Genomic DNA, 129,962 nt, shown 5'->3' on the forward strand with positions numbered 1-129,962 from the left:
TGAAGGGTTGGGCAGAAAGAAAAAAAAACTTAGCCTAAAATACCTTGGGCCTTCAAAACCTTTAGGAATTGTTCAGAAAAAACAGGCTTAAGGGATGATGACTGACTTCAAACAAACGAAGGACTATTTTAGGAAATGTGGTTAAACATTCTCCATTTCTAAAGAAGAAAGAACTAAAAACTCAGACAGCAAGAACTTCCTAAAAATGTAAAGGAAAATAACCTGTGATACAGCTCGATAAATAAATCTGTGAAATTTTCATTTCCAGATATCTCTAAGAATGAAATAGATTCTCTCTCTCTCTCTCTCTCTCTCTCTCTGCCTCTGTATACCCTTCTGTATGCACAGAGTGAATCCTCACTGTCATAAACCCAGGCCTTTAAACCCTGAAGCAAGTTGCTCATGAACTCCCAGAGACTGAGGACCACTGTTCTCTATTATTTCAGTCTATTAGGTATTCAATACTGTGATTCCATTATAATGTGTTTTCTAAATTACAATCGGAATTATATTTTGTTATTCTGGCATGTTAGAAGATGAAGGCTAATCTAAAATTTTGTCTAGTAAAGTATCATAAAGTTGGTGGATGAAATGGATAGGCAGATAGATAGATAGATAGATAGATAGATAAAGTATTAAGCAAGCACTTACTATGCACCAGGAATATTGAGTGTTGAGGATTTAAATACAAGAAAGCAAGATAGGCCCTGCTGTCAAGAAGCTTACATCTCAGTGGGAGAAGAAAGCACATAAAGGAAAGCTGAAAACTGTTTGGAGGCCCTGTGAAGCAACAAAGGAAAGAACTGGCTGGGATGTGACTTGGAACCCAAGGCCCAGGCAAGATAAAACAAAAGCTGTAAAGTATTAAGTGATATTATCAGGCTTAGAGAGCCTACTGACTCATTCATTCATTCATCTATTAAAAAAAATTACTTATTTAGCACCTATTATGTACAAAGCGCTACTAGTTAGTACTAATGAAAATGCAAATCTGAATCAATCTGTATGTCACTTAGTAAAAGAATTGTTGAAAAACTCAAGCAAACATCAGAATGGACAACAAGGGGAGGACAAGTATTAAAAAATGCAAGGAATTTAAATTAATTAACTTATCCTTTCCTAAGAATTTCTGAAGCTTTCTGATGTCCGTGTCTGTGTTGCCAACATATAGAAACTCCAATTTTGTAATGAGGCAAAAGGCTTTGAGGTTTATTTTGCTAGCTAAGTTATCCAAGGGGCAAAGTAAGTAGTTGTGGGAGGAGTCCGGGGGTAGTCCTGATTTTGCCACTAATTCACAATGTAACCTTAGACAAATTATATAACCTCTAATGGACATCACTATTCTTTTCTGTAAAATGGGAGGAAAGGATGAATCAGAGGATCTGAAAGATATTTCTTCAGTTCCAAAATTCTGTTTTCTATCACTGCCTCTCTAAATTTAATTGCATTATGAAATACTGCCCTACTGCTTTGACTTTTTCCTCTTTCTCCTCCCACACATACAACCAGTTGCCAAGTCTTATCAAATCTATCTCTATAACAGGAATTCTTAATTTGGGGTCTGGTAAGTTGTTGGGTTTTTTTTATATTTTGCCAACTGTATTTTAATATAATTGGCTTCTTTTGTCATACTTTTTACTTTAATTTATACATTTTGAAATATTATTCTGAGAAGAAGTCCGTAGCTTTTGACACACTGCCAAAGGGGTCCATGACAAAAAAAAAGTTAAGAATCCCTACATCTACACTATCTCTCATATTTGACTCCTCTCAATTCCAAAGGCAATGAGGCTTGTTCAGGGTCTCATCACCAACCATTCATCTGAACTATTTAAAATAGTCTCCTAATCAGCCTTTGTGCTTCTCCAATCTCCAAACAATCTCTCATGGCACTGACCAAATATCTTCCTAAAGCACTGATTGTGCCTACTTTAAAACTATAGGATCCCTACTACTTAATGAATAAAGAATAAATTTCTATTCCTAGCATTCAAAGACCTCAATGTTTAGGGTGAAATTTACCTTTTCAGTCTAATGTCATACTATTACCCTTCACCTATTCTATGTTCGAAATAAGTCGGACTATTATACCTCTCTGTTCTCATGTTGCCCTTTCATTTCTGCCTTACAATCACATCCCTGGAAGGACTCCCTTCCTTCCCTCTCACCTTCCATTCCGATGTCCTACTGTTGAACTATTTCATATTTATGGAAGAAGTGGTCTTTGAGCTGGGCCTTGAAAGAAGATATTCAATAGAGAGTCATAGCAATGGTGGTTTGGGTGGGTTCTTTCCAGCTACCAACTTCTCCAATAAAAACCTACTTCCTTCCTCTTAAAAGGCAAAAGTCTCTCTCCTCACATTTTTCAGAACTTTGACTCAAGCAGATTTTCACTTACTTTACTTCCCATATATAATGGTTCATAGGTTCAATTTGTAACCATACTCCCTAGCCAGGTCCTTAAAAGCAGGATTCTGTCTTATATTTCTTTGTCTCCCAGAGGTCTTGCACAGTGCATTCAAATTAAAACAAATTTTTTAATGAATGCTTTTCCAAACTATCTCTGACTTCCTACATTTTTAATCAAACCTCGATTTTGAACTGTCATTTCTTAAATTTTCTGCTCCTTATGGGAAATTTTAGAGAAAGATTTAGTTTTTCTCTTTAGATTTATTGTGTATAGTTAACATGATCAAAACACTTGAACTCTGCATTTTAAAAATTCTCTTTTAAAGGGTGTTGATCTGTGGTTGACCAATGTTATCCGATAGAGCCTTTGAAATTGGGGGATTTTTAATTTAATAACTATCTAATGTAATATAATGTAGGTGTTGACTTAATGTAATCATGAAGGTAAAGGTTATAATAAGTACCTACTTAAGACTTAATCAAAATTTCTGGGCAATTTTCGTAACTCTAGTACTAGACAGCAGAAATTGAAGGGCATTGACTCTTCCTGACCTAATTATCGAAGGTATCAATAAATAGCCTGGGGAATTCCTTATGGGAGGACTGTGTGAGTGAGTTGGAAAAGAAATATCTTGAGTGGAAGGATTTTGCCACCAGGCTGACTAGGTATAGATGTGGTCCTGACTAACAAAAGATCTGAAATGTGTTGATTAGCTCAAGGCATGAGTAGTTTCACAAGAGAAAGTTAGATTACTCTCTTTGAAGAAGCCCTAGATTTCCATGACTGCAGCAGCTCAGAGAAACAGCATAACACAAGAGGGGTGTGCAGAAGACAGCTGAAAAGGCTCATGAGATCTTGGTTGGGTATTTGGGGGATAGGAGGCATCTCAGAAATTGGCAAATGCTACATATCAGGACTTGATTTATTGTCCAAGATTTAAGAAAAAGTTAATTATGCAAATTAAATTTAAGAGCATGTTGTACTTTTTTTTTTTGAGAACTGTTGTTAAAAATTTACCAGCACACTCCAACAGATGACAACAGCAGCTCTTCAGTGTAGCTTTGGAAAAAGAGAGGATACATAGCTATTATAGTGGAATAACAGGGAGGTATAGCCGGCATCAGAGAGATACGATGGTTTCTGGGAGATGGATGAGGCTTTGCTCAGGCCTATCTAGTGGTTCCAGATCAGGATCGGAATTTAATGAGATACTTGTAGACTGTATACATTTAATAAAAAGGAGTTTACTTAATAGCATTGAAAGGGTATTCAGGATGGTTGCAACACTGATATATTTAGATGCAGCTCCGTTGTCTCCCCATTTGCCACCTTGATATACACTTGAGGATCCTCCTTCTTTACTGGGCGTTTTTACATAGGTTACTAGGAAATTTTAGCAAAGACTCAAGCATTAGTCTTCAAGACCATTAAATCTTGAAGATACTTTCATTGCTCTTTAGGGGAAATGTAACAGCTTAGTTTACTTGGAGCAGATGTGGCTCCTACCACAGGGAGCTTATAATCCAAAAATCAAACACCATAAATTGTTGGGGATAGGGAGGCTGGAGGGGATGTTGGCTAGAGGAAAGTGTGACCTCTTGCATCAGTATGACAATCTGCAGGAGACTCTACCTCATTGCATAAAGGGGGATTTTTCCTGGTTATTGATTTTACTATTTTGTGCCAAATAAAAGTTTTGCCATTTGATATATGGTTCCTGGTCTGTTGGTAGAGAATAAACCGATGGGGGTTTAAGCTGTATTTGTTTTACTATGAGCAGTTAAAACACCCCATCTTGAAAATGGGTAATAGTTTATCTGTGCTACCCATGATTTCATGTGCCCATTCTCACCATTGGTGCAGAGTAGTAACAGCTAGCTTTTATAGAGAGCTTTAAGTATGCAAAGCACTTTACAAATATCATCTAATTTTATTCACACAACAACACTATTATTATTATCCCCATTTTACAGATGAGGAAAACTGGCAGGATCACATAGCTAGTAAATTACCTTGAACTCTGATCTTCCTGACTCTAGAGCTAGGGATATATCTGCTGTATCACCTAGCTGTCTCCAGATACCAGACACTTTAAGGAATCAGAGTTTTAGGTGATAGTCTCGGGGCAATGGAGATATAACAATTTATCAATGATTATTTATTAAGAATGTACTATGATCCAGGCATTGTACTTGGTAATGGGGTAAATACATATCAAACATACAAAGACTTACAGTGGATGCAACAAGGTAGTATTGAATAAACCCCAGTATTTGTGTGATACCTCCTTATTATATTCCAAGACAACTATTTTATTTGTTGAAACTTCTGGTTTGTCTACCTGCCTTAAGTCTCTCCCCACACCACTCCATCCTTTACTCAGCTAGTCTTCCTAAACCTTAGGAAGTCTGACCATATCACATCTCCTACACACCCTGTTCAATAGACTCTAATGGCTCCCTATTTTCCTCCAGGATCAAATACAAAATCCTGTTTGGCTTTTAAAGTCCTAACTTGTCCCTTTCCTAATTTTCCAGTTTTCTTACACTTTACCCTAACTCTCATCATACTCTCACATCTAGTGACATTGACTATCTTGCTGTTTTTCATACCTGTAGGACACTCCAATTTCCTGCAATTTTACTGTGTCCCCCACAACTAAAAAATTCTTTCTCATATCCTTCTGACTTCCTTCAAGTCCTAGCTAAAGTTCCACCCTCTCAGAAGCCTTTCCCACTCTCCCTTAATCCTACTGCTTTCCCATCGTGATTATCTCCAATTCACCTATCCTTTATCTACTGCTTGTATATAGTTGTTTGCCATGTTGTCTCCCTCAATAGAATGAGTTCCTTGAGAGCAAGGACTGGTTGTTTTTTTTTGCCCTTGTATCGTTTATGTCTAGAGTAGTTCGCAAGCATTTCATAAATGCTTATCGACTTGGACCAAACACACAATTCAGGCGTATCAGCATTCAGGATTCAGCATTGCACAAAAATATGCAACATCGATTTTTAAAAAATTGTTGAGGTTTATTTCAAAGCATTCGTCAACTATTTCTTCATTAATTCAACAAACGTTTCTTAAGTGCCTACTAAGGGCCAGGCACCGTAAAATCACCGACGCCTTATAGCTGTAAAGGACTTGTTACAGGTAACGCCCCCAACTGAGTCTGCTTAAGTGAACTAAATAAAAACGGAGCGTTCGGCCCCTCTCCTGGATGGGAAAAGAGGGGTGAGTCCCGCCTCGGAGGAGGAGGAATCCTTTCTTAGGGCTCACGGACAAGGTCGGTGCGGAGGCGGTTAAAACACCAGGCGCAAGACGTTTGTGCCCCTCCGGGCTGGCCCGGCGGTGCAGGAAGGCCGGCCGCTTCCACGCAATCCCCTGGGGCCGAGAGCGGCCTGCAGGTGAACTCCTCCGCTCCCTCGGAAGTTGGGACAAAGTTGGAGAAAAGCTCGGACACCTGCAGTTTCGGGCAACGCTGCTCGGTTGGGGGGGTGTTCAGGGGGCGAGGCGGGCGCGCGTTCTGTCTGCGATTTCCCCGAACAAGCCCCATTTCCTAGGGGGCAACCAAGGGCTGCTGGGAGGTTCGGAAAGGGGAGAGGTGAGTGGGTGCAGGAGGGAGATAGAATTCGCCCCCCTCCCTCCAGCCACTTCTGCTCCTTTAGTCCCCGAGAAGCTGTAGCAGTTGCAGCTGGGCCCCAACTGCACCCCGCGAACTTCACAGGCCAACAGGTCGACCTCACGAGGGAGGAGACCCTGAGGGCACGTCGTCACCTTCGCGCACAGCGGGCGGGTGCTAGCTGTGCGCACCGGCCGCACTCCCACCTCGGGCGGAAGGGGAGGCGGGGCCTGGAGGCGAGGAGGCGGAGCCTACGGGGCAGGACTGGGCGGGCGGACTGGGACGAGGGGAGGGGGGGAGGAGGAGAAAGGTTGCTCTGACTCCGGCGGCCGCGAGTTTCCGGCGTGCACCCCCGCCTCCCGTGTCCTGTGGTCTCGCCCGCCCCCGCTGCCATGTTGGATTGTGCAGCCCCCACCGCAGCCGCCGCCGCCGTCGTTGCCGTTGCCGCTGCCGCGGTACAGCCGGAGGAGTCAAGAGTTTAGCGCCGTCGCCAGTCGCGGAGGACGCGGATAGCAAAGCACCGCCAGCTGGGAACCTCTCTCTTCCACTAACCCCGAAGGGAGGTCCCCCCAACCCCCGCCCGCGGCCGGCTCCTCCTCGTCCCCCCCTCCCCCAGAAGCCCTGCGAGATGCTGCGGCTCTGACTCCGCTCCTCCCCGCCCCTGTCACTGCGAGGGGGAGACCCACGCAGCCACCCGGCCGCCCCGCGGCGGAGGAGGAGGACGAGGAAGACACGGCCCCGGCTCCAGCCCCGGCCCCGCCGGCCCCCGCCACCATGAGCAACAGCCAGCCGCAGCAGCAGCAACCGCCGCCGCCGAGGAGGGTCACCAACGTGGGCTCGCTGCTCCTCACCCCGCAGGAGAACGAGGCGCTCTTCAGCTTCCTCGGCAAGAAATGTGTGGTCAGTTTCCCGAAATTCGCGGCCCGCTCTGAAAAGAGTGGCAGAGGGGAGGGGAGGGGTCGTCCCGGGAGCGCTCCCCTCCGGGGCCCAGCCAGGGAGGCGGGGGTTGCCGGGGGCCGCCGGGGGCCGAGGCAGTGTCACCTTTCCGAGCTGTGCCCCCGCCAGCTTCCCTGCCTTCTCTCCTTCAAACTTTACTCTCAGGCCGCTGGGGGCGTGCGGGGGAGGGGTTCCTTTTCCCCGGGAGTCTCCCCATCCCCAGATACGGGGCTCCTCTTCTTCGGACTCTCACTTAACCGCCTTGAGCAGTCTACAGTATCATCCAAAATGGGAAAGACTTGGGGAGACCGAAGCTTAGAAATGAATGAAGTGTGCCAGGAAGTACCCCCCCACCCCCAGCTCATTCGCTCTCCCCCGTCCCCTCCCGACTTTAGGCTCTTTAGGAGAAATGCTTGGGTGCTTTGGGGTTGCAATGCAAGCAGTTCCCCGGGTCCTTCCGTTTCCAATCGAAAGGTCTGGTTAAAGCAGGAAATGCTGCGGCTCCTCGTACAGTGCTTGTTTCTCCTACATTCTCACCCGGGCCTGGTTCCTCCTTTCCTCCCTCCCTACCGGTGCTTGTCTTCCCCTGGAAGGCTGGGGAGGTGGAGGGGGGGGTGGGGAGGCGGGGAATGGATGCTGTTTGCCTCTCCGCCATGCGCAGTGGAAACTCGGTCTCTATTACTTCTCAGCTCCGGGGAAGCGGAGGGGGTGGGGGGGACGGGACGGGACGGGAACGGCTGAGCCAGAAGTCTTGGATTGTGGTGGTGCGGCGGCTAACTCCAAGCCCAGATGGCTGGTTGGGAGCGAGGAGTTCTGCTGTGGGAAGGGGGAAATGTGTGTTGTTGACGGAAGCATTCATTACACTGGCTGCTGGCAGTTCTGGGGGTGGGGAGGTTTTTCCACGGTGGTGGTGTAGGCCTTGTCAAGCTTGGGCTCCATCTCCCTGCGGGTGGCTTGGGGCAGGGCTGTGGTTGAGTTTGTTGGAGAGCTGGCTTGGTTCCTCCTCTCCCTTGCTTGTTACCACCTGCAGAGTTTTATGTGACCCGCGACCAAGCAGTCACAGCATAAGGGAGGAAAATTTAGCAGAGAGATGTAATCATGCAACTACCTTCCATCGTAATATTAAGTTATGTTAGGCCAGGCTACACCTGTTTGTACAAGAAGTCAGGATTAGAAAATTTCAGGAATGTTATCAGATTAATTGTTAACTCTCCAAGAGTCGACCCTTTGTTTAATGTGCAAGAGTTGGAGCTTATAGGCTGGATCATTCGATTCAACTACAGATGTACTTGTACTTCAGCTTTTGAAAATTAAATTTCAGGTAAAGTGGTTGGCCACAACGATAGGTTAGGAGGGAGAAGTTTGTGGCTTATGATATTTAAGGGCTTTTTGTGACTTTTGCCTGTATCCTTATTTTCTATTCTTGCAAGTGTGAAATGTTTACTTTGTTTAAACTTTAGATTTTTGACTTAGTGATTGTTAATTTTAAAACTATAAAATAATCATTCGAACAATAGAAATCATGCGTGAAAATTTTAAGGGAAAAGAGTAAACATTTTTGTAGTGCTGACTGTGCCGGGTGCTTTTTACAAAGTGACCCTGCTAGGTAGTTTTAATATTATCACCCCCATATTGCAGTTCAGGAAACCTCGGCAAACAAAAGTTCAGCGATTTGTCCAGGATCACTCACATAGCTAAGTGAGTATTTGAGAACTGATTTGAATTCACATCTTCCTAAATCTGCCCACCAGCTGCCTCCTAGAGTGTCACTCTTATAAAGAACTGTGTGAGGTTCCTAGAATACTGTGTGGAGATATTTAAAATTTAAAAAAAAAAATCATTCCTATCTATATAATGAATTACCTTATAGTTAAGATATACTTTGAAATTTCATCAAATTTTTACACTTGGTACGTTTTCTGAGGTGAAGAGGAAGTAATTTTCATATCAGACACATTTAGACAGGAAGGGAAATAGCATTTGTATTCATGTATACTAAGTAATTACTGTGAGATTGCCTTTGCTGTTTACTGTTTGCTGCCTCTTGCATTTTCAAAGAATGATTGGTGGTTGGAAGGACACTGAACAACTATAATACAGAAAGGCAGTGTGTTTCAGTGGTTGAAGTAGTCAACTGATAAACTGTTAAATTATTCTTTGTCCAGCCTTTTTGTCATGTCATTCAGTATCAAACAAGACAAACTCTTTCCTTAACGACCCTACATTATGCCTGTCTGTTTTGGATAGAATGCTGTTTCAAGTCAAGACATATAAGGCATTATGATAGGCACTGAGGATAACGTGACAAAGAGGAAGTGTTTGCCTTCAAGGAGCTCACATTCTACTATAGGTAGGTAGGATGGAGGGTGATAAAGAATGAATGCAGATGAGTAAAGTACAAATTAATTCGAAGAGCTAGAAAACTTTAATATGGGACAATTGTGAAGAAGATAAACTTTGAAAAATGATAAAAATTCTGAGAGGCGATTTTAGCCATGAGGGAATGGCTTGTACATGTGAACAGTCAAAATGTGGAATGATAAGTTCTCGGAACAACTAGCTTATAGTCTAGTTCATCAGGAACAGAGAGTGCTGGAAGGGGACAATGATATGAGATAAGTCAATAGCCACATTTTGGAGGTCTTTAAACGTTAGATTAAGGAGCTTTTATTTTATCCTTGTCTTCATTGTGGTCAGGAAATCATCAAAGGCTTTGAAGCAGAGGAGTGAAGAACTTAAAGGTCTTAGTGTTAAATTAAGTGAAATATTTTTGTTTTAGGAAAATTCCATTTGAATAATTATGCAGATGCTCTTTTTTGATTTCAAATAATGACGTATTGCTCTAACTAGAAGCCATATTAACATTTAAGCATGTTGTGAATCCACTGTAGTAGTAGAAGTAACAGATAATGCTCCAGGTTGTTATTGTTGTTTTATTGTCTGTGGTTGATTTGAATTTAGTGTATAAGGCTTTGTGGAGGAAGTAAGTCTTCATACTGTATCTGAAATATGCCTTTAAGTATACTGATGTGTTTTGTGTTAATGGACTTTTTCCCTCCTAACACTTGTTTTTAAAATAAGCCTATTTCTGATTAATTTTATTAAACAACAGGTTAAATTTTCTTATAAAGAAAAAAAATCAAAAGATGTTCTAAACTAGAATATCTGGCCCCCTTTTAGAGTGAATATTGCTTCTGTGTAGTTAAATTTAGTTTTAGTGTTACTGGGTTTGTTTGTTTTTTGTTTGTTTTTACTGAACCTGTGTTCTTATAGGAACAGGGAACTCCCAGTGAGGAAACTCAGTCTACCAATGCAGTTCACCTACTTTATAACTTATAGTTTTAGAGAGTTGCCTGGGGACATTGAATTAGACTGACCCTTTGTCCATAGTTGCACCACCACGTGTCAGAGGTGGGACTTGAATCCAAGTCTTACTGAGTCTTGACCCAGCTTTTCATCCTTTACTTCCATGCTGCTTCTCTCTCTAAAAACAAACCAAAACAAACAAAAAACTTTATAGAAAAGAGTAACTGTAAATTTTCTAATTGGAGGTGAATATATAAAATCATTTACTGAGGGGATAGGGCAAGCCTTGAATTGGAACACTGCAACTGCTTGTCTCACTTAACAGGATGGAGTGCTACTTTTTCCAGTGTTTGCCTCTGTTTGTTTCTTTCAATTGACTTAACTCAGTCTTTTCCAAGAAAACTTCCTTGATTAAGATTAATCAGCACTACTTTTGTTCCTCAGCATTTGTGTATACTGTTAAGTTTATGTTCTTTTTTAACTTATTTATTTTATCTAATTCTTTATTGGACCTACCCAATCACACAGCAGAAAGCAGGTGTCTTCTCTGTGTTCCAAGATATCTATAGCTTAATATTTAAGATCATAGAGTTTAGAGCTAGAAAAGATAATCCAGCGAAAAATCCTTTCTTTCTAAGACCTAGAGAGGTTAACCAACTTACCCAAGATCACACAAGCAGAACAGAAATTCAGTCCTGGTCCTCTGACCAATTTCCCTTTCTATAACACCACAGCATTTGTGCTTAGACCAATCTTCTTTATACACAGATCTGATTATACCATTTCTGCGCTCAAAACTCACTAAGGACCTCCTCGTGTCTCCCCAGTAAGGTACATATTCCTTTATATTAAAAAGCCTTCCAATCCAATCTGGTTAGCACCCATCTTTCCATTTACTTCACATTGTCCTTCAGACTGAGCTACTTAACTTTCATTGAACATGTCCAGAGCTTTCCTGCCTCTGTGCAAGAGGTGAATGTGTCTAACTGGGCTAAGAATTTAATGAGGGGATGTGGCAAGCCATAATCTTGGTTATTGCAACTATATATCTTTCCTGCTAGGATAAAGTGTTGCTACTTTTCACCAAGTTCACCTTTGGTTTTATCAGAGCTGCCTCCCTCACCTTTGGAATCCCAAATTCCCATCTGTTGAAGTCTTGCCATTGGCTCAAGACTTCATTCACCTGCCAAATCCTCCTTAAAGTCTATTTTGTTGCCTCTTTGGACTCTTATCCCACTTTACTTTCTGGCTTGAGGTTCTCCTAACATTTTGTTAACTCCCTATTGTATTTCATTTTATATTATTCTATAATGTAATCTCCCTTATTCAATTTAACTCAATAAACATCTAAAGAGTTACCATGTGCTAGTTACTATGTAATCTTGTTTTTGTGTTTGTCCTTCTTTTTCAAAGAGGACCATGACATCAGGGAATGGATGACATGATTTGCAGTTGACTTTGATTTGAGTAAGGGAGGGCTGTGCAGGGTCACCAGCCTCAGTTTCTCCTCCAGAGCCATCTGGATCCATTGACCAGATATTCATCAGAATGACTGGAGATGGCCCAGGATGCAGTGGGAGACCCTGGCCCTTTTAGGCTAAGGCCTTTTCATGTACTCACTTAGAGTGAGGTAAATAAAGCCCATTCAGTGAATAGGCTTCTTTAAGAAGTGAGTCAAGGGATGACCCCTTTAATAAGAAAAAATGAAAAAAAAATTCAAGCTGGGAGGGTAAGACCCTCAGGGTTGCTGTTCCAAAGAGAAACTGTTACCATTGACATTCACTGTAAGCCAGAAGGGCCTAAAATACAGCTGTCAAGTGGAGCTTGGGCAGGGATCTATCGTGGTTCAATCTATGAGCTTCAGAGTGAACTGTGTTTAAGGAAGGAAGGAAGAAATCCAGCCAGTAAACCCCAAGTTAAGTAGGCAGCTTCTGGCCATCAAAATTTACGTTCCTTTGGAGAGGAGAAAGAGGAGAGGGTCTAATAGTATGCTAGAAACTCAGGATACAAAGACAAAATGAAAGAATCCTTGACTGAAGAGCTTTTGAGGAAGCTATGTTCAGAGACAGAGCAGGTAGGATCAGGAAAGGCTTTGGGATGGAGAGAGCCTACATTTATTAGGAAATGCATTCCAGGCATACGGGGTCTGCTGAATTTGGGGTCAATTAGTAGTCTAATTTAGCTGGAATGGAGAGTGCATGAAGAGGGAACTGTGTGAAATAATTGGAGAAAGGTAGATTTGAGTCAAATTATAGAAGGCTTTAAATGCCAATCTAAGAATTTTGTGCTTGTACTCTGGAGGCAGTAGGGAGCCACTGAAGATGTTTGGCCAGGGGAATGACATGGTCATTAGATGCTTAATAAATTATTGTTTTAAGGGATGGTTGTTAGAACTCATCTTTGCTTCTTAAAGTTGCTGAAACTTAACACTGTTCAGAATCAGACTTCACTATTTGGGCTTTACTGTTTAAATAATAAATATAACTTGATTGTACTGATCCTGAAATAGCGAAGGTAACAGCAGTAGTAACCATGAGAGACTAGGACACAGTGAAAGAGAGCCCGACCCTAGCGTTCTTCATGTAGTAGTTAATTCAGAATTTTTTGTTCAGAACTTTTTGTTGTACCTAACATAATCTTCCTTCCTTATTCTGAACTTTGGTAGATTAATGCTGATATTTTTGATGAGTAGAATCAGTGCCTCTATTTGGATAGGGAAGTACAGATAGTCTGTTGATATTTGAAGGAGGAGAAAACCAGAAGACCTGTTGTTTTTCTTTCAGGTGGCTGCAGTGCTCTGCCGAATAGCAAGGGAAGTTCATTGTTGTAGTGCTGTTGTCATCTTTGGCATACATGTTGGCAATTCATGGGATCATAGACTTAGCTCTCTGAAAAGACTAGCTATATCATGAAGTCTAATACCCTGGTTTTAAAGATGAGGAAACAAGTAACTTGCTCAAGTAGCAGGGACAAGATTGAACCCAGGTCCTCCAACTACATATCTAGGGCACAGAAACCACACTTTCTCCAAGAGGAACCTTAGCCCACCCTTGCCAAGCCATTTTTTCCTACATCTCCAAAAAAAAAAAAAAAAAGGCCAAAGGAAGAATATAAAAGGCTTAAGTAATATTAAGAGAGAACAATTATCACCCAAATAAGGGAGGATTATTAAACAACTTGAGGTAGTAATATAGCACTGGACTGGATGTCAGAAGATTCTGGTCCCAGCACTGTCACTAACTCACAATTCAAAGCTTGGGTAAATCATTTAATTTTTCTTAACCTCAGTTTTCTCATCAGTAAAAGGAGAGGTTATACTAGATGAACTTTCTGTTATGTCCCAGTTCTAATAGTCTATGTTTCAGTGCATTGTCATGATTATTAGAAAATGTTTATTCAGCAAGCATTTATTAAGCCCTTGTTATGTGTTAGATATGTGTTAAGCTCCAGGGATGCAAAGAAAAATGAAACAGTTCTTCCCCTTAAGGAACTTATATTCTATTGGATAAAAACAACATAAACATAGAAAATTAAATACAAAATATATACAAAATAATCTTGAGGGGAGCACAACTAGCGCCTGAGAAGATAGGTTAGGGTAGGCTTCTTGTAGAAGTTAGCACTTGAGATGGACAGGTTTTCTCTGAGGGGAGAGGAGGAAGAGAATGCATCCCAGGCAAAGACCCAGAGAATAGAGTGTGAATGTATTGTAGACAGGACAGCAGGCAGGCCAGTTAGACTAGAACTGGTTGGATATCTATTGGGGGAATAGAGGTAGAGGTGGGGAGAGAAATCACCAAAATTGTGGTATTGAATGTAAGGGAATACTGTTATGCTGTAAGAAGTAATCGAGGGGATAGTTTCAGGGAAACTTGGGAGTGATTTTATGAACTGATGTAGAGTAAAATGAGCAGCAGAAGAATAATTTATATAATAATAATAGCTAACATTTATATATCTCTTACTATGTGCTACACACTGTGCCAAGTACTTTACAATTATTTCCTCATTTGATCATAACAACCCGGAGAGATATATGCTCTTCTTACCCTGATTTCACAGATGAGGAAACTGAGGCAGAGGTGTGGTTTGTCTGGGATCACATAGCTCAGAATTGTCTGAAGCTGGATTTGAATTTGAAAATTTTCCTTACTGTAACCAGGCCCAATGCTCTACCCTTTGTGCCACCTACCTGCCTCACAAGATCTTAACAACAACAGTATAAAGAGAAACAGTTTTGAAAGACTTGAGAACTCTGATCTGTGCTGTGACCAACCACAGTTCTAGAGGACTGATGATGAAGCATGCCACCCTACCTCTTGAGAGAGTGATGATAGATTCAAAATGCAGAACAATTTTTGGACATAGCCAGTGTGTAAATTTGTTTTGCTTGAATTCTGTATTTGTTTTAAAAGGACTTTGTATTTTTTTTTTATTTTTTCCCAGCGATGGGAGAATAGGAGGGCCTGAGGACATAGGAATATAATATTAAAAATAAAAGGAGGTCATTGGGGAGTTATTTTAAAAATACAGAGAAGAGAACAGAAGGAATTCCAGAAACAAGCATAGACAAGCAGAATGGCGGAGAGTATATAGAGAAGAGAATAGGGCCCAAGACAGAGCCCTGAGGTAAACCCATTCCTAAGGGGTGATTGAAGGATGATGATCCAGGTAAAAAAGATTGATAAGAAGCAATTAGATGGAGAACTGGCTGGGGACGGTGGTATGAAGGCCAGGAAGGAGAGAGTGCCCAGGAGGACAAGGTGGTCTGTTAGTGTCAGAGGTCAATAAGCTACAGAGAAGTAAATAAGGATAAGAACCAAGAAAAAATGATGCAATTTATCAGTTATTTCATCATTGGTAATCTTAAGAGACAGTTTTCAATTGAATGATGAGATCTGAAGCCAAATTGCAAAGGGCTGAGGTGAGAAAATGGAAGTGTTTGACTGAAAAGGGGGAAAGATATTGAACACTAGCTTGAAATAGTAGGATCAAATGGAGAGTTTTGAAGAACGAGAGTAGATCTAGACCTATTTCAGTAATAGGGAAGGGCCAGTGGGTAATGAAAAAACTAGATTTTAGGGAAAGATGATCTAAGGAGGCAAACTTCTGGAGGAGATGAGTTGGGAGGGAATAGGCTGAAAGGCATAAGTGGGGAGGTTGAGGTTTACAAGGAGAAAGGCTAGATCAGAAAACAGGGAGATACTGTTGAGGTGATTTGTAATGTAGAGTTGAGGGGGAAAAGGGAATTATTCATAGATGGCCTCAGTTTTTACAGGTGAAGTGTTTGGTGAGGTTCCTTTACTTAGAAAGAGGGTATGGGGATGATATAGGTGGCGTAATGAGAGAATAGAAGAGAGATTGGAGGGGACACTTAGGGAAGTGAGATAATTAAATGTTTATTTGCAAGTGCTATGAGTGTTGTCAGTTTATTTTCTGAAATCTTGTTTTTATTTTAAATTGAGTTATTGTTTTACAAGGTGCTAGATATTGCATGGCTTTGATGATTTTCCAGCTTTTTCTAATAGATATTATTGATATCTTTTGTTTTTACCCCAACTCTCTCCCAAAGAGCCATACTAAAAAATTTTTAAAGAGAGGAAAAAGAGGGGGAAAAAATTGCAATACCGGTGAACACATTGAAAAAACTCTTGTTACATGCATTGTTTTCCATCCGTGAACCCTACCTACCTCTGCTAAGTAGTGGGAAAAATGTTTCTTCTCTTATCTCTTTTTTGGGGGCCAAACTTGTTCTTTATAATTTCATAACTTTCAATTTCTATAGTTTTGTGGTTCTTTTTTCCAGTTTACTCTGTTATAGTTGTTGTGTGTATTGTTTTCCTGGCTCTGTTTATTTCATTCTGCATCAATTCATATAAATCTTTACATGCTTCTCTGTATTCATCATGTTTGTTTCTTACTGCACAGTAGTAATATTCCATTACACTTGAGTGACATAATTTGTTTAGCTGTCTCCTAATCATTAGGCACTTCTTTTGTTTGCAGATCTTTGCTACCACAAAACGATGCTGTCATAAGAATTTTGGTATATGTGAAGGGGTTTTGTTTTTTTTTGTCAGTGGTCTCCTTGGGATATATTGCTAGCAGTGAAATCTCTGTTTTAAAAGGTATGGTCATTTTAGCCACTTTTATTTACATTACTTCAGACAGTTTTCCAGGATGGTAGTTTCCCCATCAACAATGTATTAATGTTCTTGTCCTCCCCAACTCTTCCAACAGTGACTGTTTCCTTCTTTGTCATCTTGGCCAGTTGGCTGGGTATGAGGTGAAACTTCAGGGTTTTCTTTTTACTTTTCTTTAATTAATAGGGATGGGAACCTTCTTTCATATGGTTGTTAGTATTTTGTGATTCTTCGTGTGAGAACTGTTTGTTCTTACCTCTTGACCACATTTATTGGGGAATCCCTTTTGATATTTCTGTTAATATATTTAGCTTGCATATAAAACTCTTATCAGAAATATTTGATAGAAATATTTTTCTCCACCACTTCCCTTTATAGTCTAAATGCATTAATTTTATTTTTGTTTTTTTTAATTTTAATTTTTTATGATTTAAATATTTATTTAATATATTTAATTGTCAGCATTGATTTTCACAAGAGTTTGAATTACAAATTTTCTCCTCATTTCTACCCTCCCCCCCACTCCAAGATGGCGTATATTCTGGTTGCCCTGTTCCCCAGTGAGCCCTCCCTTCTGTCACCCCACTCCCCTCCCATCCCCTTTTCCCTTCCTTTCTTGTAGGGCAAGAGAAATTTCTACACCCCATTGCCTGTGTATCTTATTTTCTAGTTGCATGCAAAACCTTTTTTTTTTTGAACATCTGTTTTTAAAACTTTGAGTTCCAAATTCTCTCCACTCTTCCATTCCTACCCACCCTCCCTAAGAAGTCAAGCAATTCGACATAGGCCACATGTGTGTCATTTTGTATAACCCTTCCACAATACTCATGTTGTGAAAGACTAACTATATTTTACTCCTTCCTAACCTATCCCCCTTTATTGAATTTTCTCCCTTGACCCTGTCCCCTTTCAAAAGTGTTTGTTTTTGAAAGTGTTTGTTGATTACCTCCACCCCCATTTGCCCTCTCTTCTATCATCCCACCCTTTTTTTTAATCTTCTTCCTTTTTCTTTCCTGTGGGGTAAGATACCCAATTGAGTATGTATGGTATTCCCTCCTCAAGTCAAATCTGATGAGAGCAAGATTCCCTCATTCCCTCTCACCTGCCTTGCCTTCTCTTCTCTTCCTACAGAACTGCTTTTTCTTGCCACTTTTATGCGAGATAATTTACCCCATTCTATCTCTCCCTATCTCCCTCTCTCAATATATTCCTCTCTCATCCCTTAATTTGATTTTATTTCTTTTAGATATCTTCCCTTCATCTTCAACTCACCCTGTGCCCGCGCTCACTCGCTCTCTCTCTCTCTCTCTCTCTCCCCATATATATATATATACATATATATATACACATACATATATACATACATATTCACTTATACATATATATACATAAACATATATATATGCATATTCCCTTCAGCTACCCTAATACTGAGGTCTCATGAATCATACACATCATCTTTCCATGTAGGAATGTAAACAAAACAGTTCAACTTTAGTAAGTCCCTTGCACTTTCTTTTTCTTGTTCTTTTTCTTGATTACCTCTTCATGCTTCTCTTGATTCTTGTGTTTGAAAGTCAGATTTTCTATTCAGCTCTGGTCTTTTCGCTGAGAAAGCTTGAAAGTCCTCTATTTTATTGAAAGTCCATATTTTGCCTTGGAGCATGATATTCAGTTTTGCTGGGTAGGTGATTCTTGGTTTTAATCCTAGCTCCATTAACCTCTGGAATATCATATTCCAAGCCCTTCAATCTCTTAATGTAGAAGCTGCCAGATCTTAGGTTATTCTGATTGTGTTTCCACAATACTCAAATTGTTTCTTTCTGGCTGCTTGCAGTATTTTCTCCTTGATCTGGGAGCTCTGGAATTTGGTGACAATATTCCTAGGAGATTTCTTTTTGGGATCTATTTGAGGAGGTGATCGGTGGATTCTTTCAATTTCTATTTTGCCTTGTGGCTCTAGAATATCAGGGCAGTTCTCCTTGATAATTTCTTGAAAGATAATATCTAGGCTCTTTTTTTGATCATGGCTTTCAGGTAGTCCAGTAATTTTTAAATTGTCTCTCCTGGATCTATTTTCCAGGTCAGTGGTTTTTCCAATGAGATATTTCACATTGTCTTCCACTTTTTCATTCCTTTGGTTCTCATTTATAATATCTTGATTTCTCATCAAGTCGCTAGCTTCCACTTGCTCCAATCTAATTTTTAAGGTAGTATTTTCTTCAGTGGTCTTTTGGACCTCCTTTTCCATTTGGCTAATTCTGTCTTTCAAGGCATTCTTCTCCTCATTGGCTTTTTGGAGCTCTTTTGCCATTTGAGTTAGTCTATTTTTTAAGGTGTTGTTTTCTTCAGTGTATTTTTCAGTATTTTGGGGGGTCTCCTTTAGCAAGTCATTGACTTGTTTTTCATGGTGTTCTCGCATCATTCTCATTTCTCTTCCCAATTTTTCTTCTACTTCTCTAACTTGCTTTTCCAAATCCTTTTTGAGCTCTTCCATGGCCTGGGACCAGTTCATATTTTTCTTGGAGGCTTTTGTTGTAGGCTCTTTGACTTTGTTAACTTCTTCTGTCTGTATGTTTTGGTCTTCTTTGTCACCAAAGAAAGAATCCAAAGTGTGAGACTGAATCTGGGTGTGTTTTTGCTGCCTGGCCATATTTCCAGCCAGCTAACTTGACCCTTCAGTTTTTTAGAGGGGTATGACTGCTTGTAGAGCTAAGAGAACTATGTTCCAAGCTTGAGGGTATGCGCCAGCTCTGCCACACCAGCACTGCTCCTTCCCCAAGAACCCTCTACCCGAACTGGACTTAGATCTTCAGCAGGCTCTTCACTCCTGCTCTGATCCTTCACTTAATTCCTCCTACCAGATGGGCCTGGGGCCGGAAGCAACTGCAGCTGTACTTCTGTAGCTGCCCCACCTCCGCTGCCCCAGGGTGGTAGCCGAACTGCAAACTCCTTCCACTCCCGCAGCTTTTCCCGCTAGCCTTCTCTGTTGTCTTTGGTGTTTGTGGGTTGAGAAGTCTGGTAACTGCTGCAGCTCGCTGATTCAGGGCGCTAGGGCGTACTCCGCCTGGCTCCTGCTCTGGTTGGACCGCACCACCCACGCTGGGCTCTGCTCTGCTCCCAGCTCTGGGCGGGACAGACCTCACCCAGAGACCATCCAGGCTGTCCTGGGCTGGAGCCCTACTTCCCTCTGTTGTTTTGTGGGTTTTGCAGTTCTAGAATTGGTTCAGAGCCATTTTTTATAGGTTTTTGGAGGGACTCGGTAGGGAGCTCATGCTAGTCCCTGCTTTCCAGCTGCCATCTTGGCTCCCAGTGCATTAATTTTATTTGTGCAAAAAACTTTTCAGTTTCATATAATCAAATGATCCATTCCATCTTTTGTAATTGCCTTTTGGAGGGTTAAGAGTTAATCTACTACCTTTAGTAGTGTAAGTTATAGGACCTCTTCTGATTTTTTTTATGATATGACCTTTAATATTCAGGTCACACATCCATTCTGAATTTATTTAAATGTTGGAAGATATTAGTTTAAAAGCCTATATTCTGCCAGACTGCTTTCTAGTTCTCCAGGTGTTGGTGTTTAAAATAAGAAAACATTTTTATTTATAAGAATGCTCATTTCTTATTTTAAACCTTAGACTGCTTAATTTTAGTGACCAAAATTTTGTTTTGAGAACTAAATCAAAATTAAGATTAATGCTGAATTCATACTGACTCATTAATATCATTTTAATTCATTATCTAAGTTGACTTGGATAATTAGATGTTAAATAAGATATTAACTTATTCTCTGAAACCAAATAGGTTTCAAGAGGCACAAAGGAGCTTTTCAGAAAATTGGTCAAACTTTCATCAGTGCCTGCTGTGTATCGGGTATTATGTTAGGTGCTGGGATTACAAGAACAAAAATGAAGCAATTCTCTGCCTAAAGGAGCTTACTTTGGGGAGTAAAGAAAGTACAACAGTATTTACATATATAGGTTTATACAGCATATATGCAAAATATAGTTTTGGTTGGGAGGATACTGGGGAGATCAGGAGAAGTTTCATGTAGAGGGTAGTGCTTGAGCTAAGTCTCTCCAAAGATGCATGCAATTCTTAAATGTAGAAGTGAGGATGGAATGTATTCTAGGCATAAGAGACAGTTATGGCAAAAGCATCTAGAGATGAAATGGAATGTCCTTTGAGGAACAGCAAGCAGGCTCCTTTGGAAGCACTGTAGGAGTATTTTATAATGAGGTTGAAAAAGTACGTTTTTCTTTTTCCTTTTTCCAGTTTCTGGTGAGTGGTAGAGGGGAGTGGGCCTGAGGAAAGGATAACAAAAAAACAAAAAAAAAAAAAAACACAATTAGGGATAGAGAAGAGGATCATTAAAGTTTGGGGTTTTTTTTAATGCATAGAGGAGACCAGAAAGAAGGCGAATCATATGAGTAGTACACCTTTTAAAGTTATAGGTTGACCTTTATATTTAAAAAGAAAAGCAAGCTGTACGTAATAGATTGATATAGATTCCCCTGTATGTGGAAATGTCCATTTTATTTAATGTTTAAGTTGAGATTTTTTTTTTTAAGGAAAATATACTGGGTCCTATTATCTGCTAAGTAACTTGCAAGTTACCGTCAATCTTGTAGGATGGTGGCAGGGATTTTAATGTAAAATGTATACATTTTTAAAAGTTACCGTTTGCTTTAAATCTAGATTTAATCTTGTGAATTACGTCAGATTTTCAATTCTGGAGTGAATTGAATTGAAAGCTCCCCACTTAGAAAACAGGTTTAATAAGGACAGCCAAATTTCCTCATGTTGACTACTCAACATTGCACTGTGGTTAAGTTCTGACTGAAGAACACCAGCTCTGCTATATGATACTGAATAACTTTAGCTGGATCCATTAGTTTTCCTAGTTACTATGTTAGATTTTTTTAGTTGTTAATATGATAGATAGAAAGAAAGGCATCATACAACTGGAAGTCAAGGTTAATTGTATTCTGGTGTGTTTCAATCAGTATCGTAATACTTTACTTTTTTGTACCAGTATCTTTTCCAGTTCTATTCTAGTGAAAAAAATACATTTTTCTTTACCAATAGAGTTGAGCATCATTATAAATTGTAACTCTGTCTAGGAATCATAGCTGTCTTTGCAGCAGGTAACATGGTTTCATGAAAATAACAGGGGCCTTAGAATCGAAGCCTGATTTCCAATCTTGGTCTTGCCGAACTTCTGGTTGTGGGGCCTAGAGAAGTCATTTTCCTTCTCACAGCCTCAGTGTTATTGACTTTAGGGGTAATAACACTTGTACTGCTGCTACCCTTAATAGAGTCAAATGAGAAAATAGATGTAAAAGTACTTACTAAATATTAAAGAGGACATAATGTAAGCTGTTATTAGCATAATGAATACTCAGCTTATTAATCAATTCTTTTGCTTGGAAGATTTCCTGAGGGAAAACAAATTTTTACTTCTTTGCTTACTGATAGAATGGATCCTAGATATATAAGTAATATTTTTGCAGATGTTGAGCTGAGTACTTCCATTTTTTAAACATTAAATGGTTTTATGAATCAAGTCTTTTAGTGTATTAAGAACATACTATATTATATAGTTTGTTCCCTCCCATCTATCTTTTCTTCTGTAGTATCTTTGCTAGTATCATTAGCAGCAGTAGGATCATAGGATAACAGATAATTATACAATTTCAGTATTAGTATAGTAGAGTGAAATTGAGTAAGATAACATGAATTTCTTCCTTATATTATACTCATAGAAAAATAGATGGTAGAAGCAACATGATGCCATGGAAACCAAAAATGAGAGATGGGAACCCCTTCTTGAAAGGATTTGAACTAAAGGCACATTGATAACTTTACAACTTATTCAGTGTAATGTAACATCACTTACTACTAGCTTAGTTTGTTATAGCTGAGCATTTTAGGCTCCCTGATCTCATTAACAAAATTTTTTTTAATGTTTTGTTATTCTGAACCTGACAGACACTAACCAACATATATGAACATTTTCCACATGCAATGAACAGAAAAAGAGAATCTCATTTGAAACCAGGAATTTTATTGCATGCTTCATTAGCTTTATGATATCATGATTGGTCATTTCATTGATCCAGAGTTCTTAAGTCATTTAAATTGTTTTTCTTTACAATGTTGTAATCATTATGCATATTGTCCTAGTTCTGCTCACTTTACTCTTTGCCAGTTCTTACAGGTATTCCCAGTTTTCTCTGAATCTGTCATTTTCATGTTCTTTTTATGAAATAGTAATATTCTGTTATATTCATACCATAATTTGTTCATCCATTCACCAATTGATGAAGACTCAGTTTGTTTCCACTTTTTTACTACAATAAAAAGTGCCTCTAGGAAGATTTTTTTACATATGAATCCTTTCTCTTTTGATCCCTTTGGAGTATATGCCTAATAGTGGTATTGCTGGGTTAAAAATTATACATGTTTAGTGACTTTTTTTTTTAATCAGTTCATAATTCCACAGAGTACATTATTTGGCCTGTCTACCCACAGCCCCTTCAGCAATTACTGTTTTCCTTTTTTGTCATCTTTTCGAATTTGATGGATGAGACTTGGAACCCCCAAATTGTTTTAACTTAACATCAATTTCCTATATATAGTAGGTACTTAATAAATGTTGATTGGTTGGTTGAAGGTGGTTGTGAGGATCAAATGAGATATGCTAGCTGCTATTATTGTTATTAAAGCATAATGGTGTTTTCCTGTTTATTTCTTTTAACAATGTCTGTTTTTATTGTATCCTGATCTGAGGTCATGATTGCTACTTCTAATTTTTTGCATCCTCCTAAAGCATAATAAATTCCCTACATGAATCTGTTTCAAGTATTTTTCTTATGCGCTGCTTGTATGGTGTTGGATTCTACTTTCTAATACATTCAACTATCCTCTTCTATTTTTCCTTGCCATTCACTGTTACAATTGTTAATTAATTGTAAATTTTCTTCCACCATAGTCTCTTATACTTTTTCCTCTCTTTGCTCCTGAAATCCCTCTACAAAGAAGACAGTAGTGAAAGAGTATAAGCCACATATTACTTGTAAGTGAAACAATTCACTTACATGCCAGTGCCTTTCCTTTCCCTTTCCCATACTGTCCTTGTTTTTTTATACTTTCTTTAATTCCTTCTTTACAATACATCCTCTGAAGCTGAAGTTTGTTTTACTAGTGATTATTCTGTACCCAACATTACTTTCCCCTACCTCCCACCCCCTACCTTCTTGTCCTTTCCCTGCCTAGGAACAGATAAATGATTTAGTAGGTAGAGTACCAGGCCTAGAGTTCATAGAGAAATACCTGAGTTCAAATCCAGCCTCAGACACTTCCTAATAACTGTGACTTCGGGCAAGTCACTTAATCTCTGTTTGCCTCAGTTTCCTCTTCTGTAAAATGGGGATAATAATAGCATCTATCTCTCAGGCTTGTTGTGAAGAGCCCATGAGATAACATTTACAAAGCACTTAGCACAGTGCTAGGGCCAGGCTCTGCTCCTTCTCCTATTCTTGGATGGGATGGTCAAGTCCTGTTTGGTCCTGATTTCCTGTGCCCTTGCTTCTTGCTTCCACTTTCTCTAACTTGTCTGCACTCAGGATGCTGGCTGTGGTCAGAGCTCTGAGACCAAGCTCCCCTTCTTCCCTCTACCCCCCAAGCCTGGTAATGTGGTGGGCTTCAGAGACCTATTTCATTTGTGTACTGTCTTGTCAGTTTATTCATGAAATACCTCTTCCAGCTCTTGCAGCTTCCAGCTTTCTTTTTGTGTAGTCCTGGACTTAATAAAGTGGCTTATTGATTTTTGTCTTTGGATTTCTTAATTTTTTATCTGGTTACTTTTAGCTCATTGCTGGAATATATAGGGGGAGCTAAGTTACTTTATGATTTTTCTTATCACCTTCCCTAGAAGTCCTTCCATTGACTTTTGTTATGCAACTGTACACATGTTGGGGATATATTTCGTTGGAGAATGAGGAGAAATAGTCCTTTTCATTCTGCTAGTCAGGTTTTAGTAGTCTGTGTAGTCCCCTTGGCTTTTGATCTCCACCAATCACCTTGGCCACAGACAAAAAGTCTTTGGTATATGGGAGTAGGGGAAGCACACTGCCCCTACCTCATCAATATCTCAGGGTGTTCCCCACTTCTCCTTTCCACTTCAGTGCATTCTTCCCATGGCTGGCAGTGAAGCATTGCTTATTTTTAACTTGAGTAGTTTTACTATAGAAATCTCTTTCCAAAAGGAATTATGAATCAGAAAATAGGCAGAGTAAGGTAGACAGGAAACAAGAAAGGTACAGGGGGAATAATTTGAGATGTTAAAAAGAGTAGTATAAGAGGGGAGAGAAATTCAACCGAATTATTGAAGGACAAATACTTGGAAGTTAAATTTTTCTAGATTTGGAAAAGTAGGGAAAATGCATTTCAAATATATTAAATATTATGATACATAATAATAGCATAATAAATTTTTAAGCAAAAAATTTTCTTCTTTATAATATTTCAATGTTTCAGTGCATCAGTGATCTTAATATTGGTGTTCCCTTCAACAATTCACTTTGAAATCAATCCATGACTCTGTTTTATGTAGAGCTTGTCTTTGTCCTAAAATTTTCCACAAAATAGCTGGGAGCCTTCTTGTATGTCTCAGTATTGCTTCAGTTTTTTTTTTTTCCTGTATTAATAGTTAGGTTGAACTCTTTTGAATGATAATGGGTGTCATTCAAGATGCTTACAGTCCAGGGCTTGATATAGTCTGCATAAAGTCATCCATAAATAGAAAAAGCCTTTGAAGTACTTCAGTGTCTCAAGGACAGCTTGGTGGTACAGTAGATAGAGTGCTAGGCCTGAATTCGGGAAGAGCCATCTTCTGAGTTTGAATCTGGCCTTCAACATTTATTAGCTATGTGACCCTAGGCAAGTCACTTAACCCTGATTGCCTCAGTTTCTCATCTGTAAAACGAGCTGGAGAAGGAAATGACAAATCATCCCAGTATTTTTGCCAAGTAAACCTCACATGGGGTCATGAAGACTTGGACATGACTGAGATGACTGAACAGTGGTATCTCAAGGGAGATGATATTCTTACTCTCATCTCTTTCATTAATACCCACCATATCTGTGTATTTAGTTCTGGGTACTACTTTTTGGAAAAGCTGGAGAGCATCTTCAGGAGGAGTGGCAAAGTATAGTGAAAGGTATCAAATATGAAGGTTGGAAGAAATTAGGGCTTTTTTGAAAACATAATTGGGGGAGGGGCAGAGATGATAACAGCTTTCAGTTATTTTCAGTTCTGTCAAGTAGGAGAAGAAATAGTTTTATTCTGATTATTCCTGAAGGGCAGAACTAGGAACATTGGTTGAAAGTTGCAGAGATAGAAATTTAGGCTTGATATGTGGAAAATATTTCCTAACAATTTTAATTATCCAAAAGGAAGTTAAGGATATCCAAAAGGAAATTAAGTTGCTATGGGAAGTAGTGGGTTCCCTATCATTGAGGTCTTCCGTTGAAGGCTGAATGATTACTTGTTTGGAGTTCTGTAGTGGGAATTTTCAGTCAGCCATGGGTTATATTAGATGGTCTTTGGAGTCCTTTTCAAATTTGAGATTCTGATTTGTAGGGAATTTGCCATCCATTTGAACTTTGCACTGGTTGTCCTTCATGACAATATCAAACACTCTTGGGAAGTGTATGTATTTTAAACCTCATTTGATATTAAGAGAGGGTCATCAAATTTATCTTTGCGCATTTGTCAGATAATGTTGTATGACCTTAGTGTATGTGTTGAAGATACTTTATTGAATGAGTCTTTAAAGCTTCATTTTACTCTACAAAGATCAAATGCTTTTTTATGGTTACCAAATAATAAGCACGGTGAGATCTTGTATTCTCTGCACCTTCCTTGATGTGACAGATCTTTCTCTTTTTTTCATTTTCAATACTTGTATAAATTAGTTGCCTAAAGATGCTATAGAGATGAAAAAGAAGGCTTATATGTTGGGATATTTTTTTCAATCTCATTTTTTTTGAGACAGTGATAAAGGTCATTATTTTTCCAAGTAATTCATTATCTTCCTTTTTTCCAGATATCCTTTGGCCTTAAAATTGTATTCCCTCCAGTACAGACACCTTCTGTATATACTTGGTCTGTTCTACTGATTTCTTTGGTGCTATTTGTATTTTCTCATGTAGCAGCTCTGGAACTATTTTGTTGAGAATCCAAATGTATGGCTCCACTGTCATTGATAGAGAAGAGTTTTTTCGCAAAAATAATTATAAGAGCTCATACTTATATAGAGAGCTTTAAAATTTGTAAAGTACTTTACATATCTTATTTCACGTGAGCCTCACTATATAATGTTGTGAGGTAGATACTCCATTTTATCTCTATTTTACATGATGAAACTGAGGGTCAGAGAAGTTAAATGACTTGCCTAGTTAGATAGTATGTCTGAGGTAGAATTCAAGCCCAGATCTTCCAGACTTCATTTTGCATTCTTTTCATTATATCACAAGGCTTCTGTAAACAGTTTTTATAGATCTTTTCTGATTTTTTGTCTGTTTGTCAGATTTCTTTTGTGTTGCTTAAGTGCCTTCAAGATTATCTGGCTTAATTTGTCTCTCACCAAATCTTCTCTAAACCCATTTTTCCTTCTAGCACTCAGGTGTATAAATACATTTATAATTATAGCTCGTATTTACTTTACAATTTCAAGCACTCTTCCTCACGACAAACCTGTGAGGTATATTGTATCCATATTATTCCTAATTTATATATGAAAAATAGAGACCCAAAGATACTAAGCAAATTGTTATATACCTAGTGATGAAAATAAGAAGCACTCCAAATCTTCTAACTCCAAGTCTGTATTCTTAACACTATAACATGCTGCCTGATAAAGGCTTAATATTAGAGGAGGAAAATACCTAGACAAACTCAACAGATCCTGGGTGCTCTGTTGCTATAGTGCATAGAAATTTCACTGGGTAAGATTATGTGGAAAATACTAGATGCACTTTGTCCTTCCTGCTGTGATGTGATAATGTTTCAGTTTTAAAGTAACTTACCATCTGGTGCTGTAGACTTCTTCTTGCCACTAGGTACCGAAAGCAATAGAAAATTCCTAAATTTTGGACTGGCTTCTATACTCGAAATCAGTTTGTTGAGCACTGGTCTAGGACATCTTTGAATTGATCAAAAATATGGATATGAAGCTAGTTTGTAGGGGGGAGGGAAGCTTAATTTATGCTTTTAACTTTTAGATTTTGAAACAGCTGAAACATTGATTAGTGACACACAATGTGTATAGGCCAGCTCCGAGCACTGGGAATACAAAAAGACATAAGACTCAGGCCCTCAGTGGAAACAGTATATATAAATAACAACATACAGATACATAACAACAGTATATAATAAGATGAATAATGTTATATGGTGACATGATAGATGCCAAGTGAATAATACAAAAATTGTTAGAGAGCTCAGGAGAGAACTATTGCAAGGGAAAGCTTTACATAGGACATGAGACATGAAGAAAAGTCTTAAGCAGAAGAGAAGCATGACCATACCATGATAATGGTATGACCAAAGGTTAGGAAGTAAGATTCTTTCTGGTGCATCTGGAGAAAAATTAATAGATTGGTTTGGCCAGAGTAGTGTTTTTATGGAAAGATAAAAAATTATGACAATCTTCTTGAAGTTTAAACTTTTATCTTGTAAGAAATAAGAATGCCTCGTAGTGGTATCTAATTACTGCTACTGTGGGCTGGTGCCTGCCTTAAGCTAATCAGGTATCAACCCTAAGCCTCATACCCACAGTGGTAAACCCCCTGGGAGCAGGGACAAACTCGCCCAGGTCAGAAACAGAGCAAGTCAAAGCACTCGTGCCAAAAAGAAGAAAAGGAAAGAAATAAGAAGCCAGTGTATTGCAGCTGAGTGACCAGAAATGAAAGAATGGACGAAAGAGACTTTGTGAAGGAAAAAACCAACAGTTCTTGGTGTTGAACATAGGAAGAGAAGAAGTTGTCATGAATGAAACACTATGGACCCTTTCCCCTCTACCTTAGTGCCTCCTTGAGAGAGAAAATTGGTAACAGTACAAGTAGTGTTGGGACGGCTAGATGGTGCAGTGGATAGAGCACTGAGCCTAAAATCAGGAAGACCTGAGTTCAAATGTGGCCTCAGATACTCACTGGCTGTGTGACCCTGGGCAAGTCACTTAACCCTTTTTACCTCAGGTTCTTATCTATAAAATGAGCTGGAGGAGGAAATGGCAAACTGCTCTAGTATCTTTGCCAAGAAAAATCCCAAATGAGGTGGGTCATGAAGAGACACGAGTGAAACGAAGAACAACAACATAGAACATGAATGACAAAAAAATTAGGCATTTATTATGTGTAAAGCAAGATAGTACTCTTAAGGAGCTCACATTCTCAGGAAGGGGACAACACATGGAAGGTTTCAACTCCAAGTCAGATACAAAAGTCCCATGGTCCTTAAGGTGCAGTGGCAGATGGTAATGCTTCTTATTTAGTGTCATTTCTGCTGATAAAATCATCAGTTTCTGATGTTGAATCATTTGATAATTATGAAGGACTATGGTGGGAAGAGCTTTCTCTGGATCTAGTGCTTGCAGGGAGTATTGCTTGGTTGGCCTACCTGAAGCAGCAAGGGATCTTGGGGGAGAGCCAGAGGCAGCATGTACTAGGTAAGCCAGACAAGCAAAACATTGATCAACATCTCCCCTCAGATTCATATGGAAACAGCCCAGGATCCAGAACCCAAGGTCCTTGGGAATAGCAGAGCTTCCAGCTCAGTGTCTTCAGACATCATCTTTGGAAGCAAACAGATGCAGCCTAGCAACAACTGCTCCTGTAGGTGTTGATTGGATATGTGAGACAAATGACAGTGAGAAGTACATTCTAAATATTTTCTATATTCAAATCTCAATCTCCCTTTCTTCCACTTCCATCCTTCTATTTAGAATCTACATCTTGCACAATGTAGCAGAAATGGTAAACACTTTTGGTAAGCATATGTTCAGTACTCAACCTCATACTTTTTTAGCAGAAGACTTTGTTTTGCATTTGCTAGGAAGACAGAAAGAAAATCCATCTCAATCTCCCCCACATCCACTTTCATCCTAAATTATTTCTTGGTATAATAAGCACAAGAGCCCTGGGAATGCAGCACCCTACCCCACCCCCCCACCCCTTTGCCACTGGTCCAGCTAGGTTAGCTTTTCTGATATGTGGGTGGCAGTGGTTTAGCAGTTGGGGATAGCTGGTCCTTTGTCCACAGGACCTGTTTCTCCAGGTGTTGAGATGTTGGCTATAAGGCCTGGTCTGTTGCCAGATTTTGTTGTGTCTGTTAAACTGTTAAAAACAGTTTCTCTCATAAGACATAAGACTCCTTTTCTTCACTTACATAGCCATTACCTTAGTTCAGGCCCTCAGGCCCACATCAGCTCTCATTGGAAATGTTGCAGTAGCCTTTCCGTTGTCTCATGTCTCTCCCTATTCCAATTCATCTTCTAACTTGTCTGCCAAAGCAATTTTCCTATAGATTTATGTCATCTCTTCTACTCAGTAAATTCTACTGGCTCCCTGTTACCTCCAGGATCAAATATAAGTCCTCATTTAGGCCCTTCTCAGATTGGCCCATTCCTATCTTTCCCTCTTCTTACACTTTATCCCCATTCATGGCTTCTGTTCTATTACTCTGGCCTATTTTACTGTACCTCTTGCTTGCTATCCCATCTTCCATGTCTATGCCTTTGCACTGGCTATCTCCATACTTTCAGTGTTTTCACCTTTTGCCTCAGCCTCTTAGTTTGCCTGATTTCCTTCAAGATTCAGCTCAAATCTCACGTTCTGTGGAAGGCTTTTCCCAACCCTCCCTTTCTACCCCCAGCACTCCACCGCTGAGCTTCTGCTCCCTTCTCCTTCAAGACTTTCTTTTATCTTCCATGTGGTATATCTTGTTGGTGCCTGGTTACTTACATACCCTCTGAATTAGAATATGAACTCCTTGAAGGCAGAGGATATTTTTGTCTTGCTTTATAGGGTAACTGGCATGTAGTAAGCACTAACATGACTTAATTGTTTGTTGACTTATGTTGAAGACCTTGCTGGAGTTAGATATAGATAGCATGGGTTTATATAGAGCCACAATTATTCCCAGACTCATCAACAAGACTAGATGATGCCTAAGATCTTTCCAGAATTTTTATGAAAGGAAAACAAGAGTTGACATGAGGCTGGGTTGGGGCTTGCCATAGTGAAAGGTGAGGGGACAAGAGAATATATAATATTAATGAAAAAGCTTTAAAACTGACTGACCATTTGTTTAGACTGGGTAAAGAATCAAATGATACCGGAATTGGATTGGGTGAAGGAGGATGAATGCTGTAGATCATGATGAAGGTAAAAATCAGGTTTAGTGTGATGTATAGAAGTTGGTGAAACGATAAGTTGTGATTGGAAGATAGTCTAGCATTTGAGATCTTGAAGGTAGAGAGTTTTGAATGAAGAAACTGTTCAGATTAAGTATATATAGTTCTGTTAATAGGTTCCTGAAGTGGGATAAAGATGAAGCTCTTTGGAGTCAAGGGTCGTGTCAGATAATGTAATGAAGTTACCAAGGATGATAGGTGACTTAAATGGAGAGGAAAAATATAATTTAGATGTTAAAATTATTAAAGATGGTGGAAGTGCTAAGGTTTCTTGGTTCATGGTATGAGCCTGCAGGGTAGATGAATAGATTTGACCAAACCATTCCCCTATGGGAAGCTTCATTATTTTCCTTTTGCTTCTAGGATTAAATACAAACTTTTCTGTTTGTCATATAAAGCCCTTCACAATTTGATTCCCACTTATCTTTCCAGACAGATTTCACATTAATCTTTTTCATACACTCTAAATTACAGCCTTGTCAGTTCCCTTTGCCTGGCATTCCATTTCCTGCCACTATTCCATTTCATCTCTTAGAGTTCCAGCTTCTTTCAAGGCAGAATCCAGTAATATTTTGTGTACAAAGCCTCTCCATTTCTCTAGTTTTTAGTGTGTTGACTTATTTGTATATACATGGTTTCTCTCTAGTAGAGTATAAGCTCTTCAGGGGCAATTGTGGTTTTGCCTTTCTATTCCCAGTGCTTAGCACATTGCTTGTTGAGTGAATGAATGAAGTTATTTCTCAGGATGATAGAGATGAATGTGAGGGTGTGAATAATGTGGCATAAATGGATGATGTGAAGTTCAGATGATGAAGGGCTGTCCAGTAATAGTGTTAGAATAATTGTCTGGAAATAACGCTGGACCAAGAATAGAATAATTCCTCTTCCTTTCCTATTTAAGTTAAGTCAGCAAGAATTTATTAACTTTCTGTTATGTGTCAGACACTATTAGAAGCACTAGGGATACAACAGAAAGAAAAAAAAACTGTCTTTACCCACTATTGAGATGAAGAAGTGCATACTTTACTGGTCCCATGTGAGAGGCAAACCAAGTTCCAGTTAAGATAGAAGGAGCAATAGAAAAACCTGGAAAGACTTACATTAACTGATGCTAAGTGAAATGAGCGGAGCCAGGAGAACACTACATACAGTAACAGCAATATTGTATGATGATGAACTGTGAATGACTTAGCTATTCCCAGCAATACAATACTCTAAGACAATTCCGAAGGATTTATGATGAAAAATGCTCCCCCATCTCCAGAGAAGGAACTTATGGAGTCTGAATGCAGATCAAAGCATACTTTTTATTTATTTTCTGTATTTTTCTTGTGTTTTTTTTCTTTTGGATCTGTGTTTCTGTGTTTTCTTTTCACAACATGACTTACACGGAAATATGTTTTGTGTGACTGCACATGTATAGCATATATCAAATTGCTTGCCTTCCCAATGAGAAGGAGAGAGGAGAAGGAAAGGAGAGAATTTGAAACTCAAATTTTAAAAAGCAAATGTTAAAAATAATTTTACATGTAATTGGGGAAAAACAAAATATTAATTTATTTTTTAAAAAAGCAGGTGAAGAAAAGTTTGAGAGAAAACCAAGTTTGCCTATAGTGAGACAGAGTAAACCACATGTCATAAACCAGAAGGAGCTTAACAGAAGCATGGACAGAAGGAAAGAAGGATTATGGAGGAGTTACATAGAAAGGAGAGGGGTTGGTTGGGGGGTAGTTGTAAAACTTTTGTTAGGAAGGAAACAGAAGGTTAGGAGTAGCTTAGAAGTACATCTTGTGGCATATGAGTGGAGAGAGATGGGTGAGCAATTTATTGTTTAAAGGTTACTGGGACATCGGCTTTCCTCAATGTTACATTTAAAAGGTTGATGTGAGAAAGCTACTATATAGACCCTTCAGTTTTTTATGCATATAGGGTATCCCAAAAGTCTTAGTGTACTTTTATGTGCTTTAAAGCTAAGCATTAATCACTTTAAAAATAAATTAACAAATAAGATAAAGATTAATTGAAACATTAATCACTTAAGACTGCACTAAGACTTTTGGGACATCCTGTAGTTTTTAAGATTGTAGTATTAATATTAAAATTTTAATAGCTTAGATCTGCACTAAGACTTTTGGTAACCATGTTTAAAAAATGCTTTGCCACATGAAGTACTGAATTCGGATACTTTTGAAACTTTGATGTCATTGATGTGGTTACTCTTTCCAGTGGTATAGACTGTAACCCATCTATACTTTCTCATCCTATGTGACTCTTTTCCATGGTTTCCTGTAAATTTTTCACAGGTCCACCCAACACACTAGGGGCCTTCCACTAGATCTCTTGATACTGCATGCGTTTCTGTGCTTGAATGCAGGCTATTCAGTTATCTTCAACTCACCCTAATTTCCAGTTGTATCTTTTCAAAGCAGAGCCAGGTTCTGTGAGCATAATTTTTCCCCCAATTTATTAATTTGTTTTTAGTTTTCAACATTCACTTTCATAAGTTTCAAATTTTCTTCCCCTCCCTCGCCAAGACGGCATACAATCTGATATGGGCTCTACACATACATTCCTATTAAACACATTTTCACATTAGTCTATGTTGCATAGAAGAATTATAATGAATGGGAGAAACCATGAGAAAGAAAAAATACAAAAAAGAAAATAGTCTGCTTTGCTTTGCATTCCAACTCCATAGTTCCTTCTCTGGACGTGGATGGCATTTTCCTTCATGAGTCCTTTGGAAATATTTTAGGTCCTTGCATTGCTGAGATGGACTAAGTCTGTCAGAATCAGTCCTTGCACACTATGGCTGTTACTGTGTACAATGTTCTCCTGGTTCTGCTCACTTCACTCAGCATCAGTTCGTATAAATCTTTCCAGGTTTTTCTGAAGTCTGCCTGTTCATCATTTCTTATAGCCCAATAGTATTTTTTAAAAAAATATTTAATTTATTTTCAGTTTTCAACATTCATTTCCATAAATTTTAAATTTTCTCCTCTTCCCTCCCCAAGACAGCATGCAATCTGATATGGGCTTTTTACACATACATTCCTATTAAACACATTTTCACATTAGTCGTGTTGCATAGAATTATAACGAATGAGAGAAACCATGAGAAAGAAAACAAAACAAAATTGAGAACCCCTGGTCTAAAGAAATCATATGTGCTACTTCTCCTGAACAGTTTTTTCTTGGTGATATATGTTACAACCTACTCATCTAAACCACACTCCTCTGTTTGCTTTTGGATGATCCACAGCTTTAATTCTTTGGAAACTGTGGTATTCCATAGGAGCCCTTTATTCAGGGAGTTGCTTAGAGTAATTAAAAGCACTACAATTACAAGAAGCAATCTGGTTCATTCACTTTTTCCTGTCTGGTTTTGGGTCTAGTTTATTGTCCATTCACAGTGTCTGTTGAAGTTACATGTTTTGGATTAAACTTGATTGGTTTTCTTTCCAACTGCATGTCATAATCTAGATAGAAGGCATTCTTGTCTACTTAGTTTTTCATGTTTGAATAATTAGATTGGATTTTTTTTAATTACTGTGAATCTCATTTGGTAGGTAATGTGGTGTTTCCAGGGTTTGATGGAATTACCACAATTGCACCTATTAATTAGTACAATGGAAAAACCTCATCAGTAGGAAATAACACTTCCATTTGGATTTCTTTCATGACAGTTAAAAACACTTAGTCTTTTGTGACAATTAAAATTGGTTTTTTTTAGCCTGTGTTTCATATTATAATCACAGGGTTATTGAACAAAATAATCTTTAAAAGAATTTTGGTAGCGTGTGAAAGACATTTTGTTAGAGGAGAGACAGTATAAAAGCATAATGGGATCTTGTATTCTCTATACCTTTCAGAGAGTTGTATGACTGAAGACTTGAGTCTCTTACAGTTTGTGAAAGGTTGCCTGTACTCTTCTCAAACCATTTTCAAGGATTCCCTTGCTATGTGTGTAGATTATTATCATGAAGATTGTGTAGAGATTGGAAAAGTTGAATATGGATCAGTCCTTACTGATATTTTCCAATTGTCTTTTTATTGGTAATAATAATAATAAAGTATGAGATCTTTTCCCAAGTGTTCTGTCTCTTCTTTCAGATGTCTCTAGAATTGACTCTTGAAGGCCTCACAATTATATTGCCTCCAGCACTGACTTTCTTTGTCTATACTTTGTCTAGGCCACCTGTTCTTTCTTGTGTATACGTATATATTCATTCATCCACTTATGTATTTAAGTCCCATATCCACCCCTTCAGGAAATATAGTGGGAACTGGGATGTTAGAGTCCAAATGTGATGGCTCTTTTTTCCTTGGTGGAGAAAACATTTTGTTCTGGAGCTCTTCTAGTTTTTTTCCATTTTTAATCTCCTTTGTCTACCATCTTGTTTTAGCCTTGGGGTGATTTAGTTGGGAGCTTGCCAAGCTTTAAAAAAAAGATGTTTTTTTTTCTCCACTACTTCTCTTTCATGATGAGTTATTGCTCATTATTTTCTAACATCTTCTTGTAAGATTTTACATATGAATTTATATTCTGAGCTAGTGTTGTCTTTGGCTGTCATATCTCTGGTTAGAAAGTAGATGAAGTATTTGCTGACCAAAATAGTTCCTAGATTCTGATCTCATTGTGGTATTTGATTTACCTCAGTGAAACTTCCTTAGCAAATGATAGTGTCTATGTCTAGTCTTTTGTGCATTTTTTTGTTTTAGTTTTTTTTTGTGTGTGTTAATTTGTTTAAATAGATCAGGATTTAGAGCTGGAAGGGCCCTCAGACACCATCTAGTCCAACCTCTTCGTTTTACAGATGAGGAAACAGAGGCCCAGAGAGGATTAAGTAATTTGCTTAAGATCACATAGGTAGTGAATGGAAAAGACAGGATTTGAACCTGGGTCCTCTGACTCCAAATCCTGTGCTTTTCCCCTGTAGTAGGCATAGGTTCCTATTTCATTCTTTATTCAAGTTTAGAATTGATTTAATTTCTTAAACCAATTTTATTGATATCTTCTGTTTTTATATCTACATTTCCCAATAGAACTCAGAACCTGAGAACCCTCTTATAGCAAAGGATGTTTTAAAAGACAGAAACCATTTCTTGTGACCAAGAAAAGGAAAAAAAAGTTGAGCAAAACTAACCAAGATTATCTGCCAACTGTGGCATTATATGTAGTATTTATGCGTATAATTCACAAAATCTTCAAAGGAGGGATGAGGGATGTGGGTTCTTTTCTTCAGGGCCAAGTTTATAATTGACAGCATTTCTTTTTAATTTTTGTGGTTTCCACTTACATTGCTTTGCATACTGGATAGCTGGGTGGTACAGTGAATCAACTCAAGTGCCAGGCTTGGAGTCAGGAAGACCTGAGTTCAGATTTGGCCTTAGACACCAGCTGTGTGACCTTATGAAAGTCATTTAACACCTGTTTGCCTCAGTGTCCTAATCTGTAAAATGGAGATAAGAATAGCACCTGCCACCTGGAGTTATTGTGAGGATCAAATGAAATAGCACAGAGTCTGTACATAGTAAGTGCTATATAAATTTAGCTATCATCATCATCATCATCATACTTCCACTTGATTTACTTTGCATTAGCTCATATAAGTATTTACATGCTTCTCTTTATCATATTCATTGTTTCTTTTTTTTAAAATAAGTCTTTACTACTATCTTTTGTTTTTATATATTTGCATTTTTCAGTCTTTTATGAAGATCATACTGAAAACCTTTTTAGCAAGGTTGAATCTGCTAGAGCTTATACTTTGCTGGCATAGCCTTTGATAAATCTGTGTCGTGAGGAGGTGTCTTAGAGTAGGGCTTTATGGAGTTTAGTAGTAGTAATAAGTCATTATAATAATACTAGTAGTTGTTGTAATGACAACTGTCATTTATTTAGCACTTGAGAGCTTGCAAAGTGTTTGGCATATGAATGTATTGCAATTACCTTCTTAGGTATAGACAGCAGGTATCCCATTTTACAGTTGAGGAAAAGGAGGCTTAGTGTTTAAGTGATTTGCCCGTAATCACACAACTAGTACAGGTCAGAAGCAGGATTGGAACTCTTTCCTGATTGTACTATCACTGGGGGAACATTTCCTCTAGCAGTTGAGTGGAGGAGATAGAAACCAATCTGAGAATCAAGGACAGTGACAAAGGCCATATTCTGTGGCAAATATTCAAAGGTGGTGTGACAGAGCACTTAACTCGTATCTATAATACATATAATCGCAGCAATACATGTTAATCATTTGTTTCAGACTTAAAATTCTTGACACTTTGATATAACTTTTAAATTTACCTGCCAGAGTGTAAACAGAGATGCTTTTTCTTGGGTGAACCACATATGATATATTTGTACTCAGCATACTGTAGTGAGATGGATAGGAGAAAAATCCATGACTAAATAAGGGATAGAAAGGATCACAGAAGAATAAAAGACTATTAAACTTGGAATTAGAGGTGCTAAGTTCAAAACTTGACTAATATGTTTACTGCATGCATCACCTGGACAATTTGCTTCTCTGGGCCTCAACATCCCTATCTCTAGACTTAAAAGAATTGGGTTATATAGATGATCTCTGAGGTCCCTTTGAACTTTAAAGCTTCATGACTTTAGAAGCAGTTCAGACTGCGTCAGTAGCATTTTCGTGTAGGGAGAATAAGGGAGTAGAAGGATGATGGGCTGGGAAGTAGGAAACCTGGTTTCTAGTGCCAGCTGTATCACTACCTGGTTTTATGACTTTCAGCAAGTCACTTTACCTTTGGAACTTCCTCACAAAACAGCATTTAGTGCTGAGAGGAACCTTAGAGACTATAGGCCCACAGATTTAGAGAAGGGACCAAGGTCATATAGTCTAACACCCTCTTCTTACAGATGAGAAAAACTTGAGACCCAGTAAGGTGAAGGAGCTTGTCAAAGTCATACTGCAGGTCAGGAGCAGAGCCATGGTTTGAACCCTTGTCCTTTGACTCTGGACTTAGAACTACCAGGACCAGTTGCTGCTTCCCAGAGCTTCCAGGGTCTGGTTTCCAGTCCATCCTATGATTTTCTTTGGGAACCTTCTAATCTGCTGCTGCCTCTGGACCCAGAGATCGCCAAGTTATACAACTCTTGGGCTTGTCTCTGTATATGCTGGGAGGCTCCTGGCCTGAATCAGGAAAGGGCTGTCCTACCACAAATGCTCTATCCAGTCTGCCACCCAGCTTCCTAATTGCATTAACTTTGTATAAAAACATTTAAATTTTTATGTAATCAGAATTATTTTTTAATCATCTCTGGCCATTGTTTAGTTAATCGTTGGCTCTGTTACCATACCTATAAAAGGTACTTGATATAAGTCTCTCTTTTTTTTAATGATAGGACCTTTAATATTGCATTCTGACCTTTGTATGCTATATAGCATAAGATGATGGTATAAATCTAACTTTTCTAAAACTACTTTTCATTTCTTCCAGCAATTTTTGTCATAGTTTCCAAATATTTTTTGTGAGTATTATTTTATAGTAGATGAGTCTGGAAGTGCTCTTCCCTCTTTTTTGTATGCTTTCCTCCCCTTTTCATTTATATTCTGGAGATTTTAGGTCTTTTATTCTTATAAATGAATTGTGTTATTTCACCTAGCTCTATAAAGTGTCCCCTTGGTGGTTTGATTGGAATAGCCCCAAATCTGCCATAGATTGATTCCCATGTATTTTATTCATTTTGTGGTTATTTGGAATGGAATTTCCCTTTCTCTTATTTTTAACTGGATTTTGTTGTTGCTGTCTAGAAGTGCTGCTGACATCTATACACTTCTACTTTCCTGAAGCTATTAAGTGTCTCAATTTCTTGACCAATTCTCTTATACCATCCTGTCAGCAAACAGGGATCATTTTTGTCTTCTTTGTCTATCTCTGTGTCTTTAATTTTTCTTTTGTCTTATTGCCATTGCAAGAATTTCTAGAAACCAAATGAAAAATTCGTTATTTGTGGATTCAAAAATAATGGAATCTTTTGATCCAGTGGTTAGAGTGCTGGGCCTAGAGTCAGGAAGACCAGAATTAAAATCGAGCTTTAGACATTTATTAACCGTGACCTTGGACAAGTCACTTAACCTCTGTTTACCTCAGTTTCATCACTTGTAAAATGGGGATAATAGTAGCACCTACTTTCTAGGGTTGTTGTGATCATCAAATGATAATGGTATGCATAAAGTGCTTAGTACAGTACCTAGCATGTATTAGGTGCTATATAAATGTTAGCTATCATCATCACAGAATTTCTCAGAGATTTGGTTTGATTCACCTGAAGACTAATCTTACTCATATACGTTTTGAATTATTACTTGTGTATTTCTTCTTCCTTTGCTTTTTAGCTCAAGCCAAACTACTTATTTTTTAAAAGCCAACAACTTGCAGGAGACATTCCAAAAAACCAGAAGAAGTTGTAGATTCTTGTTCTTCTGTGGAATATTTCAGAGGAGCTTTGGTAGAAGCAAAATTTCTTTGTAATAATGGCATTAGTCCAATTTATTTAATCTGTCATGCCAAATATAAATCTCCTAGCTACTTGCTATTAGTATTGTTCCTTTGGTTGATAATTATATTACTACTTGGACTGTATGGTCCTTCTGTTATCACACACTCTGGTTATATGAATTGCCTACTTTCTAGTCATATAAATTGTTAATTATGTTTTTTATTGTGTATAAGTTATTGATAATGTAGTAAAGCTTATTTAATAATTCTTGTGTTTCTCAATTCAGTTGTTACTGTTTATAAAGTAACTACTGTGTGCAAGGCAGTGTGCTAGACATGCTGCCTTTTAAAAGCCAAAAATATTGATGATGCTTTTTCTTATTTAAAAATGTGTGATTTTTTTCAAAGGTTTATTATATCTTCAATATAGTTTTATTACCATTTGTGTGCTGCTCTTGGATTTTTTTCCCCAGATAACATCTTTAATTTTATAGCCAAGGTCAAAGGAAATATAAGGAGTCCAGAAATTCATGTAGCTATCTAGAATCTGTCGTATAAAATGAAGTTTTGAGTTCTTGAATTTCTAATAAAGCAGATGTATAAGGTGCATTGATGCAGTTTTCATTAAACTATAAGATATTCTCAGGAACTTTGTTCAATGTAGTCCTTAACTTATACAAGTACTCCAAACATAGGATTATCTTAGGTATGAGCTATGACAATTACCTTTTCATTTTGTTGTTTTAAAAAGGCCTCATTACTTCAGAAAGCTTTTAGAAAATGAAGGCTTAAAATCTGTAACCAATCAGCTGCACAGTGTAGTTGTAATATGAGCAGTTTTGTAACCTGATATGGTAGCTATGTAAAGCACTCATCCGTTTCTCTTCCCATCCTGTTTCCAGAATTGAAGCATTATTGATTCTTTCAGACTTACTATTTCAGCTGAAATTATCTTTTTGAATAGAAAACATTGCATTTTCTGTATGTTTTAAACCTCCATAAACTTACAGAATTTAGGAGGGCCTGTGAAAAATAATAAAATTTAGTGAATATAGTATTATATCCAAAGAGCTAGAGCCATTGAGATTTAGATATGTTGGACTTAACGGCTGCTTTCACTTTTTTTGTGTGTGATCAGCCATTTTGATCTGAGAACAAGGACCCCTCACTACACTCTTCTGTGATTCTCTTGGTACAATGGTAGACACACAGTAGGTATTTTATAAATACTTACTGATGAACCAGTTTAATGCATCTGTACTGCAGACATATATCATACATAGCATAATACTGAAAGAAGATAGTAAACACCTATTTTTTAGATTGAGATTGGAAACCACAAGATTGTTTATTTAGCATTGCCTCCTGAGTGTTCCTGCTTCCACATGTACTTGACATTTTCTAGTTTACTTCCAGAATTGATTTTATAAAGTAGATTTTTTAAATGAATGGTAACATTCATGTTCTTTTTGTTTCTACTGCAGAAGAAGTTTATATGGCTTATAGCATTTAGAACATTAAGAATTTGTAAACACTAATCGAAGTTCCTTACCACCTATTTCCGCTCCATTGCCCCTCATCTTTTTATCCTACCTTGCCCTCTATCACAATTGTTTATTCTTTCTTTCTTTTTTAATTTCTCCTGCCCTCATCCTTCTCGAACTTTGGTGTCTGTTTTGCAAGCCTTCATTTATCCTGCCCTTCATCTTAAATCTGTCTCTCCACCTTACTTATCACCACTTATCTTCTTTCCGGAATTAATATATTCTTATACCATGTTGTTTGTGTGTGTTTATGGAAGTTACATGTGAATATGTTCTACCTTTGTCAAGTTCAGATAAAAGGAAGTATCCTGGGATTCTCTTTCCCCCTACTCCTCCATATTCATATACTCTTCATCTCATGCATTCCATTATTCAAGACAGTGTGTTCCATCTCTTCCTCCTTTCCCCAGTATTATTTTTTATTCCTCTCATTTTCTTCTTTTGCCTGTCTTGCTTAATGTTCTTTGTGATCCTTGAGACATTCGAGTTCTAAAAGAACATTTGCTTCTTTGCCCCTTCGTAACCAGCACAACTTCACAGTTTCTTTTAGTTGATGAAATATGTGTACTTTTCATTTTTTTCTTGTCTTCTGCATTTTCTTGTCAAAGTGTTTAACAAGCAATAAGCATTTTTAAAATTCTATGTGCCAGGCATCACACCAGGCACTGGAGATACAGAGAAAATATAGTCTCTGCCCTCACATAGCTCACTGTCTAATAGGAAGAGACAAAGATATACAGGATACTTTGGAGGTTATCTCAAAGGGAAGCCACACTAGTATTAAGGGAAAGGCTTTTTGTAGAAGGTGTGAGTTTAGCTGAGACTTGAAGGAAGCCAGTAGGCAGAAATGAGGAGGGAGAGAATTCTAGGTATGAGGGACAGCCAGTGAAAATGCAAAGTTGGTTGATGGAGGTCTTGTGTGAGCAATAGCAAGGACAGCATCCTTGAACATGTAGAGGGAAGTAAAGTGTAAGACAACTGGAAAGATAGGAAGGGACCAGGTTATAAAGATCATTTAAAGCCATTTTCCGCACTTTAGTTGTTTATAAGCCTTTTTCTTTTCCTTTTTAAAATATATATTTCAAGCTCGACTCACCTTTAAGTGGGGTAGTTGTTGTCAAGTAGGCAGCTAGATGGCACAGTGGATAGAGTGCTGGGCCTGGAGTCCGGAAGACTTCTTCCTGAGTTCAAATGTGTCCTTAGACACTTACTAGCTATGTGTATGACCCTGGGCAAGTCACTTAACTCTGTTTATCTCAATTCTTCATCTGTGAAATGAACTGGAGAAGGACATGACAAACCACTCCATATCTTTGCCAAGAAAACCCCAAAAGGGGTGACAAAGAATTGGACACAACTGACAGTACCTAACAACAACAAAATTTGTCAGATACGTATGATACTGACTGTGGCTCTTTGGTGCTTAAACTTTGATACTTGGCACTTTTTGCGTGCTTGAAGCATTCTTTTTATTTGACCTGGAAGTTCTAGATTTTAGAACATGATGTTTCTGAGCATTTTTGTTTGAGTTTCTTTCAGGAAATGATTAGGATTTTTCTATGTTTTGACTTTGCCTCTTTTGTTCTGAGATATGGGTTATTTTTATTCATGATTTCTCAAAATGTTGCATTCATTAAATTTTTAAAAATTGAATTTTCAAACGATTCTTAGATAATCTCTGCTTGATCTATTTTCCAGGTTAGTTTTTGATAATATATGCCTTACATTTTCTTCTTTTTTTTTTTCCAAGCTCTTTTCAATTCTCAGGGAAGGACTACCACTCATCGTCTCTTCTAATAAAGTAATTCTCCTTGCTTTTCTTTCTTCTCTAGCTATTCCATTTTGTATCTTGTTTTCATTTCTTTAGGTACCCTTATAGTCCTTGTGGCAAGAAAATTATTTTCTCTTGGGTGCTATTTTGGACTGGTTATGGAGTAGCTCTGTTCTTCAGGGTTCACCTCTTGGTCTTTGTTCAGTCCAAGATATTTCTTCATTATGTCTGACATTTTCTTCTGTTTACTTATATAGTATAACAGTGCTACTTGCAGCTGCTGTAGGGGTGTAAGACCAATAACACCAGCATACAGGAGGGCTGTTAGCACAGGTTCTTTGATCTGCTTTTCTAAAGGAAAGCAACTTTACAGAAGTCAACAATCTTACTTTAATCAAACGTGTGTGTGTGTGTGTGTGTGTGTGTGTGTGTGTGTGTGTTGTCCTTAAGTGTACAGAGCTTGATTTATGGCTGACTCTATTTGGTTTTATCACCATTCCTTCTGTTTCGTTTTTAGAGTTTTATTGTTTTTTTGTGGGAGATGTACTCCTCCAGGTCCTAATGCAAATGGCATCTAGGTGATGAAGTGGATAGCATTGAGCTTAGAGTCAGGAAGACCTGAATTCAAATCCAGCCCTAGATACTAGCTGTGTGACCTGGGCAAGTCACTAAATCCATTTGCCTCAGTTTCCTCAATTGTAAAATGAAAGTAATAATAGCATTTACCTCCCAGAGTAGTTGTGAAAATCAAATAAGATATTTGTAAAGCTCCTAGCACAGTGCCTGGCACATAGTAGATTCTATATAAATGCTGCTACTGCTGATTTACATTCATCTTTCAATAATCCTGTCCTTTAACATTATTTTTTGGGGGGGTGTTTGCTTTTTTGGCAGGGCAATTGGGGTTAAGTTACTTGCCCAAGGTCACGCAGCTAGCACATGCGTCAAATGTCTGAGGCCGGATTTGAACTCAGGTCCTCCTGACTCCAGGGCCAGTGCTCTACTCACTATGCAACCTAGCTGCCCCAACATTATTTTTAAAGCATGAAGGCACCTTAGAGGTCATCTAATTCATTCCCCTTATTTTATACATGAGGAAACTGAGGCTCAGTTTCTTCCTCCAGAGAGGATAAGTGACTGGCAAGGTATCACAGAGTGTTTCACACAGTATCAAAGTGGGATTTGTATCAAAGGCTTCCTCAATCACCATTCCATGCTGCCTCTCATCTTTGGGAAAGGGTGGAGAGTGGGGTAAGACTAGATAATCTCTAAGTTCCCTTTTAGTGCTAAATCTGTTGTTATCCTATGTAGATAAATTTGACCTGTTTCCCAGATGATGTATAATAAATTTAAGAATGTTTTCTGTTTATTAATTATATATTACATGGAAAGGAAAATTGCATACAAAAATATACCTGCCTTTGTAGTCCCAAATATTTGAATCCTATTTTGTCAAATTGAATGAATAATTTTAGAATAACCTCAGGGTTTACTTTAAAAGTAAAATAAATATGGGGAGAGGGTCAGGATTATCATACTTAATGAATTTTTAAAGTTTCAGAAACCCTAAAGTGAATCCTACAAGTATTGTATTCTGTTCTGGGTTCCACATTTTAAGAAGGATATTGATTATCTTGTGTATGTCTTGTTTTGCGTATAGTTGTTAGCATATTGTCTCTTTCATCATACTGTGCACTGCTTTAGAGTGGGGTCAGTTTTTCAACTTTCTTCATATCCCTATTTTGCACAGTGTTTGGCACAACAGAGGTGCTCAACAAATGTTTATTTACTTAAGTAGCCAAAGAATGTCCAGAGGACAACTTGCTTAAAGAATTTAAGGAGCATTTAAAATAACTGGGAATGTTTAGCCTGGCGAAGATAAAAATGAAAGAGAAGGAGTTAGGGAGGGTGGAACATGATAGCTGTTTTTAAGTATTTGGAAGGCTATCTTATAGAAGAGGAATTAGACTTCTTGATTCCAGATGGTAGAACTGTCCAGTGGGTTGCCAAGACAATGCAAATTTAGGTTTGATATAAAGAAAAACTTGGTAGTAATTAGAGCTATTCAAAAGTGAATTGGGTTCCCCCTACTACAGGTCTACAATCAAAGACTGAACAGCCAACTGTAAGAGGGGAATATTGTTCAGATACTGGTTAGACTAGATCTCATTCAACTCGGAGATGGTCAGATCTACAGCTAGCAATTTTGGGAACTAGGGTAGGCATCATTAAATGTGCCCAAGAGGTGCCCTCCAAATCAGTTTTTTTAGGACTATTCACTTGGGGGTGGAGGATTGGAAAACTTTGGAGGAAAGATCTCAGACCCTGTGACACAAGACCACACAGGCAAGGAGAGATCCCAAGATACTGTCCTATTTATGGCAGGACTTACCTAGGGTATAGTGGAAGGAAGCCCACCATCTGGTAACTTCCAGAATATCTCAACAAAACATTTCTGCTGGCCGCTAAAGTTCTCTTGAAGTTCTAGTAAAAACAAGTGTTTTCAACACCCTCTAAATTTCAGCACCATGGGTCTTTTTGCCTATCTTGGTTATATAATTCTGTATTCAGTGACTGTGATTATGATAAGTGTAAGTGGATTTAAACAACAGTTTAAAGGGGAAATTTTTAAAAACTTATTATTTTAGGGGTTGAAATTGATTGCTTTCCTGGATTTATTCCATTGGCAGAGTTTATATGAATGTGAACTGAAATAGCACATACCAGAACGGAAACAATAATTTGTGAAACATTTATAGAATGGGCAATATATTCTTGGGATCTGGTAGTGTTGAACTTTTGGGGGGAGTTATCTAATGATTTATTTATTGAACAAATAAAAGTTTAGGGGTTGTTGGTTGTTGAGTGATTAAAAACAAATTTAGAGGGCTCAGAAATAAGAAAATAAACGTATGAAACATTGTCTTATTAAGGCCTTAATGCATTAACAGTTATAGCTATTAAGTTTAACCATGGACTAAATATAAAAAATAATTTTCTGAAAGTTGCCATTGAACTGCTGTTGCACCAAGTAGAAGGGTCACTTAATAAATAGGAAAAACTAGAAATATGCTCTACATGTATAGACTTATGAAGAAGATTGTTGTGGAAAAACTAAGCCCTGTAAGTTTCATTATAATTAATAAGCAACTTCCCTTCTCTATTTAGATTGAGTCAAAATCTTAATACTTGGAGGAGACAGGGAGGGGTAGGGGGATCAACCAATATAGGGTGTTACCTATTGTAATTTTTTTTTAGTTCTGTACCTCTTGTTTTATGACCAGTATCATTTTGTCCCTCTTTAACACTGCACAGTAAACAGAATGTCTCAGTAACTGGAGACAAATTGACAAATTAGTAAGAATAATAATTAGCTTGAGTTCTAATTTTAATTACTGCTTTTAGAGGTGGCTTAATTTTGAAAATTATTATTTTAAAAATGGATTATTGTAGAATTTTCACTTTATTGCCCCATGATTCTTAATTTTTTTTTAAGATTTCCTTTCTGCCAGCAGTCGTTTTCTTTTTTCCTTTTATTTTTATTCTGAACTTAGCAAACACCAACTGAAAGGAATGTTTCCCTATACACAGTAGAATGATGAAGATTGTACATGCAGTTGTGAATCTCTTGTGTACAGCTTGCTTTTCCTTTTGACTATATAACAAATTCAACATGCTACTTTCAAAACTGTCTTGCTTTTCTGATTCCTTCTGGCCTTCCTTATATTTTTCTTCAGTGCATTTCAGAAACATATTCCACTGACTATGCTTTTCCTATGCTTTTTCTTTCTTTTTTTCCTCTCTCCTTCTCTTCTCCTTCCCAACTCCTCTCCCTCGAAAAACTTTTTTGAGGAGAAAAAAACCCCAAAACATTTGTAACAAAAAATGTATTGTCAAGCAAAACAAAATCTCACAGTGACTGTGCCTGAAAATGTCTTTTTCTGTACCTTGAGTCTGTCACCTCTCTTATCAGAAGGCCACCAGCCATCACTTTTTAAAAAAAAATGTTTTATTGAAGCTCTTTTTAACATTGCTGTCACTTCCCAATAACTCCCTCTCTTTCCCACCCTAATAGACTCCTCTCTTGTAACTAAAATGTACAACAAAACAAATGTACACCATGTCTGACAACGCATGTCTCCTCCTGAACTACTACTGTCTACTACTTCTCTGCCAAATATGAAAGGTGTGCTTCAATATCATTCTTTGAATTTGTTTGGTCACAGTGTTCAGAGTTCTGAAGCCTTTCAGTATGACTTAAATTTATATTATTGTCTTTGGCAGTCACTTTTACTTAATTCTGACAACCGTATATTGAAGAATTTAAAGGGAGTAAGTTGTAATATACATTCTGAAAGAGAAAATGGTTTAGAAATGGAAAATCAGATGTATCATTATTTGGCCAATAAGGCCTTTAACTTCTAGTCAGGCATGTTTAGATGTAAGTATTAATTACCTTTTTTTTTTTTAGCATATTAAAAAACAGTACAATAGTGGAAAAAAGGTCTTAGACTAATGGCATTTTTCAATAATTGCAGTTATTATAGTCCCCGAAACTTAACATAGCTCTCCCTACCCACTGTTCTACTAATTCTGCTTCTCCCCTTTGCCATCTTTTCTATTCTATATCCATTTGGTGTGATGGAAATAGTGCTGGCCTTATACTTAAAAATACACATATACCTATTTTTCACTTGATGTTAATAATAATAACAGAAGATATTGAACAGTCCTCTTTGTTGTTACATCTTCCATGGAGTCCTGTCTAATTTTCATGTATGCATTGAAGATACTTTGTTAGAAGAGAATCTTTAACACTTCAATTTGTTTATCTATCAAATGCTTTTTTCATTTAATATACAATTAGCACAGTGATATCTACTATCTTGTGTGATGGTTAAGGATATGGTCTACTGTGAAGTATTACTTACAAAAACATATGTTTTCTTCTAATACCTCCACTAAGGATGGTGTTGATGCCTGTGTTAGACTATCCCCATAAAAATTGTATGCAGAAAATAGACATTTGTGCTAGTAGTTGTTGATATTCTCATAATCTCTCTCTTTTTAATGATAGTAATTTCTAAAATTTTTTCTCTTGCTTTTGGTATTTTCCTCTCTTTTTGGTTTCCTTATGAATCTTACCTCTAATGCCTTCAACTGTAGCACTAACTTCCTCTAGAGCTACCTCTTCCAGTTCAGCTGTTTTCCCCATGTTTGTTTTCTTTAGGGCCATTTCATTTTCTGTAATCATATCTGGGATTGTGAAGTTAAAGTCCAAATGTGGTGACTACAACTGTCCTTAAAGGTGAAAAGAGTTTGTTAAAAAAAAAACAACACTTCATAGATCTTTTCCTCTGTATGTTTATGTATATTTTATTAGGCAGTATTGTTCATAATAATACTCCATTATCCTTCTCTGAAAGATTTTATGTAAAAGCTCATATTCAAAACTAGATTTGCCTTTGGCTGCCCTGTCTCTCCATTTGACCCAAAAAGAAAAAAATCAGTGTTTGTTGGCTGTGGCAGATTTTAGGTTCTTTTGCTCTCTTTGTTGTGACACTTGGTTGTATCACTTCAATTTTGTATGAAATTGTTATAAGCAGTGTCAGTTTCTTTTCCTCCATTTCTCATTTCCCAGAATCAGTAACTTGTTTAAATATGGCAAGTTGCCATATTTAATTTAATTACATGCTCTCATGGGGCTCATTTATCATCTCCATGCAGATGATTTCCAGTTCTTTATAGCCACCTCTAAGTTCTCTCCTGAACTCCAGTCTTTCATCGCCGCTTGCCTTTTGAACATCTCTTAACTGATTGTCCTGTTGGCATCGCAGACTCAGACTATTTAAAATAAATCATGATCTTTCCCCCCAAAATCTTCTCCTCTTCCAAACTTCCATATCACAGTCAAGGGCTTTGCCATATTCCCAGTCACCAGGCTCATAATTTTGGTGTTTTCTTCATTTCCTGTTTCATTCTTACTCCACATACCCATTCTGTTACCAAGTCTTGTATTTTTTTACCTTTACAACATCTTCCATATCTGTCCCCTTTCTCCACTCGTAACCACTACCCTGGTTTAAGCCCTCATCAACTCATACATATACTATTACAATAGCCTCTTGGTTGGTCTCCCTGCCTCAAGTTTTTCCACACTCCACTTTGTCGTCTTTTGAGCTGCCAAAATGCTTTTCCTCAAATGCAGGCCTGGCCGTATCACACACACAACCCGCCACCCACCATAAAATCTAATGGCTCCCTGACTTCTCTGGGATCAATTATAACATGCTCTATTTGACATTTTAAGCTCTTCACAACTGGCATGTACTCTGATCCAACACCACACCAGCCCTCTTGCTATCCCTTTAACAGGACTCTTCATCTCCTGACTGCATTTTAATTGGCTGTCCCCCATGATCTCCCTCCACATCGGCTATTGGCTTCCTTGGCTTCCTTTGAGACACGGCTCAAATTCCATCTTCTGCAGGAATCCTTTCCCAATCTCTCACCTCTCTTTCCCCCAACCCTCTCCTCGATTTCCCTCTGAGATTCTCTTCCATCTACTCTGTATTTCTTATGTGTTCATGGTTGTTTACATGTTGTCAACTTCATTCGAATATAAACTCTTTAGGGCGTTTACTTTTTCTGTGTATTTGCTTTTCTTTGTATCCCAAGCCCTTAGCACAGTGCCTGACACACAGGCACATATTAAATGTTTGTTGTCTAACTTTTATTTGACTGCAAATCAAGTAACACTGTAGTCTCAGAAGAATTAAAGATTGCAGACAAGGAATTAGGAAGAAACCATGCAAAGGATGTTTTCAAAGAAATGTAGAATTGAAATTTTTTTTTAAAGATGGACAGTTCCTGGGACAAGAGTGAAGAATAACTAATAGCCCATTGTGAACTTCTTCATAACTTTCACTTATCCAAGAGGGTTTGAAGAAGGTGTTCTCCCCTCGCCATTCACAGTATTGAATGGACTGCCTGTAGTGAACTTCCCCCAAATACAGTGTGAGCTCCTTCACATCAGGGAGTTTATGCATTCTCCACACCTGATACACAGCTTGGCACATAGTAAGCTTTTAATAGATTCTTATCAAATGAAAGGACATGGACAAGAATTGCACAGGATGGACAGGTATAAATGTAATGCAGTCTGCTTCGTTGAAGGGAATATTCATATTGGTAAGAACACAAATCCATTTCAGTATTTGAGTATGTCATATTACAACTACACTATACAGCTTACATTATTTGCAGTTTTAATAGTTTTTTCTGAAAGGACTCTAAAATATAGATGCTCTATCTATGGCCTGCCAAAGATTAGCAGGTTTGGTTGATGTACTAAGAATATAAACATACTCTTACAAAATTTGACCAGTTGTCCTTTCTGGAGTTTGCATTCTATTGAAAGGCTGCCTTTACACAGATTAGTGAGTGTACCGTAATTTGAGGATGGAAAGAGCACTAACTAAAAATTAGGCTCATCAGGAATTTCCTAGGAGTGTTAGCACCTGAATTAAACCTTAAAGGAAATTATTCTAAGAAGCAGAGGAAGAAAGTAGTGCATTCCAGGCTTGTGGGACACTTGTTGAAAGGCAAAAAATGGAATGCAGAGTTGGAGTCAGACTGCAAAAGCCTTTAAATGTTAAGCCGAGGAATTTATATTCACTCATGGAGGCAATGAGGTGCCACTGAAGATTTTTGCACAGGGAAGTAACATAGACCTTTGTTTTAGGAAGATTATTTTATAGGCAATAGTGGAGGATGTATTAGAGATTGGAGAAACTAAAAGTAGGGAGACCAATTAGGAGGCTTTTGAAATAGGGTAGGTTAGAGGTGACAAGGGCCTTTTAAGTAGGGTGGTATTGGTATTAATGTAAGTGCGGGCTGCATGCTAGAGTTATTGTAGTGGTAAAATTGACAACTAATTGGATATGGAGAGAGGGAGAAAAGTAGATTAACTTGATATTTCAAACCTGAAGGCAGAGATTGGAGGAAGATGGAGTTCCACTTTGAACATAATGAGTTTGAGATTTATGCAGAGCAACAGGATGGCAATATCTAACAGATGGAGACTAGAGATCGGGAGATTTTTAAGGCTGCATTTATAGATTTGACAGTTATCTGCATAGAGGTGATAATTCTAATTACCAGGGTTCTCATCCTGTACTCCTTATTCTCCATTACACCATTATGAGTTGCCAAGTCTTGTCAATTCTGTCTTCACAACATCAGGATACAAGTATCCATCCCCTTCTCTCTACTCACATGACTGTCACCCTGTTCATATCCTTGTAACCTTTTATCTAGCTTATTGAAGTAACTTTCTAGTTGGTCAGCTGCCTCGTGTCTCTCCCTTTTCTAATCCATCTGCCACACAGCTGCCAAAGTGATAGCCTTTACATACATAGTTGACCATGTCACTCTCCTACTCAGTAAACTCCCATGGTTCCCTAAATGCCTATAGGATAAGATAGAAAGTCCTTTGTTTGGCTTTTAAACATGGATCCAGCCTTTCCAGTTTCATTATATATGGTTCTTTCTTCACTCTAGCCAAATCGACCTTCCGTTCATTCCTTAAACATATTCCATTTCCCATCTTTATGCATTTGTGTTGGCCATTCCTTATGCCTAGAATGCACTCTCATCGAGAATCCCTCACTCTCCCTAAGATTCAGCTTAAGTAGCTTCTACACCACACTTCTTAAACTTTTTCCACTCTCAATCCCTTCAGCTCTTCCTACTCATGACCCCTTCAGACCTGTATCTACATGATTTCTCATACCGAATGTTAGTGCAGTATATAATCTGAATATAATGGGGGGCATAGATGTTGTCTATCTTAATAAAATATGTTCCTTGAGAGCAGGAACCATTTCATTGTTTATTTTTGCATTCCCTAGCTCTTAGCACAATATTAGCATAAAGTAGGTATTTAATAAATGCTTATTCATGGCTACCATCAGAGGTTATAGGAGTAGTAGCTTGCATATTGTAGGATTTGGACAATACAAGGATAGTTAAGTAGGAGGTGTGTGTGTGTGTGTGTGTGTGTGTGTGTGTGTGTGTGTGTGTGTGTGTGTTTTGGTCCTTTCTGTTTGAACACAGTGGTTTTTTTTCCTAAGTTTAAAAAAAGTTCCAGTACATTTCTTAAGCTCTTTGGGCGTCGTCATCTAGAAAATGACAGTCTTGGATTACACGGTCATTTCCAGCTCAAATATTACAAGATAGATTTATATGCTTTTGTGATTTTATGTTTTAGGGATGCTAGAAAATAGCTTTAAAAGTACTTATATATAATTAGATGAAAGATTTTCTATTTTTATAAGGTATGAAAAACAACATAGTATAATAGAACATTGGACCAAAAGTCACTGGATTTGGTTTTAGTTCTAATTTTGCCAGTACCTAGGTGTGTGACCTTGGGGAAGTCAGTTAACATTTTTGACTTTATTTACTTATCTCTGAAATGAAAGAGAGAAAATAAAGTACTTGAGGGCCGTGACTATTTCTTGTTTGTCTTTCTATCCCCATCCTTGCATAATGCCTAATGTTAGTGCACTGTTTTTAAAAAAAAAATTATTGTATTAAATCCACCTTGTGTTTTCTAGCCCTCCATTTTTGAGATTCTATAATTTAGAAACCATAAATATGCCCAAATTTTGTGAACATCTTATGGCAGAGCGCTTGACATCTTTCATATCCCACTCGCCCTGACTTCTTAGGGACTTTATTCACCATTTGACTTCCATCTCCCTTCCCCCCCTCCACCTCTTCTGAATCTGTCTTAAAGGTCAGCAGTGGTTGTTTGACTCATTCGTCTTTGGCATCTCTCACTCACTGTATCCCAGGCCATCACCAGTCATCTTGACTTATGTCTTGCCACTGGACTTATGTGATTCTGTAGGAGAGAGTGAGACTGACTTTGAGTAGCTCTGCCTCACTTAAATACAATTCACAGGCAAGACAAGATATCATCCTCCTGATATCAGTGGTCCTCTTTGAGAAAGAAGGACAAACTACAACCTTCACCATTTTTTAAATAGCAGTGAAAGCATGGAAATAGGACTTTCCATCTCTATCCTGTAAGTCCCCTAATTGCATTGCCTTTGTTTTCATTGAACAAGTAAGTATCATCTCCAAAGTTATTAAAAACATTCAAGCATCTCATTGAAATAAGAATACAAAATAGACTTTAAAGAAAGAAAGTCTTTCATCTAAATCACTTAACAATTAAAATGTGCAGGGCATTGGATATACCTTTACGGAACTTACAGATCTACTCAAGTGACACTACACACACACACACACACACACACACACACACACACACACACACAAAATAAATATAGAGTAATTTTAGAAGAGAGACAGAACTATCAGCTGGGGAAGGAGAGATGGGAGCTGAGTCTTGAACAAAACTTGAAATTCTCAGAGGCATGAATGAAGAAGGAAAGTTCGTTCCAGGGATGGGGACTAGTCTGGACAAAGGCCCAGAGACTGAGCAGGGCAGCATTTTGAATTCTGAGAACAGGTAGGCAAACACACTGCAATACGGAACTTGAAATAGTTCTGGAAAAGTATGTGGGAGCTAAAGTGGGAAGACCATTAATTATTGGAATAAGGAGTTTGTATTTTGTATAGAGATATGAATAAACCGTGTAAGATTTATTAGTAGGGAAATGATATGGTCAGGCATATATTGTATAAGGAACTTTAATATGGGAGCTCTGTGGATAATGAATTGGAGAAGGACATGACTAGAAACTGAGAAACCAATTAGAAAACTATTGCAATAGTCTAGATGAAAGGTAACCAGGATGGTAACCTTGTAAGTGGAGGGGATGGAAGTAAGAGATGGGAAGGTAGTATAGACCTGGCATTTCTTTGGATACGGTCAGATGAGAGAGAGGGAAGAGCCAGAGATGACTTCTAGGTTGCAAACCTGGGTGACTTGACAAGATGTTATTCTCAATTCTAAAAAATTTATTTATTTATTTTTAGTTTTCATCATTCACTTCCATAAGTTTTTGAGTTCCAAATTTTCTCTACCTCCCTCCCCTTTCCCCCAACCCAAGATGGCATGTAATTTGATGTAGGCTCTGAACATACATTCAAATTAAACCTATTTTCACATTAGTCATATTGTAAAGAAGAATTAGAACTGATGGGAGAAACCACGAGAAAGAAGAAATGAAACAAAACAAAAAAGAGAGAGAGCAAGCAAATGATAAGCTTCAGTCCACCTTCAGACTCCATATTTCTTTTTCTGGAGGTGGACAGCATCTTCCATCGTGAGTCTTTTGGAGTTGTCTTAGATCCTTGTATTACTAAGAAGAGAAAAGTCTATCAAAGTTAGTCATCTCATAATGTGGCTGTTACTGTCTACAATGTTCTCCTGGTTCTGCTTACTTCACTCAGCATCAGTTCATATAAATTTTTCCAGGTTTTTCTGCAGTTGGCCTGCTCATCATTTCTTATGGCACAGTAGTATTCTATTACATTCATATACCACAATTTGTTCAGCCATTCCCCAACTGATGGGCATCCCCTCAATTTCCAATTCTCTGCCACCACAAAAAGAGCTGCTATCAATATTTTTGTACGTGTGGGTCCTTTTCCTATTTGTATGACCTCTTTGGGATACAGACCTAGAAGTGGTATTGCTGGGTCAAAGGGTATGCACATTTTTATTGCCCTTTGGGCATAGTTCCAAATTGCTCTCCAGAATGGTTGGATCAGTTCACAACTCCACCAATAATGCATTAGTGTTCCAGTTTTCCCACATCTTCTCCGACATTTATCATTTTCCTGTTTTATCATGTTAGCCAATCTGATAGGTATGATGTGGTACCTCAGAGCTGTTTTGATTTGCATTTCTCTAATGAATAGTGATTTAGAGAATTTTTCCATTTGACAGTAGATTGCTTTAATTTCTTCATCTGAAAACTATTCTTAGTTTTTTTTTTAAAGGGTGGGAAAGTTTGGAAGAGAAATGATTTTGGAAGGATATATAAGTTTAACTTTTTATGTGGTGAATTTGAGATGCTAATGACACCTTCAGGTGGTGATGTCTAGCAGACAGTTAATGAAATGTGACTAGAGTTCAGAAGAGAGATTAGGGCTGATTATAGTTTGGAGAGTTAGCTGAATAGAAATGATAATTAGATCCATGGAAACTGATGAGATCTCTAGAGGAGAGGGAAAAGATTCAGGACAGAATCTTGCTTAATGGCTGTTAAAATGAACCATAATTCAGCAAAGGAAAGAAACAAACTGTTAGGAAAACAGATGGGCATGGATCTTGGAGTCAGGAAGACTTGAGTTGGAATCCTGATTCAGACACTTAACTAGCTGCATGACCCTGGACAGGTCACTTAATGTTGCTCAGCTTCATTTTCTTCATCTATAAAATGGTGATAATAATTCATCCTGTCTCAGGGTTGTTTTGCACATCACATAACTTATGTAAAGTGCTTTGTAAACCTTAAAGCATTTATATGCCAACTGTTGTGATTATGAAGTAGTCTCTAAAATGGTCACATTGAATAAGAGCTGTGAAAGGTTTTTGGATTTAACAATGAAGAGATGATTGGTAACCATAGAGAAAGCAGATTCAGTTGTGACTGAGGTAAGGGATGAATAGAAGATGAGAAAATGAAAATAATGAGTGTAGATCTTTTCTAGGAGTTTGTAAAAGGATGAAGTGATATGGTAGGATGAAAGTGAGAAGGTAGGGTTACTCGAAGGTCTTTTGAGGGTATGTGTACTCTGAGCATGTTCACAGACAACTGGGAAAGAGCTACTGGATATGGAATGATTAAAGATGAGAGAGGGAATGATTGAAGGGACAGTTTCATAGAGGGTATAAAATGAGATCAAGAAAGTAAGTTGAGAAATAGGTCATAGCAAGAAACTACCACTTCTTTGAGATTGGAGCAAAAGAAGAGTGAATGGGGCATGATGATGTGTTTCAAGGTATGGAGTAGGGGAGGAGAGTCTCATGACACGGACAGATGGCCTTTACTTAATAAATTAGGATGCAGGATTCTCTGCTAAGAGGAAGGGAGAGAAAATAGAAGAGAAATTTTGAAATAGCAACTCTGGAAAGTGTGAGTCAGTGGAGGAGAAACAAAAAGATTGCCATGCAACAGTGAAGACCACTTGGCATTAGAGAACACAAATTTAAGGATAGATTCATTTGCATGGTTTTGCCTGACTTCCTCTAGCAGTGTTTAGCAGTGCACAAGAAAGAGGAAAGAAAGCAGATAGAGGGTAGCAGTAGTTCAGATGTTAAGTAATTTATTTTGGTGTTGAATTAGTTTCTTGTGGAATAGTAAAAAACAAGTAGTAGAGTAATCGTAGAATTCTGAGATTGGGAAGGGTCTGAGAAGTTTTTTTGTTCAGGCCTTACACAAAACAGAACTGTCCTTTGATTATTAGTGGCAGGATGTCAGAAATAGATGATGCATGTAAGTTCTAGTGCTTTGAGTTAGTTTTGTTTTGGCAACTTATGGAAAGCCATAGGTAATATTTATCTATCTTGATCTGTAAGATCTGGCTTGAATACTTGTAAACTTGAACATATAAAAATCAAACATTTTGCCTTTAGTATTGGAAAAGCATCCACTACAAGTCGAATGTTTAAAGGGAAATGCTTCTGTGTAATTTTAGGTAGGCTTTGTTTACCTTTATCTTTTAAAATCCTGAGGTTGTCTTTTTTTTTAAATAACCAGGAAGCATGGTAAAAATGATAGACACTTTATTATACTCTAAAATGTTAACTACAATAGTCCTAATATTTCTTTTCACTCTGTGCTTTAAAAGTTGTTATCTTCTCTTAGCCATATACTTAGCAATATAAAAGAGAATTGAAAATTATATATCATTGCTCCACATACTGGTAGATTATTCTTGAGCCTGCCTAATGGAGTCCAGAAAGAAAAGGTGATTTTGCTAAATCTGAAACTAGAATTGATTTCTGAGAGACCAGCTAAGATGGTAGAGTATCTGGAAAAAGTCCAGCCACACTTCCCTACAACTCTACAAAGATCTAAAAAATGTACCAGACCAAATCCTGATATAGAAGTTCAAGTTAAAGTTCCAGTGAGTCATTTTACCAGCCCACTTTGAAGAAAAGAAACAAGAGATCAATAAACCAGGGGAATAGAGTCTGGCCAGGAAGCATGCTGCCTAGAGCATCCCAAGGTGGGAGAAAGGCTGTGCACCAGGGCAAGAAGAGGTCCCAGATCCAGCAGAGGGGCCTAAACCTGTGTAGGGTGCAGGAAAAGGTGCCAGCTGGCAGCTCTATCACTCAATATCTAGTTCTAGTCCCAGATCCAGGGTAGACTGAGGGGAAGACCTGTACCTAAGAGTGACACTCCAGGATGAGGAGTGCTTGCTTCTAAACTTGTTCCTTGCTCAACACACAAGCAGCAGCTGTGTGTCTCAGACCCCAGGAGTAGAACAGGGTCTCAGATCTAACCCCCAGGCCAGTATGAAACCTGCAAAGAAATAACCAGAGCAGGAATTCCACGCCAAAGGAAGGTTATAGTTCTGTCACTCTCAATCAGCAGATCTTTCTAGCTAGCTGGTAATGCCTGAGTCTAGCAGAAGTTTACCCTGGAAATCCATTAGGGGCAAACCCACAGAACTGTTGCTCAGACCCAAACCCAAATCAAGAGGTTTCAGAACTCACACTGGGAGACAGCAATCTGGATCAGACTGCTATGGGAACCTGAATAACAACACTCAGTACCCCTTGCTCCCCACCCCCCAGAAAGCAGTAGTAGGATCCAAGAGGACACAAGCTCAGTCTAGACATTCTTTCTAGTAGTATGCTGCTAATTTAGCATAAAGTCCAAACTTAGGAAAGAGGTTGACAGAATGAACAAACAAAAAATGAATCCCACCATGCTATTGTAGTGACAGGGACACTCAGAACACAAACCTAGAAGAAAAGAGTGACTCTAGAACATTTTACATGCAAAGCTTCAAAGAAATATACAGCTTGGGTACAAGTTTACTCAGAATTCCTGGAATAGATGAAACAAGAGTTCAAAAAATGAAATGAGTATATGAAGGGGAACAAATGGAAAAGACATGAGAGCAATACAAAGAAAAATTGAAAGGGGAGTTAACAGCTTCATACAAGAATACCCAAGACGGCCTCCCTGAAAGAGAATGAAGCAAATAGAAGTTAATGATTCCATGAAACATCCAGAAATATAAAAAACAAAGTCAAAAGACTGAAGAAATGAAAGAAAAAGGAAAGAATTTGGTAGCACAAGCAATTGACACAGAAACAGAAGAAGGTGGGGTAATTCAAGAATAGTTGGATTACTTGGAAGCCATGACCAAAAAGAGCTACCTATATAACATATTTTAAGAAATTCCAAAAGAAGACCACCCAGATCCCTGAGGAACAGAGGACAAAGGACAAATAGAAAGACTCTATAGGTCACATCCTTACAAACAAACAAACTGAAAACTTCCAGGAACATTATAGCCAAAATCTAGAGTTTACAGATCATAGAAAAATACTACAAGCACTGCTAAAGAAAGAATTCAAATATCAAAGAACTACATTTAGGATCAAATAAGATTTAAAAGCCATGACATCATCTAGGAGTGGAGAGCTTGAAGTATGATGTTACTGAAGGCAAGGATATAGGCTTACAACACAAGAATAACATACTTACCTAGCAAAAACTTATGTAGTCCCTCAGACTAAAGTTGTGTAGAAACTTGGAAATACAGATATAAAAGTCAAGGGAAACATGAAAAGGTGAACTTGAAGAAGTAATCATAAGGGGTTATAAAAGGGCACTGTTTGCATTCCAGTATGGAGAAATCATACATGTGTCCTCTTAGAACCCTGTCATAACTAGGTATCTCAAAGACAGTCTTATAAAATAGAGGGCCTGAGAGTAGTTTTGTTATATTTTTATATTCTTATAAAAATGTACAGTAGGAGGGAATAAGGTAGAGGAAGGGTAAGGAAAATTATCTCCCACTATTGAGGTACTCACATAGAAAACTATACAAACAAGGAGGAGGGTGTAGGGGGAGCGTGGACAACACTTGAACCTCATTCTTACCTGAACTGGTCAAAGGAGGGAAGAATATATTCACAGTTGGGTACAGAAATGTACATTTCACTCAATAGAGAAACAGGGAAGAGGTGGGAGAGATAAAAGGGATAGTATATTAAGTAAGAAATCAGTTTTAAGCAGAATAACATAATGTACAAAAATATTTATAGTAGCTCTTTTTTGTGGTAGTAAAGAATTAGAAAATGGAAGCTGATGGGCTCTCCATCTATTGGGGAATGATTGAACAGGTTATGTAAATATGATGGAATATGGTTGTTCTGTTAAAAATGATGAATGGGATAATTTTCGAGAAACCTGGAAAGTCTTGTATGAACTAATGCAGAGTGAAGTGAACCAGGAGAACAAAATTTACACAGTAACAATGATACTGTAAAGACAGATAGTTTTGGAAGTCTTAGAAGTCTGACCAGCACAGCAACCAATAACAGTTCTAGAGAACTCATGAGAAAGAACCTGACAGAGGTTATGGATTCAGAATGCACACTGAGATTTTTTTTAACATGGCCAAAACACAACTTTTATTTTACTTTTTTCGTCTTGTTTGTTAAAAGGTTTTTGTTTTTCTTTCTCAGTACAGGTCAAAGGTTGGTGGGAGAGATTATATTGCCTCTTAAGGCACACTGGAAATAAGATGTAATTTTTCTCTAGAATATTGATAGACATTGATTTGGAATTTAACGACTCTTAATTTCTTTTTTTCCAGACTATGTCTTCAGCAGTGGTACAGTTATTTGCAGCAGATCGGAATGGCATGTGGTCAAAAAAATGCTGTGGTGTAGCATGTCTTGTTAAGGACAATCCACAAAGATCTTATTTTATCAGAGTATTTGATATCAAGGTAAGATTTCTTTTACTTTTACTTTGGGGTTGTTGGAGTTTGAGCTGATCATGATCTAATACTCAGTATGTTAGATTCTTTTAACATTTTAATCACTGTGTTACTAAAGAGGTATCTTTAGTTACATGAGAAATATGACTGTTTAATTGCCACTGAATTAGAGACTTACTAAACTGAGTACCTAGCATATCAAGGCAATGATAGCCCCCATAAGCAGACTTAGTGGCTGCCCCATGTTGGTTCTCTGCTCTGTGCTTGCAGTAATTCTCAGTTGCCACCAAGTTTGCTATCTTTTACTTGAAGATTTACTACTTTGCAAATTAGTCTATTCTACTTTTGGACCCTAATTGCTAGGAAGTTCTTCCTTGTGTTGAGATGAAATCTTTCTTCCCATAGTTTGTACTCACTGCTTCCACATAATTTTTTATGACTAGAGCTAGGATTCCATGAATGATGGGAAATCCCAGGGAGGAACTTCCTCTCTCAGTGCATACTGTCAGTATCATCTTTAATTTATATTCTTAGAGAGTTGTCCATGTAGACTCAAAGGCAGGTCTTGAGCCAAGGACACGTCTTCCTGTCTACAAGGTGAATTCTATATATATTATACCATTTAGTTACCCTTTCCATGTAATTACTCTTCAGAAAATTAAAGAAAGCAGTCATGGCCCCAACAAGCCTCTCACCAAAATGCTGTACTTTGTTGTATATTATATCCATACTTTGTTCAGTTGTGTATGAATTATGGCATGGTTTCTAGTCACCCTTGATATTCTGTGACTACTATAATTTGCCAGTGTCCTTTATCCTAAAAATGTGGTGCTCAGATATCACAAGATACTACATTTACTTTTTGACTACCATAGGATTAAAATTGATAGGTTTTGTACACAAAACTGTGTTTTGCCTAAAAAGACATTTTGTCTATCCCTATCCTTGCACAATGCCTAACTAAAAATGCTTTTTAAAAAAATTTCCTTTTGTTGTATTAAATCCACCCTATGTTTTCCAGCTCTCCTTTTTTGAGATTCTATAATTTAGAAACCATAAATATGCCCAAATTCTGTGTACCTCTTATGGCAGAGAATTTTTCATCTTTCATATCCCCCTTGTCCTTATTTCTTAGGGTCTTAATTCACCAACTGATTTCTATCTCCTTTTCTCCCTCCCCACCTCTAAATGTACTGTCTTAAAGGTCAGCAGTGGTTGTTTGACTCATTCCTCTCTGGCGTATCTCACTCCCTGCATCCCAAGCCATCACCAGTTGTTTAGACTTATGTCTTGCCACTGGACTTTGATGACTCTGTAGGAGAGAGTGAGTGAGGTTGATGACTTTGAGCAGCTCTGCCTCACTTAAATCCAACTCATATGCAAGTCAAATCATCACCTTCATGATGTTGAGAACGAAAGATGAACAGCAGCATTTTGCCCACCTTGTACAATTGCATCCCACTAATTTAAATCAAATTACAGAAATTTTTATATCTATTGAATCAGCATATTTCCTCAGAGTCAATAAATACTTATTAAGTGCCTACTATATGCCAGACACCAAGCAAAGAAAGGCAAAGGATAGTCTCTGCTCTCAAGGCTCCTGGTGTGATTAGAGAAACAATATGCATACAGCTATATACAAACAAGCTATATATATAAAGGGTAAGTTGGAAATAATCAACAGAGACAAAGTGCTAGAATTAAAGGGAATTGAGAAAGGTTTCATGTAGATTTTACATGGGGCTTGAGGGAAGCCAGGAGATAAGATTTGAGAAAGGAGAACATTCTGAGCATAGGGGACAGCTAGAGAAAATGCCCAGAGCTGAGAAATAGTGTCTTATTCGAGGAACAGCAAGGAGGTCAGTGAAATGAAAATATTTATAGCAACTTTTTTGCAGTAGCAAAGAATTGAAACTAAGGGGAATACCTGAACAAGTAATCCAATATAAATGTGATGAAACACTGTTGTATTATAAGAAATGATGAAGGGAATAGCTTCAGAGAAACTTGGGAAGACTTGTATGAATTGATTTATAAGGTAAAGTATGGGAAGTTTGGAAAGGTAGAGGCAGGAGGGCAGGCCATAAAGGGCTTTGAATGCCAAACAAAAGATTTGTTGTACTTTAAAGCTGCACTTTAAGATCCCTTTGACAACTGAGAGGAAGATGAACTGGAATAAGGAGAGAAATAGAGTCAGGGAGACCAACCAGCAGGCTGTTCAATAGTTTGGGTCTGAGTTAATAAGAGCCTATACAGAGGTTGTGGCATTATCAGAAGAGAAAAGGGGACATATGCTAAAGATGTTAAGAAGTTAAAATCGACAGCCCTTGGCAACGGATTGTATATATATGGGGTGAGAGAGAGTGAAGAGTTGAGGATGACACCTACCTAGGTTGGGAGTCTGAGTACTGGAATGATGATGATGATCGTGATGATCATGATGATCATGATCATGATCATGATCATGCTCCCAGCAAGTTAGGAAGAAAAGAGGATTTTGGGGAAAAGATGAGTTCAGTTTTGGACATGTTGAGTTTAAAAAGTCTGTTAGACATTCAGTTTGAAATGTTTGCTAAGGATTTGGAGATAGGAGACTGGAGGTGAGCAAAGAAATAAGGGTTGGATAAATAGATTGGGGAATCCTAGGTATAGAGGTGAAATTGAATCCATGGGAGTTGATGAGATTGACAAGTGAAACAGTATAGAGGGAAAATAGAAGAGAGCCTGTGACTGTGACTAGATGTGCCCTGGATATAGATCCATTAAAGGAGACTTAGGAGTGGGTCAGAGAAGGAAGGGAAAGTAATGTCACAGAAACCTAGAGAAAAGAGATTATCAAGGAGAAGATGATAATGAACATTGTCAAAGGCAACGGAAAGGTCTAGAAGAGTGAGAATTGATAAAAGGCCATTAGATTTGTCAATTAAGAGATCATTAGTAACTTTGGTGGCACTTATTGTAGACATCCTTTTCAAGGATTTTATTCACAAAAGAGAGGATGAAACAATAGTTAGATGTAGTTGGATCAAGTGAGAGATTTTTGAGAATGGGGGAGCCAAGGGCATGTGCATACACCTAATGATATTGATTTTTCATGACTAGGAAACAACTAGTCAATTCAGACGATTTAGCTAAATTTGTTATATAAAAAGACAGTGTTTGCTGTTATTCTTATTAGATAAGTAATTTATTTTGCCTTAAATTGGGCCTACACAACCTGCAGCCTGCAGTTTTTCCTCTACGTTTTTCGTGGGCTGCCTGAAATCCTTTGGCAGGCCACAGGTTGTGCAGGCCTGCCTTAACTCAAGGTTATGTTTCTGGTAACACTTGTGTTTAACCTTAATTTTTTTTGTTAGGACGGGAAACTACTGTGGGAACAGGAGCTGTACAATAACTTTGTATATAATGGTCCTAGAGGATATTTTCATACATTTGCTGGTGATGTAAGTCATTGCTTACCTTAATTTGCTTTATTTATACAACTACATATTAAATGCCACTGTTCATATTTATGTTCATGAAATCACTATGTTTCTAGATTTTTCATTTCTATATATGACAAAATATAAAGAATAACTTTGTGTATTTTTAGTTCTAGAATCTTTCAAACAAATGATCTTATTAAGTAGAAGTTGCCAGCTAAAAATATAAAAAACACCAGCCAACATCATTGGAAAATAGCCTCCTTTATTTCCCAAATAATCCATTTTAGTCTTTAGACTGCATAAGAAACATTAAAAGTAACCATTTGGTATGATTTTCTTAAGTTTGGAGCAGTATTTCCTCTTTTTTTTTTTTCCAGTTTTTGTGGTGTTTGAAGTAAAATTCTAATTTAGGTCTCATTTGTAGTTTTGATAGAAAACAAAAATACAGTTAATCCTCAACTTTTTCAGGGGTAATAATTCCTAGAAAATGGCACAAAAGTAAAAAACATGAATTTTGATACATTGAAATGATGGGAAATAGAGGATTGGGTTCTCATGACCACTTCATACTATAATCTTTTGCTAGAGATTGCTGAAAATATACTTTTATGCATATAATTCTTTATAACAAAGCCTCAATTCTGATAACATGCAGTTTTCCTAACATAGTAACCATTAAATAGCCCATAAAATGCAGCGCATGAAATAAAATTGGTAACATGCAAAACGTTTTTTCCTAATAATTTCCTAGAATTCTGTGGCCTTATATGCTAACATCTTAATTAAAAAAAAATTGACATTTAACAATATTCACTTTTCATAACACAAGAAATCTACAGTATCATAATAAATAAAATAAAAATAAAATTCTTAAAACATTTTTTAACCTGAAACTTATCTTTCACTGTGTCAGATGGTGGTGTGATCATGTTGTACTGTATACTATACTGCTGTAAACCTCTCTACTTTGGATGCCCTCTGAAAACCAAGGCAGAGGTCGCTAAGAATTTAATCAGTACTGTTGGAAGACACTGAGACTAGCAAGGTCTCGATATTATTTCTGACATTTTGTCCTTCATGGCTGGCTGGTGGATGTTGTTAGACCAGCTTGAAATAATTCACTGTCAGTGATGGCTGCTTCCTGCACTATTTGAGATCCTTAAGGGTCTCAGTGTATGGAAATATAGCAGAGGCAAGTTGATGTTTAACTTTGAGGCTGCCATGATGATGGGATTGGCACCCTCAATGTCTCTAACCAGTTTGTTGATTAGGCTAACAGCAGCAGCAAACATTCTTGCAAGAAGTTTATCTGACAGCTTTATTTTCTCACTAAGCCATGTCACTGACTTGGCATGCTTGGGCTTAGAGCCCAAGAGAATTCACTTTCAGGGGCATAATTGCAACACAGAACTTGAGTTTTAAAGGCAAGCAGTGAAAATATGCAATAAATGCAAGGGAAGCATTTTACAGTGGTTGGGTGAACAAGACCAGTGAAACTCCTAGTAGGATACCAGCCTCACCTCAAATTTGTGCGCATTGTGCCTCTCATGTTTTTCTCTACTTCATATACCCATAAAGGTGCACAGTTGCCAATGTGAAAGGGGAAAATGAGTAATTAATAAAATCACTCCAGTACTTGAAGTTGTGAAAGTTAAATGTGAAAATGCTGATGATTGACTGTATAGAATAATACATTTAAGTCCAAGTATATATTTCCAGTTGAACGCCAGGGTTGTGTTTAGTACTATTCCATTTCTCATTCTTTACCCTAGTTAAGACATAGTCATTTTATTTTTTGCAATTGAAATGAACCATTGTTTCATGTACTATTTAGGGTTTGTTTATTTGGTTTTTTGGCCTATATACCTCAAGGCAAATCTAGTAGTAATTTCCTTTTTTGAATTTTAACTTCTCAACAATTTCAGACATGTCAAGTTGGTCTTAATTTTGCCAATGAAGAAGAAGCAAAAAAATTCCGAAAAACAGTTACAGACCTTTTGGGGCGGCGACAAAGAAAATCTGGTAAGTATCTTTTGCCAAGAAGTAAAGGAGAAGAAGAAAATGTGGTGGGCAGCTAGTTTCCCAAGAGTAAGATTTACTCAAGGGTCAGTCCAGTAAATCTTCCATACGGGTGTCGTTTATAAAATCCACATGCATGGTACTGCTTGTTACTGTGGGTGGTAGAAAGAGAACAAATCCCTGTCCTCATAATGTACAAAAGATAACTAGAAATACTGTTCAGGTGATTGGGGTTACAGATTTGAAAAGAGTACAGATTTGGAAAACATCCACATGAAGGTGATTGTTGAGGTTTGGATAGTGGAGTGAGCTTCCCAAGAGAAATAGTGTTCAAAAAAAAAGAAGATAAGGAGATTGAGAATAGAGGTCTGAGAAATGAACTCTCAGATTTAGAGGATGGGAAGAAGAGCCAGGAGTTGAGACAGAGAAGGACCTATCCTAGAAATAGGAGTAGAATCTGGAGAGTAAGTACAGTGTCAGGGAAACTAAGGGGGAGTAGAGTTTTAAGGAGGTGGTGGTCAACAGTGTCAAATACAGCAAAGAAATTAAGAAACATGAAGCCTGGACAAAGGTAACAAATAGGAAACAATTAGAGAAAAGAACAAAATTGTATATAATTATCTAGATTATATCGAATGGACTAAAAGTGCTATAGTTCTTCAGGAATGAAGGAAAACTGTATTTGGCTAACATAGTTAGGAAGTCTTCGTGAAGGAGACAGACCTTGAATCAGTATATGAAAGATTTCATTAGGTAAAAAGGTAGAAATAGGTCATTTCATGTTGAAGGAGCAGTATCGTAGTATCCAAAATTTCTGTGGTAGAAACCTTTGTGGTTGAACCAGATGAACACTGAAGTCCCTTTTGGTTCTGGGATTTTGTCTCCTCTCATGGGACAGTGAGTGAGAAGGCTTTTTTTTTTTTTAAACAAAATTTCAGTCCAGTAGAACGATGTCATGTATGTATAACCATATTTCATCATTAGAATGTGTTAAATGCCTAAGTGGGGCAGATAGGTTTTGAAGTGGATAGCGTACCAGGGCTGGAGTCAGGAAGACTCCTCTTCCTGAGTTCAAATGTGGCCTCAGATACTTATTAGCTGTTTGACGCTGGACAAGTCGCTTACCGTGTGCTTCAGTTTCCTCATCTGTAAAATGAGCTAGAGAAGGAAATGGCAAATCACTCCAGTCTCTTTGCCAAGAAAATCCCAAATGGGGTCAAGGAGAGTTGGATATAACTGAATAACAACAAATGCCTTACGTGTTGTGGATGTTCATAGTTTACAGACAGCACTCTTGAGTTGAGAGGATCATTGAAAACGTCATAGAGGATGTGGTGAGCCAGGCGTTCAAAGATTGATAGTGTAAGGCCATTAGGAAAATCTAGCTATACTATAATTTATGGGCCTGGTTTTTGGTAATACTTCCTTTTTATGTGCAGTTCTACCTGTTAAGAGGAGCAAAACTCCCAAGTATGTGTTCAGGAATGAAACCTGAAATGTTTGCCAGAGGTGAAGGTAGAATTTTAGATATTTCCACCTTATAAAATATTTTTTAATCCTTTTTTTTTTTAAACAGAGAAAAGACGAGACCCACCAAATGGTAAGCATTTTTCATTATTATTCCCAAAATAGGCTCTGAATATTTGTCCTTGTAATCATTGTAGAATTATATACCATATTAAGACAAAACTAAAACTTGTGAACCCTCACAACTGTTGTTTTAATGTATATAAAATACTTTACAAACTTTAAAGCGCTACATCATCATGCACTGATATTTTTGCTGTGTTCTTCATTTCAATTTACAAAAATTAAGTGCCTGCTGAAGGCAGGCACTGACTCGGTGTTGGAGGAGCAAAGTCAAAATGAAGTAGTTCTTTACTTGGTTAGGATCCATACAAGAAATGCCAGGAGAGAGAAACCACAAAATTTGCCAACTAATCAAGTACCTGAGCCGAGTGACTGTGAGGAACTAGAGGAGCACTGAGGTTGCATACCTTGGTGATTATAGAAGGGAAGAGATTGCCTTTGATGGATATAGGGAAGTTCTGGGGGGAAAGGCAGCTTTGGGATAAAAGAGAAAAGAAAAGTTGTTTTGGGAAGAGAAAGGGTTGTTTTGAACATGTTTGAGATATCTATAGGATATAGATTTGAGCTCAGGAAAGAGATTGCAGAGGTCAATGAGTCACTGGCATAAACCTAGAGGAGGTAATGAACTCAGTGAACAGCAGAAAATTTTTCTTGAATATAACAACGACATCCACAGAACTGAGTAAAGACTTCCTTTTTCTTTTCTGCAACAAAGTCACCTGTAACTCTGTGATCATGTGGGAAGGGTGGGTGGTACATCCTCCGAGTTTGGAAGATGGTAATGAGCATCCAGAGCTGTTTGATCAAGGCCTTTTTCTGTCTTTTAAAAGAATGGATTTTAGAGAAGCTGGAGTTTATTTTAGTTCATTTATTTAAAGAAGTAAAGTTTATTTTTCCATGAAGATAAGTCTTTGACTTTACATTGAATGACATGTGCCTGAATAAGATTTACTTAGACTACTAGAACTTCACTACCGCTATTGTGAATAGGATAATAAAGTTGGATGATAGGTAATTGAGAAGCTTTATAATCAGCTCTTGATCTTGTTTTTTCCCCATAAAAACAACTTATGCTCAATGTAATTAGCATTTTTCTTTCACCAGATTTATTCTTTACCTTTATTTTTAAAATGCCTTCAGTCTTACAGTATTCTGAAATTTATAAACATTTATCCTTCTTTTAGAGTAAATAGTTATTCCAGATGTGCTGTTGACCTTATGAATTTAGCAGCATCAAATGATTTTATCATGTTGATTCTGAATATAATATATACTACTCAAGCTTTGGAGTTGTTACTTGAGTAATGCACATCATGTTTCATATATTAAGAATCAGAATATTGGGATCCCTTACATGTGTTGTATTGTACCCAGCAAATTAAGAATTAAAACAGAAAAATCTAGTTTATGATCTCAAGAAGCTTTTATTTTATTAAAGACATCTATAGTAAAGTTCTAGGGATACAAGGAATGTATGAACTTGAAAACATAGAAATGTACATATATGCATACGTATATACGTATATGTATTTTGTTGATTTAAAAACTGACAACTCATTGGCATAGGGCTTTTGAATTTATTTTTAAACTCTGGTTCCTTCTGTCAAATTACTAAATGAAGTAAAGTAATCATAGTCTAACACATCCAGAAATCTTCTGTATTTGACTCTGGAATGCATCATTTTTATCCGTATTCAGTGCATTTAAAATTATATTGTATTACATGGGCACATTAAGTTGGTTTGTATTCCTTAGGTATATAGTAACATTGGGAGAAGGCACCATGAGAATTTGTTGGGAAATGAGAGGAAATTAAATCAGAATTATAAAATGCTCTAATTTGCATATGAACTACAAGTGACTGAGTTGATCGTCAACATTTTGCTGCAGTTGTTGACATTTATTCTTCTTAAACATTTAACCTTATTGCCAAATAGAAGTATATGAATGGTAGATTCCAATTCAGTTAGTAGGTACAGTTTGTAAAATGAGTTGTAGACTGTGTCACAAATTGGAATTTCCCTGAATAAGCAGCTAATCCTAAATAAATAGATTGGACTTCCATAATGTTACCTATACCTGCATAATTTTTTGACACTCAGTTTTAGAGCTTTCACAGCTACTCTCTCCCACTTCTCCATCTTCCCTCACCTCCCCCTTTTATGTTTCTAGCCATTGTGATGCTGCCACCTGGTGGAAACAGCTGCCTCCGTAGTCCACACTAGGAAGCTGGTGATTTCCATAGCTCTAGATTTTGACTGTGTATTTTTCTTAACAATCAAAATAAATCTCTTTTAAAAGCTAAAGATCATATTAATCATGTATTTTATCTTTTTGAAATAATTTAGAATTTTACAAAAACTTTTCAAGAAATTAACATGCTTTATGATTCAGCATGGTTTTTAATAATTCTTAGTTTTTCTTCCCTAAATTCTCTCAGAATCCTAGCTTGTGGTCCAGTTTATCTTATCTTTCACTGTCTAGTACCAGAGAATATTTGGGCTGTCTTTTTCTCCTTGAGAATCCAATGGCTCCTTCTAAGCTAATTAGAGAAGGTTATAAGGTATACTTTGGACCTTTGGACTAGAAAGGGTTTTGCTGATCCCTCTGTCTTAGCTATATCCTGAACTGTTTAGGATATCTCTTCAATTTCCTTGTGATTCTTTATCCCTTGGTAAAAAGAGAGGTAATTTTTCCACATAATGCCTTTCAGAGGAAAGTTATAATAGTCCTACTCTTTTGCTCTTTGCTTCCTAAGCAAAAATTACTAGCTAAAAGTGCCTTCATTTAAGCATTATCCTTCTCTTTACCAAATTCCTAATAATAGAGCAGCCAGGTGGCACAGTGGATAGAATGCCAGATCTAGAGTCAGGAAGATTCATCTTGAATTCAAATGTGGTCTCAGCCACTTACTAGCTGTGTGACCCTGGGCAAGTCACTTAACCCTGTTTGCCTCAGTTTCCTCATCTGTAAATGAGCTAGAGAAGGAAATGACAAGCCACTCCAGTATCTTTACCAAGAAAGCCCCAAATGGACCAGAGTCAGACGTGATTAAAATGACTGAACAACAGTAATTGCTTGTAGTCCTAAACTCATTCAATTCCAAAGCCTTCCAGAAATTTCCCATATCTTTTACATAGAACATTGTTTTTGAGTGGAATTTTTTCAGCAAGATTTTCAAATATAGTTTCTTTTACTCTTTAGACTTCAAAGTAAAAATTGTTTCCAGCAAATCTAAGTACTTCTATCACATGAAATATGTAAAAAAAGAAAATTCACATACTGCCTTCAAAAGACTGATGTTTTAATTGCATATGAAGTAACAGAAGTGCCATCAAATTCCAGGATGTTACAGGATCTCCTTAGTGAGATTCACGTTAACTTAAAAAATAATCATCCTAACAATCATACAGAAAAAAATGGATTTTAAAAATCTTTATTTTTCAAATTCTGACTTGCATAATCTAGTCCATTGAGCTAGTATATGAGTACATTTATCTAACACAGGCACTGCAAACAGACACTGGAATTAGCCCAAAAATGAATGAGAGAGTGGTCTAGACTACAGTTTTAGAATTGTTCAGTACTTTCAAAGATCCCAAGTTTTACCCTGATAGACAAACCCATCTTTCTTTAACATCGCTGTGTTCCTGGTTATACTGTGTCATTGTGGATCCTGGAATAGTACTCTCTCGAAGAGATCAGACTTGTGGATTAACCAAAGGGCAATGATCAGATACATTGTGGGTATAAGTAGATACAGCTTATTTTCATTGTTGGCATATGCAGAAGAAGTGACTATAGTCATGTTATCCAGGATATGTATGATTAGGTAAAATCACACAGTCGAGGTGTAGTATTTTATGTAAAGAATAATAAGGAGGATCATTGTCTCTGTCATAGATATTCTATCATATACTTTATCATAGAGTAGGTAAAGGAGAGTTAAGTATAGTAAAACTGGGAAGATCGGAAGGGAACAGGCTATAAAAGACTTTAAAAGCCAAGCAGGATTTTGTATGTGATCCTAGAACTAATATGGAGCTGCTAGAGTTTATTGAATAGGAGAGTGACATAGTCAGACCTGCACTTTAGGAAGATTGTTTTGAGAGCTGAATAGAAGATGGATTAGAATAAAGAGAAACTTTAGTCATAGAGACTAACCAGCAGGCATATAAGAGAGATATTGTGAAGGTAGAATTGACTAGACTTGGCCACTGATGGAATTATGACATTCCCCTCAATGTTAAGCTCTTCTAACACATTTCAAATTACCCAATTTTTTCCCCACAAACATTTGATTTACACATAACTTTCTGGAACAAGTACTACAAAACCAGAAATCAACTATACTACTTTCTCTGGTAGTTAGAAAAAGATACTAGATTAAGAAATCTATTACTGGATCCATAATCTCATCAATTTGGACACTCTTACTCCACTGATTTGCATCATATCCACTCATACCTGTGCAGTTCTTGTCCATATTCTCCCATAAACCTTTCACAGAGGGTAAAACTGACATGCTTTTAGAAAGCCTTCCTCTAGGTCTCCTTATACTTTATTGAGGTGTAACTGGTTATAATTCTGTTTGCAAAACTAGTAGTTACTGTCAAATCAGCCTTGGTATAAATTCTGATTTTCCTCTCTCTCATTTGCTTGAAGTCATGTACCTCTGCTATTTAGTAAGTGTATCTCTGTTGACCTGAAATTGATAACATTATGGTCCTCAATTTACAACCTGGAAATATTTTGGAACTTCAGTGGATTTCTAATATTGTTGGTAAGGACACTCCCTCCATCAGTGCATAATGCCACCTGTCCATACTGTATAGTACCTGGCACATAGTAAGCAAATAATAAATGCTTTATGTATCAATATATTTATTTTTCTCTGCATAAATTTTCATCATTATGTACCTGTTCACTTCTAAAGATCCTCCATAGATGATCTGTCTAAGGTTCCAGAGGCTTTCCTCCAGATCTTTTCACGTTTTATGTGTACTAATAGAATGTCAGGCTGTCCATTTGTTATCCCTTGCTAATGCCATATGGCCAACCCATCTCTTTTTCCTCAGTGATATACCAAGTGGTATCAGTACCACTTCTTAAGCATAGATCATAGTTAGAAATATATTTCAGCTTACTTGTGTTTACCATTGAGTCTCTCTCCATTGGCTTTTGAGTCTCCTTCAATTTCAGGTGCTCAGAAGTTTTGTTATCCTAAGGATTTGTGTTTATGTTGAAGAGAAAGGCCTTTGTACTAGGGACCACCTTAGCATCATTAAAATCAATGTACAAGTGTTTCAAATGTAATCTTCCTCATTGTCTTTAACTTATTTATTTCTGAGCCCAATATAGCAGAATCTGAGAGGGAGAAAGAGAGATGACAAATAGAAAAATTCAGTAGACTGCCTGTCCAACTACATGTCATAATCTCAGTTTAATTTTTCCTGTATGGATTTTTAAATCAGTCATTTTTGAATGGTAATTGAGCTCATTGGAGAGGCCTTATAATCTGCAACTTTAGCACACAGCACATTATCGTTTGCAAACTGAAAATTCTATAAAAGGGAGTAGAGGGAAGTTAGAAGAATCATAAGTAATATTCATACCCTGAAATAAGGGAATGTCTACAACTCTTGACCTTTGTCTCTGCTTTTCATTTTTTATAAAATCTTCTCCAAGTGCATCCCTCTTTCTTACCCCTTTATTTGGAGATCATTCCAATATAATTGACTCACACCCATGCCCTCTGTCTATGTAAATACTTTTTAACTGTTCTAATAATGATAAAGTTCTTAGGAGTTATGTGTATCATCTTCCCATACAGGAGTATAAACAGTTGTAAGTTTTATTGAGTCCTTTATGACTTCTATTTCATGTTTACCTTTTTATTCTTCTCTTGAGCCTTGTGTTTGAGAGTCAGATTCTCTATTCACCTCTGGTTGTTTTATCAGGAATGGACAATAGTCCTCTGTTTTACTAATTGTCATTTTTTCCCCCTGAAGAATTGCACTTAGTTTGCCTGGGTAGGTTTTTCTTTGTTGTAATATTAACTCCTTTGCCTTATATTATATCATATTCCAAGTCCCCTACTTCTTTAATGTGAAAGCCACTGAATCTTGTGTGGTTCTCACTGTGTCTCCATGAAATTTGAATTATTTTTGCCTGCTCCAAATATTTTCTCTTTAACTTGGGAACTCTGGAATTTGTGTATTTATAATATTCCTGGGAGTTTTAATTTTGGGATTTCTTTCAGGAAATGATCAATGGATTCTTTCGATTTCTACTTTACCCTTTAGGTCAGAGATATCAGGACAATTTTCCTTGATGACTTCTTGAAATATGGCATTTAAGCTTTTTTTTTTTTTTTTTTTTTTTTTTTTTTTGTTGATTAGGGCTTTCAGGGAGCCCAATAATTCTTAAATGAGCTCTCTTCAGTTTGTTTTCCAGGTCAGTTGTTTTTCCGGTGAGTTATTTCCTATTTTCTTCTATTTTTTTTTCATTCTTTTGACTTTGTTTTTTATTGTTTCTTGATGTTTCATGGCATTATTAGCTTCCACTTGCTTGATTCTCATTTTTAAGGGATTATTTTCTTCAGGGAATTTTTGTACTTCTTTTCCTATTTGACCAATTCAGCTTTTTACGTTTATCTCTTCAGGGAATTTTTGTGTTTCTTTTACTATTAGGCCAATAAGGTATTATTTTCTTCAGTATTTTTTGCGTCTCTATTACCAAATTGGTCTCTTTTCATAATTTTTTTTGCATTATTATTTTCCCAATTTTTCCTCTATCACTCTCACCTCTTTATATCTTTGAGGAATTCTTGTTGGGTTTGGGTCCAATGAGCATTTTTTGAGGCTTTTTTGGTAGCTGTTTTGACATATTTTCCTCTGAATTTGTTTTGGTCTTCCCTGCCTACATAGTAGCTTTTTATGGTCAGATTATTTTGTTGTTTGCTCATTTTATCCAACCTACTTTTTGACTTTGAATTTTATGTTAAAATTTGGCTCTGATCACCTAGAGGTGGCGTAGGTTCCATCCCAAGCTATAGGCTTTTTCTTGCTATTCTTTTCTGAACTACTTTGGGGTGGGAGGTGTCTATAAGTTTTTGACACTTCCAAGATGGTATGATCCTGGGAGAGGTATGGTCACTGCTCTTCTAGTCTATGCTCTGGTCTTTACCCGGGAAGGGGTCCTGATCCCCACCAACCATAAGCCCTAGCACTTCTTTTTTGCTTTGAAACTGTGACCAGGATCAGTGCTCCTTTTCACCCTGAAAGTGCAGCCCAGAACTTCTCTGGGCTCCAAGCCTTTGAAGCTGCTGCTGCCTATGTGGGCTTTGTACAGGCCTCCACCCCATTGATACAGACTTCTCCTGCTGATTTCTTAAGTTTTCTTAGGCTGGAAAAATGTCTCCTCTCCCCTTTCCAACCTTTTGTTGGCTCCACTGCTCCAAAATTTTGTTTGCTATGTTATTTTAAGGTTGTTTGGCAGGGAATGTTGGGAGAGTTCAGCTGACTGGCTGTAATCTGCCACCTTGGCTCTGCTATCAGTAATAGCTCTTAAAGAACCTAATTTTTCAGATATATTATTCAGAGATCAACCTGCTTTTAAAACACGCAGAATTCTATAACCTGAATTTGGGTTAGATTAGCACTTTCTTTATATTCATCCTTCTTTGTGTCATATCTTCACTTACTCTTATAAAACTGCCTTGATATATGCCTTGAAATATTTAAATTTATTTATTTATTGATTATTTTAGATAGTCAAGCAATTTATACAATATTCTGTGACAGGCATTTTCCTAAGCACTGAGGATACAAATAGAGAGAATGATCATTCCCATCCTCAAGGAGCTTGTATTCTAGTGGAGGAAGTCAATACATAAAAGAGAGCAGAAAAGGAAAGAATGAAGACTGGGAGTAGTAGGGGAGAGATATAATAGAGAAGGTCTAGAGAATCAGGAATGCAGCCTGGAGAGTAACATAGACCTGTTTGTCCCGGGCTTCCTCCCTAAAACGGTGATTCTAGAAGGAACCATCTAATTAGGAGAGTGGAGAGGACCCAGAAATGCACTGTATTCCAGTGGAAGAAGTTGTCCAGGGGTGGAGTGAGTTTCCAAGGTGAAGAGATTTCTATGATTGTTAGACACTGTCCTTATAAACACAAGAGCACTAATAACAGTTACCTGTACTTTGATGTAAACCTGCAGAACATTTCTGAAGCATGGATGATCCATTTAGTCACGCGCTTCCCCTTGGTTTGGTCAGTTACTCTGTTGTACACATCCTGGTACTACTGGGGTTTGGCCTCATTGGCTTAAAAGTCTAAGGCCATGTGGAGGGGCCAAAACTTCTCTTTGTGAGACTTCCCCACACTCTGTGTAAAAGTCTATAGGATCAGAAGTTAGCCACTTCCCTCGTATTGTAGAACTGCCAACTTAATTTTGAGGAGGACCCCAAATTCCCCTTATGAAGTAAGGACAAAGGAGGACCCCAAATTCCCCTTATGAAGTTAGGACAAAGGTCAATGAAGTGATTGCTACTTTTTGATTTTATTGGGTCACAGATTTTTGTATCTAAAATAAAATGAAGGTATTTATGGTGTTAGTTCATCTGGTAGTTTATCATTAAAAAATTTTGGGCAGAATATTTAATTTATTCTTTATCCACATAGTGTGTGCATGAGACCATTTTCAAAAACAATTTTATTTAGAATGATAATACAAATTTTAGATTTCTAGCAGAATTAAAGGATTTATATTACAGTAGTATTTAATGGTTATATAAAAGGCATTAGTCTGTATTTTCTTGGGATTTGTTTCCTATGCTAGTATACAAATTTAACTCACTATTATTGTAATAATTGCAGTAGAATTTTGACTAAAAGAGGATTTTTTTTTTTTAGGTTATTTTACAGACTATTTCTAAGTAGCATGTGATGTAGTTTGAACTATTTTTGAGATTGAAAGGTTCATTGCCTATATTCTCAAACACATGAGTGGTAATTTTAAGATCTGGAACATTTTCATGACTTATAAAATTATTAAAACATGTTTTACACAACATTTCTGGAGCCTCTTCCAAAGATTCTGTCAGTGTTAATATCTTTGGATGCTTGGAACTTTGTACTATCAGATACTTCCTAATTATGATTTGTATGAGCCTTTTGAACTTTGTACTTCTGATGGGCAAGGGGCATGTATAATAAGTAAAATCTTGCTCAATGTAAAACAATGTAAGCATCTGGGAAGAAAATAATAGGAATAGTTTCATAGGTACTTGCATTTCTCAAGGACTTATAAAATATAAACAAGAAGGTAAGCTTAATTTTCTCATGTTTAATTTAAAAAGAAAATAGTTGCTGCCTGTAGTTTCTTATTCCTTAACATTTATCTTATTCCCTAACATTTAATATTTATTGAGTATCATGCTAAGTATTATTACTGGTAGTTCCCATTCTCTTTTTCAGATTGTCCATTGTTCATGGTTCAGACAAGTAAAGATAAAATATAATTCTAGAGTTTGAGTTCTATATTGTACCTAACAGCATACCTTTTAAAAAGATTACCATAAAAATGTTATGGGTTGCCTTCGATGTAGCTTTATTGATGATGAAATATTTAAGAAGTTGATGAAGCTAATGTACAAGGCATCTTTATTAAACATTATTTGCTTTTTTTCCCCAAGGCCTTTGCTCTTTTTAAGATGGTATGAAGTGTAGTGGATAGAGATCTGATCTTAGAGTCAGGAAAACCTGGGTTCAGTCTCTACCTCTTGATATACATGGGCTTTGTGACCTTGAGTAAGTTGCTTACTCTAATAAGTTGCAGAATAGTTACCAATCTGCATTAGTAGTATCTTCACTGGGAATTCCCTACACCCATGAAATCACAGGTTTGAACAACTACATCAAAAAGCTTATAAAAAGTTATTTTTCATACTTGTATGAGAAACATATATGCAGCAATTTTTAGTTTTAAAGGGTTAAAAAATGATGAAAACCTAATTCAGATTTTATAATTTAGATATCCAATCAAACATGTAACTACAAATAAGTTCTGTAATAGTAGAATATTATTACATACTACATTAGTATTTGGGGGACATGCAAAAAGACCTGGGAGTTTTGGTAAATTGCATGCTTGATATAAGCCAACAATTTAACAAGGCAGCCAGAAAAGCTAATGTAATTCTAATCAATATTCGTAGAAGTTTAGCATCCACAATATCACAAAAGTATGCCAACAGTACTCTGCCTTGCACACTGTTCTGACTAGGGATTTGCTTTCCAAAAAACATTCTGTGGGTCTTTCAGCAAATGTCTAGTAGAGCACTGAGCCCTTTTGGGCTGAATTCAACAATTAATTAGGCGCAATTTTCCACTGAGGAACACGAGAGGAAATGGTTGTTAATGAGAATTTGCTAGCTTGTGGGCCTGGGGAGAAAATTTTTAGCTAAATACAGATTTGTAAGCTTAGTTTTATAACATCCATAAATTGAAATAGTAATTCAGTAACTTTGAAGATAAAAGGATGGGAGCATTTTTACTCAGAGGATAGAGTTAGATTGCAAATCATTACTTCTACGACAGCCCTGTTGAATATTATTGATATTGGATATTAATGAGGTAGAAGAGGGGAAAATGCAACTTGTTGCCCAGGGTCATTGGGACAAAAGTGCCTTTGCATTGGCTTGCCTCCTCCATGCCTGGAATTCTTTTACCTCATAAACTCCCTCACTTCCTTCAAGGCTTAGCCTAAACACCACATTTTACGTAAAGCCTTACAGTGTCCTTCTACCTGTATTACTCAGTGTTTAAATACTTTGCCTTTATAATTTATTTATTTGTATGTATTCTGTGTGTGTGTGTGTGTGTGTGTGTGTGTATGTATGTATGTATATGTATATTTTTTTTCAAAATAAATTTGATCTTTTACATTGACCCTATTTTCCCCTGCATCTTCCCTTTCCCCCCGAGTGAGCCATTCTATATAACAAATGTTTTTTTTTTTAAAGAAAAATAGAGGAAGAAATAAAACAGTCAGCAAAACTGAACACAACCACAGCAAAATCCCTGAAAGTTTTTGCAATTTTTTAAAATACACGTAATCTCCTTGAAAGTAGGCAGTGTTTTATTTTTTTGTTTTATGTTTCTAATGCTTAGCATAGTGCCATGCATAGTAAGTGCTTAATAAGTGCTTGTTTAGTTGAGATTAATTGGAGCTTGAAGAACCAACTTTAATGAAATATCTGGGTTTTTTTTTAAAGAACAATTTTATTACTTTAAAATCTATCTCTTAACTGTAGTTAATACTTTAAGGAATATTTAAGTATAGTTAATACATAGGAAATAAGCATAGCTATCTGCCCATTACATACCTCCACTAATCAGTCCATCAAATTCAACATGTCCAAAATTGAATTTGTATTCTTTCCTGATCTCCAGCCTCAAATTTCTCCTTCTCCTGACTTCTCTATTTCTTTTGATGGTGACACTATCTTCCCAGTAATCCAAGTTCGAATCCCTTATAGCCAAACTATGTGCCAAACCATGGTGACTTTATTTGTGCAATGCATTTAATCTTTATCCTCTCCACTCTTGCCACCTTATCTGTCTCCTTATCACTCACTTGGACTGTTATACTAGGTTTCTAACTGCTTTTCCTGCCTCTTTCTTTTTTAATTCTTCATAGTACTGTCCACATTTTTCTTATAATACTGTTCTGATCATATCACTTACTTAAAAACTTTCAGTGACTGGGTAGAGGCACCAGGAGCTTGAGGGATCAGGCAGGGCCTCCCATAGAAAGTAGCACTTGAACTGAGCTTTGGAAAAAATCAAGGACTCTAAGAAGTAAAAGGGAGGGAGGAATGGGTTCTAGGCTTTGGGAGGAGCATAACCTTGTGTAGAGGCATGGAGATGGCCAGTGAAATATCATGTAGGAGAAACAGAAAGAAGGTGTGTTTGTTTGGACCCAAGAGTTGGGGAAGGGGAGTCATAGAGAAAGGAACTGAAAAAGGAGCAGGGGGCCACCCTGGGAAGGTATTAAATGTTCAACAGGACTTTGTATTTGAACCTAAGATGCAACAGGGAATCGCTAGAATTTGAGGTGGGGAATGGCATGGTCAGACTTTATTTAGAGTAGATTGTGGAGCGGAGACATGACATAAGAAGGCCAATTCAAAGGCTCTTGAAGCAGCAGTCCATTTAAGAGATGATGAGACCCTGAACTAGAGTGATGATTGTGTGAATAGAGAGGAGACAGCTGTGACAATGCTGTAGAGATAGAATGGACAAGACTTGGCAGCTGATTAGATAAATTGGATTTAAGGAGAGTAAGGAGACAAGGATTACTCAAGGTTGCAAACAGGGGTACCTAGAAAGGTGGTTGTGATCTTGACAGAAATAAAAAAGTTCAGAAGGGGACTGAGTTCCATATGTGTAAGAGAGGACAAAACTATTACTGTTCCAGGGAGATAGCATGCTCTAGCAGATAAAGCATTAGACCAGGAATGAGAAAACTTTGGGTGGTGTTCCCTACTTTTGTGACCTTGGGCAAGTGACTTGATTCATTCATTGGAATTCTGTTCCTTCACCTAAATAATGTGGGGGCTGTACTTAGAACAACAGAACTAGGAAGTTCCTCCTTGTATTAATCCAAAATTTGCCTTCCTTTTAACTATTGCTTCTAGTTCTGCTTTCTGATACCAAGCAGAATAAGTGCTAAGGAATTCCTTTTCCTATGACAGCCCTTCAGATATTTAAAAGAAGCAATTATGTACCCCTTAAATCTCCTCCCAACTTAATATTCCCATTGCCCTCAGTTCTTTATTTGACATGATTATGACACACGTGAATGTCTTCCTCTAAACATGCTTTACTTTTTCTTTGTTTCTCCTATAATTCAGCATCCATGTATATGAACACAGTGTTCCGGATTCAATTAAATTCAACAAGTATAGACAAATGAAATAGAAAGTAATTTTTGGAGGGACACTATTAGCTTGGCAGATCAGGAAAGGCCTCCAGGTTAGGAGATGGCACCAAGGGATTCTTAGAGGCAGGAATGCCTCCAAACATGGGGGAACTACCTGTGTAACACAAGAGACAGGAGATAAAATGCCTCATATTCAGGAGTATGTGGGATTGACATAGTAGGGCAGTTTACCTGAAATGTTGTGCATTAAAGGAAAGAAGTATAAATAAAAGGGGAGAGGCAGGTAGGAGCTAGATTGGGCAGGACTTTGAATGCCAGGCTGTACATGTGATGTTTTATCTTAAACGTGATTGGGAGTCATTGAAGATTTCTTTTGGAGCAGGGGAGTCGCATGGTCAGATCTGTGCTTTAAGAATATTTTTTTTTTTGCATGCAGCTGGGAAACAAGATATATAGGGAATGGGGCATAAAAATCTATCCTACCCTACAAGAAAGTAAGGGGAAAGGGGATGGGGGCAGGGAATGGGGTGAAAGAGGGGAGGGCTGACTGGGGAATGAGGCAATCAGAATATATGCCATCTTAGAATGGGGGAGAGGGAAGAAATGGGGAGAAAATTTGTAATTCAAAATCTTATGGAAATCAATGTTGAAAACTAAAATATTAAATAAAATATAAAAAGAATATTGCATTGTCAGTTGTGTGGAATATAAATTGGTGAGTGGAAAACAAATAGGTTTTTAATAACGCAGGTGAAAGTCCATGAGGAACTAAAGTAGAATAGAAGGCATGTGAGTGGAAAAAAACAAATAGATGTAAGAGACACAGATCACAAAAAGATTGATCTAGTAAAAGAAACTGAAAAGAGTGGTCATATAGATAGGAGAAAAACAAAGAGAAAACAGTATCCCTTCACAAGTCAAGAGAGGAACAGTATCCAGGATGAGCAAGTCAATCCTGTCAGAAGTTGTAGAGAGGTCAGGTAGAATAACAATTGAGAAAAAGCCATTGGATTGAGTACTTGTGAGGTCGTTGTTCATCTTGGAGGATAGTCGGCAGAAGCCACATTCCAAAGGCATCGAAGTAAGGATATAAAGGCAATGAGTCTAGATGTCCCTTTCTAAGAGTTTGACTACTAAAGGGAGAAGAAATATAGGAATGGCATCTTGAGCTGGCAGATTACAGTGAAAAATGTGATAAGAATGGGGAGAGCCATTGGAATGTTTATAGACAGTATCAAAGGCACCAGTGGATAAATAACATTTGAAGATAAATTAAAGCATGATTGAGATGGTAGGCTCTCAAAGAAGATAGGAAGGCATGGTTTCCTTTTTTTTAAATACTGGTTGGAGAGAATGAGGAGTGGTAAAGAGTGTATTTGATTATAGAGTAGGGGAAAGAGGAAGTTTGTGATAGATGGCCTCTTATCTCCAAATAGGAAGAGGCCCTCTTCTGAGAAGAAAAGGGGCGTCAAGCACAAAAAGGAAGATTTGGAATGGTTGTTATGGAGAATGTGATAGAATCAAAGAAGAACAAAATTACTGCCATAAAGTAGTGAGGACCTAGCTGAGATTAGGTAACCAGAATTTGTAGTGAACTCTGACTTATCTCCAAGAACATTCAAGAAGCACTTGAATAAGAGTAGGGAAAACAAATAGTGGTAGATAACCTAGGGCTGACGTTTGAGACAATATCACTAGCATTAAAATGAGACAGTGAGGAATTCAAAGGTAGAGGATAATGTATAGTTTAACTGACCAATAATAAAGACTGTGAAGGGAGAGAGAAAAAGTAGGGGCAGAAAGATGGGGCAGAAGGAAAGGAGACAGCGATAACTAGTAGATTGTGATTGGAGAAAGACATTTCAGGGATCTGGGAGAAGAGTAGCTACAGGTAATGATGATGACTCTGATGTTCTGGACTGGATACTCTGGAGTTCTTTCATGGTCATCCCTGGATGTGATTAGATTTTAGGTCCCAGAGATTAGGGATAAGATTATTTTTTTTTTCTATTTTAGCATATTTTTCTTCCCCAGTTACATGTAAAAACAATTTTCATCATTCATTTTTTAAACCTTGAGTTTCAAATTCTCTCCCTCCGTCCCCAAACCCCCTCATTGAGAAGGCAAGTTCCATATAGGTTATGTATATTGTGTATAACATATTGTATAGTTATGCAAAATATATCCATAATTGTCTCGTGAAAAAATCATAGATAAAAACAACTCAAGAAAAATAAAGAAAGTTTAAAAAAAAAAGTATTCTTGAAGCTATACTAAGACACCATCACTTCTTTCCCTGGGGATGGATAGCATTTTTCATCATAAGTCCTTCAGAATTGTCTTGAATTGTTGTGTTGCTGGGAATAGCTACGTCATTCACAGGTAATTGCCTTAAAATATTGCTGTTAAAAAAAATATTGCTTTTACTTTGTACACAGTACATTTCACTTTATATCCGCCCATGAAAGTCTTTGTAGGTTTTTCTGAGATTATCCTACTTATTATTTCTTATAGTACAATAGTATTCCATCATAATCAGGTACCACAACTTGTTCAGCCATTCCTCAGCATTAAGCAATTAAGGGCATCCCCTTAATTTCCAGTTCTTTGCCCCCAGAAATGAGCTGCTATAAATATTTTTGTACATAAATGTCTTTTCCTTTTTGTTTTTTATCTCCTTTGGGATACAGACCTCGGTAGTGATATTGCTAGATCAAAGGGTATGCATGGTTTTATAGCCCTTTGGGTATAGCTCCAAAATGCTCTACAGAATTGTTGAATTCGTTCACACCTCCACTAATGGTGCATTAATGTCTTATTTTTCCCACATCCCCTCCAGCATTTGTCATTTACCTTTTCTGTTCTATTAGCCAATCTAATACTATGAGGTAGTACCTCAGAATTGTTTTAGTTTGTATTTCTCCAGTCAGTTGGGAGAGTATTTTTTATATGTCTATAGATAGCTTTGATTACTTTATCTGAAAACTTACATCTTTTGATCTTTTATCAATTGGCGAATGGCCCTTATTTTTATAAATTTGCCTTAGTTCTCTACATGTTTGAGGATTAAAGCCTTTATCAGAGAAACTTGCTTCAAAATTTTTTTCACAGCTGTTATTGTAAATTGTATTTCCCTCTATCCTATCCCCCTCATTTTTTCTATTTTCTCCTTTCACTCTGCCCCTCTTCAAAAGTATTTTGCTTCTGACTACCACCTCCCCAAGTCTGCCCTCCCTTGTACCACCCCCTCCCTCCTCTAATCCCCTTCCCCTCCTACTTTCCTTTAGGGTCAGATAGATTTCTGTACCCTATTGAGTGTATATACTATTCCCTCTTTGAGCCATTTCTGATGAGTGTAAGGTTCACTCACTCCCCCAGCTCCCCCTTCTTTCTCTCCACTGCAAAAGCTTTTTCTTGCCTCTTTTATGTGAGATAATTTACCCAATTGTACCTCTTCCTTTTTCTCCCAGTACAACTCTCTATCACCCCTTAATTTTATTTTTTAGCTATCACCCCTTCATATTCAATTTACACTTGTGCCCTCTGCCTACACACACACACACACTCCTTCTAACTACCCTAATAATGAGACAAGTCTTATGAGTTATAAATGTCATCTTCCCATGGAGGAATGTAAACAGTTTGGCCTTATTAAGTCCCTTATGATTTCCTTTACCTGTTTGTATGCTTCTCTTGAGTCTTGTATTTGAAAGCCACATTTTATATTCAGCTCTGGTCTTTTCATCAAGAATGCTTGAAAGTCCTCTATCTCATTGAATGTCTGTTTGTTCCCTTTGAGGATTATACTCAGTTTTGCTGGGTAGGTGATTCTTAGTTGTAATCCTAGCTCCTTTGCCCTCTGGAATATCATTTTTCAAGCCCTTTGATCCTTTAATGTAGAAATTGCTAAATCTTGTGTTATCCTGACTGTGGCTATAATTGTTTCTTTCTGACTGCTTGCAATATTTTCTCCTCGACCTGGGAACTCTGGAATTTGGCTGTAATATTCCTGGGAGTTTTCATTTTGGCATTTCTTTCAGGAGGTGATTGGTGGATTCTATCAGTGTTTATTTTACCCTCTGGTTTTAGAATATAGGGCAGTTTTCCTTGACAATTTCTTGAAAGATGATGTCTGGGCTCCTTTTTTGATCATGACTGTGAGGTAGTCCAGTAAATTTTTAGATTCTCTCTCCTAGATCTGTTTTCCAGGTCAGTTGTTTTTCCAGTGAGATATTTCGCATTTTCTTCTATTTTGTTTATTCTCTTGATTTTGTTTAATTGTTTCTTGATTTCTCACAAAGTGATTAGCTTCTATTTGCTCTATTCTAATTTTGAAGAAATGATCTTTCTTCAGTGAGTTTTTGGACCTCCTTTTCCATTTGGCCAATTCTGCTTTTTAAGGCATTCTTCTCCTCATTGGCTTTTTGGACCTCTTTTGCCATTTGGCCTAGTCTGTTTTTTAAGGTGTTATTTTCTTCAGCATTTTTGGTGGTCTCCTTAACCTAGCTGTTCACTCGTTTTTTCATGATCTTGTATCACTTATTTCTCTTCCCAGTTTTTCCTCTATCTCTCTTGATTTTCAAAATCCTTTTCAAGCTCTTCTGTGGCCTGAGACCATTTCATAGTTTTCTTAGAATCTTTAGATGTAGGAGCTTTGACTTTGTTGTCCTCTTCTGAGTGTGTGTTTTGATTTTCCTTGTCACTGTAGTAATTTTCTATAGTCAAAAGAGTTTTTTTTTTCCTGTTGTTTGCTCATTTTCCAAGCCTATTGCTCCATTTTTATCTCTTTGTAAAAGTAGGGCTGCTTCCAGGGTACAGGCACACTATCTCAAGCTTTCAGGGTTTTGTGCAGTTGTTTTCAGAGATACTTATAGGGACCTGTAGGTTTTCAGTTCTTCCAAGATGGTATGATATAAGGAGAGGTGTTCACTATTCTCCTGGCCTGTGCTCTGGTCTGGGAGTGATCATAAGCACTCTTTTTTGTCCTAGAACTGTGATAAGGGTCCCTGCTCCACTAAGCCTGCAAGCTCTGCTATGCTAGTGCTCCTCCTCACCCTGGGACTCCCACCCAGGAACTGCAACCCGGATCTAAGTATAGGCAGAGCAACAGAGTCCTGTCTCAAGTGCTAGCAAAAAGACCTCTATAATCTCCTTTTGATCAGTTGTTCGATCCCCTAACTGTCTGGGATGAGAGCTCTGGAAGCAGCTGCTGCTGATTCAGTCACTCCCAAGGCCTGTTCTGGTTTCCTGGGGCTGTGCTGGTGAGGCCTGCACTGGACTGCACTCTGCTCTCACCCAGGTGTGACAAACCCCTTCTGCTGACCATCCAAGTTGTCTTTGGCATCTGTGGACTGAGAGATCTGGAAACTGTACTACTACCAGTGATTCAATAGCCCCAAGGCCTGCTCTGGGTTTGCTCACTAATGTAGCCTGTGCTGGACTGTGTTCCTATCTTACCCTGGTACAACAGACCTTTCCTGCTGGCCTTCCAAGCCATCTTGGGCTGGAAGTTTGTTTCATTCCATCCTTTTGTGGGTTCTGCTGCTCTAGAATTTGTTTAGTCATTTTTAAAGATATTGGGGTTTGGGGGAGAACTCAAGTGAGTCCCTGGCTTTACTCTGCCATCTTGACTCTGACCCCAAAGATTCTTTTTAGTTCTAACAATCTATGATTCTATGTTTGTACTCCAAGACAACATGAACAAGGAAGCATTTTTTTTTTTTTGCTTTTAATTTTTTTTTAATTTTTACTCTTAACCAAACACAAAAATGGCAGCACATAGAATTTCAGGATGGAATCAAAGACTAATTGGAAGTGAAAGGATAACGAAATCATCTAAATTGGAATGCGGCCCAAGTTTTGAATTACCAGACTGATTTTTTTTTTTTAATGCAATTTATTTATTTAACATATTTGGTTTTCAGCATTGATTTTCACAACAGTTTGAATTACAAATTTTCTCCCCATTTCTGCCCTCCCCCCCCACTCCAAGATGGCGTATATTCTGGTTGCCCTGTTCCCCAGTCAGCCCTCCCCTCTATCACCCCCCTCCCCTCTCATCCCCTTTTCCCTTCCTTTCTTGTAGGGCAAGATAAATTTCTACGCCCCATTGCCTGTGTATCTTATTTTTTAGTTGCATACAAAAAGTTTTTTTGTTTTTGAACATCTGATTTTAAAACTTTGAGTTCCAAATTCCCTTCCCTCTTCCCTTCCCACCCACCCTCCCTAAGAAGTTGAGCAATTCAACCTAGGCCACACATGTATTATTATGTATAACCCTTCCACAATATTCATGTTGTGAAAGGCTAACTACATTTTGCTCCTTCCCAACCCATCCCGCTTTATTGAATTTTCTTCCTTGACCCTGTCCCCTTTCCAAAGTGTTTGTTTTGATTACCTCCACCCCCATCTGCCCTCCACTCCATCATCCCCCTGCCTTTTATTTTTTTTTTTTTATCTTCCTCCCTCTTCTTTCCTGTGGGGTAAGATACCCAACTGAGTATGTATGGTATTCCCCCTCAGGCCAAATCTGATGAGAGCAAGGTTCACTCATTCCCCCCTCACCTGCCCACTCCCCTCCTCTCCTAGAACTGCTTCCTCTTACCACCTTTATGGGAGATAATCCACCCCATTCTATCTCTCCCTATCTCCCTCTCTCAGTAAGTTACTCTCTCATCCCTTAATTTCATTTTATTTCTTTTAGCTCTCTTCCCTTCATCCTCAACTCACCCTGTGTCTGCTCTCTTTCTTTTACATATATATATATATATACACATACATACACATACATACATATACGCATAGATACATGCATACATACACATTCACTTATATATATACATAAACATATATATATGCATATATATATATGCATATTCCCTTCAACTACCCTAATACTGAGGTCTCATGAATCATACTCATCATCTTTCCATGTAGGAATGTAAACAAAACAGTTCAACTTTAGTAAGTCCCTTGCAATTTCCGTTTCTTGATTACCTTTTCATGCTTCTCTTGATTCTTGTGTTTGAAAGTCAAATTTTCTATTCAGTTCTGGTCTTTTCACTGAGAAAGCTTGAAAGTCCTCCATTTTATTGAAAGTCCATATTTTGCCTTGGAACATGATACTCAGTTTTGCTGGGTAGGTGATTCTAGGTTTTAATCCTAGCTCCATTGACCTCCGGAATATCGCATTCCAAGCCCTTCGATCTCTTAATGTAGAAGCTGCCAGGTCTTGGGTTATTCCGATTGGGTTTCCACAATATTCAAATTGTTTCTTTCTGGCTGCTTGCAGTATTTTCTCCTTGATCTGGGAGCTCTGGAATTTGGCAACAATATTCCTAGGAGATTTCTTTTTGGGATCTATTTGAGGAGGCGATCGATGGATTCTTTCAATTTCTATTTTGCCCTGTGGCTCTAGAATATCAGGGCAGTTCTCCTTGATAATTTCCTGAAAGATGGTATCTAGGCTCTTTTTTTGATCATGGCTTTCAGGTAGTCCAATAATTTTTAAATTATCTCTCCTGGATCTATTTTCCAGGTCAGTGGTTTTTCCAAGGAGATATTTCACATTGTCTTCCATTTTTTCATTCCTCTGGTTCTGTTTTATAATATCCTGATTTCTCATAAAGTCACTAGCTTCCACTTGCTCCAATCTAATTTTTAAAGTAGTATTTTCTTCAGTGGTCTTTTGGACCTCCTTTTCCATTTGGCTAATTCTGCCTTTCAAGGAATTCTTCTCCTCATTGGCTTTTTGGAGCTCTTTTGCCATTTGAGTTAGTCTATTTTGTAAGGTGTTGTTTTCTTCAGTGTATTTTTCAGTATTTTTTTGGGTCTCCTTTAGCAAGTCATTGACTTGTTTTTCATGGCTTTCTCGCATCCTTCTTATTTCTCTTCCCAGTTTTTCCTCTACTTCTCTAACTTGCTTTTCCAAATCCTTTTTGAGTTCTTCTATGGTCTGGGGCCAGTTCATGTTTTTCTTGGAGGCTTTGGTTGTAGGCTCTATGACTTTGCTGTCTTCTTTAGGCTGTATGTTTTGGTCTTCTTTGTCACCAAAGAAAGAATCCAAAGTCTGAGACTGAATCTGGGCGCGTTTTCGCGTCCTGGCCATATTCCCAACCAACTTGACCCTTGAGTTTTTCAGTGGGGTATGACTGCTTGTAGATTACAGAGTTCTATGTTCTACGTTTGGGGGGGAGGTGCCAGCTCTGTCAGAGCCGCACTCCTCCTTCCCCAAGGACCCCCAGTCCAGACTGGGCTCAGATCTTCGGCAGGCTGTGCACCCCTGCTGTGATCCGCAACTTATTTCCCCCCACCAGGTGGGCCTGGAGCCGGAAGTAACAACAGCTGTAGCTGCCCCACCTCCGCTGCCCCCGGGGCTGGAAGCCGAACCGTGAACTCCTTCCACTCCCGCAGCTTTTCCCACTAACCTTCTCCGCAGTCTTTGGTGTTTGTGGGTCGAGGGGTCTGGTAACTGCTCACGTATTCAGGGCGCTAGGGCCCCCTCCGCCCGGCCTCTGGTCTGGATCGTCCACGCCGCTCAGGCTGGGCTCTGCTCCACTCCGTTCCCAGCTCCCAGCTCCGTGTGGAATAGAGCTCACCCAGAGACCATCCGGGCTGTCCTGGGCTGGAGCCCTGCTTCCCTCTGCTGTTCTGTGGGTTCTGCCGTTCTAGAATTGGTTCAGAGCCATTTTTATAGGTTTTTGGAGGGACTCAGGTACGGAGCTCACTCTAGTCCGTGCTTACCAGCCGCCATCTTGGCTCCGCCAAGGAAGCATTTTTTAACCCTATAACATACAAAGCACTGAGGATTGTCCTCAGGGAGCTAACATTTTACTGGGGGGGGGGCGGGTAATATAATATTAACACATAGAAGCACAAGATAATTTAAGGAGGGAAAGTGCCCAGATAATTAGGGGGAATCAGAAAAGATTTCCCTTAGGAATGGGCACCTGAATTCAAATTTGAATGGAAAACTAAGGATTTTAGAAAGTGGCAGTGAGGAGGGGAGTATATACAAGTGTACAGGGCAGCCTGTGCAAAGATCTGGAGAAAGGAGATAAAATGACAAATTTGAGGGAAGGGGAGTAATCCAGTTTGACTGTAATATACAGTGTGTGAAAAGGAGTAATGTGAAATGAGTCTAGAACAATAAAACTAGCCTGTAAAGGACATTGAGATTTAAACCTAGCTGAGAAGTTTGTAATTTTGTCCTATAGAAATAGGGAATCACCAAAGATTCTTGAGTAGGAGAGTGACATAATCTGATCTGTGCTTTAGCAAGTGTGTTGAGGACAGATTAAGGAGGAGAAAGACTATAAGCAAGGAGACCAGTTATGAGGCTGTTAAAATAATCTGAATGAAGGACAAGGCCCAGAACTAGAGTGGTGGCCTTGTGAGTAACAAGTAAGGTAACAGATTAGAAAGATTTTTGTGGAGGTACAACTAATGAGACTTGACAATTAGGTGAATATGGGAATTGAAAAAGAATGTTTTCAAGGTTGAAAGTCTGAGTGACTAGAAGGATTGTGGTTTCTACAATGTAAATGGGGAAGTTTGGAGGAGGGACAGATTTTTTAAAAATGGCTATCTTTTGGTTTTTATATCACATATTTACCAACATTTCTTGGCTCAGGTATTTACTGCCTAGGTAGTCATTTAGTTTCTTTTGGCCCTTAATTGTCCCATCTATTCAGTGAGGGAGTTAGATTAGATGACTTCTAGTCCCTTTCCAACAATAAATCTATGATATGGTTATGTGAAAATTTATTCGAGGGAAACAACAGTGCCTTTTCTGTAGATACTCCATAGGACACAACTTCGGTTGTGTGTGAGGATCTCTGAGATCCCCACCAACAGGCATTAGGGTCATTCAGTAACAGTGTTTACTATTTTAGTTAGTAAATAATTATTACATTCCCAATGTTTTTTTTTGTCAGTTCATAGAAAAATGCCAATCACAAACCTATTTAATAATGAAAAAGCAAGGTTTTATTTTTTTTAAATTGGATTAGCATTTTATTTCATTTGTGTGTGTATGTATATGGATATGTGTACATATGTGTATAAATATATGACACATGCAAGTGTAAAATATATATGCACATATATTCGCGTATATATGACAATATAGTGCCCCCCTAGTTTTAAGTTGTGCTTCAAACTTTAATAGCTTAAAAACTACAGTAAGACTTTTGGGATACTGTGTGTGTGTGTGGGGGGGGGGTTATGAAGGGGGTATTAACTTTGTGTTAAAGAGAGATGTATATTTTAAATCCAGAGAACTATTGTATAAAATTATTAAAGGTGTGCAAAAATATTAGAAAGTTTGATTATAAATTAAGAGCAATTTACTGATTGGGTATAGCTGGTGTTTCACTGTGGTTGAGTTTTTTCATGTCCTTTTCCTTCCCTGTTTTTTTTCAGGTCCAAATTTACCAATGGCTACTGTTGACATAAAAAATCCAGAAATCACAACAAATAGATTTTATGGTCCACAAGTCAACAACATTTCCCACAACAAAGAAAAGAAAAAAGGAAAAACAAAAAAGAAGAGATTGACTAAAGCAGATATTGGAACTCCAAGCAATTTTCAGTAAGAACTTTAGTAATTCTAGTAGTTTGGGCCAGTTTGCTTATTTGGCTATTGCTTATGTTGGTTTGAACTTTTAGGAGATTTGAGTCATCTGAGAAGCCTTCTCTCTGTAAAGACTACATTTTAATTTATAATTTTATTTTTTAAGGACATTCAGCCCATTTAGAAATCCTAAGATTCTTGCATTTTATTCTCCAGAGGTTTGGTTTTTTCCTTTAATCTTATGAGGAGAAATACTTTAAGCAAAACTTATTTTTCCCATTAGATACAGGAGGCAAGAAATTCTACTCTTCTCTGCTCTCCCTATGAAATAGTATGTGGTAAAAGGTATAATAATAGACCTTAGAAGATAGAGTGGGATATAAAATAATAATAATCCCTTGCAAAAATTATGTCACTGAAATTCAGAGCAACCCAATAAGATAGAGAAAATAGGCATTATTATTGCCACTTGATTAAGAATACTTTTTAGGCCACCTATAATCCCCTGTTCCTGGTGAGGCTGTAGCTGATGGATCTCTTGAGTTCCAAAGTTCTGAGCTATACTGAACAAAACTAAGTTTTGCATTTATGTTGTGATGAAGTAAGGCCGGGGGGTGGCAGTGGGCATGGGGTGACTCTGGTTGGCCTGAGGAGGCTCAATCAAGCTCAGGTTGGAAATAGAGCAGGTCAAAAGTTCATACTCCAGTCAGTTGTGAGATTAGGCCTGAAAGTAGAGACTGAACTTGTAGTCCCTTCTAACTCCTAAGGTTGTATGATTTTGTAAATGAGGATACTGATGCACAAAAAATTCCTAGCCCAGGATGCTTTTTACTAGGTCAGACTTCTGTGCCATAAATGTTTGAGAACCATTAGTATAGGACAAATCCAAAGTATGTATTATTTTCCATTTAAAACATGTATTTCAATGACCTTTTAATTTTTTTTTTCCATTTTCTACTTTCAATTTCCCCTCACCTTTTAGGCACATTGGACATGTTGGTTGGGATCCTAATACAGGTTTTGATGTAAGTGTCTTTTCAAGCTATAAAATTATTCTTCTAAATATGTAGAACCGTTATGTCCAGAATTTAGATTTTTTAAAAATGAGATTAGACTTTTAGTTTGTTTTCTCCGTCTACATTAAATAAATTAACTTAAAGGGAAAGTTGCAGTTTCTGAATGTGACACAGAATAGCTTCTGTCTTATGTGGTTCTCATGTCTCCAAAAAAAAAATTATAATTCTTGGCCTAACACTTGTATAGCAAAATCCAGACTTGTAGTAAGCCAGCAAAGTTTTAAAAATGGTTTCTTCTGTGTAGTCATGAATTGAATTTAATCTGCATCAATAAAGAACATATCCGTGTCTACAAAGTCACAGATCCATTTTAGTATATAAAGCTATAATTTCCATGGAATGTGCACTAAGTGACTAAGACAACCCAGTTTTGCATGTTCTGAAGCTGATTAGCTAGTTGGTGAGAGAATAATCCAAGCCCAGTGCTTCTCCTGATGGCCATGTGATTGCTGTTTGGCTGTGTTACCCGTGATGATGAAATTACTGGATAAAAAGATTGCAGATTTTCTTATATTTCACTAAGGTGAACTCTCTGTGTTTCCCATTACCACAAATGATCACTAGTTAAAAGTTATGTTGGAGACTGCCAAGTCTGAGAATGGAAATATAAATATTTAATTTGTTCTATAAAAATTTTTTGAAGCCAAAAATTTTTTATTTTTTTTTTCAAGGTAACAGTTTTGCTACATAGTCATCTTAATTTAGGACCTAACAGAGTAGAGTATTGGAGATTTCTAATCCGCCAATTGGTAACAATATAGTTCAATAAGTCTGCAATTGTCCATTATGAAGATAGAGATTTAGTGAGGTAGAAAACTCATTTTTTTAATTTAATATTTTCCCCCACTTATAAAAACAATTTTTAACATTCATTTTTTAAAACTTTTCAGTTCCAGATTCTCTCCCCTCCCTCTCATCCCACCTCAGTTGAGAGGGCAAGCAATTTGTTACAGGTTATGCATGTGTAGTCATGCAAAACATATTTCCATATTAGTAATGTTGTGGAAGAAAACACCAAAAAAAAACAAGAAAAATAAAGGAAAAGTGTGTTTTGATCTGCATTCAGACTTCATCAGTTCTTTCTCTGGAGATGAATAGCATTTTTCATTATGAGTCCTTCAGAATTGTCTTGGGTCATTGTATTGCTAAGAATAGCTAAGTCATTCACAGTTTCTCATCATAGAGTGTGACTGTTACTGTATAAAGCAGGCCTGCGCAACATACAGCCCATGGGCTGTATGTTGTGCAGGCCTGTTTTACATCCTGTAAATTTTTCACAAGCTGCCCAAAATCCTTTGGCAGGCCAAATGTTGAGCAGGCCTGGTATGTAGTGTTCTCTTGGTTCTGTCAATTCACTTAGCATTAGTTTATGTAAGTCTTTCCAGGTTTTTCTCAGAGCATCCTGCTTGTCATTTCTTATAGCGCAATAGTATTCCAACTCAATTATATACAACAACTTGTTCAGCCATTGTCCAATTGATGGACATGCTTCCAGTTTCCAATTTTTTGCTACCACTTAACAAGCTGCTATAAATATTTTTGTACATATAGGTCCTTTGTTAATCTCTTTGGGTTATAGACCTAGTATTGTTTGGTCCAAGTGGTATGGTTTGGTCCAAGTGGTATGCATGGTTCTATAGCCCTTTGGACATAATTCCAAATTGCTTTACAGAATGGTCGAATCAGTATACCAGTTCACCAAAAGTGTTTTAGTGTCCCTATTTTCCCACATTCCCTCCAATATTTGTCATTTTCATTTTCTGTCATGTTAGCCAATCTGATAGGTGTGCAATGATAGCTCAGAGTTGTTTTAATTTGCATTTCTCTAATCAATAGTGATTTAGAACACTTTTCATATGACTATAAATAACTTTATCTGAAAACTGACATTTCACGCCCTTTGACCATTTATCAATTAAGGAATGGCTCTTATTTCTATAAATTTGACTCAGTTCTCTATATATTTGAGAAATGAGGTCTTTATCAGAGAAATTTGCTATAAATTTTTTTCTCACAATTATGATTACTGTGTATTTCCCTCCATCCTATTTTCCCCTGTTTATCTTACTTTGTCCCTTATTTTACTCTGTTCTCAAAAGTGTTTTGCTTCTGACTTTTACCTGCCCTGATTCGCCTTCCCTTCTGTCACTGCCTCCAGCCCCTTTTCTAATTCTCTTCCCTTCCTATTTTCCTGTAGGGTAAGATAGATTTCTGTATACAACTGAATATTTATGTTATTTTCCTCTTTGAGCCAATTCTGATGAGAGTAAAGTTCACACACTTCCCCCCTCTTTTACCATTTGGCCCATTCTGTTTTTTAAGGTGCTATTTTCTTCAGTATATTTTGGTGCCTCTTTTACCAAGCTGTTGACTCTTTTTTTCATGATTTTCTTGCATTACTCTCATTTCCCTTCCCAATTTTTCTTCTACCTCTCTTAATTTTTGAAATCTTTTTTGAATTCTACCATGGCCTAAGACCAATTCACATTTTTCTTTTAAGGCTTTTGATATTGCAGTTTTGACTTTGTTGTCTTTTTCTGAGTTTTGTTTTGATCTTCCTGTCACCATAGTAACTTTCTATAGTCAGGATCTTTTTCTGCTATTTCCTTATTTTTCAGCCTATTTCTTTACTTTTAATTCTGTGCTTAAGTGAGGCTCTGCTTCTGGGGTGGAGGGGGCACTGTCCCAAGTTTCAGGGTTTTTATGTAACTTTTTTTCAGAGATAATTCTGGGGCCTTGTAAGTTTTCAGTTCTTCCAAGGTGGTATGATCTAGGGAGAGATGTGTTTACTACTCTCCTAGCCTGAGCCCTGGTCTTTGGTCGACCATAAGCACTCTTGAAAGTGTAACCAGGATCCCAGCTCCCCTGCCACTGCCAGCTTTGTTGTGCTAATGCTCCTTCTCTTCCTGTTGCTCAGACTCTGGACTGAAACCTAGATCTAAGTATGGGCAATGCAACAGAGATGGCCTCCAACGCCTGCAAAGGGGCTCTTATAAGCTCCTTTTAGCCAGTTGGCTGACCCCTTCACCATCTGTGGTCTGAGAGATCTGGAAACTGCCACTGCTGCCAATGATTCAGTCGCCCCCAAGGCCTACTCCTGGTTTGCTGGTGCACAGCCTTCGTTGAACTGTGCTCTACTCCCACCCCAGTGCAACAGATCTTTCCTGCCAACCTTCTAAGTTGTCTTGGGCTGGAAAGTTATTTTACCCCATCTTTTTGTGGGTTCTGCTGCTCCAGAATTTGTTTTGTAGCATTACTTAAAGTTGTTCAGAAGGGTTTGTTTGGGGAAGAGCTCAGGTGAGTCTCTGCCTTTTATCTCTTATATTTATTTAGAAGCTTTAGCATTATATAAATACTTAACTTCATTAAAAATTTGAAAGGAAAATTTTTATGAGGAAAAAGAAAGTGAAGTAAAAATTTATTTCATCCTGCTTTTAAAAATTGTAAATTTTGAATGTAGATAATGAGGAATACATTTTGTAATTGACACTAGTTTTATCTTTTGTAGTTAAATAACTTAGATCCAGAATTAAAGAATCTCTTTGACCTGTGTGGAATCTCAGAGGCACAACTTAAAGACAAAGAAACATCAAAAGTTATATATGATTTTATTGAAAAAACAGGAGGTGTGGAAGCTGTTAAGAATGAGCTACGAAGGCAAGGTAATTTTTTATTTCTGACTTAGCAGAATTTCTGTTTGCTCTGCTGAACTCTTTGAAGTATTGTCATGAAAGACAGCTGCTATGTTCTCCTAAAATATCTCCTGTCCTTTGTATTAAGTATTAAATGAGGCATAGCAGTTCATATATAACTGCCTAACCTACTCGATGAAAAGTACTCAGAAATCTTACTTTCTGGTTTTAATTAAAACATAGAAATTCATAGATTGACATTTTAGCTATTTTATAGGATAAAATTTTGATTTATATACATTCAAAGTTCCCATAATCCTGAATTTTTAAAAAAGTTTACAGTAAGTTTTAGTAATAATTAGTCTTTCAGAAACAATTAGTCATAAAAAGGAAAATAATTTACGTTAATCTTCCTATTTGTTTTTTTATTTTTTATTGAACACTTTGCAAAAAGTTGGTTATGTCTACTTCAGAGTGTAAATAAACTTATGGGCTTTTAGATCTCAAGGATTCACTCAAACTATTTTATATATCAATTTTCTTTAAAAACATTTTCATGCACATGCTGGTAATTCTAAGTAATCAAATTATTCACATAGTTTCATTTAGCCTATTTACCTTCTTTATTCTTCCTACTTAATCTGGTTTTACTTTCTTCAGTGTTCTTTTAACAGGAAGAGAAAAAAAAAATATTTGCTTTTAAAAATTCTTTAGCAGAAGAAATAAGATTTTGGACTTCTTGTATGTTTTAGCTTACTCTGTTATCATTATTCTTGGTATCTCAGTATCATCATGACCTTAGTTTCACTGGCTGTGCTATTAAATGAAAAGTTATTGTTTTTAAGAGTCAGGGATTTCTAAAAACATTTGGGGGAGGGGCTCACACTGAAGGAGAAAAGAGAGAGGACTCAGGAAGAAGAAAGAAAACAAAATTAAGAACGCAAGTGAAAAGAAGTTGGTTGTGCCTATTGGGGTATTAATATGAGAGCAACAACTTTGGAGTTGACTACACCCCCACGCCCCACCCCCCTCACCCCAGACATTTTGTTATAATACCTTCCCAATACTTGATCTGGCAAGTATGGAAGAGATCAAGGTGAATTTTGCAATGACTTGCATAGAGTGTGTGGAGTATTTCTCTTTGTCATATCCAGGTAACTCTAACTAATGTATACTCAAAGTATGGACCTTTCTCCCTCCTGAAAGAATGTCTGGAGCAGGGATGCTTAACCATTTTTGTGTTATAGACCCCTTGCCAGTCTAGCAAAGTGTATACATCCTTTCTCAAAGTAAGATTGTTAAGCGCAAGAAATAAATGCATATAGAATTACAAAGGAAATCAATTATATTGAAATACAGTTATCAACATATAAAAAAAAAGTTCACAGACCTCAGGTTAAGAACTCCTAGGATAGAGGAACATTCTCCAGGTCATGAGGAAGAAAGAAATGTTTCTTTAACAAAATGGAAAATGAGCTTCGAGATGAAAACAAAGAAAGAGCCCTGAAGAGACAGAAGGGGAATCCTGGCTTGTGCCACAGGCTAATGGATGGTAGAAGAATGTAATGGGGAAGAAGGGGGAAAGGACCATCAAGCTCTTGGAACTCAGAATTAGATATAATACTCCTTGTACTCCAGCAGATAACCATGTTGGTTCATATGCAGGTCATCCAGGCAGAGGAGGAGGCAGTAGTGGTGACTACAGCAGCAGCAACTTCCCATTAGTACTTTAAAGTTTACAAAATGCTTTACATATATCATCCTATTGGATCGTGCGGGCTGTTATTGTGCTGATTTTTACAGGTGAGAAAACTGAGACTCAGAGAAGTTAAGTGGATTGATCTACAACTAGGAAGTGTCTGAAGCAGGATTCAGACCTAATCTTCCTGACTCCAGATCTAGCATACTCTCTTCCCCGCTGTGCTTTCTCCAAAATAGTGGTGCTTAGTGACTCTCTTTTGAGGAATACTGAAACAATAGTAGACAATTTTGCTTTCTTGGGAGCATATATTCAAGATATGACCAAGAACTCCCCAAAGCTTGCCAAACCGGATGATTGCTACCCACTTTGAGTGATTCACTTGGGCACAAGTGATACAGGTAGAAGGAATATAGAATAGATTGCTAAGGATTGCTAAGTTCTAGGCAAGAAACTTAAAACCTTAGGGCAGGGGAATTCTGTGAACTTGGGTTTGGTTTTTTTTTTAATTGTATTTCATTATACTTAGTATCCTTTGCAGTCCTGCTTATTTTACTCATTTAAAACATTCTGAGAAAGACTCAATGACAAAATGTTTTGAACCTCTGCCTCGGGGGTACAAAAGTTGCATTTTGATCATTCTGCCAATCAAAATACAAGAGCTTCGAAAGAGGAAGATTTGAGAAGTGAGTACATGGTTAAAGAGGTGAAATCTAAGAATCAGATTTAGATTTCTGATTAAGGTTTACAATAAAGAAATGACAGACTACTGCTAAAGGGATAGCAGGTACATAAGGATGAATAAGATTGTATTTGCCTGGATTCTTATACATATAATCAAGTGGAATTTAAACTGCAAAGGAAACAAGATGAAGACTTTCTATCTATATACACCAAGAGAGATAGATATAGAGAATATCTCATTCTATAGGAAATAGCAGTATGGAAGCCTTAAAATTCAGGGAAAGAATCCAGCAGTAAAATCTGTGGGTTATAATCAGCTAAACTTGACAATACAATTCAAAGAAACAAATTTGACCCAGAATTATGAAATAGCATCATATATTAAGATACATTTATGAAGAAATTCAGAAATCAGAGGTGGGGAGCAAAACAGAATACTAAGTTGAAGACAAATGATGCAGAAACAGAAGTGATATTTTCAAACGGAAAGAATGGATGACTTTGGAAAATTGCACAGGTCTGGGGTCAGGCCCTATGCCAAGTGCTGGCACAAAGACATGATATAGTAATGATGGAAGGCTTTCATGCTTGGACGTCAGTTGTATCTCCCTCCTCCTCTCCTCTCCCTTCCACGCTTCCCCTTTTCTTCAACATTGAGGGGAGAAGTTAATTACATCATGGAATCCTGGCGTAGTCTGAAATGTATCTTACAGTTTTGGAGAATAAATTCCAGAAGGCTCAGGTAGGATCTCATGATCTCAAATTCCATAGAGACAGTCAATCCAAAAGGGATGGGAAACCCTCAAGAATCAAATTCTGACAATACAAAGCAAAACAATTCTGAGGAGAAGGAAAAAGATATTTTCTAAGGATGTGTGACTGCTCCTTTAAGTGGATAGAGTGATGATAACCAAAGATGGGGAAAAGGCTCTTACTTTGTTTTTTTCCTAAAGAGCGTTCCTTGGAAAGGAACAGATAAAGCCAAAATGGCCAATAGAGAATATTAAAGGAGCGATTAGTGAACATCTAGAAAAGAAAGTGGTATCACAAAGTTTGACATATGGTTTCATCAAGAGCAAATCATAACAGGCAAATTTCATCTCAAATAAGTGCTGCAGTTACAGTTTACCTATATCTTAGGTAAGCATTTGAGAAAGATGGAGAGATTTCAGCCAGACAGGTGGATTTTAAATTCTTTGAATGGTTAGACCTAACAAGTTGTTATTAATAGTTCAATGTCAGCATAGCAGGTGGTTTCTTGTAGAGTGCTCTAGGGATCTGGATTTGACCTTGTGCTTTTTTGAAATCTTTTAACAATGATTTGGCTATTTCAGGTACCATATATGAATCCAACTACAAAGCATTATTTACAGAAACAAAGGCAAATTTAAATGATTATGAAGAGGCTAATTGCACATGGGTAGGCTGAGACAATATAACAAAATGACAGTGCTGTCAAAATTAACTATTCAATTGTCATACACAACTACCAAGCAATGATTTTATAAAACTAGAAAAAAATCATGAAATTCATATATCAGAACTTTTAAAAGTCAATTTAAATTGAAGTAATGAAAAAAGGTGGCGTGGAAGGAGCCTTGCAGCACCAGACCTCAAGGTGAACTACAAAGCAGCAATTGTCAAAACAGTTCGGAGCTAGTTTAAAAAATATAGAGCTCAGTTAGTAGAATTGATGAGGGACACAACCTAAAGAGGCCCAGCCTGGAAGACTAGAAAGTAGTCTGTCAGAGAGAAGTATAGACCAGGATCTTACCCTGTAGGACAAGACACACTACAAGTGGGTATGTGACTCAGGATGGGTCACTGTAAGCAAATTAAGAGAAACTACAAGAATAGTATTTATATAGCACTTTAAGATTGCAGAATGCTTTACAAATGTTACCTCATTTTATTCTCACAAGAAAACTGAGGCAGACAAAGGTTAAGTGACTTCCATAGGATCACAGCATAGTTCTTCCTAACTCTGAGTCAAACACTCCACTTCACCAGCTAGCAGCAGTGAGTGACTTGTCACCTCTCTGGGTAAGGAAGAATTTGTGACCAGACAAGGGGATAAGAGAGCATTACAGAAGATAAAATGGGCAGTTTTGATTATGTAAGTTAAAGCAGTTCAGATTAGAAGGGAAAGAGGTAACTAGGAAAAAAATCTTGTCAGCAGGCTTCTCTGATGAACTTCCCGTATCAGGTAGGGTGTGTGTGTGTGTGTGTGTGGAGTTGATTCAAATTTATAAGACAAGGAGCCATTCACCAATATCAAAGGATGTGAGTGGGCAGCTTTCAAATGAAGAAGTCCATACTGTTAACAGCCGTATGAAAAAATGTTCTGTGTCACCAGTAATTAGTGAAATGCAAATTAAAGCATCTCTGAGGTTTCACCTCACTTGTTGGATTGGCAGAGATGACAAAAGAAGAAAGTGACAGAGTTGGAGAGGCTTCAGGAAAATATGCAGTGCACTGTTGGCAGAGCTGTGTGGTCCAGCCATTCTGGAAAAGAGTTTGGAATTATGCCCCCAAAGTCACTAAACTGTGTATCTTTTGACTCGGCAATACCAATACTGGGCATATACTACAAAAAGATTAAAGAGGAAAAGAAGAATATTTATAGCAGTTCTTTTCATAGTTGCCAGAAACTGGAAACTAAGAGGGTGCCTACCTGTTAGGAATTGCTTAACAAATTATGCTATATCAATATAATGGAATGTTATCATTCCATAAGAAATGACAACATGGTCATAGGGAAAATTGGGAAGACCTCTATGAATTGATGCAGAACTGATTGAAGAGAAATAGAAGAACATTTTATATAATAACAACATTATGAAGACAAACAGTTGTAAAATACTTCAGAATTCTGACAATGCAATGACATCACAGTCCCAGAGAACTGATGACAAAATACATTATTCATCTCCTCTCAGAGAAATGATGGAAAATGAGACATATATTTTTGGACATGGCTTATATGGAATTTGTTTGACTACGCATGTATGTTATGGGGGTTTTTCTTTTCTGGTTCATTTGGGAGGGAAGGAGAAAGAAAGAAATGCTTGTTAATCAAAAAAATAAAGATAAAAGTAAAAACAGTTTTTTAAAACTGATTCAGATACCAATGGTCTCACACTGCCATTTCCTTATCCTCTTACGCTGTATCAGGGGACACAGCTCCTTAACGGAGACACCTCTGTATCTCACTTCTCAGCCCTTTAGGATGAAACACCAGTCGTCAGCTTAGAACATTTTTATACTCCTTATATGTTTTTCCTCCATGAGAAGTCATGGCTTGTGGGCTCTTCCTCCCACCTCGTTCATAAAGCCAAAACTTGGAGATATGATCTAATTGATTGTGTGGCCTGATTATCAGTTTTGCAAATGAAAAAAGCGAGGAAGGACAGCTGACATAATGGATAACAGTGTCAAGGACCCAAAAGATCAGGTTAGAATATGGGGGAGAGAGTATTTATTTATTAAATACTTACTGTATCACCCTGCCAAACACTGGGATACAACACATAACACATAAAGGGAAGCTGAAAAGTGGAGGTCAGGGGACAAGGTTAAAGTATTCAGACAGGAGTAGTGCCAGGAGAGAAGTGACAGTTTAATGGCCTTGAGCTCTTCATGCGGTCATGAGCAGAAACCCACCAATCAGAAAAGGGACCACAGGAGTGGAAGCATCTTCAGGATGAAAAGGTTTTTGGTATAACAGTGAAAGAGACTGGAGTTAGGAGCAGAGCTGAGAGAAAATTGAGATTGAACAACCTGGACTTTTCATGGAATAGTGATCCCCAGGAAGAAATTCATCAATCAGAGAAGGAAGCTAGAACATTTCTTATGAAGTGAAGTTTAACAGGGATAAATGTGAAGACATGTAGATTTTTTAAAAAATCAGTTTTATGAATCCAAAATGGAGGAGGTAATAATTTAGATAGCTGTTTTTCTAAAAGTGTTTTGGGGGTTTTATGGACTCCAAAATCAGAATGAGTCAACAGTGATATAGTAGCCAATAATAAAAACTAGTATTTATATAGTAGTCTTAGGTTTGCAAAATACTTTGCAAAATTACCTTATTTTATATTTACAACAATCCTGAGAGATAATGTTATTATCCCTATCTTATAGGTGAAGAACCTGAGACTCATAGAGGTTAAGTGACTTGCCCAGGGTCAGACAACTAGTAAGTGTTTGAGGAAGGATTTGAACTCAAGTCTTTTAGACTCCCAAATGCAATGCTGCTGCCTGTGTCACCTATCTGCCTAGCGGAGTCTATCTTAGGCTTCCTTAAAAGAGGCATAATGTCCAAGGCTAGAGAGATGATAGCCCCACTGTATTCTTCCCTGGTCTTGCCAGTTCTAGGGTGTTGTGTTCAGTTCTGCCTGAGCACCATAATTAAAAAAGGACATTGATAAGATAGAGGATGTTCAGAGCAGATTGCTCATAGTGGTGAAGACCTTCAAGATCCTGCCATATTGAGGACTGGTTTGCAGGAACTGGGGATGTTTATTTGGTAGAAGAGAAGACTTTTGCAGCTGGGGGCAGAGGAAGATGTGGATGTTATAATAGAACTATCTGTAAGTACTCAAAGAGATATGGAAGAGGGATTTGACTTTTTTTCTTTGTTGGCTTCAGAAGGCAGAACTAGGAGCTATCGATGAGTTACAGAGGGGCAAGTTTAGGCTTGATATAAGGAAAAACTTAGTCATCCAATAGCTGAAGGACATAAACTTTCCCCTTTCGTTTCCCCATTAAAAGCCCTAGAACGAAAGTAAGATAACTACTTATTGGGGTTTAGGGGAGAGTCTTTTTTTTTTAACTTAAATACAAAAATGAGAAAAGGAAAAAAAAATATTGCCATGTACACAGCAGAACATGAGAGGACGCAATATAAAACAATAACTTTCCATTTCAAGAAAGCCTAGCTTTTCTTTGCTTCCTGGTAGGTTTGTTTTTGTTTGGTTTTTTTTTTTTTCTGTATATATACATAAGACCAAACTGTGCTTTTTTCCATTTGTCATCTGTTTCTCTGAAGGTGGATAACATTTTCCTTCATGAGTCCAGGTCTTTTCATGTTTTTCTAAGTTAACCAGCACATCATTTCCTAAGCCACAGCAAATATTCCAACCCAGTCACATCTTATCTGAGAGGTTGTTTTTTTTCCCAGTTTTCTGCGTTTCTTCTATTCTTGGCTGAATAGGTCTTATATATACAAGAAAGTTTTAAAGTAATAAAAATTATCCATTTTATACTTCAATAATGCTCTCACCTTATATTATAGTTTAAGGTCTGATGCTATTGAATCTGCTTTCTTTACATCTTTTTTCCCTGGTTTCTTTGAAGTTCCTGACCTTTTGTTCTTCCAAATGAACTTTGTTGTTATTTTTTCTAACTCAACAAGTTTTTTTTAGTAATTTGATTGAGATGGCATTAAATAGGTAAAATTATCATTTTTTTATTATATTGACTTTACCTGCCTATGAACAATAAATATTACTTTAGTTATTTAGATTTGATTTTACTTGTAGAAAAAATGTTTTATGTTTATGTTCAATATAGTTCCTCTGTCTGTTTTGTCAGGTATACTCTCAGATACTTTATTCTGTCTAGTTATTTTGAATTTTAAATAAAACAATATGGAATAATGTTGCTGACATAATGTAGTTCCCCTATTTTCCTCTTTTGATTAAATTGATTTTAGCTTTGTCTGAGATCATGTTTACTACCCCTACTTTTTTTACATAATAAATTCTACTCCTGCCCTTTATTTTATCTTTGTATGTATCTTTCATTTTTATTGTGTTTCCTGAAAGCAACATATATTGTTGAATTCAAATTTTTAATCTGCTATCCATTTCCATTTTATGAGTTAATTCGTCCCATTCACATTCTAAGCTATAATTACCTGTGTATTTTCCTCCTTCCTATTTTTCCTCACTATCCTCAGCCTATTTACCCTATCCCTGGGGCTTTACCTTCATTTTTATTATTGTTGCTACTTTATTAGAAGTACGTTCCAAAAGCTTTGTTAAATGTGAAAGGTAAACACAATCTATCGAATTATCTTTGCAAAAAGGCAAAATGATATGTTTGAGAAATAGCTTTAAGCCCAATACAGAGCCTTTAAAGATCACAGAAAGACCTCATAAAAGAAATGAAGTGTTTATTTTTTTTATTTTTTTTTTTTTTTAGGATTTGCCCCTCGCCCCCAATAGCCATATATTCTGGTGGGAAAGTGTTTCCTAGAGATAGAAGTTACATGGAACAAAGCTTGGATGTGTATTGAAGAAAGAAAGCAAATTAGAGTAAAGAGAAATTAGAATGTTTGTAACATTATTGTCAAGAATAATATAAAATTATTGAAGCAAGACCTATGAAAAAGTAGCCTGAATACTACTATTAATAATAGGATTTCAAAAAGTATAAAAATTATTCCCAACTTTTTCTTGGTGTCTATGAATTTGTTTAGAGTTAAGTCACTCATAAAATAATCTGTTCTATAGGTCCACCACAGTGGAGTGGTATGTATATGGGCTGTTTCTTTACCTAATGTCACTAAAATATGCATGCTCTGGTATGTTTGTCCCTCAAGAGACAGTATTCACCATCACTTTTCCAAATCTGGTCTTTAGTCAGTTATTTTTATTCTCTGCTTAGGCCAGTGGCTCCATAGATGTCAAACTTGATGAAACTATGTTTGGGGCGGGGGGAATTAGAATTCCTAGTTAATCTACTAGTGAGAAAATACTTTAAAGTATTTACATATATTGTTATATTTAGAGATAGCCCTTAACAGTCAGCATTATTTACACGTTACATAAAGTATACATTTATACAATATCTCTGAAATTCTAATGAAGGTAATTGCGTTGTCCTACAAATGCCAACCTTTATTTCAGTGTGCATGAAAACAAATAGTTTTGCTTATGTGTTATCTATAATTCTAACAGTTTATTTGTCATAGCATGTGTTTTACTTTTGTTTACATGTGATTTTGAGTGTTTAAATAGTAATTCTTTAATAATTTCCCATTCCTAGTATACCACATTTTCTTAAGAATTATATTTATAAGATGCATTATTTCAAGAATTGTGTTTATTATTTTTTTTTGTTTTAATCGTTGTGTTTCTAATTGTAATTGGAATAACCAAAAGTTGGAGAATTTCAATAAGCAAGTCTCCATCCTGGTATTGAATTTAAATGAACTTCACTTATCTTTTAAAGTATTTCCACTTTCTTGATTTCTTCCATGGGTGGTTTCATTGGAAGGCATTTTTCCCAGTTGTCTTCAGTCTTGCCTTTTATTAAGCCTTGATGATAAAAATAATTTTTGTTTGTGATTTTTTTATTTGCTTTTTATTTCATATATTCTCTTTGTTTTAAAATCTGAGGTACACTTTTATTCAGTTTCTGGTATACAAGCTGACTCTCTTTCTTTTAGTGGTACAGTTTTGAAAATCCATAAGGCAGTCAGCCTTTCTCTTGGTGGTATGTAATTTTTGTTTAGCAGACTTCTCTTGCATGCAAAAATGATTAACCTCGTGCCAGTAATTTTTTAACATTGTTTATCTTGGTGTATGGCATGTGTGTTTGGGGTTTTTGACTTCCTCTATGAATATCATGCAAACCACATACAGTTTTTCTAGTTGATTTGTTTTCCCATGTATAATTCTACTTTTGATTCGTAAGCAAATATACTTTAAGAATACAGTTTTTGTGATTGTGTGGAAAATCTACATTTGTAAAATATTTATGTGTGTATGCAAAATATTTTAGAAATAAATTTCATTGCAGAAGAAAGTATTTAGAAACCTTAGCCTTTTAAAAAGGTTTTTCATTGTCTTACAAAGACTTTTTTGAAATAATTAAAATTTTCTGTCTATTCGAATATAGCCAGGTAGGCCCAATACATTAATGGAAAATTTTGCTATTTGATTATTTCATATGATTTTCGTCATCTATTTCTTTAGATAATTTAGAAGTTATAGCTTTCATTTCACATATCTAAAGTACTGAAATTAGTTATTAAATTACTTATTAAAAGTAAATATTTTCTTTATAAATCCTAATTAAAATAGTATATGTACACTAATGTTAAGTTCTGATACTGTGTTTATTCAAATAGTAATAGGAAGCCAAGCATCATAAAATATTTTCTGTATTTCCTAATCTACATGAACCAGATTTTGTTTGTTTGTTTGTTTTAATAGGATGGGGTTAAAGGAAGACTGCCTTTCTCCAGCCTTCAAAAATAGAACTGAGCAAATTTTAAGACCTTACCTTCTTTTACTAAAGAAGCCAGCATCTAGCATGTAGAGATTTTGTGAATCCATGGCCTTTGGTTATTATTCCAAGGGGGGAAATTTGTTCAAATCTCAGGCACTTGATTAGTTTGGACTATTTTCTATCTATAATGAAACAAGACAAATGTAATATAAAACTTTTTGGAATATTTTAACACAAAATTGAATTAATTTATGTTTTTAGATATAAGATTAATTGGCTCAGTTCTGCTCTGTTGGTCCAGGAAACATAGACTCTGCCTTCTGTTTCTCCCTCTTAGGTGCAAATAGACATATTTGCAAGTTTCTGTGCCCTTAGCAAGTCTTCCCCTTCAAATAGGACTAGTAAAGAAAAGTACCTCCATAGCAGCCTCTGGACTAACAACATGGAACCAAAAACTAACCCCTGGGCAGATGTATACTTCTGACCTCTATACCAGGGGGTAAAAAAAAAATAAAACATAAAATTCTGTGCCCTTGACAATATTCTGTTTGAAAATAGCTTGGTTCCACTATCTACAGGTTTAACATGTATTCTTTTTTACAATTTAGGTGAATTAAAAACAATTTTCTTATGTTGGCAGTAACCTTTCACTCTATGAAAGGGTAACAGTCGCTGGCAACTTTTTTTTATTATTTTATTTTTCTATTCAGCATTTCTGGTTATAAATTAGTTGTAACAAATAAATTGAAGAATAGATAGGAATGGCTTAAAATGCTAATACCATCCAAACCTACTTTACCAATATTATCGGGGTCTTTGTTTTGGCCATAAAAGTAAAGTTGCTTCTTTTTTTTTTTTTTTAAACAAAAATTTTATGGTATATCAGTAATCTGAGATGAAACCACCTTATATTAAATTGTGCTTGTTTATAAAGTAGTCTTTATTTTCTGGTTCCAGTGGATCAACTGAAATAAATCTGGAAAAAATCTTTTTCTTTTTGAAGTATATATTTCAGTAGGAATCTTTATCAAAATTATTTACCTATGGTACAGTAGCATTACTGTTTAAGCAAATTATATTAATATCATGATGAAATGTGCCAGGTAAGATATGAGCTTTAATGCTATTGGCAATTTTATGTCAATAAAAAATAATAATATGGAATGGCTAGGGCTCTTATAAAATAAATGTTAATTTTACGGTCTCATGTTATTCATTGAAATAGTAATATTTTTTAAAAGGTCTTTAAATATATGAGTGTATAATGGGAATTATGAGGGAAAGAACTGCTATGTGATTTTGGTACTGCTTCATTTCTCTCACAAATATTTTGATACTGTGTTTTTCTCTTAAGCAGCCCTTTTTTTTTTCGTTAGATGCTATAGAACCTCAGAACATAGCTCATTAATACATGAATGTAGGTTTATTATCAGTCAGATAATGTCCTTTGAAGCAGAAAAGCCTCATTTTATAGGCTCAGAAATGGTCCTTTTCCTGCCCCTTCACGCTTTCTAGAGGAATTCTCCTGTACTTGATTTCATGTCTAGTTAGATTCACTTTTATATGATTTAATAGAATGGAAAGAATCATGGTGCAGTAGAAGAGAAAGCATGGCCTCTGGAACCAGAGGACTTGGGTTCAATATCTAACCTTAATGCATCTCACTGTATTACTTTGGGCACGTCTTCTTGTTGTGCCTGAATTTCCCCATCGTAAAATAAAAAGGTAGGACTAGGTGGACTCTGAGATCCTTTCCACCTCTAGATCTGTGATCATGAGGTGTGACTCATCTAATTGCAGTAGATGGTTTGAGGAAGAATTTTACTTGGTTTTTGTGTACACAGACCTCATTAATTTGTGATGTTAGCTCCTTAAAGTCATCATACATTTGTTTATGTGAAGAAGAGAAAATTTTAGGCAGGCAAATAAACTCTTACTTGTCTGTTAGAATTACTGACCTACTTATAGAAATACAGAACAATAGATATAAAAGAAAAACTAGGAATTTTAATGAAAAAATTTAAGTATAACAGCTTTTTAGCAATATAGCTTGAATTGGGTGTGAATGTAAATAAATGCTAATATTTGATATAATATTTGACATTTAATTCTGAATGCAAATTGACTCTTACAAGAAACCAAAAGATTTTTGATGCTTTAAAGAAAGGGAGAGAAGTACATTACTTTCTTTTAAAAATGCAGATTTTTTTTTTACCCATTGACCTAAATGTTTAATATAATTAATACCTTTTGTTTTAGGCTTCTCTAGGAAAGTTGGTTTTTTTTTTTTAAACTGTTAGTCCTACTTAAAATTCCCATACTCTAGCTTCTTTAACATTATGGTCAAGAAAAAAAAAGTAATTCTTAAAATTAGGCAAAATTTGAATTTTAAAGAATCTTCCTCAGGACAGTGGTATCTATAAATAAGATGCAGAAGACTGTCTTTTTTTAAGTGCATGTTAAATGAGAGAACTTTTTCAGTATGATGTTTATAAACATTTTCTTCTTTTTTTATTTTTTTCTTTATTTTAGCACCACCACCACCACCACCACCATCAAGGGGCGGCCCTCCTCCACCACCACCACCTCCACATAGCTCAGGCCCTCCTCCTCCCCCTGCCAGAGGACGAGGAGCTCCACCACCACCACCTTCAAGAGCTCCCACAGCTGCTCCACCACCACCACCTCCCTCTAGGCCAGGTGTTACAGTCCCACCACCACCTCCAAATAGGATGTACCCTCCTCCTCCTCCAGTCCATCCCTCCTCAGCACCTTCAGGCCCCCCACCACCTCCACCACCCCTCTCAGCTGGGTCAGCCGCACCTCCACCTCCGCCACCACCACCTCCACCTCCTCCTGGTCCCCCTCCTCCTCCTGGCCCATCCTCTGATGGTGACCATCAACTTGCGGCTCCTGCGGGAAACAAAGCAGCTCTCTTAGATCAAATAAGAGAGGGTGCCCAGCTAAAGAAAGTAGAACAGAACAGTCGTCCAGTGTCCTGCTCTGGAAGGGATGCACTTTTAGACCAGATACGACAAGGTATTCAGCTGAAGTCTGTAAGTATCCGTGTTATTTTCATTTTAGATTATTAGTGATATGTCATCTTTCAGTTGTTTAGCTATTGTTCTGAAATGCATTTCATAAAGTTACTTTTTCATAAAACCTCTATAGGGAAACTGTTTAATACGCTAAAATAAGCCATTGAAAGGGTGGGAAGTTCTGTGAACCCTCCAGGTCACCAAATAATTAGCTAGACAATAGTTAAAAAGGATAATAAAATGAAAATGTTTGAGAATAATTGAGCTAACACATGTTTGTAAAACATCTTCAGATGGGATCTGGCACATGACTTGATGACCTGCCTTTAATAATAATTATAATGATAATGATAGCTAACATTTATATAGTACCTATTCTGTGCCAGACACTGTGCTAAGCACTTTTTACACATGTTATCTCATAACAACCCTGGTAGGTAGGTACTGCTTTATCCCCATTTTACAGATGAGGAAACTGAGGCAGACAGGTTGAGTGACTTGCCCAGAATCACACAGCTCTTAAGTGTCTTGAGTATGGATTTTCTGATTCCAGGGTTTCCTGATTCCAAGCCCAGTGCTCTACCAACTGCACCACCTAGCTTGCAAGTGCCCTGCAAGGTCATAACTGCTCCAATCACAATTCTGCATGAAGCCCAGAGAGTTCTGTCTGCCATGTTTAGACCACAAATGGCTCCCAATTTGTTTGGACCTTCTAAAACCCTGGTCTCTAAAACTTCTTGAGCAACTCCTCTATCAATGCCAATTTTAGAAACAATGCTCCAGACTAATAATACTCAATAATCTGTCTAAACTTTGGGTTGGAGTTCACAGAATTTGGTTTATTCTTCACAAAGTTATTAATAGTTAAAAATTATCAAAGTGTCTCCAAATGGCTTAATTTAGTGTATATTAAACTTTTTTTTCCTATGCTGGAAACTTTTTATTATGACAAACTTTTCTTTATTTTGAAGGTGACCTTTTTTCTTCTAGTATGTAGGAGGAAATGTGCATACGCTTATTTTTTTGTATATTTTTGTGTGTGTTTTTCAGTACATGTGTACATTTTCTCACACTTATTTTGCATCTTATGTGAGCTTATGAACTTACCTTATAGTGACCCTGTGAAATGTGTGGCAAAGGCAATTTCCTGATGATCACACAGTTAATAAATAAAAATAAAAATTAAGATGGGAATTTGACTGCTGATTGTCTGCTGGAAACTTCTGGGGGATGACTTGATAGAAGTTGAAGAGCTTTGGATTATAGTGAGTTGGCTGAAAATTGCCATAGCCCTTGTGAAAAACAGATTGTAACAAGAGCAAAAGAAACAGGATGTTATAAAAGAAAGAGTACTGGACTTGGGAGCCCAGAGATCTGAGTTCAAAACCTGGCAAGTGACCATAGACAAATCATTTAACAACAGTACCAACTTAGATAACTCTTTAAAGCCTACAAGATGTTTTACGTATATTATCTCATTTGTTTTCTTTGAGCTTCAGTTTCCAGTAACTTTACTTGTGCCACCATCCTTGTAGGATGTTGTTAGGATAGCGCCTTGTGAATCCTAATGTGATAGAGAAATGTAGGTAGTTATTGTTGTCATCACTCACTTCAGAGCTTACCACCCTACTCTTAAGTCTTCTGCCTTTTCAAACCAGCCTAGTCTCTCTACTTTGTGCCCTTTCCCCCACCCTCCTCCCTTTTTCTGTTCTCTCTCATTGCTTTTACTGTCACATTGGCCTCTGATCCTCTTAGTCATCCCTGCACCTTTCATTGTCCCCTGTTCTAGCTGTAAACATATTTATTATTTATTATGTTTAGTAGTCTCCATTTCATAATTTTAAATATTTGCAAGTGGTTGATATTTTTATTTCATTAAAAAAAAGTTCAATTTACTGAACATTTTTCAGTGCCTATTATATAGCAGGTACTATACTAGGAACACAGAGAGAAAAAGGGTACAGTTCTACCCCCAGGGAGCTCTCCTTCTACTGAAAGGAAACAGCCTGTACTTAGACAAATAATACAAAACTCATACAAAACAATTTGGGAGAGGGAAAGGTGGTGGGAATTAACATTGGAAGGAATTATGGAAGTTCTTTTTTACTTCTGTATAGTTGAGTAATTAAATTAATTATTGATTTTTTCCCCCATGTGGCTAAATGGAGTCCTCTGAAGAAAATAAATGCCTGGGCCTGGGCTGACATGGTGGCTTGTTTTCGCATTTACAGATACAAACTATATTTTAGTTATATACAGAATGTTATCATATTAGTAGTAATCGTTGATTTATTGATATGTTCTAGATCAGATCTAATTACATGACTTTACATTATTATTTTAAAGTTAACATAAATTCTATAAATTTCCCCAGCCATGCTTCTCTAACTTTTCTCCCTAAAATTGTGAATCTCTTGTGGAATGATCACATCCAACTTAAAATACAAATAACCTGAAACAACTAACCGGAAGTATGCAAAGGTTTGCTCACATATATGTTTGAATTTACTTTTGTGTAGTGCCCCCAAAATCCAGTCATGCATACAGGTATTTAATAAATTAAGGAATATGTTTTTGTCTTTCATTATTATGTATAGCCAGCTTTATAAGCCTTTGTTAAGCTATGAAAAGGTAAACAATTATTTTCTTCCCAAACCCATTGTATTTTCTTTAAAATGCAAAACTGAAATTCATCTGAAAAAGATTGGCTTTTTCTTTTTAAAAAAAAAAAAGATCTGATGATTTTGCTGGTCTCCAAGCAAGTCAAAAATAACAGACAGCCAGAAAAGCATTCAGAGAGTGTTCAAAAGGAAGTAATAATTTTATACTGTCCTCTGTATTAGTCAGATTCCATGTGTAGAATATTGTGCTTAATTCCTAATGTGTGCCACATTTTGATAAGAACGTTGATAAGTTGGAGAATAATGAGAGAAAGGCAGTCAGCCTGGAAAATTTCATTAAGATTATGTCATGCAGTGATTGGTTGAAAAAAAAAACTGGGGATGTTTAGCCCAGAAAAGAAAAGGTTTGAGATGACATTTCTAGCTTCAAGTATTTAAGTATCAAGTATCATGCAGAAAAGGGAAGACTTACTCTGCTTGGCTTCAGAGGACAAAATTGGGACCAGTGGGAAGAAATAGCAGTGACCCTTAGTGTCTATGTAAGGAAGGGGTTGCTAACAAATAGAGGTGTCTAAAGGTATAATGGGAAGCATCAGGAAGGAGTGATTTCTCCTTGGATATCTTCATAAGTAATAACTAGTTGTCCCTTGTGCTGTCATAGCGATTCATTTTCAGGTATGGGTTGGACTGATCAGAGTCTGTGTTTGAGTTAAACTTTTAAAAAAAATTTGGGGAGGAGCTATAGTCAGATATAATACCAGTATATTCAGATTTTTCACAATTTTTTTCCCCTTAGAATATGTACTCAAACTGAAATGGATCTGTGACCTCTTTGATGTGGTCATGCATTGATAAAGACAGCGATACATCTATGCCTCCCCAGTCTATTGTGACTTTTGTACATGCTCTGCCAAAAGTTTGGCATAGGAGGCCCACCCAGTGAGATTGGGTTTGTTTTCTTCCAAAATCTCAAAGATGCTAGTGGAGCATAAGAGCCATTCACCAGCACAACACATACATTTCCTTGTGATGTCCTTTACTCCATTTCTTCAAAGGTCTTTATTTGTTATGTTAGTCGGCTCACACCTATCATGCATCTCTCTGTTGCCCTTTGTGTGATAATTAATTTTTAATTCTTCAGAGGCAGTTATTGTTTCATGACTCACAGCTATGCAACAGTAAGTAGAATATTGGTATTAAAAATATGGGCCTTTATTCCTGATTGAATTTTGGGGTCACTAAATAATATATTTAAGAAATGTATATTAGTTTTTCTAAAAAATATATATCCTTTAGATATTTGTGTTACATAGATATATATGTTGCCATGTTAAATTAACAATTGATACATTTGACAATTGAATATGTACACTTAATGTGTGAATTCATACGTAGTTTAATTAGAGCAGATTTAAAATACTACTCTTAATATTCCCCAACTGCTACCCACCCTGGTCTTTAAATTTGATTTGACCTTAGATATGCAGAGCTCTTTGCCCTTCAAATTTATCCATTTGAATATTGATAATTTTACATAGAAATCACCTTCTGCATAGAACATGTCATTCTGATTGCTCACAGTGGCATTTTGAGAGCATTTGTTAATGCATTTATTATTTATGGTTTTGTTTAAGTATAGATTTTGCAGGAGATCAAAGCACTTTACTAATAGCCAGCACTTCCTCATGAGGTAATGTACACTTGGCAAGAAAACCACGGCAAGCCGTGAGTTGTGTTTGTTCAGGACCCTTTTTACAGTCATGGTAATTTGTCAGTGAAAGGTTCTAGTTTTCCTTTGTAAACAAAGGTTTCTACCATTGATCTCTTAGGACATTAAATGGAAATGGAATTTTAATTCCAAAACCAATTTTTGCATTTTCTGAAGGTTGGATCAAATTCATTCCTTTATAATAATTGTAAAGTTAGTGTCCAGAGCTTCAAATGCTTTGGAGAGTCACCAGGTCTAAGTTGCTCAGCTAAAAGCCTGAACATTATTTATAATAGTAATTATCGTATTGTTGTGAACACTTAATTAAATGCAACCAAATTAACAATAGAAGTACTTCCTACTTGCATTGAGTATGTTTATAAATGGAAGCAGATATGTTTGTTAAAGAAGATTTGAAGAGAAATATGATATAAACATCTCTTAAGATTCCTGTACTATCTCATTATTTCCTGCTAAAAAGAAACAACAAGAAAAAGTCTTAAAAGACATTCTCAGGGCATAAAGGTTCTTTGTTATGTTTTATACATATCCCTTTATTTCATGTTTCTTTTCCAAAGGTATCTGATGGCCAAGATTCTGTGCCCCCTACACCTGCCCCCACCTCAGGAATTGTAGGTGCATTAATGGAAGTAATGCAGAAAAGGAGCAAAGCCATTCATTCTTCAGGTATGATTTCTGTGAACTTCATTATTTACAAAATTCAAAACAATTAGATGTTAAAATAATATCAGGAAACGGGGGAGGGGGGATAGGATGGAGGGAAACAGTTACTCCGTCACAATATGACTATTATGGAAGTGTTTTGCATTACCACACATGTATAACCTATATCGAATTGCTTGCCTCCTCATTGCGTGTGGGTGAGGAGGAAGGATGGGAGAGAATTTGGAACTCACTGTTTTAAAAGCAAATGTGAAAATTGTTTTTACATACACCTGAGAAATAAGTTATATGGGTAATGGAGTATAGAAATCTATCCTGCCCTACAGGAAAATAGAAGAGGAAGGGGATTGGGGGGGTGGGCGGCGGCAGAGTGATAGAAGGGAGGGCCAATAGATTGGGGGGATGGAGTAATCAGAATGTATGCCATCTTGGGATGGAGAGAAAATTCGGAGCTCAAAATCTTGTGGAAATGAATGTTGAAAACTAAAAATGATTAAAAATTTAAAAAGAAAAAAATATAAAAAAATAAAATATCAGGAAATAGAATAGGAAACTTGAATGTACATCATAAATTGTTAATGAGATAAAAATTAGGAGGCTTACTCTCCAAACATTTGTAGCATAGGTAAAGAAGTTATTGTGATATATATCTTCCAGTGTGTAGATGGCAGCATGGTATAATAGAAGGAATACCAAATAAGTATTATGTACACGTTCACACACACACACACACACACACACACACACACACACACACACACACACACACTCATGTAGCTGAGTGCTGTACAAAATAGAGGGAAATGATTTAAAAATCAAATATAAATTTTATGATTTAATATCTGGTAAAGAACTTGATTTATTTGATTTAATGATCACGCACATTTCCAGAAGTCTATAGGATTTCTGGATTTCTAGGTGGTATTTAAGATTAGGATTATTAGCTACTTCCTAGTGGTGGGTTTTGTCTTTTATTCTTCCCCAAATATAGACTCTACTAGTTCCACTGTAGTTGGACAACCTCAACAAAGTAATTCAGATATGTAACATGGTACATATCCAGGAAATAGAGTTTCTAGGGGATAGCAGACCTTCCTCCTGTAGCAAAAGTATCAAAACCGCAGGGTAGCTTTTTGACCGCTGAAAAATTCCTAAATAATTTATGAAATAGTTCAGTCCTGACTTCCATATTTAATATTCTGAGATACTTTTCATTAAAGTTCATCTTAAAAGGCAAATGCAATTGTAACATACCAATTTCATTTACCTATTCATACTACTTAATAGGTGCTGTACGATAGTTTAAAATATAAATGTTTATTTCATAACTTTACATAGTAATTTTTCAACCAGCAGCCTTAAGAAGGAAACAGTACTATAAGTTTCTTGAGGACAGGAACTTTAATTTGTTTTTATTCAGTGTGTCTGCTCTGTAGTTTTTATGACAAGTGACGTCCCCTCTGCTAAGTTCTCATTAACTGTTTCCTGAATCAGATCATCAGCAATGATTGTTCCATAAAAGGCCCCACATTTATAAAACTACAGACACTATGCACTTATGGACGGTTGCAGTGTTTCCCATTTCATTAGAAAAATCCTTACATCTTTGCATGGTGGCATGGTTACTACTCAAAGCATTTTTTTTGAGGGGTGAAGGCAAAGCAATTGGAGTTAAGTGACTTGCCCAAGATCACACAGCTAGTAAGTGTGTCAGGTGTCTGAGGTCGGATTTGAACTCAGGTCCTCCTGACTCCAAGGCCGATGCTCTACTCACTGTGCCACCTAGCTGCCCCTCAAAGCATATTTTAAAATATCTTTGGTCAGTTTTTAAATATGATATCCCCCTAGTATAACATTATCAATTGATTTAATGTAGTGGTTTATTTTAATCGTTCCGGAATTAGGTTAATTCAGTTACAAGTAGCTTTTAAAAAAAAGATGAAATTGCAGCTCCCCCTAGCACAAAAATTGGACATCAATCAATAAGCATTTATTAAATACTTAACTAGGTTCCAGACACTGATGAACCCTGGCAATACAATGACAGAAATGTGACAGTCCTTAAAGTCAAGCATCTTACATTCTATTGAGGAGATAGCAGGTGTATCTGTAAATATGTACAGACTATATACAAAATGAATATACGGAAGTTTGAGGGGAAAGCTGAAATGAAGGGAGGCTTTGTAGACATGTTTTTGTGGTCAGATAATAGAGAAGATGAATCCAGTAGAATGTTATTTAGACACTTGTAAATAAATGATCATTTTAATGATTTTCTTGTACTACTAGATGAAGATGAGGATGAAGATGATGAAGAAGATTTTGAGGATGACGATGAATGGGATGATTGATCAATATATATTATATATATATTTTTTAAGGTGAAATACTAAACACTACTTTCTGTCTATGGATTCTGTAAAATTATCATGTAAATGTTTTACCAATTTGCTGTATATTTTTGTTGCCTTTTGCTTTTTTTTATTAATCTGTGCAATACCTCATTTAATCTGTAAAGGTTTGTCATAATCCTCTAAAAAGCTACTCCCTGTTACTGTGTGCAAGTTTACATCAGGATGCTCAATTGACTTGTGAATATTGTTTATTCCATCCATAAGGGAGTTTAAATGTAATATGTAAGACTGACAAAAACCTTATTGTAATTTAGTTATAATGCAAGAAGGAAAAACACTATTTTCATACCCTACTTTTTCTGTATCTAAATTTTCTTATTAAAGATCTAGTATAGCACTACATTCTTTTTAAGTAATGCAGACAGTTTATTTAACCCCTTCATTTTGAATACAATGCTATGTGAATGTTGAGGCTGATACATTTGCACAGTTCTCAGAACATCACTGTACTGATGCAATTTCTCACATTTCAGCAATATGTTTTACATAAAATCACTACAAAACATAGTTGTGAAAAATCAATACACCTCTTTTGATAAGGCAGTGTTGTCTGCTATTAGCCAGCAGTGATCATTCAATGCTCAGGTTCCTAGGAGCCCTTCTGCACCTGGAGTAAACTGTGGGGTAGTGTTTATGCTATGACACATTTAACAGCATCTGCCTGGCCAGCCGGCACGCTTAAAGCTTTAGTCTTTCTTATGAGCAAAGTCTCCAAGTTGCCAGAGCAGTTGCTTGACTTATTTTCGGGTCAGTTTTTATGTGTTTCTGAACTGAAGGGCTATGTTTGATGCTTGCTTCAATAATGTTGGGTTAAATTTACTTTAAAGTTGGGACACTCGTGTATTAATAAAGTGAAATGAAGTACTATCATTCTACAGTCTGGATGGATTTAAGGTGCTCATGAAATTTCAAACACTAAAACAGCAATCCAGAAAAAGAAAACAAATGACAAATGTATAAATTAGAATTTTGACACATAGGTACTAAATTTTAACGATATTTTCTCGTGGTATTTGTCAGTATGACATGAGTAAATTTTTAAAAAATCTGAGGCCTTAAAATGTCAAACTGTTTGGAACCCAAAATTGAAAAAAGAAATAGATTTTTCTTTACTTTATTGCAAACCTGCAGATTTTATTTTATGCATACTAAAAGGTTTTTTTTTTTAATTAGGGTTCCCTCTATGTCAACAATACACTGATGTACCCAAAAGTGGGTATTTAATAGCTACAGCACTAATTACTGTACCTACAGTAAATTTTACTTAGAAAACGATCAGATTTAAATAATACACAACTTTTCACAGATTGAGTCATATGCAGAATGTAGTTAATAAAAAAAGTATCTTAAGTGTTTCAAGACTATTATAGTCACAATATCAAACTAAATTTTAAGCTATCCAGAATCATACTGACCAAACCCTAGTATTGGCATGATCTTGACAGGCTGGTCCTGCAAGATGTGGCTTGAATTTCTAATCCAGTTATCATGTTATCTCTAGTGATCATGCATCTAGTTATCATAAGAAATAATTTGAAAGGTTTTGTTGCTGAAAGCAGTAAGTGGGGCAGTAAAAGTTAAGTTATTCAGAGAATGTTAACTTCCTTGCAAGAGTCATTTAAGCACATGGGAAAAACTCCAAACTTTTTGTTTCTTGCAAATACTAACAGTGCCCTCTGCTGCTAGAAACCTTTGCTTGCTTTGATTTTTTTGTGGCTTGAGCTCAAATGAGTCTAGTGTGGGTGAGGCTGAACAACCACTAACCAATGAAATTAGGAATTTGTGCACATGGAAAATAAAACTTTGTGATTTTTTTAAAATGATGTTATAACAAATTTTCCTTTTGGATATTCATGAAGATAATTTTAAATAATCAGAATCTCAAATTTTCTTTATAAATGTGTTCTTTTAAGGATTATTCAGATTTAAGTTTTCTCTTATCCTTTGGTCAAGAAATGCAGAATTTCTGTAACTAGCATTAATATATAATGTTTTTCAAGAAATCCCAAATTGTAACAGCTCTTAAAGAGAATGTTAGGTTGTTTATTTTTTACATTGAAAACATAATTTAAGAAGCTGTTTGTCTCATTTGCCAGAGAAGGCATTTGACTTAAGTCAAAGAAAAAACAACCCAAGGATGTTCTTTGTTGCACAAAATCTGGATTACAATTGGTTTAAAATAGGGGATCTTGTGTAGTTCAGTCCAGGCATGAAGACTGAAACTGTGACTTGCTAAGATGTAATGGCTGCATGTTTCAGCACTTCACCATTTGCACTGTGGGCAGAAGATAGTGTTTTCATAGCGTTCAAATTCACTATCCCTGCGTATTGTCTGAAAGCCTCGCGTATATACTCCAATTAAATGATTGTCTGACTAGCCTTAGCATTTAACAAACTAGCATGAGGCTTCTTGTATCCAAACGCTATGTGATAGACAATATCAGCTAGCCACTTATTGTATGTATGAGATTCATAAAAACTTTCAATCATTCAAGTTTCCATTTATCAGCTGAAATTTTGTTTAGTATGTGAATTTTTGAAATGTACAGTGAATAGGATGTTGCACTGGTGGCAATTCATCATGGAACATAATAAAATTAATTTGACCCAAATAGTATAAAATAGTGTGTTTTTTTGATTTACTAAATGTTTAGAGATTAAAATAGTTGAGTGTTGGAGGAAAAGGAAGGATCTGTATTTTTTGCATTATCAAGGTCTGCAAAAAGCAATAAATAACCCTCCGATTTTCAGTAGGCCTCATGTCTGTCCTAAAAATGATTCTGCCATTAAATAAACACAATGAGCAAGAGAATGTGACAGACATCCTGTTCTATTGGCGAATGTGACAGCTGCTCCGCAGCTCCCCTGGAAGCAACTGCTCCAGTTGAGTCTACAGTGTTCTCACACTTCAAGGTCAAATGATTTGGTATTCTTCAGCATACCAGAATGACTATGAAATGTTGAAGCTTGCCAACACAAAAGACCAGACGGATTGTGAGTTTTATTCACAATTTCATTAAAAGCCAAGAATTATTACATACTAAGTACTTAAGTGTAATTTAATGAACAGTGTTGAATATTGAGAAATAATGAGAGTGCAGGAAACCCAGCTTTCATCTTCTATTGATCCAGACACAAATGGGCATCTAAAGAGCATTACCAAATGACAGACTCCTGTGTGGGGGTTGCCTTCTGGAGCCTTAGCCAAGTGTAACAAAATTTTCATAAACAAGTTAGTGTTGGGAAGGTTTTGTTTTTTAGTGTGAACACTCAAAACAAAACGTGCCTAAAAACCAGAGAATGATTCTTTTTTTTTTTAAGGGTATTTTGAGAGAGAAATGGCTCACTTGCTTTTCTCTTGCATCAGGTTTTATCTTATCATTAGAGAAGTTTCTGAAATAGCTTTCTGCTCTCCTTAGTAAAATACCTAGGGGCCAAGTACAGAGATAAAGCATATTTATAGTACCAGAGGAAATCACATCTAGACATGATGGAAAAGGGTCACAGACACTGCCTTCTCACCTCCAGAAGGCAGACACTGACATGTGTGCCTCTGCTTGTTTATTTGTGAAATTTCTTTTTAAAAGATTTTACTCAGGAAATGTTGGGAACATAGTCATGTTAAACTGACCATTTGTTAATGCAGTAAAGATACTTATTTCTTGACACAACCTTTTTATTTAAAAAATTTTTGTTGGAAACAATTTATGTTGCAATAATATTTCCTAGCATGGGCTTCATATAAAGGAGCAGATCATTTAAAGTTTTTAAAAGATAAATTTTGAAAAGGAAAAGGAAAAAAAATTATATATTAACAATAGAAAAACAAAGACAAGATAGTTCTGCCCCCGACAGTTCACATGTGGCATCTACACAGATAAATAAAGGATGATGATTTTGAAGAAGACAGAAAACTAAAGGCTTGGGGATCACAGGCTTCAAAAAGGAGGTGCCACCTGAAGATGCTTAAGTGAAAATAAGCAGTAATGCCTTTAATAATGTTTACTGATGTTTTTCATTTTAATATCAGTCATTTCTGGCTAACCCTACCTTTTGATAACCCTTCATAATTGAAACAGCAAAACCAAAGACAATGTGTGTGCCACATTCCATACCCATAATCCCCATGTCTATTAAAAGGAGGGAGGTGTATAAGAAAAATGATTCATTTTAAACTTACATGTTCTACATTTAGTTACAAGGGCTGTGCATTTACAACAACAATAGGACAAATAGAGATTAATCAGAATGAGCGAACCCATGAATGCATAGAAATCTAGTTAATAGAGATATCAGGATAATAGCCTTCTTTGGGAAAGGAAGTAGAGCAAGGAGATGTAAATGTGGAGATAGTCTGCCATGGAAGTTGACCTGTGGACGGCTCTTTAGCATGCCAAGTATTGCAAAGTATTGTCCAGTTGTAGCAGTGGATGATAGTCAAAGCTCATATTTACATATTCTATGCACATACACATGTTCCTTTTCTGATTATGAAGGCATTTAGAATACTTTTTGGTCACCATTTCATTTTTCTTCCCACGTTAGCCAAAAAATTGTAAGCTCACTCTTGAAAAATTTTAGAGATGTATACAGATGTTAACATGTTACCTAAAGTCTAAGATCCTACCTAAAGAATTATCAATTGTAGATTTATGTTTTATCTATTTAAAAGAGTCTACATTTTTATTAAAGAGGAGGTGTGTTTTATAACAGTTTGGTTTTTTTTTTTTTAAGGGATGACTGAACCAATTAATAAGGTCCTTTCTTGGATTTCTCTTGGCCCACTTTTCCCTAAAGGTTGGAAAATTTATTTGCCTTTGAGATAGGCCTATAATATATTTGGAGTGTTGATCCCTTTACTTCTGGGAAGCATACAATTTTAAGGCATATGAATTAAAACATCAAAATTTTAATTTCCATACTTCTACCTACTGAAATCTTATCCAAACTTGAAAGCCTGGCTCAAATGCTACTTCCTCCAGAGAGCTTTTGCTGAGCCACCAATGTCCATCTTCCATGCCTCCATCCATAGCATTTAAGATAATAGTTTTAGAACTGGAAGGGACCTCAGGCCAATCTAGTCCAGCCTCCTCATTTTACAGATGAAGAAACTGAGGCCCAGGGCAATGAATCCACGTGACTAAGCTCGTAGGTAGTCATTAGCAAAGATGAGATTTGCACCTGAGTCTTCTGATCTCCCCACACCACTATCGTGCCTTCTTGATTTGTACCTCTCTTGTCACTTAATTTCCAGTTACAGATATTTGCCTGTCACTACATTATTGGAGTATGAGCTAGTTTTTTTTTTAATATACACAAATCTTTTATCCTTTATTAAAGCCATTTAAGCATAACCACTCCATTTCCAAGTTCTATACAATAATCATAAGTGGGATGCTCATTGTGATCTTGTATCTAAACAGCTTTCCTCTGCAATTAGTGATCATAAGGTATTCTGGACATTGTTTCCTCGATCATTCATAATGCATCAGAGTTCTATATATATATATATACCTGAGGCAGAGATAATAGCATGGGTTGTGTTTTATTATAACATGGTAATCCTGTCATTGTGAGAGGCGGTATGATGTGCTAAAGCTGAAGATGCCTGTTTTCAAATCCTGCCTCTGATAGAGAGCTGACCAGGAGTAAGTCATTTGTCCACTTCAAACCTTAATTTCCTCATCAGCTAGGTGCCAGGCCTGGAGTCAGGAAGACTGCTGGGCCCAAATCTGACCTCAGACAATAGCTGTGTGATCCAGGGCAAGTCATTTAACCCCATTTGCCTCAATTTCTTCATCTATAAAATGAACTGGAGAAGGAGGTGGCAAACCACTCCAGTATCTTTGCCAAGCAAACCCCAAATGGGACCAGGGAGAGTTGGACATGATTGAAACAACTGAACAACTTTCTCATCAAAGATAGGTATAACGATGCCTATAGTTCCTTCTTCCCAATGTTGGGAAACTCAAATGAAGTGTCTGTAAAGCACTTTACAAACTTAAAGGTGTTATAAAATGTCAATTATTGGGGTCCTTGTCCCCTAATACTAGTGGGGGTTTTTTTATGGGAATACTTCTGTATGTGTTAATCCTGTCCCTAGCATCAGAAATAACAGGCAGTGAATCTGGAGGCTTTCTTGAAAAACAAATTGATGACTCACATTGTCCTTTCTAGCTGTGCATATCAGAGAATCTTTGGTTTGCAAATTCAACCTACAACCAATAGGGTCTGTTGCTTTTGTGGTGCTGTCTCTTAGATTGAATCTTCCCAAAGCTATTGCTAAAAGAAGACCTGCACAGTTCCCCAATTCCAGCATGCTAAACCAGTCTGTTCATAGCAACTATTTACCAGCATTTGTATCTCGAAGCTATGTTTGACATCCTTAAAATGTTTCTTCTTTCCCTGCTTGCAGTTGACCCATTTGAACTCACTGCAGGAAATTGGTAACCATTTGGATCAATATAGCTGTTTTCTCAACCTGCCATGTTTTTAAAAAAAAATCTTACTGATATATGAGTTGGCACTTTTCATTTAGAGAATAAAGAAAATGGAAGCCCTGTAATATTTTGCAACAGATCTTACTGCATTTACCTAAACCAAGGGTAGGGAACCTGTGGCCTCCAGGCCACATGTGGCCCTCTGTGTCCTCAAGTGCAGCCCTTTGACTGAATCCAAATTTCAAAGAACAAATCTCCTTAATAAAAGGATTTATTCTGTAAAACTTGGCCTCAGTCAAAAGGCCACACCTGAGGATATAGAGGGCCACAGGTTCTCCACCCCTGAGTCCTAAGCTATCTTTTTTTTTTTGCAGGGGTGGGGAAGGCAGGGCAATTGGGGTTAAGTGACTTGCCCAAGGTCACACAGCTAGTAAGTGTGTCAAGTGTCTGAGGCTGGATTTGAACTCAGGTCCTCCTGACTCCAGGGCTGGTGCTCTACTCACTGCATCACCTAGCTGTCCCTAAACTATTTTTATATGTGAATAGCATTTTCAAATTGATGAAAAATTTTTTTCTTAGAGTTTAGGGTTTTAAAGAGTTCAAAGTTGCAGATTTCATTTATTTCTATTTTGGTGTGTTCCTGATGTGAATTTATAGCAACAGATTTCACCTTACCCTATTTCTTCTCGTATCATCTGGAGTAGGAAAGAAGCCACGATGTTCTCTTTGCCCATGAAAGCTGGCTTTATTTGAATAGGCAGCCCCTGACTCCAAAGCATGTGGGAATATTTTGGCAGAATGATGCCAAGCAGTCTACATTATCCAAGGATTTGGTCATCTCAGTGCACTTCTGTCATTCAAGACTGGGCTGAAGTGAGATTAAACTTCATTCTGCAACTTTTAATTATTTCTGGATGGGGCAACCTTGCTGCTTCCACAAAAGCTTTTGAAAAGTCCTTAAAACCGACTCACCAGTTGGGAAGAAGATACAGAATTTATTTTTTTTCTTTGCATAATTTTTAGTGAACAGCTGCACAGTCGATTAAGAGCCTGGGAGTTCTTCCAAGAAACACAAGGACAAAGTGAGCGCTTTAAATTCATCCTCCTGTTTTTATTATTGGTGAGTTGGAGGGGAAGCTCTGATTTGTTTGCATCGAAGAAATAATGGGAAAATTCAGTTGAGTTCTAGTGTTAATGCTGTTGAAAGAAACAAATTGGGGTGGGGGTGTCTATGCAACTAGGCAGACGACACAAAGAAACTCATACAGAATGCTTCATTGAGGGGCATCACAGTCACTGCTTCAGAGCCTAAAAGAAAACCAGCAGCTTTTTCATACTCAACTTATGTCTGTAGATGGTCTAGGAACTGTATAGCATCCTCTCCTCTGTTCCCTCTGCTACCTTTTCTACCACTGAGCTAGAAAACCCTACACGGGAGGACCTGTTTGAACCACCTAGTGAGCACCTTGAAATTTAATCTTTCTAACAAGACTATACATTAAGAAGATTCTGCATTCTCTTTAGACTCATCAGTACAAGAGAATAATTATGTCTCAAGCACCCAGGTATATAGACTCCTGTGACATCTCCAGTGCAACTGGAGCCTGTGTGACTCATTCTCCATTCCTTCATTCAGTGGGTGGGGGGTTTTAAAAAATCTTTTCTGAGCTCGCCCACATCACTGTGCAAACAAAGATGGTTGTAAGGTGGTTAACACAAGGAATTAAAAAAGAAGAAAGGCATTCACCAATTTAACCTATTTTCTATCCAGGTTACTTGTAGACAAATATATATGAAGCTAATTCAATAATATGAAGTCATTGACTGTATGTGTGCTGAAGTCTGAGTAGTTGCTATGTAAAAATGTGTTTTTATGTAACTGCTTGTTAAATTTAGGAAGTCTGCCAATACGTATTAAGTGTCTACTATGTGCTAGGCACTGGGGATACAAGTACAAAGAATGAAATAAGCCCAATTCTCAAGATGATTACATTCTAATGGAAAGGCAAGTACATATGTAAATTCATACACATATTTGTAAGTAAGGTGGTTTAGTGTGTGTAGGGTAGATTTTTGTTATTCTTTCTTATAGTTTAGTTCCCAGCATCCACAGCTATAACAATCTCTTCCAGGTGTTAGTTATGAGTTCTCATGATCATGGTTCAAAACATCTCTACCATGCTTGTGCATTGTTAAATGATAAATAATATAAACATTTATGCTTAAATTGTAAATATCCACTGCAACTGCGCAGTGAGATATAGCAGTGAGATAGTATTAACTTGTGAGGCTATTGCTGGCCATATGCCTTCTTTGTTGACCTACAAAGCAAGTGGGCACTGGTCAGTAAATGGGGAACCCTTAGGATTGAATGCACAAGCTGAAATGTCATGCATGCCTTGATTGGGGTTGGGGGGAATCTGTGTTTGCCTCAGCCAGCCCCCATTGAGGCTTTAGAAGATTTAGGGAGAGTGCACAATTTGTGCCTGTCTCAATTGACCCCATCGAGATGTAGGGGTAGTTGCCACCCCCCCCCTTCTTGTCGGTAATTAGGGAATGCTGTAGGAGTAGGCGCTGCCATTATCAGCAAACCCTTGAGAGAAGACTAGAATAAAGTAAGATTTTTAACCCTTCCAAAGCTGTCTTCCTGTCCTTCCTGTCTGACCAGATCGAGTGAACCTGTGCTAGCAGGCCTCCTGTATTTACCTGTCTTACTATATGTGTGTGTACGTATATACACACATATGTATGTATGTATGTGTGTATATATTAGAGTATAACCATAAGGTAAATACAAATATATGCAAGGTAATCAGGGAGAGAGGGCACTAGCAGTTGGGGAGATCAGAAGAGGCTTCATGCAGAAGAGTGTGCTTGAGTTACATCTGAGAAGAAGAGCAGGGCCGCTGAGGCAGAGTAAGGAAGGAGTGCATTCCAAACGTGTAGCATGGCCAGTGCAGAGTCAAGGACACGGGAGAAGGAGCATCATGTGAGGAACAGAAAGAAGGTCAGTTTGGCTGGATCCCACAAGGAGGGGAAGCAATGTCTGGAAAGACAGGTTGGGGCCAGGTTGTGAAGGACTTTAAATGATAAGCAGTGGAGTTGACATTTTATCCTAGACTTTAACCCTTTTTGTGTCAAGGACCCCTTGGGCAATCTGGTAAGACCTATCGATCCCTCCTCAGAATAATGTTTTCAAATGTATGAAATAAAATACATAGTATTACAAAGAAAACTAATTACAATGAAATAGTTAACAAAAAACAGATGTCTTTTTAAGTTTACAGAGGCCAGGCATGATGGTGCATACCTGTAATCCCTGCTACCCAAGAGACTGAGACTGAAAAGTTTCTCGAGTTTGGGAATTCTTAATGTCTTAATTAATTAATAATTGGATTAATATATTAAGATATTAAAATTAATGTATAATGATTAAATTAACAAATAATAATTAATGTCTTAAGTTCTTAATGTCTTGGTAGTTCTTAAAGTCTGACTTAATACCAACCAACACCAGATCAACTGTGAGCCAAGTAGATCTGGTGTTGATATTACGTTCAGCATTAATATGGTGAGAGACCCAAGAACAGGGGTCATCAGGTAGTCTAAGGAGGGGTGAACTTGTCCAGGCCAGAAAACAGAGGTCAATGTTACTGTAGCCATCAGAATGGGACTAGAGTCTAATCCTTTTGTCCTTTTATTAAGGGAATTTGTTCTGCGAAGTTTGGATTAAGTCAAAGGGCCACACTTTGGGACCTAGAGGGCCACATGTGGCCACGAGGCTGCGGGTTCCCCACCTCTGGACTAGACCTATGAATAGCCTCTGCATTTCTAGCCTTGGTGAGATAATGAGACAAAGAAGGAAGGAGAAGAGAAGGGAAAGAGAAAAGTTCATAAGCCTCAGGTTAAGCACCCCTGTGGACCTAGAGGCAATAAGAAGCCAATGGAGTTCATTATGTGGGGGGGGTCACATGGTCAGATCCTTGCTTAAAGAAATTACTTTGGCAGCAATGTGTAAGATAGACTGGGGACGAACTGAATTCACAACCATAATGGTGGCCTTCCTCCTAAAATAATTCCAGAAAACATATTCCAGGCCACTGGGCCTGAGCCAGTCTGAGATAGATATGAGAGTTATTGAGCCAGTCAGATGGTGGGTTGAACCATTGTCTGCTCACTTCTCTTGATCTTCCCTATTTCTGAATTCCGAGTGGCAGTAGGATGTCTAGTGGGAATATCTACTTCTTTATTACAGTTTTCCTTTTTCCTTAGTTCATCTACCTTCTACCAAATCCTTCTAACCAGCCTAGGGGAAGGGGAAGAAGGGAAGGATATGTACATGCATTAACCTGGGGTCCATGAACCTGTTTTAAAGATAGTTTGATAAATATATTCTATTTAATTAACTTTACTTGTAATCTGATGTATGTATTTAAAAACATTATCCTGAGTTCTCCATAAGCTGTGCCAGATTGCCAAAGCGGTTCATTACACACACAAAAAGTTAAGAACCACTGGCATCAGCAGTCTTCCTTAAAGCCTTCTTCAGTGACCAGAATATATAATTGGACTAAAAGGGAATGATGTGGGTTCAGTTCAGCAGACATTTGTTAAGCGCCTACCATGTACCAGGCGATGAAGCTGCAAAGACAAAAATGAACTATTCCTTACCTCCCCTCTTCCTGGATAGATACACAACCTGTATTCAACTATGTAAATACCAAATAATTTCCAGAGGGAAACAGTGCCAGTGAGGGAGATAAGGAAAAGCATTTTACGGGAAATGGCATCTAAACTTCTCTTTGAATGAAGTGGGGAGGAGTCTGTGAATTGGGGATCAAGTCAACAGTAACATTTATTAAGTGCTTGATCTGTGCCAGGCACTGTGCTAAGTGCTGGGGATGCAAAGAAAAGGCAAAAATAATCCCTGGCATCCAGGAGCTCACAGTCTATTGGGGTTGACAACATGCAAAAATCCATGTACTAGCCAGATGTAAGCATGATAAATTAGAGATAATCAGAAGAGGAAAGGTATTAGTGTTAACCAGGATTGGGAAAGGCCTCCAGTAAAATATGAGGTTTTAATTGAAACTTAAAAGAAGTCAGGGAAACCAGGAGGGCAGAGATGAAGAGGGAGAGAATTCTAGGCATGAGAGACAGCAAGTGAAAATGTGTGGATTTGGGAGAGAGAGTGTCTTGCCCAAGGAATGATAGCAAAAAGACCAGTGTCACTGGATCTCAGTACATGGAGGGGAGTAAGATGTAATAAGACTGGAAATGTAGGGAAAGACTAGGTTGTGAAGAACTTTAAAAGCTATGCAGAGAATTCATTTGAATTCAGAAAAAGGTTGCTGCATGTGATCAAAAGGTTTAGAGGCTGAAATTGAAAGTTTATTCATTTTTCGTATGTGTCCTGCATTCATTGTAAATGTGAGAAACAGAGTGATCTTATTGGCTGTTTGAATTACAAGCCTTGCCATGAGTTCAATTACCCAATTCCTGCTTTAAAATTAACCCCTTTAAAATAACTGCGTAAATATTTTTAAACATTTTATGACATTTTGTAAATTTATATTTAATGTCTTTTTACAAACTGATCATACCTAGCTTTCATCTTTATAACGCTGGGTGTGAAATTAATGAGCCGTAATTCGCATACTGGTGGATCTTGTTCCTGAATAATGCTAACCAATCAGATTACAGAGTTCTCTCTTCATGGAGGAAATCACTTTATTGTGAACGACATCTGTTATAGTAGTCTTTGTTACTGTTATGTATGGAATGTTTTGTTTTTGGCAGAGTGTGGTGCTTTGATTTTAATAAAATAAATTTGAATTTAAAAAAAGCTATGCAGAGGATTTTATATTTGATCCTGAAGGTGATAGGGAGTCTTTGGAGTTTATTGAATACAGTGGAGTGGGATGGTCAGATCTGACTTTAGGAAGATCACTTTGACAGCTGAATGGAGGGTGGCCTGAATTGGGGAGAGACTTGAGGCAGGCTGACCCAGCGGCATCAGGTGATTGCAATAGTCCAGGTGTGAGATAATGAGGGCCAGCACCAGAGTCATTAGTTGAGGTGCTATATGAGCAATGTTAAAGATAAAGAAGCAACGCATTCCAGACAGGCAGGACCACTTCTGGGTGTAGGCTGGGGTGAGAGAGGGAATGCTGAGTAGAGAGAATAACAGTAGTGAGGAAAACAGCTGATTAGGTGTTGTGAGGGCAGTGTCTTTTTTAACGGGATCTCTCCTGCTGTATCCACTTAGACTCTGTTTGGCAGTTACTTTCCTATGGGAAATAGGAAACGGGAAATTGTTTTGTGGGGAAACTTCTATGAAGTCTTCCAACTTCTCCTGGGAGGGTTGTGTGAGGTGAGTTAGAGCAGTCAATGAAAAAAGGGTGAGGAAGCCTCTGGCAGTTATAGGTGCCATTCATGGATAGGACTGGGAACGTGGCAAGCTGCTAAAAACTGCCAGAAACTCAAGGGTCTACCGAGTGACTGAAAGTCTAATTTCATGGAGAGATGTTAGTTTTAAATTGATGTATAAGCATCTTCTAAAATAAAGGTATGGGAGGCTCAAAGGTGCCAAAGAGAATGAAAAAATAAAAACTTTCAGGAGTTTTGTCCAGGCCTTTGAACAGCATATTTCCACAGCTGTTTCTCTTACATCGGACATGAAATATGGGACATGTACAAATTTCAAGGCTTTCTCTGGGAATCAAACCATAGCCAACACAGTATTCAACAACGGAATTCATGGGAAATGTTACTGCTGCTGGAGGGATTTGATGCCTCATTACCCACTCCTTCTGGAATGACGGGCCTAAGTATGCACCTTGACATGGCAACATAGCATTGTAATTTTTCCCCTGGGACTACTTTGTCTCTTTTTCCAGGAAGAGCAGGCTCTCTGTGTGTTTTAGGGGAGTGAGATGTTGGTGGAAGGAAAGGGGAGTGATAATGGAAGAGAATGCTGATTGGGAGAGCACAGTAACTGTGCTGTAAAAGGTCCAAATGATTACCAAGAATCTCACACACACACACACACACACACACACACACACACACACACACGCACATGCGCACGCATGCATGCGCACAGGCCCACACACAGCCACTGTAATATTAAGACCCTAAATTCCTCACAGCATTATTTTCTCCCATAGTTTCCTCTAGATACTTCCAGGCTTTTAAAAACCTATTTTGGTTTCATCTCTACTCATATTAATGCTCTGTGCCCTTATTCCTACTCCAAATTCTTCCTGGAAAGACCAAGCATATTTAAAACCAATCATATGATATCCCAACGGACTGGTGAAAAGGGACAATCTGGGTAAAACAAGAGTAAGGAACAAAGTCAGGAAAACATATTAGCAACATACTTCTCAATGCCTGTGGCCCAAAGCAAACCACCTCCCAACTTCCAGGGATGGAAAGGTGTAAGTCTAAACCCCTTCCCAGCTCCATGATGGTGCTCCTAACCAGTGCTCCCTCTAAAGGGTCTATATATAGCGGGTTATTAAGTTGTCTCTCAGATG

At 37.2% G+C, this 129,962-nt stretch overlaps 1 protein-coding gene across 2 annotated transcripts; it reads left to right on the top strand.

Annotated features, from left to right (window-relative positions):
• The first annotated feature begins 6,402 nt into the window (after positions 1-6,402).
• Positions 6,403-118,593, top strand: WASL (WASP like actin nucleation promoting factor). Of its 2 annotated transcripts, XM_036759612.1 has the most exons (12): positions 6,403-6,929; positions 59,503-59,637; positions 62,988-63,074; positions 64,982-65,078; positions 66,652-66,675; positions 90,037-90,205; positions 91,170-91,212; positions 94,772-94,925; positions 103,794-103,811; positions 108,049-108,572; positions 113,462-113,570; positions 115,857-118,593. In XM_036759612.1, exons 1-12 carry the CDS (start codon positions 6,804-6,806, stop codon positions 115,916-115,918), a joined length of 1,548 nt encoding a protein of 515 aa, XP_036615507.1. In that variant the 5' UTR covers positions 6,403-6,803; the 3' UTR covers positions 115,919-118,593. The 2 variants fall into 2 exon arrangements, with proteins under 2 accessions (XP_036615507.1, XP_036615508.1); XM_036759613.1 differs by lacking the exon at positions 103,794-103,811.
• The last annotated feature ends 11,369 nt before the right edge of the window (positions 118,594-129,962 follow it).

This window comes from Trichosurus vulpecula, chromosome 5 (genome assembly GCF_011100635.1).
Source record: "Trichosurus vulpecula isolate mTriVul1 chromosome 5, mTriVul1.pri, whole genome shotgun sequence".
In the NCBI taxonomy this organism is placed as follows: domain Eukaryota; kingdom Metazoa; phylum Chordata; class Mammalia; order Diprotodontia; family Phalangeridae; genus Trichosurus; species Trichosurus vulpecula.

Coding starts and splice junctions, on each gene's coding strand:
- WASL (XM_036759612.1), top strand. CDS start 6,804: ATGAGCAACAGCCAGCCGCAGCAGCAGCAACCGCCGCCGCCGAGGAGG. Junction 63,075..64,981: donor TTCATACATTTGCTGGTGAT/GTAAGTCATTGC, acceptor CAACAATTTCAG/ACATGTCAAGTTGGTCTTAA. Junction 66,676..90,036: donor AAGACGAGACCCACCAAATG/GTAAGCATTTTT, acceptor GTTTTTTTTCAG/GTCCAAATTTACCAATGGCT.